This window comes from Ovis aries, chromosome 4, assembly GCF_016772045.2.
Source record: "Ovis aries strain OAR_USU_Benz2616 breed Rambouillet chromosome 4, ARS-UI_Ramb_v3.0, whole genome shotgun sequence".
Taxonomy (NCBI): domain Eukaryota; kingdom Metazoa; phylum Chordata; class Mammalia; order Artiodactyla; family Bovidae; genus Ovis; species Ovis aries.
In genome coordinates this window covers 106,980,167-107,121,861 of record NC_056057.1, presented here as the reverse complement: position 1 = coordinate 107,121,861, position 141,695 = coordinate 106,980,167, and the positions used below count along the sequence as shown (strand labels likewise).

At 49.7% G+C, this 141,695-nt stretch overlaps 2 long non-coding RNA genes, 3 pseudogenes and 20 gene segments (V, D, J or C); all 25 read right to left on the bottom strand.

Moving 5' to 3' along the window:
* LOC101119040 (T cell receptor beta variable 7-8-like) overlaps nt 1-6,086 on the bottom strand; it is a 12,616-nt gene extending 6,530 nt beyond the window's left edge. Inside the window, 2 exon segments of the V gene segment in view lie at nt 5,459-5,875; nt 6,018-6,086. Of these exon segments, the coding sequence occupies nt 5,459-5,875; nt 6,018-6,066 (466 nt within the window).
* Nucleotides 6,087-16,861: 10,775 nt separating this feature from the next.
* LOC132659773 (uncharacterized) lies at nt 16,862-19,455 on the bottom strand. Its single transcript, XR_009600553.1, has 2 exons — nt 19,066-19,455; nt 16,862-18,931 (listed from the first exon to the last, which is right to left on the bottom strand). It is a non-coding gene; the product is annotated as an uncharacterized LOC132659773 (long non-coding RNA).
* An 11,058-nt stretch (nt 19,456-30,513) lies between these two features.
* On the bottom strand, nt 30,514-31,091 carry LOC121819459 (T cell receptor beta variable 6-1-like). The segment is given in 2 exon segments: nt 30,514-30,869; nt 30,957-31,091. Coding segments are annotated over 2 exon segments (390 nt in total).
* A 1,202-nt stretch (nt 31,092-32,293) lies between these two features.
* Nucleotides 32,294-32,907, bottom strand: LOC121819517 (T cell receptor beta variable 9-like). The segment is given in 2 exon segments: nt 32,294-32,697; nt 32,811-32,907. Coding segments are annotated over 2 exon segments (471 nt in total).
* Nucleotides 32,908-38,540: 5,633 nt separating this feature from the next.
* LOC114114455 (T cell receptor beta variable 5-5-like) lies at nt 38,541-39,746 on the bottom strand. The segment is given in 2 exon segments: nt 38,541-39,531; nt 39,646-39,746. Coding segments are annotated over 2 exon segments (444 nt in total).
* Nucleotides 39,747-41,206: 1,460 nt separating this feature from the next.
* On the bottom strand, nt 41,207-41,749 carry LOC101115949 (T cell receptor beta variable 6-4-like). The segment is given in 2 exon segments: nt 41,207-41,562; nt 41,651-41,749. Coding segments are annotated over 2 exon segments (390 nt in total).
* A 1,620-nt stretch (nt 41,750-43,369) lies between these two features.
* Nucleotides 43,370-44,328, bottom strand: LOC114112208 (T cell receptor beta variable 5-1-like). The segment is given in 2 exon segments: nt 43,370-43,839; nt 43,973-44,328. Coding segments are annotated over 2 exon segments (519 nt in total).
* A 6,064-nt stretch (nt 44,329-50,392) lies between these two features.
* LOC114114458 (T cell receptor beta variable 5-1-like) lies at nt 50,393-51,742 on the bottom strand. The segment is given in 2 exon segments: nt 50,393-51,221; nt 51,355-51,742. Coding segments are annotated over 2 exon segments (591 nt in total).
* A 13,686-nt stretch (nt 51,743-65,428) lies between these two features.
* On the bottom strand, nt 65,429-66,090 carry LOC101122089 (T cell receptor beta variable 5-5-like). The segment is given in 2 exon segments: nt 65,429-65,874; nt 65,990-66,090. Coding segments are annotated over 2 exon segments (444 nt in total).
* Nucleotides 66,091-66,775: 685 nt separating this feature from the next.
* On the bottom strand, nt 66,776-68,298 carry LOC114112209 (T cell receptor beta variable 6-9-like). The segment is given in 2 exon segments: nt 66,776-68,076; nt 68,164-68,298. Coding segments are annotated over 2 exon segments (390 nt in total).
* A 2,535-nt stretch (nt 68,299-70,833) lies between these two features.
* On the bottom strand, nt 70,834-71,656 carry LOC132659770 (T cell receptor beta variable 6-2-like). The segment is given in 2 exon segments: nt 70,834-71,434; nt 71,522-71,656. Coding segments are annotated over 2 exon segments (408 nt in total).
* A 4,531-nt stretch (nt 71,657-76,187) lies between these two features.
* On the bottom strand, nt 76,188-76,664 carry LOC132659771 (T cell receptor beta variable 6-5-like; annotated as a pseudogene).
* A 710-nt stretch (nt 76,665-77,374) lies between these two features.
* On the bottom strand, nt 77,375-78,531 carry LOC101117828 (T cell receptor beta variable 9-like). The segment is given in 3 exon segments: nt 77,375-77,496; nt 77,958-78,350; nt 78,483-78,531. Coding segments are annotated over 3 exon segments (564 nt in total).
* Nucleotides 78,532-82,107: 3,576 nt separating this feature from the next.
* Nucleotides 82,108-82,707, bottom strand: LOC121819516 (T cell receptor beta variable 9-like). The segment is given in 2 exon segments: nt 82,108-82,492; nt 82,607-82,707. Coding segments are annotated over 2 exon segments (411 nt in total).
* Nucleotides 82,708-84,402: 1,695 nt separating this feature from the next.
* On the bottom strand, nt 84,403-84,964 carry LOC132659654 (probable non-functional T cell receptor beta variable 6-7). The segment is given in 2 exon segments: nt 84,403-84,743; nt 84,831-84,964. Coding segments are annotated over 2 exon segments (390 nt in total).
* Nucleotides 84,965-86,711: 1,747 nt separating this feature from the next.
* Nucleotides 86,712-89,089, bottom strand: LOC121819453 (T cell receptor beta variable 6-6-like). The segment is given in 3 exon segments: nt 86,712-88,670; nt 88,870-88,954; nt 89,041-89,089. Coding segments are annotated over 3 exon segments (483 nt in total).
* Nucleotides 89,090-90,899: 1,810 nt separating this feature from the next.
* On the bottom strand, nt 90,900-91,524 carry LOC121819451 (T cell receptor beta variable 5-1-like). The segment is given in 2 exon segments: nt 90,900-91,343; nt 91,478-91,524. Coding segments are annotated over 2 exon segments (469 nt in total).
* An 11,426-nt stretch (nt 91,525-102,950) lies between these two features.
* LOC114114450 (T cell receptor beta variable 5-5-like) lies at nt 102,951-103,749 on the bottom strand. The segment is given in 2 exon segments: nt 102,951-103,534; nt 103,649-103,749. Coding segments are annotated over 2 exon segments (411 nt in total).
* A 6,570-nt stretch (nt 103,750-110,319) lies between these two features.
* Nucleotides 110,320-111,286, bottom strand: LOC114114558 (T cell receptor beta variable 9-like). The segment is given in 2 exon segments: nt 110,320-111,047; nt 111,181-111,286. Coding segments are annotated over 2 exon segments (450 nt in total).
* Nucleotides 111,287-119,167: 7,881 nt separating this feature from the next.
* LOC132659772 (uncharacterized) lies at nt 119,168-120,701 on the bottom strand. Its single transcript, XR_009600552.1, has 2 exons — nt 119,967-120,701; nt 119,168-119,833 (listed from the first exon to the last, which is right to left on the bottom strand). It is a non-coding gene; the product is annotated as an uncharacterized LOC132659772 (long non-coding RNA).
* Nucleotides 120,702-125,010: 4,309 nt separating this feature from the next.
* On the bottom strand, nt 125,011-126,900 carry LOC121819457 (T cell receptor beta variable 5-5-like). The segment is given in 2 exon segments: nt 125,011-126,680; nt 126,794-126,900. Coding segments are annotated over 2 exon segments (411 nt in total).
* A 1,016-nt stretch (nt 126,901-127,916) lies between these two features.
* On the bottom strand, nt 127,917-129,119 carry LOC114114448 (T cell receptor beta variable 6-1-like; annotated as a pseudogene).
* Nucleotides 129,120-129,284: 165 nt separating this feature from the next.
* Nucleotides 129,285-129,899, bottom strand: LOC114114447 (T cell receptor beta variable 6-2-like). The segment is given in 2 exon segments: nt 129,285-129,673; nt 129,761-129,899. Coding segments are annotated over 2 exon segments (438 nt in total).
* Nucleotides 129,900-132,431: 2,532 nt separating this feature from the next.
* LOC132657147 (T cell receptor beta variable 6-9-like) lies at nt 132,432-133,658 on the bottom strand (annotated as a pseudogene).
* A 116-nt stretch (nt 133,659-133,774) lies between these two features.
* On the bottom strand, nt 133,775-135,472 carry LOC121819446 (T cell receptor beta variable 5-1-like). The segment is given in 2 exon segments: nt 133,775-135,232; nt 135,365-135,472. Coding segments are annotated over 2 exon segments (546 nt in total).
* Nucleotides 135,473-141,695: the final 6,223 nt, after the last annotated feature.

The following is a 141,695-nucleotide window of genomic DNA, read 5'->3' as shown; positions in this document are numbered from 1 at the left end:
CGCTCCTGCCCTCAATGTTTCCTAACAGCAGGATCTTTTCCAGTGAGTTGGCTCTTCATATCAGGTGGCCAATATATTGGAGTTCAGCTTTAGCATCAGTCCTTCCTGTGACTATTCATGGTTGATTTCCTTTTGGATTGACTAGTTTGATCTCCTTGCAGTTCAAGGGACTCTCGAGTCTTCTCCAGCACCACTATCTTGCATTAAAACACATAGTGGATTCCTCCAGTCTAGCACAGAGGAGGAGCACCTGTCATTTGCTAGGAATGGGTGAGAATATTCAGTGAATCCGGAGTCTGAATGTTCAGGAGTGCTTTGGCTTGAGCTTAGCAGGACAGAGAGAATATTAGAAAAGAAATGGAAATATCCCTCAGACTTGGTTAAGAGCCCCCTTCTTCTCCCCACTATATCTTCTGCTGGGACAGGAAGGTTTGAGTACAGAAAGCCAGGGACTGTGCAGGGCTATGCTAAGCTGCGAGCACAGAGGTACAAGGCCAAGTCTCCCAACTGCAAAGGAGCTCATATCCAGCTCAGAGCTATGGTCACTGAATCGTTGAGCTGAGAAGCAATCAGTGATGTTTCCTTTGTCTCTCTGTGCCTTTTCATAATACTAAGGGGCCTGGGGTCCTGCCACAAGGCCTGCTGGTACCAGCACACACTGTTGTGTCCAGAGATGGGACAGCATTCCAGAACAGCCTTCCCCCATTGCCTCTGACTAGGTGTCTTGGGACTGGGTGACTCCAGCATCCACTGAACCCCGGAGGAAGGAGGCAGAAGCTGCAGACACTCCAGCAACAGTTAAAGCCTTGGGGTCCAGGGAAACTCAGAGCTCCTCTGCTCCTAGGAGACAGCAGGGCACACAGCCAAGAAGCCGAGCACCCTGGTCAACTCCGGCAGAAGGAGACTGGGCTTCTCCCTACTCGGGGCTCTGGTCTCTGGGGGTGAGACAGCAGATGTGTGATTTCCTCCTTTTCCCTTTGGAGGGCTTACCTGTGACACTACTCTTCAGATGTCCCTGTCCTTATGGGCTCCCGCAGGCACTCTGCACCACCCCCATGCCCCAACCTCCCACTAATCAGGCTCAGCTGGTTGGGAATGTTCTCTTTTGTCCTGTGCTAAGTTGCGCAGTCGTGTCCAACTCTCTGTGACCCTGTGGATGATAGCTCGCCAGGCTCCTCTGTCCATGGAATTCTCCAAGCAAGAATACTGGAGTGGGTTGCCATTTCCTCCTCCAGGGGAGCTTCTCCACCCAGGGATCGACAGTGACTCCTGCACTGGCAGGCGGATTCTTTACCCTTGAGCCCCCGGGGAGCCCCCAGGGAGCGGGAAGAGCTCGCCGTGCAGGGCTGGGCCAGGGGCCACCCCCACTGCCTCTCTACTGCCCTTGGAGCAGGTGCTCCTTTTTTTCACATTTGGCTTGCATTATCCAGGCTGCCCCACTGAAGCCCCAGGACACTCTGTCCTAAATGTAGCCTCCAAGGAAGAGAGGCCTTTACTACCCACCAAGGGAAGTTCATCGCTCCCTGCTGTGACAAACACACCGGCATATCTGTTAATGCGAGAAGATTACAATCAGCTCTCTAAATGCCAGCAGTAACTGATTCACCAAATGACCTCCCTGACTCAGGGACCAAGCCAGGACTGAGTCTCACTTGACACCCCCTCCCCTCCCTCTCCTGCTCTCTCCATGCCCCTCCCAGGTGCTGCTAACAGAGGCTCACGCAGTGGATCCACAGTGCCCTCAAGGGGCCCGTTGTGCAGTAGTGTTATTGAAGAAGCTCAAGCAGACCTTTGTGTGTGTGTGTGTGTGTGTGTGTGTGTGTGTGTATGCACGCTCGTGCACTCAGTAGTGTCTTTTGCAACCCCATGGACTCTAGCCTACTAGGCTCCGCTGTCCATGAAATTCTCCAGGCAAGAATACTGGAGTGGGTTGCCATGACCTCCTCCAGGGCATCTTCCAGATACAGGGATCGAACCCATATCTCTTGTGTCTCCTGCATTGGCAGGTGGATTCTTACCACTAGCGCCACCCAGGAAGCCCAAGCAGTCTTGGTACTATCTAAACTAGGATCTGAATCAGAATCTGCCAGGATACTCAAGGCACAGGTCTTGCTGATTTGCTGTTTATCTGTCGCAGGCTCACCCATTGCACATGGTAGTGAGGGAGGCATGAAGCAAACACTTTTCCAAAAGAGAATAAAAATTCTAAACCTCATTAATTCCAGGAAAGGGGATACTAGCCAGTCATTAGATGCCAGGCTTCCCTGGTAGCTCAGCTGGTAAAGAATCCACGTGCAATGCAGGAGACCCTGGTTTGATTCCTAGGTTGGGAAGATCCCCTGGAGAAGGAATAGGCTACCCACGCCAGTATTCATGGGATTCCCTGGTGGCTCAGATGGTAAAGAATCCACTTTCAGTGCAGGAGACCTGAGTTCAGCACCTGGGTTAGGAAGATCCCCTGGAGGAGGGCATGGCAACCCACTCCAGTATCCTTGTCTGGAGAAGCCCGTGGACGGAGGCACCTCGTGGGTTACAGTCCACAGGGTTGCAAAGAGTTGGACACGACTGAGCGACTGTGTACACAAACACAGAAAGATGTGGGACTTTGAATAAAGCTTTCTCTTTAACCCAAAATCATTCCAAGAGAGGCTGCCAGTGGAAATCTACCAACCAAAACATCTTCCAAGCAGCCAGGGAAACAAGCCCATCAATTCCTTGAAGAGGAAACTGCCTACTTATATATCTTCTCTTATCTGAACACCCTATTCAAATCTTTTAAAAATTGATTTACAATTTTCAATTAAATTTGTCACTTTAAGTATTGATTTGTAGGAATTCTTTATATTATGAATACGTACTCTTTCTCATCTATCTGTGCTATGCTTAGTCACTCAGTCATGTCTGACTCTTTGCAACCCGATGGACTATTTTAGCCCACCAGGCTCCTCTATCCATATATTACCTAATTTCCTTAGTATCTTTTGATGAATACAAATTTTAAAACTTTGATAAAGAAAAATTTAATGCTTCAAAAAATTAGAACATTTTTTTATCCTCTTTTTGTCTTTCAGAAACTTTATAGTTCAGACACTTTAAGATCATTTGGGAATATTGTTCCATCTCATATTAAGTTTTGCTTTCGGCAAGGATCAGCAAACATTTTCCATAAATAATCAGATAGTAAATATGTCTGGTTCTGTGGACCCCATGAAGTTTCTGCTACAACTACTCAACTCTGCCATTGCTATGCAAAATCAGCCAGAAGCAATACACGGAAGATTGAGCTTAGCTTTATTCCAAGAAAACTTTACTTATGGATACTGAAATATGAATCTCATATAATCATCATCTGCCACAAAACAGTATTCTTTATACTTTTTAACTATTTAAAAATGCAAAAACCATTGTTAGCTCCTGGGCTGTATAAAAACAGACAGAGGCCCTATTTGGCCTGTGGACCTTAGCGTGTACCAGTCTTGGTTTATGGATTGAGATAAGAATTGAAAGTCATTATTTTCCCACAAGATATACATTTTTTTCCAGCACCATTTGTTAAAAAAAAAGAATTGTTTTTTCCCTCATTGTGCTACTTTTAGTGTTTGGTCTAGAGATTATAATATGCATCTTTACCTTATCATAGTCTATCTGCAGAAAGGATTTATTAACCATAGGTTTCCCATAAATGGGCTTCCCTGGTCGTTCAAATGGTAAAGAATCTGCCTGCAATGCAGGAGGCCTGGGTTTGATCTATGGGTTGGGAAGATTGCCTGAAAAAGGGCATGGCAACCCACTCCAGTATTCTTGCCTAGAGAATCCCATGGACAGAGAAGCCTGGCAGACTACAGTCCATGAGGTCACAAAGAGTTTGATAGAAGTGGGTGACTAACACTACCCATAATGCTCTCTTTCATGAAGAGCATAATGCTCTTCATTAATAACGGAAATAATGAAGTTTCCAGGTATTCCTAATTTGCTAAGAGTTTTTTTCTTAAAATCAGGAATGGATGTTAGATTTTATCAAACTTTTTTTGAATATCTGTAGACGTGATTGTATGGTTTTCCTTTTATAGTATTTGATATGATAAATTATAAAGTGAAGTCGCTCAGTCATGTCCAATTCTTTGGGACCCCATGGACTGTAGGGTACCAGGCTCCTCCATCCATGGAATTTTCCAGGCAAGAGTACTGGAGTGGGTTGCCATTTCCTTCTCCAGGGAATCTTCCCAACTCATGGATCAAACCCAGGTCTCCTGCATTGCAAGCAGATGCTTTACCATCTGAGCCACCAGGGAAGCTGATTTATTATAAAGCTACAGTAAATAAGGCAGTGTGTTACTTGTGCAGGAACTGACAGAACAGACCAACACATATTCAAGGACCGACATATGACAAAAGTGGTATTACAGAGTGGTAAGAAAAGTGTTGCTGCTGCTGCTAAGTCGCTTCAGTCATGTCCGACTCTGTGCGACCTACGCTTCAACAAATAATATTGGGTCAATTTAACATCCATATGGAATATCATGACATGACCTTTTCCTCATTTCATATACAAAGAATTAACTCCAGTTGGATTAGATTGTAATGTTAAAGTTTAAAATATAAAGAATTTAGGTGGAAATATATGAAAACATGATCATTTTGAAATAGGAAAAAAATTCCTAGACAGTAAAATACAAAATGCAAACCACAATTGGGGGGGGGGTGGAATAATTTTGGATCAAGAAGTTCTCTTCATCAAAAGACATCATTAAGAGAGTGAAAAAGTAGCCCACAGAATGTGTGTGCATACGTCTATATAAGCCAGCTGAAAGGCTCATATACTTCTGGTGGGAGTATAAATTGGAAACCTCCAAGAACCCTGAATGTTTGACATGACTCTTATTCCAATCTTTTTTAACCATTCTCCTTTGATATCTTCTCAAGTAGGGTTATCTTTTATGAAAACCAAGCTGAGTTTCTATTTAAAAAGAAATAGACTAGAGAAGAAGGAAATTAAACACAAAATGACTTCAGGATTGTCAAGAAGCAAAAAGCAATATATGGGACATACATTAGCATACATTATTATGGATGACAATTCCTTGTGGATAATTTATATCAGTCACTTAGGATTCTAATTTATTTATTGTTAAGACTAGTAAGCTACAGATGACCTTACAAGTGTTCCGCATTGGCTGGCCTACCTCTGGGCACGGTGTGGTCTGAGCTGGTGACACTCAGTATGAAGAGTTTATTATAAATGTGCTAAAACTACATAGTTTTACAAGAGTGTATTTCAGTCTATCTGAGACTAAAGTCTGATATTCTAGCCCAATTATAGAATTTTATAGTTCCTATATAAAGGGATCTCAGAAACCCATAAGCGAAAATTATGACTACCCTACAGATGCTCTAGTCTTTCAAAGGTAATTTTCTGACCTCCAACTATCAGAACAGCTGAAGCCCCAAATCCACTTACCCCTGCTGCCGAAGGAAGAACAGGTAGCTCCTTTTTCTGGCATTTCTGGGAACCATGAAGAGAAGTGAGCATGTAGGGGTTTGTGAACAGGAAGGAGGTGACTGCGCCGCACTGTGGTTGGGCTGCTGGCACAGAGATACACGGCTGAGTCCTTGGGCTCCACTGGCTGGATCTTGAGATAGGAGTACGTGCTCTCAGGCCTCTCAGCAGAAAACCGGTTTTTAGGCATTCCTGATTTGTCTGGTTCCTCCTTGCCCTGAAAATAAGTCAGGTACTCCGGACCCTGCCCCAGCATCTGTCGGTACCAGTAAAGGACTTGGTGACCAGGAATTGGATCACACCTTAGAGTCACATTCTGGCCCCTCCCTGCGACCCTGTACCCAGGTGACTGGGACACTACTCCAGCTCTTGTGTGACCTGCGGGGACAGAAGTGGGGGACAATCAGGTAGAGCCTATTTGTAATCATCCCCACACATACACAGACACAGACATAGACACACACACACACACACACACACACACACACACGCACACTGGACCTGCTTGCTGAGAACTCACCCACCCCCAGGACACAGAGGGTCACCCAGCAGAGGAGCCTGGAGCCCATGACAGGGTCAGAGCAGCAATGGGAGGTTCACCAGCTCAGGGTCCTTGTGAGCATGAGCAGAGGAGGACCAGCATCACCTGTTTCCACAAGGCAGTTCCCATGGTGACATCACTGAGCCTCACAGATAGTAATCAATTAAGTATATCTAAGATGCCTGCGGGCTACCCATGTGGTTCAGTAGTAAAAAGTCTGCCTATCAATACAGGAAATGCAGGTTTGATCCATGGGTTGGGAAGATCCCCTGGAAGAGGAAATGGCTACCCACTCCAGTGTTCTTGCCTGGAGAATCTCATGCACAGTGGAGCTTGCCAGGCTACAGTCCCTGGGGTCGTAAACGCTGGAGACACCTGAGCATACACTTATGCAGACCACGCCTTCATAAAAGGAACAAGAATCACAATCCCTTCCAGAAGATAAGTTTCCTCCAACTTTATTAGGCAGGAAAACTGACCTGTGTCCAACCCCTGAGAGTCTCTTTTGTCAAAGCAGGATTTATTAGTGCACCCCACCGAATAAGTGCTGATACTGGGGAAAATTGAGGGCAAGAGGAGAAGGGGGCGACAGAGGGTGAGATGGTTGGATGGCATCACCGGCTCGATGGACATGAGTTTGAGCAAGCTCCAGGAGATAGTGAAAGACAGGACGCCTGGCGTGCTGCAGTCCATGGGGTTGCAAAGAGTCAGACAAGTCGTAGAGAGTGAACAACGAACGACAACTGAGCAGGCAAGCTGTGGTCCCAGCCCTAGCACTTCTCCTTTTGTCTCTCACCTTCATGGACAGAAAAGTAGTAGTCCAGCTGGTAACTTCACCTGCACAATCAGTTTTCCCATTTCCACCTGCCTTAACAAGCAGAACTGATCAGAGCCAGCGTGGAGTCTAGTTAACGCTGTCTTCCTCTGCATTTCATGTTTGGTAAGCGACCACTCAGTTGTGTCTCTCCCCACTTCTCATTTTAACAACAGTTGCTCACAAAGTTTCCTCCCCTAATTTATTTACATTTGTGTCTCTGATGCATCTTGGGATTGGAATAATTTGCTCAAAGCTTAGCTTTTCTGGGGCTTAGCCCCAGTCAGACACCTCTAACCCTTCTCCTCTGCCAACATCACGATGCTTTTACCGGCAGCACTATAAGAAATGCTCAGACCCTCTTACCTCTCGTGTCTGACCTGCAGACCGAAAACCCCTAGTGGTTCTGTATCTTTGATTCCCACAGTGACCCTATAGCTCCCATGCCCTCCAACACAGATGCAGACAAACTGTGCTTTGTAATCTGGGTCATCACTTATCAGCTCTGAGACCATGCATGGGGCCATTAACCTACCTGTCCACCCCCATTATGCAATATGAAGCAGTTAATAGAAGCAAGTTCGATCTCTATCCACTGATTTGAAAAAAATGTCCAAAGTGGACTAATGGAAGGAAGCGTGCAAGTGGCGGTTAGTGTGTACAGGTGGCCGCACTTTGGGGGGTGTATCTGGGTAGATAGTTTTGCATCAGCATTGAGAAGAAGATAAGAAACGCACCCTGAAGATGGGGTTGGATAGGGGTATGTCTGGAGAAGGAGGGGGATTATTAACATTTGTCTTTATACATTGTTGATGCTTTTTTTTTTTTAAACTGTAAAACGTGTGTTTTAGTCACTCAGTCATGTCCAACTCTTTGTGACCCATGGACTGTAGCCGATCAGGCCCCTCTATCCATGGAATTCTCCAGGGAAGAATACTGAAGTGGGTAGCCATTCCCTTCTCCAGGGGATCGAACCCAGGTCTCCTGCATTGCAGGTGGATTCTTTACCAGTTGAGCCACAAGGGAAGCTCTAACTATAGAACATAGCTTAGCATTATTAAGAAGGCTCAGAAGCAACCCAAGTGCCCATCAACAGATGAACGGACAAAGATGTGGCTTATAAATATATGTATATATATGTGTGTGTGCTACATTACATAATACACATTATATATTGTATATATACAATGGAATATTATTCAGCTATAAATAGAATGAAATATTGTCATTTGCACAATGTGGATGAACTCAGAGAACATTATGCTTAGTGAAATAAGCCAGACAGAGGAACCAATACTACAGGGTATCGGCTGCATGTGGAATCTAAAAAATAAGACGAATGTCTACACAAAACAAAATCAGACTCACAGCCATAGAAAGCAAATCCATGGTTACCACAGGGGAAACAGAGGGAAGGAGGGACAAACTAGGAGAAAGGGATTAACGGATACAAACCACTATACATAAAATAATCAACAACGATTTACTGAAAAACAAAATCAGCCTAACCACATGAGAGCTTTACACTCAGATCCTTGATCAGGTTGTAGAATTTGTGGTGTCTAAACAGACAATATCCAGAGAGGCACTGACCGTGGAATACAGTATAAATGCTTATTTTAAAACATAAGCCAAGGGTAAAGGAACACAAGTGCCCTGCGCACATGGCTGGCCCCTGATCGGTGAGCTGGGTGAATGATGAGGTCGATGGTGACTTCATTTTGTGCTGAGTGTGGATTAACGTGGCTTCCGTTTGTACAAAAACTGGCCAACGCCTGGAGCAGAGCCTCTGACCCCTCATTCTAGAAAAAGCCTTGAATAATTCTTACTTGAAAAAGAAGGTATATGAGCGGCCCCTAGTGCCTGCATTTCCAAACTCAATTTAAAAATAAGTTACATTTTCACTGGCTCTAGAAATGCTCCTTGGAGAAGGCAATAGCAACCCACTCCAGTGTTCTTGCCTGGAGAATCCCAGGGACGGGGAGCCTGGTGGGTTGCCGTCTATGGGGTCGCACAAAGTTGGACACGACTGAAGCGACTTAGCAGCAGCAGCAGCAGCAAAAATGCTCCTATTACCCATTCCAGTGTCGGTCGTGATGTTATTCCAGTGTTCAGCAGCAGCTCACAGCTTATCACCAAAGGGTGATAAGAGGTGCTGTCCCCAGGGCACATGTTCTAACTCCAGTCTTCTAAGGTTTGACTCTTTGAAATGAGCAGTCTGTTTTTAGTCTTCGCTGCCTAAGGAGATGAAGCTGCATTAGTTTTTAAAGCATTGATGGGAATCATTCAGGCAAAACCAGGGCTTTGGTCTATTCTTAGGCCATGCTAGGCAATTGAATATTTGATTATTTCTTCCCAGAAAGACTCACACAATTATTCAAGGACTAATACATGGCCTCTCTCTATAAATGGAGGCTTTGCTGTCACAAACAGCATTTCTGAAATGGCTGGGGATGAAGACGGGGAGCCCAGAAAAAGCACTGCCTAGCCATCCACCCCACAGGCAGGGTGCGGGCTAGAGGAGGCTGGGGTTTGAGGACAAGTGACCCTCAGCTCTGTGTCTCTGGCATTGCCCAGTGATCCGTGGAAGTGGACATCCACCACATAGTTCAATGGACCAGGTCCTGTGACCTCTAATTTATCCAAAAAAGGTTTGTTCATCTGCACCATTTTCTTAGATTCCTCTTATAAACGTCAATACATGATATTTCTTTTTCTGCTTCTGAATTACTTCACTTTGTATGACCCTATCTAGGTCCCTCCACATCTCTGCAAATATATTCCTTCCTTATAGTCCAAGATCTCTGCTTAATTCCTTACATGAAAATATATTTCATGTATATTTTATTATTATTTATGAAAAGAAAAATTTAAATTTACTAGACTAAATTAAGGAGAATATTTCCAGGTACTTGTTTGAGGAAGCATTTGTCTAGTTTAGGCACAAAGAAAACTATAATGTCAATTGCATTAAACTTTTGTCCATCAAAACAGACTGTAAAAAACAAAGAGGTGAGCTACAGACTGAAAAAAAGATGAGAGGGCTGCATACAAATGAGAATGAATCCGTGTGAAATCTCATGTTCCTCAGTGTTGCCAAGGAGGAGGCCATGGTGATGTCCACGATGTGGTATCAGCTTTCCACTGCTGACCAGCAGGACAGGTGAAGGTGAAGCCCTGCCTCTGCTCTCTCTGATGGGGCCGGAGAGGCTAATGATGGAACAGCTGGGCGTATGGAGGAAGTCTGGAGTTTGTACACAGACATGTTTGTCTCCCAGTTCTGCTCCTTCTAAATCATGACACATTGGGAAAATGATTTAGTGTCCCTGAGCTCTTGTATCTATAAAGTGGGCATAAGAATATTTGATTTGCATGACTGTCACAGAGCTTTAAAGGGTATGATATGTACAGAGACTCTAGCACAAACGAAGGGCTCAGGTGGCCCTTTCTGTTGATGGTCCCCACTACTTGGCTGATGCTGGGAGACGTGGAAGCATTCAGTGCCCAGAGGATACCCTGACTGCTCTTCCCCGGGCTCTGAGCTCAGCAGGGCACAAGAAGCAAATCTGAAGCGGCTAAATACATCCCTCGGAGGAGGGAAACCTGGGTGGGAAGCTGCACTGCTCTGTCTCTGCTCAAGCCAAGGCAGAGAGATTTGTGAGCAGAGCGCCAGTGACTCAGCACAGCTGTGCCAAGCTGCTGGCACAGAGGTACAGGGCGGAGTCTGTCAGCTCCAAGAAGTTCACGTTCAGCTCAGAGCTAAAGTCGCGGAACTGTTTTGCTGAGAACCGATTCGAAAAGTTTCCTTTATCTCTTTGCAGAGTTTCATAAAACTCAAAGAGGAACTGGGGGCCCTGACTCCGGGCCTGTTGGTACCAAGATACACTGCTGTGTCCAGACATAGGAGAACATCTCAGGGTCGCTGTCTGTCCCTTCGTTTTGATCAAGTGTCTTGGAGTTTGGGTGACTTCAGCCTCCAAAGGGCCTGTAGGAACCACAGAGATCAAATGAGCGCCGGAGAGAGCTTGATGATTACCCCCAAGGTGAGGTGGAGCTTTCGGCAGTCGGCAAGCCCCAAAGGGCAATCATCTGTTTGTCCACAGGACTTACCTGCTCCCAGAAGACACAACATCACCCAGGGAAGGAGCCTGGAGCCCATGGCACCCCAGGGTGGGCTGCAGGAGCCGAGAGCTGAGAGTCTGGTCCTCCTGGGTGAGAGAGGAGTTCCAGCTTCGCTCTCTCTGATTGGAGGATTATCCCATGATAGCCCCGCCCCTTTGTCCCCACCCTGTGGGTTCCGGAGGCCAAGCAGGAAGATGGCTCAGGGCGACGTCTGTCCCCACACAGCTGTGCTGATGTTTCTCTGAGGCGGGTACCCCTTTGCTGCCCCTACACCCACCCTCACCAGCAACCAGGAAGCCCTGTCTCCCCTCACCTTCCTTAGCCCCAGGCTTCTTCTGCTCTCATGTCTCCGTGCTGAAGCCCACCCACCACGACGTCAGCCGAGGGGGAGGGTCTGTGAGGAAGCCTCCAGGTCCCTCTCAGCCTGTGCGCCCTCGTCTATTTGATACCTGGGTCAAACCAAGCCTTGTCTGGATATTTTCCTTTCCTGGGTGGCCCCCCCTGTCCTGACTGGCCAGTGATGCAGAGACTCTAAGATTTAGTCCGTCTCACTGGGTCTGCAGGGGGTCTGGGTTGTCTATAAATTCTTGGGAGTGAAGGTCCTCCAGAAACAAGCCTCAGCCGTGATCCACTCACGGGCAGGGACCTAGCTAACTTGAGGTTTACTGTCCTCAAGCCCATCTTCAGTTCTGGGGAGTTACCCTTTGTCCCTACAGACCCGTCTTACCCTGTGATTCTGACCTTTATGGATTCTAGTAACTGGGCTTCGTCTAGATTGAGTTAGATGATGGCAGGAGCGTGAAGGGAAGCAAGGCACCACTGTCCTGGTTTATAATAAATGTCTACCCCATGGCTTCCTTCTCCTCCCTACATTTCATCCTAGCTACTCTTTCTTACCAAAGGCCAGACCTGGCTCCCTAAATTACAACACCCTACTGCCCAGGAAACAGCACCCCTCCTCCAACTTTCAGGTCTGTGAGGATAAGAGCCACCCATTTATGCCGCCCTTAGGACGCTTCTCCTTCCTTTTCTGCTTTCCTGAACCCTGTCTCACCTTTATAAATAGGATCTTCATTGGTCCTCCTCAACCTGCTATCACCTGCTGGGTAAAATAGTAGATGTGGAGAAGGAAATGGCAACCCACTCCAGTGTTCTTGCCTGGAGAATCCCAGGGACGGGAGAGCCTGTGGGCTGCCATCTCGGGTCACACAGAGTCGGACACGACTGAAGCGACTTAGCAGCAGCAGCAGCCAGGTGAAAAGGGGAAAATGAGCTTGGAGACTGTATTCTGCCTTAAGAAAAAAGAGAAAGTTCTAACATTCTGCAATTAGCAGTAAAAAACGTTCTAACTGTCTGCAATTAGCAATGACAAATTTCCAACATTCTGCAATGAGCAGTAACACAATGTCTAATGTTCCGCGATTAGCATTGCTGAGGCAGGCAGCAGAAGCAGAGAGGGATATGCAATGTGAAAATAAATAGTGTGACTTCAGGACACAGACTCTGAAGGGGATCCAGGGAATTCACACTCTACTCCTCACCTATCTCTACTCAGGGAAGTCTACAGCAGGGTGGGTTTCTTCACATATTCCATAGAGACCAGGGGCCCCACAAAGATCCCCCTTGAAGGGCATTGCCCTCTGCTGTAGAATTCACCCTTGAATTAAGAGGCAAGAAGTGGGCATATTTTACAGAGAGTGGAAAGCATTTTATATATGTGGAATAGTGTTTTGGAAAGTGAGTGAGTGAACTAACTAGTATCTCAATACAATATTGTAAAATAAAAAAAAACAAAGATCAGAAAACTCAAAAACAAATAAATAAATAAATAAAGCAGGTAAGGTTAGTGACTCGATTTTCACATTAGATACTAGTTTGTACAGATGTGACTTACTCTGACAGCTCTCAGCTGCTGTTATGAAAAGGAAAGATCAATACATCCACTCTGGTTTGGGTTTCTGTAATATAAGGGCAACCTAAAAGGTCATGGTTGAAGAAGGAATATTTGCAAGGGAGGGTTAAAAGAATGTAACATCATCAAATCTACTCTATCAGGAGGTGATGAAAATATGGAAGGATCCTAAGGAGTAGAAGAAAGGAAGACTAGTTACCAATGGCTAGGAGATCCTGGTACTGTCAAAGGATAGGTGTGCGAGGATAGGACACCGTGGGCAGAGTGAGATGTTTAAGTCGTGATTTTGGAGGTAGGTCATTTCCAGCTGACGGCAAGGAACAGGGAATTATGTTATTAAAGTGAAGCAGTGGAACAAGAAATAGAAAGATAACTTTGGGATAGGCAAACAGGATGCAAAGGGCACCAAGTGAAAAAGAAAAAGTGATAAATTAGGCCTTATAAAAATTTTAATCTTCAGTTTACCAAAAGGCAGCTTTAAAAAAGCGAGAAGGCAAGCCAAGTGGGAGAAGATAGAGTCAATCTATTTAATGGTCAAAAGGCTCCTATCCAGGATATAAAAATATCCTCTACAAATTAGTAACATAAAGCAACATGGTTTTTAAATATGAACAAATTTAAAAGCAGGCATGTTATAAAAAAGATAGGAAGATATGAAAAAGTAAATATCATTACTGATTAATAAAGTGTAAATGAGGCATCACTATAAACCCAATAGAATGGCTAACAATAAAAAGGAGAATACCAAATACAGGTGTGAATGGGGGTACAGGGGACTCCCTACACTTGGTGCTGTACATTGGTGCAGCCACTTTGGAAAACTGTTCAACTGCTTCTAATAAAGTCAAACATGGCTTTACCCTATGAATCAATAATTCCACTCTTAACATTTATACTTAAGAGAAACGAATGCATTTACCCGAAAAGATGTGTACAACAACATTCAGAGCAGTTTTATTCGTAAGAGTTGAAAACCAGAACAACCTAGTCATCCATCCATAGGAGGGTGGATAAGCAAATTGTGAGATGCAATAGACCAGAGGTGGTGGATTAGTTGCTGAATCATGTCCAACTGTTGCGACCCCCTGGACCGTAGCCCGTCAGGCCCCTCTGTCCATGGGATTTTCCAGGCAAGAGTACTGGAGTGGGTTGTCATTTACTTCTCCAATAGGATAGACTACTACTCAGTAACATAAAGGGAAAAGTACTGATAGACACAATTTGAGTGCATTTCAAAAATTATAATTTTGAGGGGCTTCTCTGGTGGCTTAGTGGGAAAGAATTTGCCTGCTAAGGCAAGAGACACGAGCTGGATCCCTGATCCAGGAAGATCCCACATATCTTGGAGCAACTAAGCTTGTATGCCACAACTACTGAGCCTGTATTTTAAAGTTCACGAGCCACAACCACCAAGCCCACCCACTGCAACTACTGAAGCCCGTGCACCCTATCACCCGTGCTTGTCAACAGAGAAGCCACCGCAATGAGAAGGCTGCGCACCAGAACTAGAGAAGAGCCCCCTCTCACCACAACCAGAGGAAAACCCGTGCAGCAGTGAAGACCAGCACAGCCAAAAATAAAATCAATAAAATAAAATTTAAAAATTAATAATTTTGAGAAAAAGAGGTCAGTCAAAACAGCATTTCCTATTAGACAAAAGTCCAACCAATCCATTCTGAAGGAGATCAACTCTGGGATTTCTTGGGAAGGAATGATGGTAAAGCTGAAACTCCAGTACTTTGGCCACCTCATGCGAAGAGTTGACTTATTGGAAAAGACCTTGATGCTGGGAGGGACTGGGGGCAGGAGAAGAAGGGGACAACCGAGGATGAGATGGCTGGATGGCATCACGGACTCAATGGATGTGAGTCTGAGTGAACTCCGGGAGTTGGTGATGGACAGGGAGGCCTGGCGTGCTGCGGTTCATGGGGTCGCAAAGAGTCGGACACGACTGTGCCACTGAACTGAACTGAACTGAACTGATAGTCATATAATCAGAAAAGTGGTTTTCTTGGAAATAAACTGATTCGGAAGAGGCATGAGGAAAATTTCTTGGGTGAAGGGAATGTTCTTCATTTTGATTTCAGTCATGGTTGCATTGGTGTATGCCCTTGTCAAAACTTTACCCAGAAATATGTGTATTGATTTGGGCTTCCCTGATAGCTGAGTTGGTAAAGAATCCACCTGCAATGCAGGAGACCCTGGCTTGATTCCTGGATCAGGAAGATCTGCTACTCTGTCCAATATTCTTGGGCTTCCCTTGCGGCTCAGCTGGTAAAGAATCCACCTGCAATGTGGGAGACCTTGCTTCAGTCCCTGGGTTGGGAAGATCCCCTGGAGAAGGGAAAGGCTACCCACTCCACACTCTGGACTGGAGAATTTCATGGACAGTCCATGGGGTCACAGAGTCAGCATGACTGAGCTCTGAGTATATTATATTAGAGCATTTTGTATTTATTTTGTATATTTAGGTATTATTAGAGCATTATATGCCAAATGCCAAAGCCTTTGACTGTGTGGATCACAATAAATTGTGGAAAATTCTTAAACAGATGGGAATACCAGACCACCTGACCTGCCTCTTAAGAAACCTGTATGCAGGTGAGGAAGCAACAGTTAGAACTGGACATGGAACAACAGACTGGTTCCAAATAGGAAAAGGAGTACGTCAAGACTGCATATTGTCACCCTGCTTATTTAACTTATATGCAGAGTACATCATGAGAAACGCTGGGCTGGAAGAAGCACAAGCTGGAATCAAGATTGCTGGGAGAAATATCAATAACCTCAGATATGCAGATGACACTACCCTATGGCAGAAAGTGAAGAAGAACTAAAGAGCCTCTTGATGAACATGAAAGAGGAGAGTGAAAAAGTTGGCTTAAAGCTCAGTATTCAGAAAACGAAGATCATGGGATCCGGTCCCATCACTTCATGGCAAATAGATGGGGAAAACAGTAGAAACAGTGTCAGACTTTATTTTGGGGGGCTCCAAAATCACTGCAGATGGTGACTGCAGCCATGAAATTAAAAGACACTAGTTCCTTGGAAGGAAAGTTATGACCAACCTAGATAGCATATTCAAAAGTAGAGACATTACTTTGCCAACAAAGGTCCATGTAGTCAAGGCTATGGTTTTTCAAGTGGTCATGTATGAATGTGAGAGTTGGCTGTGAAGACAGCTGAGCACTGAAGAATTGATGCTTTTGAACTGTGGTGTTGGAGAAGACTCTTGAGAGTCCCTTGGACTGCAAGGAGATCCAACCAGTCCATTCTAAAGGAGATCAGCCCTGGATTTTCTTTGGAAGGAATGATGGTAAAGCTGAAACTCCAGTACTTTGGCCACCTCATGAGAATAGATGACTCGTTGGAAAAGACTCTGATGCTGGGAGGGATTGGGGGCAGGAGGAGAAGGGGACGACAGAGGATGAGATGGCTGGATGGCATCACCGACTCGATGGATATGAGTTTGAGTGAACTCCGGGAGTTGGTGATGGACAGGGAGGCCTGGCATGCTGCAATTCATGAGGTCGCAAAGAGTCGGACACTACTGCCCAACTGAACTGAACTGAACTGAACTGAGAGCATTATATATATATTAATTAGAGCATTTTCTCCCTATTAATTACACCTTAAAGTATTCCTAAAACATAAATATACAATTACACAGGAGAAGGGTTCACGTTGTTGCTTGTATTCCAAGCAACTCACCTTACAAGTGAACCCCACACAAATAAGAGAAGACAAGAACAATCACAGGCATCAAATATTGAGAACGTGAGAAGTCCTCAGTGACTGAAATATACAACATCCAAATTTGACCTCAAAATAAACTGGACTGACAAGGTTGCCCAGAAACAGCTGAGAATCAATGGCTGAAAGAAAGCTGTAGCCAATCAAAAACTTCAAAAGAAAAAAAAACCCAAAAGACTGTTGGAATCATTCCAAGCATCCTGAAGTGCTATAAACACCATAACTTATCAAAATTGTTTATTCGTCAATTTCACCATTTAGACTTTCAGCAGACTGGCCAATTGGTGAGTGGAGTTTTTGCCCAGCAAGCAACCTGCTCTCTTGTCTTGATCAGGTCCTGGGTCAACCGGTATTCCCCTGTCTCAGGGTGTATGTGGCACAGAAGGTCAAGGGGTGAGCAGCACTTGGGGTCTGCCCTTCCTGTGAAACCCAGCTGTGAACCCCCAGTCTTGGAGTCAACGGATCCCACGTGAAGAAACTGCCCTTTGTGTGTGGACTTCCACCTGTAAGGAGTCAAGGAAGGATACGGCCTAGGGGTGAATGAAATTGTTGCTTGATAAAAATTTTATATTTTACAAGAAAAAATTAGACTTACACACTTTAATCCAAATCAAATGGATGATAAAAATGTTCTTTCTAAATTACCAAACTGCATGCAAGTGGGAGTCATGTACAATTTTATGCTTGTGTTCCATGCAGTTCAACTTAGAAGTGAACCACACTCAAGTAAGAGACTATGGGAATAGTCATATGTATAAAATATTGAGGCGTGAGATGGTCTCTGTGACCTCAGAAGACCTCGTAACCTGAGAAGATGCAAAATTCTGCCCTGTGCCCACAAGAGCGGCTTAGTTTGTCATCCAATTTTGATAATTCTGCATATAAATCATCTTGGGGTTTAAGGCGGCTGTTTGACGCATCTACTAACATTTCTCCTAAGTGTTTTGTTTACTTGTGTGTTTTATAATTTATTACTGAGATTGTTTTTCCTCTGGAGAATTCTTGCCTGGTATTCAGTGAGCCCCAAGCAGTTTTATGTAACAGTTTCAAGATGCGAGAGCTCAGATCACTCAGGGAATTTAAAGCTGCCTGGGTGCTTTCTGCTTAAAAAAAGAAAGAGAAATAGAAATTTCATGTTGGATGCTGCTGTTCCTTGGCTTTGCTCAATTACCAGAATATTCTCAATTGAGAGATGTAACACTAAGTGCTATTTGAATTTACTTTTTTAAACTGTTTTGAAATTGAAGTATTGATATAATTAATTTACAATATTGTGTTCGCTTCAGGTGTTCAGCAAAGTGATTCGGTTATATATGCATATATATAATCTTTTTCAGATTGTTTTCCATTATCGGCTATTACAAGACACAGAATATAGTTTCATGCACTGTACAGTGGTCCTTGTTGTCTATTTCATACGTAGCAGTGTGCATATGTTAAGCCCAATCTCCTAATATATCTCTCTCCCACCCTGCTATCCCCTCGGGTAACCATAAGATTGTTTCCGTGTCTGTGAGTCGATCTCTGTTTTGTAAATAAATTCATTTATATCATTTTTAGATTCCGTGAAAGTGATATCATATATTTGTCTTTCTCTGTCTGACTTCACGTGTTATGATAATCTCCAGGTCCATCCATGTTGCTGCAAATGGCATCATTTCATTCTTTTTATGGCTGAGTAATATTCTATTTATATATGAACTTCATCTTCATTCATTTATGCATCTGTTGACGGACATTTAGGTGGCTCCCATGTCTTGGTTGTTGTAAATAGTGCTGCAGTGAACAATGAGGTCATGTGTCTTTTCGAATTACAGCACACACACACACTTCATGCTGATGGAGCTCCGTTCACACTAGTCTCGTGAGATCTCCAAAATGAGCAGTTTTCTCCCCTGGTGAGACGTGGCCTCAGGAAGAAGGGTCCACCTCATGCCTGTGGCTGCCCTTTTTGTGCAGAGAGCAGCAGGCTATGCCACGCTGTGGGTTCGCTGCTGGCACAGAGGTGCAAGGAAGTCTGGTTGGTCCTGGCCGACTCCAGGGTCAGGGGGAAAATCTCCTTGCTCCGAATTCAGAGGGATACAGTATCTCTCTGTTACCCCCACCCCCACCCCAGCCAGTGTCACGGACACCGCTTTGAATAATGGATCAGCCTTAGCCCCTGTCTCAGGTCTTGCCAGTTCCAGAACATTCTCAAGTGGTTCATATGCTGAGAACATTCGAGGACCATCTTGTTTCCTGTTTGTATAATACGGTCTCTTGGTTTCGGGGTGACTGCCGCATCTACCGGTCCTGTTGGAGAGGCAGATACACACAGCAAAGATATGGCTCAGTGAGAAGAGTAACCTGGGTCTGAGAAGGAAAGGGATGGCTTGGAGTTGGGACTCTGCAAACCCTGCAGAGGTTTCAGCCAGCTCCGAACTCACCGGATGCCAGGAGACGAAGACTCACGCAAAGAGTCTGGGGCTCGCGGCAGGGTCAGGGCGAGGAGGACTGTCCCTGCTAGCTGCTCTGATCCACAGGGCTGAGAGAGGGAGCTGGGGCTCTTCTCCAAAGGCCAGATGGGCCTGCCTGGGATGCTGGCCCCGACTCCTGCAGGTTCTCCCAGGGTTCCTTGTGACTTGGCTCAGGCACATCAGCTCCTCCTGGCTTAGATGTTGCTGCAGGGGAGATGGGCGGGGCTGCAGTGTACTGAGTTTTGGGTGCATGGATTCAGCCCCTGGGTCCCTGGTATTCCTCTGAGACAGTTGCTCCTCTGTCTGCACCTGCCCTGCCTGACATCAAAGCTGCTTTGCCCAAACCCTTCAACTGCTGATCTCATTAAGGTTTAGAGGGGCCTCCCACTTCTTCCATAGTTGTTAGGTAGCCTGGAAATAACTGAAAACTTCAACAGCTGCCTAGTGCTGGATCCCTGCCTGTTTCTTAACACTTTCCCTCCCAGGTTTCTCTCCCAGATCCTGCCCAGAGCCCCTCAGATCTCAGTGGCATCACAGTGCCACCTTGTGGCCAATAACTGAAGCGTCACCATTGTTTCTTTTGCAGTGGTCCAAGGGGTGCTGGGAAATGTCTGAGTGATCACATTTTATACTCAACTTCCTTCAATTCTAATCCCAACACTAATTCTAACCCTAACTATCCCTTTGATTTATCATACTTAATAGGCAATCTTCATTCTACTTAACCTCTATGTCATTATCTGGCAGTTATAGTCCAACTGAGATCTTTCTTCTTAAAACTGTCTTCTGAAATGGAGAGGAATAGGATGGGAGAAATGAAAGAAAATGTTTATTAAAGGTAGTAAGAGAAACGCAGAAGTTGAAGTGTAAGGAGATTCTTTTATCTTCATTACTAAAGAAAACCAAAACTGCTAACAACAACAAAAAAAGACAATCAGTGTTAACTCCAAAATATAGATCAGCAAAGGACTGAGGAGATAATGAAATTGCCTTTGAGATGGGGTCAATTGTGTCTGAATAAAAAGTAAACTTGGAATGTAAGAACAAAAAAGAACATCTTATAAAGCCATAAGCCATCACGGAGGAACAGTATCTCATGGGGAGATAAGGATGGATGGAATTGAGATCAGCCAGGAACAGTCTCCACTAAATGATTAACTTGAACACTGTGCCAATTTGAGCAGCAGGGAGGGAACAGATGGTTCTGGAAGAAGCAGTGGAATTGGAAGATATGAAAACAGCGGTACAACATAGCATTATAAGGAAGATGAATCTGCCAAGTTCATGCGGCAAAGATGGGAAAAATGGGGGAAAAAATTGAAGATGAGAATCTGGAAAGGGAGTCCTTCAAATGGGATTGCTAGAGTAGGGAATTCTTGTGTGTATCTGACCTTCCTTGCTCCCCAGAGCCAGGAAAGCTTTGCTGATACCACAAAGACCAGGAAAACTACCCCCTCTGGACACTCATGCTCTTGGGAAAGAACCTTGGTGTCCTGAGTGACTACAGTTTCTAATTAGTGGATTTAGGGCGACTGTCATTCCCTTTATCTGCTATGCAAGGCTCAGGGTACCCCTATCATGGCCGAGGCTATGCCATTCAATCCCAGTCTTGCAGCTGGGTTACCTCTTGAAAAGTGAAAGTGTTAGTATCTCAGTCCTGTCCTACTCTTTGGGACTCCAAGGACTGTAGCCCGCCAGGCTCCTCTGTCCATGGGATTCTCCAGGCACGAATACTGGAGTGGGTTGCCATTCCCTTCTCCAGGGGATCTTCTCAAGACAGGGGTCAAACCTAGGTCTTCTGCATTGCAGATGGGTTCTTTACCATCCTACCCACCAGAGTTATCTGGTTATCTCTTCGGATTCCCAGAAACCATGACCCATAATCACATCCACTCTGACCAGGGCTTTAGATTTCATAGATTGATCTGTGGGTGAAGATGGATAGAAGGTGTTACTTACAATATAGGTATTTATATTTATAACCAAAATGTAAAACAATATATAATATAGCAAACACATAAAAAGGAATAGAGGCATTAGCAAATATCGTGTCTTCTTGAGCTAAAGACCTCGGGGCTGCTGCTGCTGCTAAGTCGCTTCAGTTGTGTCTGACTCTGTGCGACCCCATAGACGGCAGCCCACCAGGCTCCCCCATCCCTGGGATTCTCCAGGCAAGAACACTGGAGTGGGTTGCCATTTCCTTCTCCGATGCATGGAAGTGAAAAGTGAAAGTGAAGTTGCTTAGTCATGTCCGACTCTTAGCGACCCCATGGACTACAGCCCACCAGGCCCTCCGTCCATGGGATTTTCCAGGCAAGAGTACTGGAGTGGGGTGCCATTTCCTTCTCCAATGCATGCATGCATGCTAAGTCGCTTCAGTCATGTCTGACTCTGTGAAACTATTTCAAATCAAAAGCCTAGGGTGTGAATTACAACAACCTCTAGAGAACAGATTTATTCAGGGAATCAGGATGGAACTGGAGAGGTTGCGAAAGTATGCTTTAGTCTGTCAGGACTGCAGCAGTGAAAACATGAAAACAAAATAGAGAAAGTGGGTTGCTTAAATGAGGCAAAGGAAATAAAGTCTTACTGTTTTCGACACCGTATTTGTCAACTGACTGGCACAGAAGCAGTAAGTAAGGATTTTACTTCAAACAGGAGGATAGGCTTGATGCTATGTTGTGGGAAACTTGCAATGTAACAGGGACGTGTGTGCTCAGCTGCTTCAGTCGTGTCGGACTCTGTGTGACGCTATGGACTGTACCCTGCCAGACCCCTCTGGCCATGGGATTCTCCAGGCAAGAATACTGGAGTGGGTGGCAGGCCCTCCTCCAGGGGATCTTCCCAACCAAGGGATCAAACCCAAGTCTCTTAAGCCTCCTGCATTGGCAGTCGGGTTCATTACTGATATTGCCACCTGTGACAGGGATGGGAGAGGCTTTAGAAGAAGGAATATGCCTGAGGAGGTAGTCGGAAACTTTCCAGTTGCCAACAACAACCGCAGGGGAACTCACTACAAACACAGGCAGCTGAAGTCACGTGTGTGGGCAAACGCCTGCAGGTCCCGTAGAAGCCTGTGATCCGTGCCTTGGAGCACTGAGCTGGCCCTGAGACTGCTGGAACCCAGTGACCCTTAATGATTTCTATCCACCAACATTTATGGCTGCAGTATCTCAGGAGTTAATCCATGGTCTCTTTCTGTCCAAAGAACAGCTGAGTCCAAATCTACCTCTTTTTGTTGGGGGGGTGTGTGTGTGCTCAGGTGTGCCTACTCTTTACGACAACGTAGACTATAGCCCATCAGACTCCTCTGTCCAGGGAATTTTCCAGACAAGAATACTGGGTGGGTGGCCATTTCCTTCTCCAGGGGATCTTACTGACCCAGGGCTGGAACCAGGGTCTTCTGCATTGCACAGAAATTCTTTACCACTAGCGCCACATATTGGTGAGTGGAAAGCAAAAAAACAACCTATTTAGAGGCTCTGGGAGCTGCAAGGAGAGAGAAGGATGAGGTTTGTGAACAGGAAGGAGGTGACTGCGCCGCACTGTGGTTGGGCTGCTGGCGCAGAGATACACGGCCGAGTCCCCGGGCTCCGCTGGCTGGATATTCAGATAGGAGTACGTGCTCTGAGGCCTCTTAGCAGAAAACCTGTTTTTAGGCATCCCTGATTTGTCTAGTTCTTGCTTGTTTTGAAAGTAAGTCAAAAACTCCGGGCCCTGCCCCAGCATCTGTCGGTACCAATAAAGGGAAATATGACCGGAAATTGGATCACACCTAAGAGTCACATTCTGGCCCCTCCCTGCGACCCTGTGCCTGGGGGACTGGGACACTACTCCAGCTCCTGTGTGACCTGTGGGGACAGAAGTGGAGGACAGTCAGGCAGAGCCTTATCCCCACCCCCCACCCCCCCACACACAAATACATTGGAACCACTTGGTTTGCTGAGGACTCACCCACCCCCAGGAGACAGAGGGTCGCCCAGCAGAGAAGCCTGGAGCCCATGGCAGGGACAGAGCAGCAATGGGAAGTTCACCAACTCAGGGTCCTTGTGAGCATGAGCAGAGGAGGTGGGGGCCGTCACCTGTCCCCATAGGGCACTTCCCATGGTGACATCACTGCCTCTGTCAACGCCCATGACTTCAGAGACATGTAATGTACATTGGGTTGGCCGAAACATTCCAAGATTTTCCATAAAATGTTACAGGAAACCCAAGTGAACTTATTGGCCAGCCTGATAGTATACATAGATGACTAATTTAAATATTTATAAACTCCCCTTTTTTGGGCTTCCCCAGTGTCTCAGCAGTAAAGAATCTGCCAGGGATGCAGGAGCCCCAGGAAATGTGGCTTAGATCCCTGGTTCAGAAAGATCCCCTGGAGGAAGGCACGGCAACCCCTTCCAGTATTCTTGCCTGGAGAATCCCTTAGACAGAGGAGCCCGGTGGGCTACAGTCCATAGTATTGCAAAGAGTTGGACACAACTGAAGTGACTTAGCAAGCACGCTTGCAAGCTCCCCTTTTAACACAGCAATGTGTGGGTTTTAGGGCTGCCTTCCCGCAGGGCTCACACGTTGCATCTCTACATTAATCTTCTCATCCTCCATCTCCCCTTGCCTGCAGGGCACTCAGAGGGTCAACAGCACCTTCAGTTGTGTCTGACTTTTTGCGACCCTATTCTCCCAGACTCCTCTGTCCACGGGATTTCCCAGGCACGAATACTGGAGGGGGCTGCCATTCCCTGCTCCAGGGGATCTTCTCTACACAGAGATCGAACCTGCGTCTTAAGTCTCCTGCGTTGTCAGGTGGGTTCTTTACCATTATTCCCACCTGGGAAGCCCCCAAAGCCAGACACCAGGTAGTGACTTCTTTGCCTTACCTGCACATCACGGTCTCCCATGAGTCCCCCTATTTATCATCCAGTCCGGCACCCCCGCCACATGGTCCCATAGTCATACAGGCTCCACGGCGCTCACTTCTTAGGCGAGGGTGGGCAGTGGAGGGGCCGACTTGATTTGGCCCAAGAAGCCTGATGAAGTCACTGACATATTCAGAGACACAAGGGATGAAATGATGCCCAGGGAAGAGACCTGGGCTGGAAGCTTCTATTCCTTTCTGCAGGCCACAGACCAATGGCCCTGTCTGTGTTCCTCAATCTCCATGCAGCTTCACGTCTCCACAGCCCTCAGCAGAGCCTCACATTCGTCTAAGTCACCACTCATTAAAACACAGGTTCCTCAGAGCTTCTTCACAGAAGACCCAATTTCACTGACCTTTAAAACACTGGTGTGTAATATATCAATACAATAATAACTCTGCTTTTCTGGAAACCTAAGAGGCAATGTTGCAAAAGCAATGTAGTTCTCACTTTCACTGCTATCAGAGCATCTGCTTGTTCAAAAGTCATTTGTTCACAGGCTAACGGTCATTACAAACATCCTCTCTTTCAGGGGGAGGAGGGAGCAGGACCAGAAATGACTGAGGGGAAGAAGTAAGGCTGTAGAGTCCAGGAGGGGGACGCTCTGTAGTTCTGTGTCTTTACTGACCCCGATCCAGGAGGGTCCTCAGAGGTGATGCTACATCCCACTGTCTCCACTGGTCTTGTTACACTGATCAGCTGTCCCAGCACCCATGCAGCCCCATCATCACAGGAGCTCGAGGAGGAGACATGCACGGGAGACAGAGCCCTGCTTCTGAGTAGACGGAGACCACATCCAGGAGAGAAAAGTCCACAATCTAGGACTCAAAAGTCAGAAGAAAGACATCCCACCTGTGCTCACAGTTCATCTGGGAAACAGGTGTACCTGGACGTGCCTGACCACACAGTGGGACCTTGAATGGGATCACAGGTAGGAGTTAATCACTAGGAAAGGCAGGACCCCTCCACAGGGCATAGGATGCATCTTTGGTGTCTCTGAGATGGGAAGGGACATGACCCAGGTGAGGGAGGAGCAGCGTGACTGGAGAAGAGAGAACAGGGGAGCTGAGGCCAGAGAGATGAAGGGTGGAAACACCCTGCCCCCTCTGGAAAGATGGGCAACATCAGAAACCGCGTGAAAGCCAGGTTGATGAACAGTTTCAGAAAGACAGCAATGAGATGCCCAGGGAGAGACAAGAGGGTCTAGATGTATTTGATTTCCCACAGCCTTCCCTCCTAGAGGTCTCAGGCTCAGGTGATGACCAGGAGTCGGAGCTAGAGAAGCATCTTCCTGGCTCACAGGGAGGATGCAGAGAAAGACAGAGATGGATGGTGGACAAGGCCTGGAGTGAGGTCTGGGCCAGCACAAACCACACACCCAGGGTCACACTGAAGGCATGGGGCAGCAAAGCCCTGAGACTCCCAGTGAAAGGAGCCTACAAGGGCCTCCCCCATCTTTCTGCACAGAGAGGAGGTAACCCTGCACCTCTGTGGAGTACTGCTGGCGCAGAAGTACACAGATGTCTGGGAGCGGTTGGCAGACTCCAGCGTGAGAGGGAAGTTCTCTGTGCTTGATCTGGAGACGTTGTAGCCATCAGGCATGTCTCCTTTATAAGTGGCGTCAGTGAAAGATGAGTAATGAATCAGCCTCAGCCCGTGTCCCAGGTCTTGTCGGTACCAGTACATGCTGTCGTGGTTCAGATCCTGAGTGCATTTCAGTGTTAGGCTCTGTCCTGTCCTCACGACCTGGAATCTAGGGTCCTGAGTGACACCAGCATGGACCGCCCCTGTGGAAAAGGAGGACCGATGCTGCAGTCACAGAGGACATGCTTAGTGCTGGGACCCCGAAGAGGACCCTGCCCCCCAGGACTCACCTGCCTGCAGGAGACAGAAGACCACACAGCCTAGGAGGCAGGGGCTCATGGCGGGGGCGGGGCGGGCGGAGGGCCCTCTTGGCTGAGTGTGGATGAGAGGGGAGAGGGGCTCTCCAGGGAGTCCTTCTGAGATGTCACTGTCCCTGCCAGGCCCCAGAGCCGACTTGTCACTCAGGGGCCACGCCTCTTCCCCCAGAGGCTCAAATCAGAAATGAACCTAAGTGAACAGTTCCCAACACGGAGATCCATCCAGCTCAATGGACTTGAGCCTTACAAGTTGTTGTAACCTTTCTGTAAACAGTTTGCAACTTTATGTACTTTTTCTAGAGATAATTCTTCATTCGTACGTATATTACTTTTACCTGCATATTTCTGTAATGTTGAATCTCAGGAAAATCTTTTGGGCTTCCTGCTGCCCTTTATGACTCATGAATACCAAATACATCTTCAAGTGTCTAGGTAAGTGTTAGTTGCTCAGTCGTGTCTGGCTCTTTGCAACCCGTGGACTGTAGCCCACCAGGCCCCTCTGTCCATGGGATTCTCCACGCAAGAATACTGGAGTGGGTTGCCATTTCCTCCTGCAGGGATCTTCCAGCCTCAGGGACTGAACCCAAGTCTCTTACATCTCCCCCATTGGCAGGCAGAATTAGGAAGTTCCCCTGCAGAAGGAAATGGTAACCCACTCCAGGACTCTTGCCTGGAAAATCCCACGGACAGAGAAGCCTGGTAGACTACAGTCCATGGGATCACAGAGTCAGACACGACTGAGCAACTTCACTTTCTTCCTTTCTTTTTTTTTAAAATTTAAATTTATTTATTTTAATCAGAGGCTAATTACTTTACAATATTGTATTGGTTTTGCCATACATCAACATTCACGCCACGGGTGTACACGTGTTCCCCATCCTGTACCCCCCTCCCATCTCCCTCCCTGTACCCTCCCTCTGAGTCATCCCAGTGCACCAGCCCCAAGCATCCTGTATCCTGCATCGAACCTGGACTGGTGATTTGTTTCATATATGATATTATACATGTTTCAATGCCATTCTCCCAAATCATCCCACCCTCTCCCTCTCCCACAGAGTCCAAAAGACTGTTCTATACTCTTTCTTTCTTTCTTTCACTTTAGCCCCACCTGGGAAAGTGTCTGTTTCTACTTTCATTAATTAACCACAGTCCTGTTGGTGTCCTTCTTTCTACCAGCAATGATTCTTTTGGGATCTGGTTCTGCAATGGCAGGTCAGACTTACCCACACTTGAGGAATCTTTGGCTCTATTTCTTATCAATTCACCAACAGACGGGTCACCTGCCAGATGCGTCTGCATTCCCATCCTGATCACTGCACGCAGTGCTTGCAGTTTCTGAAGTGGGAGGGGGAGCAGCAAGCAGAACCACCTAAAGATTGGGACTCGCCTATCTTTGTGGAGAGAAGCCAGTTGCCCAGCACCATGGATGACCTGGGCTTCTCTCAGATTGTGAGAGTGGTAGGGAATGTGCCTGCCAATGCAGGGACATAAAACATGTAGTTTTGATCCCTGGGTTGGGAAGATCCCCTGGAGGAGGACATGGCTACCCACCCCACCATTCTTGCCTGGAGAATCCCATGGACAGAGGAGCCTGAATGGCTACAGTCTGTGGGGTCACGAAGAGTCGAACACGACTGAAGCGACTAAGCACACACATACACAAGCAGATGACAGAGGAACGCATATGTGGGAGGGATGCAGGGAGAGGTGGAGGCTCCAGGTTAAAGGAAAAATGCTCTGATTTTACGTGAGACATCCATTCCATGGGAATGCCTCCTTGTGAAGTGGGGATTGCATTAACTGAGTAACAATATCATAGAGCTTCTCAACTCTTATCTTGTTGTGCCTCATTCCACACATAGCAGGCCTCCACACTTGCTGCAGTGCTCCGCTCTCTGCAGATTCTAAGTGGTGTTTGAAAGCAGGGACCCTAAAAATTATGTAGCTATTCCTGGTTACCTGACTGTGGACCTGTGGTGACCTCCTGATGTGCTGGTTTCCCTGGAGTACGACCACACGTCACGGGTCTGGGTGACGCATCATTCTTGCAGGGGTCAGTTGGGGGGCGTGGTGAGGACCACAAGTGATAAGGACAAGCTCGAGTAGCCTTCCTTGCTCTAACAGTTAAGAAATATGAGATCTGGGCAGGTCACTTCCCCTTAGATAAATAAGCAGATAAAATAATACTTATCTTGCAATAGCATTGTGAGCATTAAAAAATTTCAGGAAAGAATGTCTAGGAAAGGCTGTCCACTCTATCAGTGTCTGAATCTCACTGGCTGGCAGTCGATTCCTGGCAACCACTTCCTGAGCTGGGGCAGGAGGGGTTTTGTACCAGAGGCACCTGATCACGCAAGGCTGTGTCTTGCCTGCTGGCACAGAGATACACGGCTGAGTCTGTCAGCTCCAAGGAGCTCAGGTTCATCTGAGAGCGAGAGTCACTGAACTGTTCACCTGAGAATCGACCTGGCATGTTCCCTTTTATATGCACTTTCCCATCATAATACTGAACAAGGAACTGGGGGCCCTGTCCCAGGGCCTGTTGGTACCAGGATACATAGCGGGGTCCAGATTCAGGGGAACATCTCAGAGTCACTTCCTGCTTTCTTGATTTGATCAGGTATTTGGGGGTCTGAGTGACCCCAGAATCCACCAGCCCTGTTGGGAAAGAGACAGATGGAAGCTGAGGGCAGAGCACAGGGGAAGTCTCTTGATGCAGCTCTCATCACCAGGCTTCAATCTCAGGGAGGCAAAGACATCTCAGATGCTTCCACACTGTGTCCAGGACTCACCTGCTCCCAGGAGGCAGAGAGTCACAGAGCAGAGGAGCCTGGAGCCCATGACAGCGTCCTGAACCCAAGGCTGCTGCTAGCTGGGGGTGGGACTTCTGGAGTGAGTGGTGTAAAGTGCTGACCCTCCTGTCCCCTGATTGGAGAATTTGCTTATGACATCACTGCTCTGTGTCTCTGCAGGCTGCCCTTGTCCCCTGGACCCCTTGGCAGGACCCAGGGCTGGCTCCTCTATGCCATTCCCTGTCCTGCACAGCCCCTCAGCAAAGGATGGGTGTGAGGTGAGTTTTATCCCCTGGTCCATGTGCCCACAACATGTCTTGTTCTGCTCTGTCTGACCCTGCCTGACACTCATCACCCAGCCCTCACCAGATACCCCAGCCTCTCCCCCTCCCCTTGCCATGCTGCTCCAGGAGACAGCCCCCTGGGCACATCCTGAAACTCCAGGTAGGTACCCACTCCCCTGGGCAGTGAGGAGTCTGTGCTGGCTCGGTGTGTCCCAGGACCACTCAGGGAACTCAAACCTGCTCCCAGGTGCAGGCATGTAGCCAAGGTTCCCTTAAGCTGCCCTCCCCAGGGTGACTCTCAAGCCCTCCCCAAAACACCACGCTTACCATGGAAACACAGTGCCTCCAAGTGGTCAAAGGGCGAGGGCCTCATGGATTAGCAGCATCTGTTTAAACCAAGGGTACAAAAGTCCCACACCCTGAGCACACAAACACACACACAGCGCTTCTACTGCCTTCCTAGCCTGGCTGATTAGGGTTGATTTTCAAATCCGCTCTTAGCCTCTGGAGGTAGAAGACTGTATGATCTGACCGTTTTTCCTAAGAAGGAAATAATTGCTTCACCAGCACAATGATGGTAGTTAGTTAAAGATGGAAATACATGATCATAAAATAAATGCTCAGAGGATCTCAAGTGAATCTGCCTGCAAACATGTCTTCATAACTACTTCTGATTAATCAGAGGCATATATGTTGAGATTTCCTATTTAAATTAAGCATTATCAAATTCCATGTAATACTTTTTATAAAGAAGTTTTTTATAAATGTGGACTCAATTATTTCTGCACTTATAAAATCATGATATAATGGGGGCGATACAGGATATATTTTGACTTTGAGAAGATTTTGATGAGGGTGCAGGGGGTACCAACCTGGCCTAGGTTAGGTGACATGCTAAGGATGCTGGGGGGCGGTTGGTGCATGTCGAGAACACACAAAGATAATCTGTCCTCCTTCAGATGGGCTCACGTGAGTTTCTGGATGATATGCAATCAACTAAAGTTTGTTTCTTTTGCATGAGTCCATACATGTTGCTCAAAACAGACCACATGGTGTGGCCACTTTAGAAGACTCCCTGTGACCTGGGAAGGGACCTGATCTAGATGAGAGGGGAGCTTGTGGCTGTGGTAGAGAGGGCCAGGGAGCTGATGCAGGGAGGTGGGGAGAGGAATATCCTGCCTGCCTGGGAAAGGTGGACAAGAGCAGAGACCAGGTGAGAGCCAGGCTGGGGGAGAACCTTCCAGAAAGATAGAAATGAGCTGCCTGAGGTGAGACAAGAGTGTCTAGATGTATCTAACTTACAAACAACCTTCCTCCTAGGTCTCAGGCTCAGGTGATGACTAGGAATCTGAGCTGGAGAAGCATCTTCCTGGTTCACAAGGAGGATGCAGAGGAAAGACAGAGATCAATGGAGGACACACGGCCTCGAGGCCCGGGAGTGAGGCTCAGGCCAACCGAGTCCACACACCCAGGGACACACTGCAGACACATGGTCTGCAAAGCCCTGAGGCTCCTGGTGCTAGGAGCCCGCATGGGGCCCTCATCTGTCTTTTTGCACAGAGAGGAAGTGATTGTGCAGTGCCGTGGAGTAACTGCTGGCGCAGAAGTACACAGATGTCTGGGAGCGGCTGGCAGACTCCAGCGTGAGAGGGAAGTTCTGTTTGCTTGATCTGGAGACTCTGTACCCATCGGGTACATCTCCTTTCTCTGTGCTGAGAGGCCCAGCTGAGTAATAGATCAGCCTCAGCCCGTGTCCCGGGTCTTGTCGGTACCAGTACATGCGGTCATGACCCAAATCCTGAGTACAGTTCAGTGTCGCATTCTGTCCTGTCCTCATGACCTGGAATCTGGGGTCCTGAGTGACACCAGCATGGACCGCCCCTGTGGAAAAGGAGGACCGATGCTGCAGTCACAGAGGACATGCTTAGTGCTGGGACCCCGACAGGGACCCTGCCCCCCAGGACTCACCTGCCTGCAGGAGACAGAAGACCACACAGCCCAGGAGGCAGGGGCTCATGGCGGGGGCGGGGTGGGTGGAGGGCCCTCTCGTCTGAGTGTGGATGAGAGGGAGAGGGGCTCTCCAGGGAGTCCTTCTGAGATGTCACTGTCCCTGCCAGGCCCAAGAGCCAACCTGTCACTCAGGGGCCACGCCTCTTCCCCTGCAGGCTCAAATGAGAAATGAACCTGAGTGAACATTTCACAACGTGGAGAACCATCGAGATCAATGGACACAAGCCTCACACATTGCTATAACCTTTCTGTAAATGGTAAAGATTTTTTTCCGTAAATGTTAAAGTGATTAACCTATTTGTATGTTCTAGTACAGAGAGAAGTCTTCATTAACATGCATATTATTTGTAATTATCTGCATATTTCTGGAATTTTGCATGCTGGGGAATCCTTCTGGCGTGCTGCTGTCCTTTATGATATGTGTCCCAAGAGCACTTCAAGCAGAGAAGGCAATGGCACCCCACTCCAGTACTCTTGCCTGGAAAATCCCAAGGACAGGGGAGCCTGGTGGGCTGCTGTCTATGGGGTCCCACAGAGTCAGACTCGATAGAAGAGACTTAGCAGCAGCAACAGGACCACTTCAAGCCTCCGTTTCCGCAACATTGACAGTAGTCCTGAGAATGTCCCTCCACCTACCATGTCTGTCCAGGTGTCTGCTCCCAACCTCATTGCAGGCTCATTAACATTTGAGGAATTTGTTTGGTCTGTTTCTAATCAATTCACTGACAGACGGTCCACCCGTCAAACGTAGGTACAGCTCCTTCATGTTCACACAGCCCGTGTTCCCCGTGTTGGCAGAAAGGGAGCAAGAAGAGGCCCCTCAGGCCGGTGACCCACCGTTCTGTGTGGAGAGAAGTTGTGTGCCCAGCACAGGATGACGTTTTGGCACAAAGCAGTACTGATGTAGGAGGGACGTGGAGGGAGGTGCAGACGCCGGGGTAAACGGAAAATGCTCAGTATGTTTTGAGACATTGCTCCCATGGGAATACCTCCTTGTGAAGTGTGGCTGCCATTCATTGAGTAGCAATTCATATCATAGAGCCCCAAATTGTATCTTGTGACACATAACACAACAGGTATATGTAACTTGCTTATACAGAAATAGTTGCATGAGCGAAGGGACCACAGGTATAGAGAACAAACTTGCGCTGGAATGCTAGCTTTAACACTTATGAAATAAGAGATCTGGGCAATTCACGACCCCTCAGATGTACTGTTATAATGATACTTATTTTGATGCCTTTAGTGAGCATTAAAACGTACCAAGAAGTAAATATCTGGGAAACTCTCTCACTCTACCGGAGACTGGGCCTGGCAGGCTGGCAGCTGGCACACTGGGCACCACTTCCTGAGCTGGGGCAGGAGTGTTTTTGGCCCAGAGGCACCTGATCATGCAGGGCAGTGTCTTGGCTGCTGGCACACAGATACACGGCTGAGGGCGTCAGCTCCAAGGGGATCAAACTCAGCTCAGAGCAAGCATCACTGAACTGTTTTCCTGAGACTCGATCTGATAAGTTTCCTTTTTGATAAATTTCCCCGTCATAATACTGAACAAGGAACTGGGGGCCCTGGCCCAGGGCTTGTTGGTACCAGTACACAGAGCGGTATCCAGATTCAGGGGAACATCTCAGAGTCAGTTGCTCTTTCCTTGATTTGATCAGGTACTTGGGGGTCAGGCTGAGTCCAGAATCCACCAGGCCTGTTGGGGAGGAGACAAGGAAGCTGAGAGCAGAGCACAGGGAAACCTCCTGCTGCAGGACTCATCACCAGACTTCTATCTCACGGATACAAAGATATCTCAGAAGCTTCCACACTGTGTCCAGGAATCCCCTGCTCCCAGGAGGCACAGAGTCACACAACAGAGGAACCTGGAGCCCATGGCAGCATCAGGAACCCAAGACAACTGCTGGCTGGGGGCGTGGCTCCCGGGGTGAGTGGTGTAGAGTGCTGACCCTCCTGTTCCCTGATTGGAGCATTTGCCTATGACGTCACTGCTCTGTGTCTCTGCAGGCTGCCTCTGTCCCCTGGACCCCTTGGCAGGACCCAGGGCTGGCTCCTCTATGCCCTTCCCTGTCCTGCACAGCCCCCAGCAAAGGGTGGGTGTGAGGTGAGCACTGTCCCCAGCTCCCCATATGCCCATCACATGGCTTTTTCTTCTCTTCCTGTCCCTGCCTGAGGCTCATCACCCCTCCCTCACCAGACACACTCATCCCTCACCCTCCACTCCCCATGCTGCTCCAGGAGAAGGTCCCCTGGGCACATCCCGAGGCTCCAGGCATGTCCCCATTCCATGTGTGTCCCTGGACCACTCAGGGAACTCAATCCTGCTTTCTGATGCAGGCATGTAGCCAAGGTTCCCCTAAGCTGCCCTCTCCAAGGTAGCTCTCAACCCCTCCGAGTACACCCTGCTTACCATGGGCCCACAGTGCCTCCAATGGTTTCGTGGATTTGTGCCTTTCAACTAAAACAAGAATACAAATTCCCTGCACTCCCCACTGTCATGGAGAAGGCAATGGCACCCCACTCCAGTACTCTTGCCTGGAAAATCCCATGGACAGAGGAGCCTGGTAGGCTACAGTCCATGGGGTCGGGAAGAGTCGGACATGACTGAGTGACTTCGCTTTTACTGTCCCCTTTCATGCGTTGGAGAAGGAAATGGCAACCCACTCCAGTGTTCTTGCCTGGAGAATCCCAGGGATGGGGGAGCCTGGTGGTCTGCTGTCTATGGGGTTGCACAGAGTCAGACCTGACTGACGTGACTTAGAAACAGCTATAGCAGCCACACTTTCAACCCCTACTCACATACACACACCCCTCATTTGCTGCCTTCCCAGCCTGGATGAGTTACGGTAGATCTTCGAGTCTAGTCTTAGCCTGTGGAGGTAAAAAACTGTATGATCAGACATTCCTACTAAGAAGGGAATAATTGCTGCACCACTGCAGTAAAAGTAGTTAGCTAAAATGGAGTAATACGGGCAATAGAAATAAGCGCTCTCATGATCTCAAATGGTGGAAACCTGGTCCAGGTTAATTGAGATGCTAAGAAAGAGGGGCAGGAAGGGAGAACACACACACCCAGCCTCTCTCCTCCTGCGAATGAACTCCTAAGGGATTTTGGATGGTTTCTAATTAACTGACGTTGTTTGCTCTTTGATAACCCCAAGAGCTTGCTCAAACATGACTGCTTATGCGTGGTTACAAAGTTCCCTGTGTCATTTGAAGGGACATGACCCAGATGAGGGCAGAGCAGTGTGTCTGGAGCACAGAGGGCGGGGGAGCTGAGGCCAAGGGATAAAGGAGGAAAGACCCACCCCTCTGGAGGGAGAGGGCAGGGAGCGCTTAAAAGCTAGGCTGCGCGAGAAACTTCCAGACAGACAGCAATGAGGTGCTGGGAGAGACGAGAGGGTCTAGATATATCTGAGTTACTAATATTCTTCCCTTCTGGAGGTCTTAGGCTGATGACGAAGAGTCAGAACTAGTCAGAACTGGATTCATTCCGAACTGCATCCAGGGAGGATGCAGAGGAAAGACAGAGCCTGATGGTGGACACGTGTCTCCGAGTCCCTGGGGTCAGATCCAGGCCTGTCCAGGTCACACATCCAGGGTCACAGTGCTGGCACGTGGTCCCCAGGGCTCTGGGTGCTACAAGCCTGCACGTGGGACCTTGTCTTTTTGCACAGAGAGCAGGTAGTCATGCAGTGCCGTAGAGTAACTGCTGACGCAGAAGTACACACATGTCTGGAAGTGGTTGGCAGACTCCAGAGGGAGAGGGAAGTAGTCTGTGTTTGATCTGGAGACGCTGTAGTCCTCAGGCACATCTCCTGGCTCGCTGGTGGATGCACCAGCTGAGTACTGGATCAGCCCGTGTCCCAGGTCTTGTTGGTTCCAGTACATGCGGTCATGACCCAGATCGTGAGTACATGTCAGTGTCGCCCTCTGTCCTGTCCTCACGACCTGGAATCTGGGGTCCTGAGTGACACCAGCAGGGACCGCCCCTGAGGAGAAGGAGGACCGATGCTGCAGTCACAGCGCAGAGGCTTTTGCTGGGACCCCGAAGGGAACCCTGCCCCCCAGGACTCACCTGCCTGCAGGAGATGGAAGACCACAGACCCAGGAGGCAGGGGCTCATGGCGGGGGTGGGGCGGGCACAGGGCCCTGTGGGTGAGTGTGGATGAGAGAGGAGAGGGGCTCTCCAGGGAGGCCTTCTGAGATGTCACTGCCCCTGCCAGAACCCAGGGCCAACGTGTCACTCAGGCAGGCACGCCCCTTCTCCCAGAGGCTCAAATCAGAAATGAACCTGAGTGAACTGTTCACATGGGACCGACCTATACAGCATGTTAAAAAGCAGAGACATTACTTTGCCAACCAAGGTCCATCTAGTGAAAGCTATGGTTTGTCCAGTAGTCATGTATAGACGTGAGAGTGGGACTATAAACAAACCTGATGCAGAAGAATTGATGCTTTTGAGCTGTGGTGTTGGATAAGACTCTTGAAAGGCCTTTGGACTGCAAAGAGATCCACGCAGTCCATCCTAAAGAAATCAGTCCTGAATACTCACTGGAAGGACTGATGCTGAACTTGAAACTCCAATACTTCGGCCACCTGATGCGAAGAACTGACTCATTTGAAAAGACTCAGATGCTGGGCAATATTGTACGTGGGAGGAGAAGGGAATAACAGAGGATGAGATGGTTGGATGGCATCACCAACTTGATGGACACCTGTTTGAGTAAACTCCGGGAGTTGGTGATGGACAGGAAAGCCTGATGTGCTACAGTCCATGGGGTGGCAAAGCGTTGGACACGACTGTGGGACTGAACTGCACTGAACAGCTCACAACAGGGAGACCCATCCAGCTCCATGAACACAAGCCTTACATTTGTTGTAAACTTTCCACAAAACTGTTCACAACTTTATGTGCACTTTATTCCAGAAATAGCTGTTCATTATTACATATATTCAGTTTACTGATCTGTAGTTTATTATTTCTGTAGTTTTGAATCTCAGGGAAAATCCTCAGGGCTTCCTGAGGCCCTTTATGACTCACGTGGCACAAATAATCCCTCCTGTTTCTATTTTGTTTAACTGACAACAGCCCAGTTCATGTCCTTACACCCATAATGATTCTGGATCAGGTTCCCTAACCTTAGGGCAGGCTCATCGACACGTGAGGGATCCTCGGGCTCTCTTTCTTACTAATTCCCTGACTGACAGGGTACTTGTCAAATGCAGGCTCAGTGCCTCCATGTCCACCTGAGCATGTGGTCCTCGTGTGTGAGGAGTAGGGGAGACGCAAGCTGAACTACCTCAGGCCTGTGACCCAGCTTGCTTTGAGGAGAGAAGCTGGTTGCCCAGCACCATGGATGACATGTTGGCACAAAGGAGAACAGACGGGGGAGGGATGTCAGGAGAGATGGCTGACCCCAGGGGTAAAGGAAAAATGCTCCGATTTTACCTGAGACATCATTGCATGGGGGTACTTCCTTGTGAAGCATGGCAGACATTCAGTAACCAATATCCTAGAGCCCTAGACTATATCACACACACAAACCTCACATTTAGAAGGACCCTGCACTAACCGCCTTGCTCTGCTGCTGGGGTTTTCAAATTCTCAATAATTTCTGAACCTGAATATCATGCACCTGGTCGTGAGTGGGGGACCCTGGTGACCTCCTGATGTGCTGGTTTCCATGGAGCCCGATTGCACGTCTGGGATCTGGGTGACTGACCGTTCCTGGGGCCTCAGAGACAAAAACACTGAAGCTACGGTCAGAAGCAACCAAGGAGCTCTATGTCGTGGCCACAAAAACAAGCCTTCAGTTGGAGCTTGGCAAGTCCATAGGATCCATACCTGTGTTCAGAATGTCTCTTGTCCAAGAGACCGTGAGACCCACAGTGCAGGAGACTAGTGCCCAGGCCAGGCCCCTAAGAAAGGGGGACTTTTCAGTTCAACTCCTGTGACTTGTTTGCTGGGGTCAAATCAAAGGCAAGCCTTCTCCCTGATATGAAATGATCTCTCACCAAAATGGATTCTGCTGGTTGCCTGCTCAATCCCAGCACCCAGTGTATGAACAGGAGGCCTTGCTATGTGCATATCACGTGGGACCTCAAAGTAATTTCCAAGGAGATGAGGACTTCCTGTTCAAATAGAATCATAAAATCATTTGAGACAATGTGTGCAGGATAAAAGAAATTTATGAACGTGAATAAATAATTAAAAAAAAAAAAAAGCCTGTAGCAGCAGGGAAGACCTTTGGATGGTCATTTTCCAAACCATCCATCCCCAGATAGGATAGTCCCTGACATAGATATGGTGCTCACATGCTTTCAAGAACTTCTTTACCCATAATACTTTCCAGGAGCAATGTCTTAAATATTTAGCTCTGGGCTAAACAGGACTTTAAACAAAATGTCAGCAACAGAAATTATACTGTTGGTTGTCAGGGAAGGAGACAGGCCTGGGATGGGGCCTCAGAGAAGTTTTGGTGACGAAATGTTCTGCCTTTAGAGGTGAATGTTCCAGGGGCACGCACATATGGGTTGATCAAAACCACCCCTCTGTTCACTGTACAGTGTGGAATGCTATTGTATACACAGCGGACCCCTTGGACCACACTATTTTGACCTTCATGGGTCAGTTTTGAGTGGAATTGTTGATAGATACTAACTACTGACCTTGTGGTTCATCTGGTAGAGAACCTGCCTGCAGTGGGAGAGACCCGGTTTGGATCCCTGGGTTGGAAAGATCCGCTGGAGAAGGGAAAGGCTACCCACTCCAGTATTTGGCCTGGAGAATTACATGGACATAAAGGGGTGGCAAAGAGTCAGACACGACTGAGTGAGTTTCACTTTCACTTTTCACAGTACCATACAATTGTGGCTGGTTGAATCTGCGGATGGGACATCGTAAACAGGGTTGACTAAATTGTAAACAAATTTTACAGCAGGGTTAAAGCTGGTTCAAGGGCCCCAAACTTCACATTATTCAAATGTTAACTATAATGCCAATAAAGCTGATGTTAAAATGCCCGAGAGTAAGCTACATGCTCTGTTTATTTCATGTATTGAACCAGGAAGCATAATTACTTTCTTTCCTGTGACATCTGAAGACCTCAAATACAGGCTCTGAAGTCACAATGTGTCCATATCTACTGTCTGACCTAGGAAGCACTAGAGGAGGCTGGCAGAGATTTGCAAATGGAGTCAAGAAATCCAGAGTCCTGTTACCTGCCGGGGAGTTCATGCTTATTAAATTCCTGTGCAACCCTGGAAGATGGTGTCCTGACTAATACAATATGTCAACTTGACTCTGCCATGGATATTTAGCTTTATTATTCTGGGTCTTCCAAAGAGGGATATTTTTGGCTCAGACGGTGAAGCATCTGCCCACAATGTGGGAGACCCAGGTTTGATCCCTGGGGCGGGAAGATCCGCTCGACAAGAAAATGGCAACCCAGTCCAGTACTCTTGCCTAGAAAATTCCACGGAAGGAGCCTGGTGGGCTACAGTCCACTGGGTCACAAAGAGTCGGACACAACTGAGTGACTTCACTTTCAAAAGGTGAATAAGTATCTTTTAATAATAGATTAGATTAACATTTTAATTCGGAAAGCAGATGACCCTCCATAATGTCGATTGCCTTCACGAAGCCAGGTGAAGAGATGAATAGACGAAAACGCTGATCCTCCCCCAAGTAAGAGAGAATTGTCAGCCGATGGCCTTCACACTGGACCATTAGTTCTGCTTTTGAACTTAAACATCAGCTCCCCCTCACTCTCTAGTAGCACCAGACCTGCTTGCAGCTTTTGGACTTACCAGCCTTAACAACTATGTGAGCCAATTGCTTTAAGACATGTATGTGAGCATGTGTGTGTGTGTGTGTGTGTGTGTGTGTGTGTGTGTGTGTGTGTGTGTGTGTATCATTTATTCTATGTGGGGGACAGTTTTATGGGGGCAAAGACCACAAGTAATGAGGACAGGCGTGAATTAAATTGCTTGATCTGAAAGTAATGAAATATAAGAAGTGGACAAATCAGAGCCGCTCGGATTTAAAAACAGGTAAAATAATACTACCTAGCATGATCTTTGGAAGGATTAAAACACAGCAGAGGAAGAACGTCTGGGAGAGTCTACCGGATCTACGTAGGCCTGACAGGCAGGCAGTCACCCTCACAGCCACTTCCTGAGCTGGGGCAGGAGTGTTTTTGTCCCAGAGGCACCTGATCATGCAGGGCTGTGTCTTGGCTGCTGGCACAGAGATACACGGCTGAGTCCGTCAGCTCCAAGGAAGTCAAGTTCAGCTCAGAGCTAGAGTCACTGAACTGCTCTCCTGAGAATCGATCCGGAAGCTGTGTTTCTCCATACACGTTCTGGCTGTAATACTGAACGAGGAACTGGGGGCCCTGGCCCAGCACCTGTTGGTACCAGTACACAGAGAGGTGTCCAGAGACAGGGGAGCATCTCACGGTCCCTCGCTGTCCTCTTGCTTTAATCAGGTATCTTGGGGTTTGAGTGACTCCAGAATCCACAAGGCCTGTGGGGGAAGAAGACTGGGGCTGAGAAAGAAAGTGGGAGAGAACCCGATGATGCCTTGGATTCAGGCAGAGTCAGGCTAGGAACACGGGTTCCCCCTGTGCCAAGGCCCCACCTGCTGCCAGGAGACACAGAGCCACACAGCAGACGGGGCCACAGCCCATGGCAGGAGGGGCAGAGCGGGCAGGCGTCTCCTTGCTCAGAGCTCTGCTCTCTGAGAGTGGGGTTCTGGGCCTCCTTCCTCTGACTGGAAGTGAGGCAGTGACGTCACTGCTCTGATGTCATTGTCTCTGCTGGTTCCCAGGAATCTGACCTCTCATGCCAGGTCACTGATCCAGGAAACCTGCTCTATCCTGCAGAATCTCTTAGATGACATGTGAGCTGGACTGCTGGTCTAGGCGAGGCTGGCTTTATGCCGGACGCCCTTCCCCAGGGTTCCTTTGTTTTCTCTTCAGGGAGGTGTTGCTCTTCTGTGTTGCTCTTTCCTGCCCCCTCCCAGCTCCATACCCTTCACTTTTGCTGCAACCTCAGAGACTTCTCCCCACATGGTCTATGCGTGGAAACCAAGGTTGTCTGACCAGATTTAATAGTCATGGATGTGTTCATATTAGAAAATATTTCACTGTTTGCTGATTGCATTGTTTTTTTGCTTCCTTTGTTTTTCTAAACCACACACACACGATTAGAAACACACACACCAGCCTGCCATAGCTGATTTATGATTTTTATTTCAAGAGAAAAGAAATGAGTTCATGCAGGAAATATTTAATACTTTGACTTTTAGAAGACTGTAATGAGGGAGATGCTATAAACTCGGGTTAGATTTTGTTGGTGGTGGTGTTGTTCAGCTGCTAACTCGAGTGCAAATCATTGAAACCCCATGCAGTGCAGCGTACCAGGCTCCCCTATTCTTCACTGTCTCCCGGAGTTTGCTCAAATTCATGTCTGTTGAGTCGGTGATGCTATCGAACCACCTCTTGCTCTGCCACCCCCTTCTCTTGCTTTCAGTCTTTCCCAGCATCAGGTTCTAGGCTATTTATATGCTAAAACCGGCAATGGTGGAGAATGCATAGACACACAGCTTGTCTCTCCTCCTCAGGGACGACCAAGGCATTTTGGATGAGTAATAATTAACTGAGGTTGCATTCTCTTTGAGGACCCCAGAGAGCACACTCAAACACGCCCACTTAGGGATCATTACAAGGTTCCCTGGGTGATGGGCAAGGACATGACCCAATTGAGGGAGGAGCAGCAAGGCTGAAGTAGAGAAGGGTGGGAACGAGGGCCAGGAAGGTGGGAGAGAAAGGCCCCACATCTGGGAAGTTGGACAAGAGCAGAGACGATACATGGGCCAGCCTGGGGGAGAACCTTCCATAGTGACAGGCATGCGGTGCCCGGGGAGAGACAAGAGGGTCTTGATGTATCTGATTTCCCAGAAACCTTCCCTCCTGGAGGCCTCATGTTCAGACTGATGACTAGGAGTCAGAGCCGGGTAGCATCTTTAGGCTCACGTGGCAGCTGCAGTGACAAGGCAGAGAGTGAGGGTGGACACATGTCCCTGAGGCCCTGCTGTCAGGTCCGTGCCAGGAAGATCAAACATCACCGGCTACGCTGCTATGTGTCTGTGGGCTCCAAGTCTGCAGGTGCTAGGAGCCTACAAGGGGCTCCCCAAGTTCCAGGCTGCAGGGCCCTCATCTGCTTTTTTGCACAGAAAGGAGGTGGCCATGCAGCGCTGTGGAGTAACTGCTGGCACAGAAGTACACAGATGTCTGGGAGTGGTTGGCAGACTTCAGCGTGAGAGGGAAGTCCTCTGTGCTTGGTCTGGAGACGCTGTAGCCCTCAGGCACGTCTCCTTTTTCTGTGGTGGGATAGGCAACTGAGTAATGGATCAGCCTCAGCCCGTGTCCCAGGTCTTGTCGGTACCAGTACATGCGGTCATGACTCAGATCCTGAGTACAATACAGTGTTGTGCTCTGTCCTCTCCTCACCACCTGGAATCTGGGGTCCTGCGTGACACCAGCATGGACCGCCCCTGTGGAGAAGGAGAACCGATGCTGCAGTCACAGCGGACATGCTTGGTGCTGGGACCCCCGAAGGGGACCATGCCCGCTGGGACTCACCTGCCTGCAGGAGACAGAAGACCACACAGCCCAGGAGGCAGGGGCTCATGGCGGGGCCGTGGCAGACAGAGGGCCCTCTGGGCTGAGTGTGGATGAGAGGGAGAGGAGCTCTCCAGGGAGTCTTTCTGAGATGTCACTGTCCCCGCCCTGCCCCAGAGCCAACCTGTCACTCAGGGGGCCACGCCCCTTTCCCTAGAGGCTCAAATCAGAAATGAACCTAAGTGAACAGTCTACAGCAGGGAGTTCCGTCCGGCTCAATGGGCATCAGCCTCAAAAGTTGTTGTAATATTTCTGTAAACAGATTGCAACTTATGTACTTTTTCTAGACATAAATCTTCATTAATACATATATTAATTTTCCCTGCATATTTCTGTAATATTGAATCTCAGGAAAATCTTTTGGGCTTCCTGCTGTGCTTTATGACTCATGAATCCCAAATACGCCTTCAAGTGCCTAAGTGTTAGTGTTAGTTGCTCAGTCCTGTCTGACTCTTTGCAACCTGTGGCCTGTAGCCCATGGGATTCTCCACACAAGAATACTCGAGTGGGTTGCCATTTCCTCATCAGGGGGATATTCCAACCTCAGGGATGGAACCCAAATCTCTTCCATCTCCACATTGGCAGGAGGGATCTTTACCACCAGCACCGTCTGGGAAAGTGTCTCTTTCTACTTTCGTTAATTAACCACGGTCCTGTTGGGGTCCTTCTACCTGCAATGATTCTTTGGCATCTGGTTCCCCAACCACAGGTCAGAGTTACCCACACATGAGGAACCCTTGGCTCTATTTCTCATCGATTCACCAACAGAAGGGTCACCTGCCAGATGCATCTACATTCCCATCCTGATCACTGCACGCAATGCTTGCAGTGTCTGAAGTGGGAGGGGGAGCAGCAAGCAGAACCAGCTCAAGCTTGGGACTCGCCTTTCTTTGTGGAGAGAAGCCAGTTGCCCAGCACCATGGGTGACCTGGGCTTCTCTCAGATTGTGAGAATGGCAAGGAACCTGCCTGCCAATGCAGGAGACATAAGACACCCAGTTTTGATCCCTGGGTTGGGAAGATCCCCTGGAGGAGGACATGGCTACCCACTCCACTATGCTTGCTGGAGAATCCTATGGACAGAGGAGCCTGACTGGCAACATCCGTGGGATCACAAAGAGTCAAACACGACTGAAGTGACTAAACACTCACACACACCAGCAGATGACAGAGGAACGCATATGTGGGAGGGATGCAGGGAGAGGTGGCACGCTCCAGGATAAACGAAGAGTGCTCTGATTTTACCTGAGACATTGATTCCATGGGAATGCCTCCTTGTGAAGTGGGAATTGCATTAATTGAGTAACAATATCATAGAACTCCTCAAACTCTTATCTTGTTGTGCATCATTCCACACATAGCAGGCCCCACAAATGCTGCAGTGCTCCTCTCTCTGATTCCCAGTGGTATTTGAAAGCAGGGACCCTAAAAATTATGTAAGTATTCCAGGTTACCTGACTGTGGACCTGTGGTGACCTCCTGATGTGCTGGTTTTCCCGGAGCACCAGCACACGTCACAGGTCTGGGTGACGCATTATTCCTGGCAGAGGTCAGTTGGGAGGTGGTGAGGACCACCAGTGATAAGGTCAGACTCGAGTAGGATTCCTTACTCTAACAGTTAAGTAATATGAGATCTGGACAGGTCACTTCTCCTAAGATAAATAAGCAGATAAAATAAGACTTATATTGCAAAATCTTTGTGAGCATTAAAACATATCAGAAAGACTGTCTGGGAAAGGCTGTCCACTCCTCCAGCACCTGGGTCTCGCTGGCTGGCAGTCCACGCCCTACAATCACTTCCTGAGCTGGGGCAGGAGTGTTTTTGTCCCAGAGGCACTTGATCATGCAGGGCTGTGTCTTGGCTGCTGGCACAGAGATACATGGCTGAGTCTGTCAGCTCCAAGGAGCTCAGGTTCATCTGAGAGCGAGAGTCACTGAACTGTTCACCTGAGAATCGATCTGGCATGTTTCCTTTCTCATTCACTTCCCTATCGAAATATTGAACAAGGAACTGGGGGCCCTGTCCCAGGGCCTGTTGGTACCAGGATACATAGCGGTGTCCAGACTCAGGGAAACATCTCAGAGTCACTTGCTGCTTTCTTGATTTGATCAGGTATTTGGGGGTCTGGATGACTCCAGAATCCACCAGGCCTGTTGGGAAGGAGACAGCAGGAAGCTGAGGGCAGAGCACAGGGAAGCTTCCTGTTGCAGCCCTCATCACCAGGCTTCTATCCCAGGGAGGCAAAGACATCTCAGAAGCTCCCACACTGTGTTCAGGACTCACCTGCTCTGAGGAGGCAGAGAGTCACACAGCAGAGGAGCCTGGAGCCCATGGCAGCATCAGGAACCCAGGACTGCTGCTGGCTGGGGGCCGGGCTCCTGGGGTGAGGAGGTAAGTGCTGACCCTCCTGCTTCCCTGATTGGAACTTTTGCCTATGACGTCACTGCTCTGTGTCTCTGCAGGCTGCCCTTGTTCCCTGGACCCCTTGGCAGGACCCAGGGCTGGTGCCTCTATGCCCTTCCCTGTCCTGACAGCCCTCAGCAAGGATGGGTGTGAGGTGAGCTTCGTCCCCTGGTCGCATGTGTCCACACACTCTTGTTCTGCTCTGTCTGACCCTGCCTGACACTCATCTCCCAGCCCTCAACAGATACACCAACTTCTCACCCTCCCCTTCCCATGCTGCTCCAGGGGATGGGCCCCTGGGCACATCCTGAAGCTCCAGGCGCGACCCCACTTCACTGAGCAGAGAGGAGTCTGTGCTGGCTCCATGTGTCCCAGGACCACTCAGGGAACTCAAACCTGCTCCCAGGTGCAGGCATGTAGCCAAGGTTCCCTTAAGCTGCCCTCCCCAGGGCTACTCTCAACCCCTCCAGGGCAGCCTGCTTACCATGGAAACACAGTGCCTCCTCGTGGCCAAAGGTCCATGGTCTCATGGATTTGCAGCCTCTGATTGAAGCAAGGTTTCAAAAATCCCACACCATGAATACACACACACACACCCACGCACAACACACACAGAGATCTGTTTTACTGCCTTCCTACCCTAGCTGATTAGAGTTGATTTTCAAATCTACTCTTGGCCTCTGGAGGTAGAAGACTGTATGATCTGACCATTTTCCTACAAGGAAATAATTGCTGCACCCATACAATGATAGTAGTTAGCTAAAACGGAAACATATGTCATAAAATAAATGCTCAGAGGATCTCAAATGAATCTGCCTGCAAACATGTAGTCATAACTACTTCTGATTAATCAGAGGCATATATTTTCAGATTTCCTCTTTAAATTAAGCATTATCAAATTCTAGATAATACGTTCATTTTATAATGAAATTTTATAAATGTGAACTCAATTATTTCTTCACTTATAAAAGCATGATATAATGGGGTGATGAGGAATATATTTCGACTGTGAGAAGATTTTGAAGAGGGAGCCAGGTGGTGCCACTCTGGCATAGGTTAGGTGAGATGCTAAGGATGTTGAGGGTCAGGGGGTCGAGAACACACAAAGACAGTCTTTCCTCCTTCAGATGGGCTCACGTGAGTTTTTGATGATTTATAATTAACTAAAGTTTGTTTCTCTTCAATGACTCCATATGTCTTGCTCGAAACAGACCACATGGAGTGGCCACTTTAAAAGCCTCCCTGGGACTTGGGAATGGACCTGAGCCAGATGAGGGAGGAGCTTGTGGCTGTGGTAGAGAGGGCCAGGGAGCTGATGCAGGGAGGTGGGGAGAGGAATATCCTGCCCGCCTGGGAAAAGTGGACAAGAGCCGAGACCAGGTGAGAGCCAGGCTGGGGGAGAACCTTCCAGAAAGACAGAAATGAGCTGCCTGAGTTGAGACAAGAGTGTCTAGGTGTATCTAATTTACCAACAACCTTCCTCCTAGGTCTCAGGCTCAGGTGATGACTAGGAGTCTGAGCTGGGGAAGCATCTTCCTGGTTCACAGGGAGGATGCAGAGGAAAGATAGAGATCGATGGAGGACACACGGCCTCGAGGCCCGGGAGTGAGGCTCAGGCCAACCGAGTCTACATGTCAGGGTCACACTGCAGGCACGTGGTCTGCAAAGCCCTGAGGCTCCCGATGCTGGAAGCCTGCACGGGGCCCTCATCTGTCTTTTTGCACAGAGAGGAGGTGGCTGTGCAGCGCTGTGGAGTAACTGCTGGCCCATTAGTACACAGATGTCTGGGAGCGGCTGGCGGACTCCAGCGTGAGAGGGAATTTCTCTCTGCTTGATCTGGAGACTCTGTACCCATCAGGCACGTCTCCTTTCTCCGTGGTGGGAGGCCCAGCTGAGTGGTGGATCAGCCTCAGCCCGTGTCCCGGGTCTTGTCGGTACCAGTACATGCAGTCATGCCCCAGATCCTGAGTGCACTTCAGTGTCGTGCTCTGTCCTGTCCTCACGACCTGGAATCTGGGGTCCTGAGTGACACCAGCGTGGACTGCCCCTGTGGAAGGAGGACCGATCCTGCAGTCACAGCGGACATGCTTAGTGCTGAATCTTGAAGGGGACCCTGTCCCCCAGGACTCAGCTGCCTGCAGGAGACAGAAGACCACACAGCCCAGGAGGCAGGGGCTCATGGCGGGGGTGGGGCGGGTGGAGGGCCCTCTGGGCTGAGTGTGGATGAGAGGGAGAGGGGCTCTCCAGGGATTCCTTCTGAGATGTCACTGTCCCTGCCAGGCCCCAGAGCCAACCTGTCACTCAGGCAGGCATGCCCCTGCCCCCAGAGGCTCAAATCAGAAATGAACCTCAGTGAACAGTTCACAACACGGACCACCATCCAGATCACCGGACACAAGCCTCACAGGTTGCTGTAACCTTTCTGTAAATGTTAACGATTTTTTCCATAAATGTTAAAGTGATTAAATGATTTGTATGTTCTAGTCCAGAGATAAGTCTTCATTAACATGTATAATGATTGTATTTATCAACAGTTTTCTGCAGTTTTGAATCCTGGGGAATCCTTATCACCTCGGCCTGCCCTTTATGATCTGTGTCCCAAGAGCACTTCAAGGCTCTGTTTCCACAACATTGACCGCAGTCGTGAACCTGTCCCTCCACCTACCGTGTTTCTCCAGTTTCTGCTCCCAACCTCATCGCAGGTTCATCAACGTTTGAGGAATTTTTTGGGTCTATTTCTACTCAATGCACTGACAGACGGTCCACCGGTCAAACGCAGGTACAGCTCCTTCACGTTCACAGCAGCCCATATTTCCCATGTTGGGGGAAAGGAAGCAAGCAGAGCCCCCTCAGGCCGGTGACCCACCTTTCTGTGTGGAGATAAGCTGGGTGCCCAGCACAGGATGTTGTTTTGGCACAAAGGAATACAGATGTAGGAGGGACATGGAGGGAGGTGCAGACGCCAGGGTAAATGAAAAATGCTCTGTTTTTTTTTTTTTTTTGAGACATTCCTCACATGGGAATACCTCTTGTGAAGTGTGGCTCTCATTCATTGAGTAACAGTTCATATCATAGAGCCCCAAACTGTATCTTGTTACACACAACACGACCGGTATATGTAATTTGCTTGTACAGAGACGGTTCCATGAGCAAAGGGACCACAGGTGTTGAGACCAAACTTGCACCGGAATGCCAGTTTTAACACTTATGAAGTATGAGATCTGGGCAACTCACGACCCCTCAGATGTACAGTTCTAATGACACTTATTTTGATGCCTTTAGTGAGCATTAAAACGTACCAAGAAGCGAATGTCTGGGAAAGTCTCTCGCTCTACCGGAGGCTGGGCCTGGCAGGCTGGCAGCTGACATGCTGGGCACCACTTCCTGAGCTGGGGCAGGAGTGTTTTTGGCCCAGAGGCACCTGATCATGCTGGGCTGTCTCTTGGCTGCTGGCACAGAGATACATGGCTGAGTGCGTCAGCTCTAAGGGAGTCAGGCTCAGCTCAGAGCCAGCATCACTGAACTGTTTTCCTGAGAATTGATCTGATAAGTTTCCTTTTTGATAAATTTCCCCATCATAACTGAACAAGGAACTGGGGGCTCTGGCCCAGGGCTTGTTGGTACCAGTTCACAGAGAGGTGTCCAGAGTCAAGGGAACATCTCAGCATCACTTGCTGCTTTCTTGATTTGATCAGGTACTTGGGAGTCTGGGTGACTCCAGAATCCACCAGGCCTGTTGGGAAGGAGACAGAAGGAAGCTGAGACCAGAGCACAGGGAAGCCTCTTGCTGCAGCCCCCAGCACCAGGCTTCTGTCTCAGGGAGGTAAAGACATCTCAGAGGCTTCCACACTGTGTCCAGGCCTCACCTGCTCCCAGGAGGCTGAGAGTCACACAGCAGAGGAGCCTGGAGCCCATGGCAGCATCAGGAACCCAAGGCTGCTGCTGGCTGGGGGCAGGGCTCCTGGGGTGAGTGGTGTAAAGTCCTAACCCTCCTGTTCCCTGATTGGAGCATTTGCCTATGACATCACTGCTCTGTGTCTCTGCAGGCTGCCTTTGTTCCCTGGACCCGTTGGCAGGACCCAAGGCTGGCTCCTCTGTGCCCTTCCCTGTCCTGACAGCCCCTCAGCAAGGGTGGGCGTGAGTGAGCACTGTCCCCAGGTCCCCATAAGCCCATCACATGGCTTTTTCTTCTCTTCCTGTCCCTGCCTGACACTCATCACCCAGCCCTCACCAGACACACTCATCCCTCACCCTCCACTTCCCATGCTGCTCCAGGAGAAGGTCCCCTGGGCACATCCCGAGGCTACAGGCATGTCCTCACTCCCCCGGGTAGTGAGGAGTCTGTGCTGGGTCCATGTGTCTGGACCACTCAGGGAACTCAAACCTGCTCCCTGATGCAGGCATGTAGCCAAGGTTCCTTAAAGCTGCCCTCCCCAGGGTGACTCTCCACCCCTGCCAGGACCCCCTGCTTACCGTGGGCCCACAGTGCCTCCTAGTGGCCAACGGTCCACAGTCTCTTGGATCTGTGCCTTCTGTCTAAAGCAGAAATGTCAATACCCTGAGCACACACACACACACACACATACACACACACACACACACACACACACACACACACACACTTGTTCTACTGTCTTCCCAAACTGGCTGCCTTAAGATTGGTCTTCAAATTCCCTCTTAGCCTCTGGAGGTAAAAGACTGTAGAAACCAGCATTTCCATAAGAACATAATTGAGCTGACAGTAGTATGCTAGGGTGGAATCACAGAGACCTTCATAGACACTCTGCTGAGCTCAGGCGAATACAGCCTGGGACACTGCATTCCTCGTTCCCTCGGATTCATCAAATCCACATATTTCTAGATTTTCTATATAAATTAAGTATTACCAATTCTAGGTAATGGATTTATATACAGAGATTATACATATTAACCCATTTATTTTTAAAGTTATAAAACTTTGAATTAAAATAACCACGCGTCCACTACATTTAACGTAGATGTGCTGGGCGTGGTATGAGACAGCACACTCAGTGTCACACTGCAGGCATGTGGCCCTGGGCTCCGGGCTCCTGGTGTGAGAAGCCTGCAAGGGGCTCGCCTACTTCAGGCTGCAAGCCTTCCCTTATGTGTTTGCACTGACTGAGGGGACTGTGCAGTTCCGTGCAGTAACCGCTGGCGCAGAGTATGCAGATGTCTGGGAATGGCTGGCAGACTCCAGAGTGAGAAGGAAGTTCTCTGTGCTTGGTCTGGAGACTCTGTACCCATCGGGCACGTCTCCTTGAACCGTGGTGGGAGGCCCAGCTGAGTAGTGGATCAGCCTCAGCCTGTGTCCCAGGTCTTGTCGGCACCAGTACATAGAGTTACGACCCAGATCCTGAGTACATCTCATTGTCGCCCTCTGTCCTCTCCTCACCTCCTGGAATCTGGGGTCCTGAGTGACACCATGTGGTCCAGCTCCACATGGACCGCCCCTGTGGAAAGGAGAACCAATGCTGCAGTCACAGCAGACATGCTTGGTGCTGGCACCCCCAAGGGGACCCTCCCCCCCAGGACTCACCCGCCTGCAGACAAAAGACAGAAGACCACACAGCCCAGGAGGCAGGGCCTCATGGCGGGGGCGGGGCAGGCAGAGGGCCCTCTGGGCTGAGTGTGGATGAGAGGGAGAGGGGCTCTCCAGGGAGTCCTTCTGAGATGTCACTGTCCCTGCCAGGCCCCAGAGCCAACCTGTCACTCAGGGGCCATGCCCCTTCCCCCAGAGGCTCAAATCAGAAATGAACCTGGGTGAAATGTTTACAACCCAGAGACCTCTCCAGGACAAGGGACATAAGCCTCACATGTTGTAACCTTTCTGTAAGTGTTAAACTGATTAAATGTTTTGTATGTTTTAGTCCAGAGATAATTCTTCATTAACATGTATATTACTTGTATTTATCTACATATTTCTGCAGTTTTGAATCTTGGGGAATCCTCATGTCATCCTACCTTTATGATATGTGTCCCAAGAGCACTTCAAGGCTCCATTTCCACAACATTGCCCACAGTCCTGCGCCTGTCCCTCCACCTACCCTGTTTCTCCGGGTCTCTGCTCCCAACCTCATCGCAGGCTCATCAACATTTGAGGAATTCTTTGGTCTGTGTCTAATCAATTCACTGACAGACAGTCCACCAGTCAAACGCAGGTACAGCTCCTTCATGTTCACAGCAGCCCATGATTCCTGTGTTGTTGGAAAGGGAGCAAGCAGAGGCCTCTCAGGCCAGTGACCCACGTTTCTGGGTGGAGATAAGCTGGGTGCCCAGCACAGGATGACGTATTGGCACAAAGGAATACCGACTTAAGAGGGACATGGAAGGAAGTGCAGACTCCAAGGTAATGAAAATTGCTGTTTTTATTTGAGACACCCTCCCATGGGAATACTTCCTTGTGAAGTGTGGCTGCCATTCAATGAGTAGCAATTCATATCATAGAGCCCCAAATTGTATCTTGTTACGCACAACACAACACGTGTATGTAATTTGCTCTGTACAGAGACAGTTCCATGAGCGAAGGTACCACGGACGTTGAGAGCAGACTTGAGCTGAAATCCTAGCTATAACAGTTATGAACTATGAGATCTGGGCAACTCACAACCCATTAGATGCACAAACAGTTAATATAATATTTATTTTGATGACCTTTGTGAGCGTTAAGACGTACCAAGAAGGGAACGTCTGGGAAAGTCTATTGCTCTACCAGAGACTGGGCTTGGCAGGCTGGCAGCTGACACTCTGGGCACCACTTCCTGAGCTGGGGCAGGAGTGTTTTGTCCCAGAGGCACCTGATCATGCAGGGCTGTGTCTTGGCTGCTGCCATGGAGATACATGGCTGAGGCTGTCAGCTCCAAGGAAGTCAAGTTCAGTTCAGAGTGAAAGTCACTAAACTGTTTTCCTGAGAATCGATCCGGGAGCTGTGCTTCTCCGCTCCCTTGCTGACTGTAATACTGAACGAGTGACTGGGGGCCCTGGCCCAGGGCCTGCTGATACCAGTACACAGAGCGGTGTCCAGATTTAGGAGAACATCTCAGCGTCACTTGCTCCTTTCTTGATTTGATCAGGTATTTGGGGGTCTGGGTGACTTCAGACTCCACCAGGCCTGTTGGGGAGCAGACAGCAGGAAGCTGAGGGCAGAGCACAGGGAAGCCTCCTGCTGCAGCCCTCATCACCAGGCTTGTATCTCGGAAAGGAAAAGACATCTCAGAAGCTCCCGCACTGTGTCCAGGACTCACCTGCTCCCAGGAGGCAGAGAGTCACACAGCAGAGGAGCCTGGAGCCCATGGCAGCATCAGGAACCCAGGACTGCTGCTGGCTGGGGGCGGGGCTCCTGGGGTGAGGAGGTAAGTGCTGACCCTCCTGCTTCCCTGATTGGAGCATTTGCCTATGACGTCACTGCTCTGTGTCTCTACAGGCTGCCCTTGTCCCCTGGACCCCTTGGCAGGACCCAGGGCTGGCGCCTCTATGCCATTCCTTGTCCTGACAGCCCTCAGCAAGGATGGGTGTGAGGTGAGCTTTGTCCCCTGGTCCCATGTGTCCACACACTCTTGTTCTGCTCTGTCTGACCCTGCCTGACACTCATCTCCCAGCCCTCACCAGATACACCAACTTCTCACCCTCCCCTTCCCATGCTGCTCCACAGACAGCCCCCTGGGCACATCCTGAAACTCCAGGCACGGCCCCACTTCACTGAGCAGAGAGGAGTCTGTGCTGGCTCCATGTGTCCCAGGATCATTCAGGGAACTCAAACCTGCTCCCAGGTGCAGGCATGCAGCCAAGGGTGACTCTCAACCCCTCCCAGGGCAGTCTGCTTCCCATGGAAACACAGTGCCTCCTCGTGGCCAAAGGTCCATGGTCTCATGGATTTGCAGCCTCTGTTTGAAGCAAGGTTTCAAATATCCCACACCCTGAACACACACACACACACACACACACACACACACACACACACACTCACATCTGTTCTACTGCCTTCCTATAATGGCTGATTAGGGTTGATTTTCAAATCTACTCTTAGCTTCTGGAGGTAGAAGACTGTATGACCTGACCGTTTTCCTAAAAGGAAATAATTTCTCCACCACTACAAGATGGTAGTTAGTTAAAGATGGAAATATATGTCATAAAATAAATGCTCAGAGGATCTCAAGTGAATCTGCCTGCAAACATGTCTTTATAACTACTTCTGATTAATCAGAGGCATATATTTTCAGATTTCCTCTTTAAGCATTGTCAAATTCTAGATAATATATTTTATAATGAACTTTTATAAATGGGAAATCAATTATTTCTTCACTTATAAAAGCATGATATAATGGGATGATGCAGGATATATTTTGACTGTGAGAAGATTTTGAAGAGGGAGCCAGGTGGTGCCAACCTGGCCTAGGTTAGGTGAGATGCTAAGGATGCTGAAGGGCAGGAGGGTGGAAAACACAAAAAGACAACCTGTCCTGCTTCAGATGGGCTCATGTAAGTTTTTGGATGATTTATAATTAACTAAAATTTGTTTCTCTTCAATGACTCCATACATGTTGCTCAACCACAACCATGGTCCATGCTCGACCACATGGAGTGGCCACTTTAAAAGCCTCCCTGTGACTTGGGAAGGGACCTGAGCCAGATGAGGGAGGAGCTTGTGGCTGTGGTAGAGAGGGCCAGGGAGCTGATGCAGGGAGGTGGGGAGAGGAATATCCTCCCTGCCTGGGAAAGGTGGACAAGAGCAGAGACCAGGTGAGAGCCAGGTTGGGAGAGAAATTTCCAGAAAGATAAAATGAGCTGCCCAAGGTGAGACAAGAGTGTCTAGATCTATCTAATTTACCAACAACCTTCCCTCCTAGGTCTGAGGCTCAGGTGATGACTAGGAGTCTGAGCTGGAGAAGCATCTTCCTAGTTCACAGGGAGGATGCAGAGGAAAGACAGAGATCAATGGAGGACACATGGCCTCGAGGCCCGGGAGTGAGGCTCAGGCCAACCGAGTCCACACACCCAGGGTCACACTGCAGACACATGGTCTGCAAAGCCCTGAGGCTCCCAGTGCTAGGAGCCTGCATGGGGCCCTCATCTGTCTTTTTCCACAGAGAGGAGGTGGCCGTGCAGCGCCATGGAGTAACTCCTGGTGCAGAAATACACAGATGTCTGGGATTAGCTGGCGGACTCCAGCATGAGAGGGAAGCTCTCTTTGCTTGATCTGGAGACTCTGTACCTGTCGGGCATATCTCCCTTCTCCGTGGTGGGAGGCCCAGCTGCGTAATGTATCAGCCTCAGCCCATGTCCCGGGTCTCATCAGTTCCAGTACATGTGGTCATGACCCAGATCCTGAGTACATGTCACTGTCGCCCTCTGTCCTGTCCTCACGACCTGGAATCTGGGGTCCTGAGTGACACCAGCATGGACCGCTCCTGCGGAGAAGGAGGACCGATGCTGCAGTCACAGCGCAGAGGCTTAGTGCTGGCACCCTGCAGGGGACCCTGCCCCCCAGGACTCACCTCCCTGCAGGAGACAGAAGACCACACAGCCCAGGAGGCAGGGCCTCATGGCGGGGGCGGGGCGGGCGGAGGGCCCTCTGGGCTGAGTGTGGATGAGAGGGGAGAGGGGCTCTCCAGGGAGTCCTTCTGAGATGTCACTGCCCCTGCCAGGCCCCAGAGAAAACCTGTCACTCAGGGGCCACGCCTCTTCCCCCAGAGGCTCAAATCAGAAATGAACCTCAGTGAACAGTTCACAACATGGACAACCATCCAGATCACCGGACACAAGCCTCATAGGGTGCTGTAACCTTTCTGTGAATGTTAACAATTTTTTTCCATAAATGTTAAAGTGATTAAATGATTTGTATGTTCTAGTCCAGAGATAAGTCTTCATTAACATGTATATTACTTGTGTTTATCTACATATTTCTGCAGTTTTGAATCCTGGGGAATCCTTATCACCTCGGCCTGCCCTTTATGATATGTGTCCCAAGAGCACCTCAAGGCTCCCTTTCCGCAACATTGACCGCAGTCCTGAGACTGTCCCTCCACCCACCAAGTTTCTCCAGGTTTCTGCTCCCAACCTCATTGCAGGTTCATCAACGTTTGAGGTATTTGTTTGGTCTATTTCTAATCAATTCACTGAGAGACGGTCCACTGGTCAAACGCAGGTACAGCTCCTTCACGTTCACACAGCCCGTGATTCCCGTGTTGGGGGGAGGGAGCAAGCAGAGCCCCCTCAGGCTGGTGACCCACCTTTCTAGGTGGAGATAAGCTGGGTGCCCAGCACAGGATGACGTTTTGGCACAAAGGAATACAGATGTAGGAGGGACATGGAGGGAGGTGCAGACGCCAGGGTAAACGAAAAATGCTCTGGTTTTTTTTGAGACATTTTCACATGGGAATACCTTCTGTGAAGCCTGGCTGTCATTCACTGAGTAACAGTTTGTATCATAGAGCCCCAAACTGTATCTTCTTACACACAACACAACAGGTATATGTAATTTTCTTGTACAGAGATGGTTCCATGAGCAAAGGGACCACGGGTGTTGAGGACAAACTTATGCCGGCATACTAGCTGTAACACTTATGAAGTATGAGATCTGGGCAACTCACGACCCTTCAGATGTACAGTTAAAATCATACTTACTTTGATGACTTTAGTGAGCATTGAAACATACCAAGAAGTAAATGTCTGGGGAAGTCTATTGCTCTACCTGAGACTGGGCTTGGCAGGCTGGCAGCTGACACACGGGCACCACTTCCTGAGCTGGGGCAGGAGTGTTTTTGTCCCAGAGGCACCTGATCACGCAAGGCTGTGTCTTGGCTGCTGGCACAGAGATACACGGCTGAGTCCGTCAGCTCCAAGGAAGTCAAGTTCAGCTCAGAGCCAGAGTCACTGAACTGTTCTCCTGAGAATTGATCTGATATGTTTCCTTTTTGATAAATTTCCCCATCATAATACTGAACAAGGAACTGGGGGCTCTGGCCCAGGGCCTGTTTGTACCAATACACAGAGGAACATCTCAGTGTCACTTGTTGTTTTCTTGATTTGATCAGGTACTTGGGAGTCCGGGTGACTCCAGAATCCACCAGGCCTGTTGGGGAGGAGACAGAAGGAAGCTGAGGGCAGAGCACAGGGGAAGCCTCCTGCTGCAGCCCTCATCGCCAGGCTTCTATCTTAGGGAGGCAAAGACATCTCAGATGCTCCCGCACTGTGTCCAGGACTCACCTGCTCCCAGGAGGCAGAGAGTCACAGAGCAGAGGAGCCTGGAGCCCATGGCAGCATCAGGAACCCAGGACTGCTGCTGGCTGGGGGCGGGATTTCTGGAGTGAGTGGTGTAAAGTGCTAACCCCCTGTTCCCTGATTGGAGCATTTGCCTATGACATCACTGCTCTGTGTCTCTGCAGGCTGCCCTTGTCCACTGGACCACTTGGCATGACCCAAGGCTGACTCATCTATGCCCTTCCCTGTCCTGACAGCCCTCAGCGAGGATGGGTATGCGGTTAGCACTGTGCCCATGTTCCCATATGCCCATCACATGGCTTTTTCTTCTCTTCCTGTCCCTGCCTGAGGATCATCACCCCGCCCTCACCAGACACACTCATCCCTCACCCTCCACTCCCCATGCTGCTCCAGGAGAAGATCCCCTGGGCACATCCCGAGGCTCCAGGCATGTCCCCACTCCCCTGGGCAGTGAGGAGTCTGTGCTGGGTCCATGTGTCTGGACCACTCAGGGAACTCAAACCTGCTCCCTGATGCAGGCATGTAGCCAAGGTTCCCTAAGCTGCCCTCCCCAGGGTGACTCTCACCCCCTCCCAGCACACCCTGCATATCATGGACCCACAGTGCCTCCTAGTGGCCAATGATCCACAGTCTCACTGATCAGTGCCTTCCATCAAAACAAGAATACAAATTCCCCACACTCCACACTTTCCACCCCTACACACACACACACACACACACACACACACACACACACACACACACACACACACACCTCTTATCTGCTGCCTTCCCAGCCTGGATGAATTAGGACTGATCTTCAAGTCTAGCCTTAGCCTGTGGAGGTAACACACTGTATGATTAGACATTTCTACTAAGAAGGAAACAATTGCTGCACCACTCCAATGACAGCAGTTGGCTAAAACGGAGTAATACAGGCAATAGAAATTAAGGGCTCTCATGATCTCAACTGAAGCCAGCCTGGACACCTGTATTCCAGCCCTCCTCCTGATTAATCAGATCTATATATTTCCAGATTTCATATTTAAATTAAGCATTAGCAAATTCTAGCAGGTGTATTTTATAAAGAGGCTTTATGTGTACTAACCTGTTTATTTCCTATAAACTTGTAAAATCTTGATATAATAAGATACCATGGAGGAAATATTTTGGCTTTGAGAAGATTTCTCTGAGGGAAATGGTAGAAACCTGGTCCAGGTTAACTGAGATGCTAGGAAAGAGGGGCAGGGAAGGAGAACACATACACCCAGACTGTCTCTCCTCCTGGGAATGGACTCCCAAGGGATTTTGGCTGGTTTGCAATTAACTGAGGTTGTTTTCTCTTTGATAACCCCAAGAGCTTGCTCAAACACGACCGCTTACATGTGGTTACAAAGTTCCCTGTGTCATAGGAATGCACATGGCCCAGAAGAGGGGAGAAAAGTGTGTCTGGAGCAGAGAGGGCAGGGGAGTGAGGCCAAGGCAGTAAAGGAGGAAAGACCCGCCCTTCTGGAGGGCAAGAGCAGGAGCACTTGAGAGCTAGGCTGTGGGAGAAACTTCCAGACAGACAGCAATGAGGTGCTGGGAGAGACAAGAGCGTCTAGATATATCTGATTTACTAATATTCTTTCCTTCTGTAGAACTTAGGCTGATGAGGAAGAGTCAGAACTAGTCAGACCTGGATGCATTCCTAACTGCATCCAGGGAGGATGCAGAGGAAAGGCAGAGACGGATTGTGGACACGTGTCTCCGAGTCCCTGGGGTCGGATCCAGGCCTGTCCAGGTCACACATCAGGGTCACAGTGCTGGCACGTGGTCCCCAGGGCATTAGGTTCCCAGTGCTAGGTTCCTGCATGTGGGCCCCTTGTCTTTTTCAACAGAGAGCAGGTGGCTGTGCAGCGCTGTGGAGTAACTGCTGGCACAGAAGTACACAGATATCTGGGAGCGGCTGGCAGACTCCAGCGTGAGAGGAAAGTTCTCTTTGCTTGATCTGGAGACTCTGTACCCGTCGGGCACATCTCCTTTCTCTGTGGTGGGAGGCCCAGCTGAGTAACAGATCAGCCTCAGCCCGTGTCCCGTGTCTTGCCTGTACTAGTACATGCAGTCATGACCCAGATCCTGAGTGCACTCTAGTGTCGCGCTCTGTCCTGTCCTCACAACCTGGAATCTGGGGTCCTAAGTGACACCAGCATGGACTGGCCCTGTGGAGGAGGATTGATGCTTCAGTCACAGCGGACATGCTTGGTGCTTGGACCCTCAAGGGGACCCCGCCCCCAGGACTCACCTGCCTGCAGGAGATGGAAGACCACACAGCCCAGGAGGAAGGGGTTCATGGCGGGGGCGTGGCAGGTGGATGGCCCTCTGGGCTGAGTATGGATGAGAGGGGAGAGGGGCTCTCAGGGAGTCCTTCTGAGATGTCACTCTCCCTGCCAGGCCCCAGAGCCAACCTGTACTCAGGCGACCACGTCCCTTCCCCCAGAGGCTCAAATCAGAAATGAAGCTGAGTGAACAGTTCACATATGACCGACCTAGGCAGCATATTAAAAAGCAGAGACACTACTTTGCCAACAATGGTCCATCTTGTTAAAGCTATGGGTTTTCCAGTAGTTATGCATGACTTGAGAGTTGGAGTATAAAGAAAGCTGAGCACTGTAGAATTGATGCTTTTGAACTGTGGTGCTGGAGAAGACTCTTGATAGTCCCTTGAACTGCAAGGAGATCCAAGCAGTCCATCCTAAAGAAATCAGTCCTGAATATTTATTGGAAGGACTGATGCTGAAGCTGAAACTCCAATATTTTGGCCACCTGATGCAAAGAACTGACCCATTGAAAAGACCCAGATGCTGGGCAAGATTGTAGACAATAGGAGAAGGCGACAACAGAGAAAGAGATGGTGGATGGCATACCCAACTCGATGGTCATTTGTTTGAATAAATCCGGGAGTTGGTGATGGACAGGAAAGCCTGACGTGCTGTGTTCCATGGGGTTGCAAAGCATGGGACGTGAGTGTGCTCCTGAACAAAACTGAACAGCTCACAACAGGGAGACCATCCAGCTCAATGAACACAAGCCTTACATTTGTAGTAAACTTTCCAAAAAACTGTTCACAACCTTATGTACACTTTATTCCAGAAATAGCTGTTCATTATTACATATATTCAGTTTATTGATCTGTAGTTTATTATTTCTGTAGTTTTGAATCTCAGGGAAAACCCTCAGGGCTTCCTGCTGCCCTTTATGACTCACGTTGTCCAAATAATCCCTCATGTTTCTATTTTGTTTCATTGACAACAGTCCAGTTCACGTCCTTCCACCCACAATGATTCTGGATCTGGTTCCCTAACCTTAAGGCAAGCTCATCGGCACTTGAGGAATCCTTAGGCTCTCTTTCTTATTAATTCACTGACTGATAGCTGCTGCTGCTGCTGCTAAGTCGCTTCAGTCGTGTCCGACTCTGTGCGACCCCAGAGATGGCAGCTCACCAGCTTCCCCCATCCCTGGGACTCTCCAGGCAGGAACACTGGAGAGGGTTGCCATTTCCTTCTCCAATGCACAAAAGTAAAACGTGAAAGTGAAGTCACTCAGTCATGTCCACTCTTCTCCACCCCATGGACTGCAGCCCACCAGGCTCGGCGCCTGTCACATGCAGGCTCAGCTCCTTCATGTCCACCTCCGCACGTGCTTCTCGTGTCTGAGGGGTGGAGGAGCAGCGAACCGAATCACCTCAGGCCTGTGACCCAGCTTTCTTTGAGGAGAAAAGCTGGTTGCCCAGCACCATGGATGACATGTTGGCACAAAGGAGTACAGAGGTGGGAGGGATGTACAGACGTGGGGTCAGGAGAGATGGCGGACCCCAGGGGTAAAGGAAAAGTGCTCCGATTTTACCTGAGACATCCATTGCATGGGGGTACTTCCTTGTGAAAGTGGCTGCCATTCAGTAACCGATATCCTAGAGGCCCAGACTATATCATACGTACAAACCTCACATTTAGAAGGACCCTGTACTAGCTGCCATGCTCTGCTGCTGTGGTTTTCAAATTCTCAATAATTTTTGAATCTGAATATCATGCACCTGGTCGTGAGTCGGGGACCCTGGTGACCTCCTGATGTGCTGGTTTCCACGGAATCCAACCGCACGTCTGAGGCCTGGGTGACTAACCATTCCTGGGCCCTCAGAGACAAAAACACTGAAGCTAAGGTCAGAAGGAATGAATGAGCTCGATGTTGTAGCCACAAAAACAAGCCTTCAATTGGAGCCTGGCAAGTCCATGCGATCCATACCTGTGCTCAGAATGTCTCTGGTCCAAGAGACAGTGGGACCCACAGCTCAGGAGACTAGTGCCCAGGCCAGGCCCCTAAGAAAGGGGGACTTTTCAGTTCAGCTCCTGTGAGTTGGTCACTGGGGTCAAATCAAAGGCTAGCCTTCTCCCTGACATGAAATGATCTCTCACCAAAATTGCTGCTGCTGGTGGCCTGCTCAGTCCCAGTACCCAGTGTGTGAGCAGGAGGCCTTGATGTGTGCATATCACGTGGGACCTCAAAGTAATTTCCTAGGAGATGAGGACTTCCTGTCAAAATAGCATCATAAAATCATTTCAGACAAAATGTGCATGAGAAAAGAAATTCATGAACATGAGTAATTTTTTTTTTAAAGCCTGTAGCAGCAGGGAAGACCTCTGGATGGTCATTTTCCAAACCATTCATCTCCAGATAGGAAAGTCCCTGACATGGACATGGTGCTCACATGCTTTCAAGAACTTCTTCAACCATAATACTTTCCAAGAGCAATTGCTTAAATATTTAGCTCTGGGCTAAACAGGACTTAAAAAAATAATAACAGCAACAGAAATCATATTGTTGGTTGTCAGGGAAGGAGACAGGCCTGGGATGGGGCCTCAGAGAAGTTTTGGTGATGAAATGTTCTCATTCTTTATAGGTGAATGTTCCAGGGGTACACGCATATGGATTGATCAAAACCATCCCTCTGTTCACTGTACAGTGTGTAATGCTATTGTATATACAGCGGACCCCTTGGACCACCCTATTCTGAACTTCATGGGTCCACTTTTGTGTGGAAATTTTGATAGATACTAACTACAGACCTGTTGCGCATCTGGTAGAGAACCTGCCTGCAATGGGAGAGACCTGAGTGGGATCCCTGGTTGGGAAGATCTGCTGCAGAAGGGAAAGGCTACCCACTCCAGTATTCTGGCCTGGAGAGTTTCATGGACTGTCTAGCGTGGCAAAGAGTCAGACACGACTGAGTGAGTTTCACTTTCACTTTTCACAGTACCACACAATTGTGGCTGGTTGAATCTTCGGATGGGACATCGTAAACAGGATTGACTTAAGTTTAAAAAAACTTTTACAGCAGGGTTAAGGCTGGTTCAGGGGCCCCAAACTTCACATTATTCAAATGTTAACTATAATTCATATGCTGATAAAGTTGATGTAAAAATGCCCGAGGGTAAGTTACGTGCTCTTTATCTCATGTATCGAACAAGCAAGCATAATTACTTTCTTTCCTGTGACATCTGAAGACCTCAAATATAGGCGCTGAAGTCACAATGTGTCCATATCTACTGTCTGACCTAGGAAGCACTAGAGGAGGCTGGCAGAGATTTGCAAATGGAGTCAAGAAATCCAGAGTCCTGTTACTCGCCAGGGACTCCATGCTTACTAATTTGTGCAACCCTGGAAGATGGTGTCCTGACTAATACAATATGTCAACTTGACTCTGCCATGGGTATTTAGCTTTATTTTTCTGGGTGCTCCAAAGAGGGATATTTTTTGGCTCAGACGGTGAAGCATCTGCCCGCAATATGGGAGACCCAGGTTCCATCCCTGGATTGGGAAGATCCGCTGGACAAGGAAATGGCAACCCACTCCAGTACTCTTGCCTAGAAAATTCCATGGATGGAGGAGCCTGGTGGGCTACAGTCCACTGGGTCACAAAGAGTCAGACACGACTGAGCGACTGCACTTTCAAAATGTGAATCAGTTCAGTTCAGTCGCTCAGTCGTGTCCGACTCTTTGCGACCCCGTGCATCGCAGCATGTCAGGCCTCCCTGTCCATCACCAACTCCCAGAGTTCACTCAGACCCGCGACGATCGAGTCAGTCATGCCATCCAGCCATCTCATCCTCTGTCGTGCCCTTCTTCTCCTGCCCCCAATCCCTCCCAGCATCAAAGTCTTTTCCAGTGAGACAACTGTTTGCATGAGGTGGCCAAAGTACTGGAGCTTCAGCTTTAGCATCATTCCTTCCAAAGAAATCCCGGGGTTGATCTCCTTCAGAATGGACTGGTTGGATCTCCTTGCAGTCCAAGGGACTCTCAAGAGTCTTCTCCAACACCACAGTTCAAAAGCATCAATTCTTCGGCACTCATCTTTCTTCACAGTCCAACTGTCACATCCATACATGACCACTGGAAAAACCATAGCTTTGAATAGACGGACCTTAGTCGGCAAAGTAATGTCTCTGCTTTTGAATATGCTATCTAGGTTGGTCATAACTTTTCTTCCAAGGAGTAAGTATCTTTTAATTTCATGGCTACAGTCACCATCTCCAGCGATTTTGGAGCCCCCAAAATAAAGTCTGACACTTTCCACTGTTTCCCCATCTATTTCCCATGAAGTGATGGGACCAGATGCCATGATCTTCGTTTTCTGAATATTGAGCTTTAAGCCAACTTTTTCACTCTCCTCTTTCAATTTCATCAAGAGGCTTTTTAGTTTCTCTTCACTTTCTGCCATAAGGGTGATGTCATCTTCATATCTGAGGTTATTGATATTTCTCCGGGCAATCTTGATTCCAGCTTGTGTTTCTTGCAGTCCAGCGTTTCTCATGATGTACTCTGCATATAAGTTAAATAAGCAGGATGACAATATACAGCCTTGACGTACTCCTTTTCCTATTTGGAACCAGTCTGTTGTTCCATGTCCAGTTCTAACTGTTGCTTCCTGACCTGCATATAGATTTCTCAAGAGGCAGGTCAGGTGATCTGTATTCCCATCTCTTTCAGGATTTTCCAGTTTATTGTGATCCACACAGTCAAAGGCTTTGGCATAGTCAACAAAGCAGAAATAGATGTTTTTCTGGAAATCTCTTGCTTTTTACATGATCCAGTGGATGTTGGCAATTTGATCTCTGGTTCCTCTGCCTTTTCTAAAACCAGCTTGAACATCAGGGAGTTCACGGTTCACGTATTGCTGAAGCCTGGCTTGGAGAATTTTGAGCATTACTTTACTAGCATGTGAGATGAGTGCAATTGTGTGGTAGTTTGAGCATTCTTTGGCATTGCCTTTCTTTGGGATTGGAATGAAAACTGACCTTTTCCAGTCCTGTGGCCACTGCTGAGTTTTCCAAATTTGCTGGCATATTGAGTGCAGCACTTTCACAGCATCAGCTTTCAGGATTTGAAACAGCTCAACTGGAATTCCATCACCTCCACTAGCTTTGTTCGTAGTGATGCTTTCTAAGGCCCACTTGACTTCACATTCCAGGATGTCTGGCTCTAGATGAGCGATCACACCATTGTGATTATCTGCGTTGTGAAGGACTTTTTTGTACAGTGCTTCTGTGTATTCTTTCCATCTCTTCTTAATATCTTCTGCTTCTGTTTGGTCCATACCATTTCTGTCCTTTATCGAGCCCATCTTTGCATGAAATGTTCCCTTGGTAGCTCTAATTTTCTTGAAGAGATCTCTAGTCTTTCCCATTCTGTTCTTTTCCTCTATTTCTTTGCATTGATTGCTGAAGAAGGCTTTCTGATCTCTTCTTGCTATTCTTTGGAACTCTGCATTCAGATGCTTATATCTTTCCTTTTCTCTTTGGCTTTTCCCTTCTCTTCTTTTCGCAGCTATTTGTAAGGCTTCCCCAGACAACCGTTTTGCTTTTTTGCATTTCTTTTCCATGGGGATGGTCTTGATCCCTGTCTCCTATACAATGTCACGAACCTCATTCCATAGTTCATCATGCACTCTATCTATCAGATCTAGGCCCTTAAATCTATTTCTCACTTCTGCTGTAAGGGATTTGATTTAGGTCATACCTGAATGGTCTAGCAGTTTTCCCTGCTTTCTTCAATTTGAGTCTGAATTTGGTAATAAGGAGTTCATGATCTGAGCCACAGTCAGCTCCTGGTCTTGTTTTTGTTGAGTGTATAGAGCTTCTCCATCTTTGGCTGCAAAGAATATAATCAATCTGATTTCGGTGTTGACCATCTGGTGATGTCCATGTGTAGAGTCTTCTCTTGTGTTGTTGGAAGAGGGTGTTTGCTATGACCAGTGCATTTTCTTGGCAAAACTCTCTTAGTCTTTGCCCTGCTTCATTCTGCATTCCAAGGCCAGATTTGCCTGTTACTCCAGGTGTTTCTTGACTTCCTACTTTTGCATTCCAGTCCCCTATAATGAAAAGGACATCTTTTTTGGGTGTTAGTTCTAAAAGGTCTTGTAGGTCTTCATAGAACCATTCAACTTCAGCTTCTTCAGCATTACTGGTTGGGGCATAGACTCGGATTATGTGATATTGAATGGTTTGCCTTGGAGATGAACAGAGATCATTCTGTCGTTTTTGAGATTGCATCCAAGTACTGCATTTCGGACTCTTTTGTTGACCATGATGGCTACTCCATTTCTTCTGAGGGATTCCTGCCCACAGTAGTAGATATAATGGTCATCTGAGTTAAATTCACCCATTCCAGTCCATTTTAGTTCGCTGATTCCTAGAATGTTGACATTCACTCTTGCCATCTCCTGTTTGACCACTTCCAATTTGCCTTGATTCATGGACCTGACATTCCAGGTTTGTATGCAATATTGCTCTTTACAGCCACAGACCTTGCTTCTATCACCAGTCACATCCACAGCTGGGTATTGTTTTTGCTTTGGCTCCATCCCTTCATTCTTTCTGGAGTTATTTCTCCACTGACCTCCAGTAGCATACTGGGCACCTACTGACCTGGGGAGTACCTCTTTCAGTATCCTTCATTTTGCCTTTTCATACTGTTCATGGGGTTCTCAAGGCAAGAATATTGAAGCGGTTTGCCATTCCCTTCTCCAGTGGGCCACATTCTGTCAGACCTCTCCACCATGACCCACCCGTCTTAGGTTGCCCCACAGGCATGGCTTAGTTTCATTGATTTAGACAAGGCTGTGGTCCTAGTGTGATTAGATTGAATAGTTTTCTGTGAGAATGGTTTCAGTGTGTCAGCCCTCTGATGCCCTCTTGCAACACCTACCATCTTACTTGGGTTTCTCTTACCTTGGGCGTGGGGTATCTCTTCCCAGCTGCTCCAGCAAAGCACAGCTGCTACTCCGTACTTAGATGAGGGGTATCTGCTCACCGCCGCCCTTCCTGACTTTCAACATGGGATGGCTCCTCCAGGCCCTCCTGTGTCCACACAGCCATCATTCCTTGGATGTGGGGTTGCTCCACCCAGCAGCAGCCGCTGGCCTTGGGCGTGGGGTGGCTCCTTCCAGCTGCCGCCACTGGGCAAGGATGCGGGATAGCTCCTCTCACCGTTCCTAGGCCGTCTCAGCCTGGCAGTCCAGGCCGCTGCCCCTGACCTCGGACGTGGGGTAGCTCTCTGTCATGCTTAGTGTGCCAGCCGCAGCTGCCTGCCCTTAGTGCCCTGGCCGCTTAGATTAACATTTTAATTCGTAAAGCAGATGACCCTCCATAACGTCAGTGGCCTTCATGAAACCAGATGAAAGAGGAATAGACAAGAATACTGATCCTCTCCCAAGTAAGAGAGAATTGTCAGCCGATGGCCTTCCCACTGGACCATTAGTTCTTCTGCTTTTGAACTTAAACATCAGCTCCCCCTCCATCTCTAGTAGCACCAGACCCGCTTGCAGCTTTTGGACTTACCAGCCTTAACAACTATGTGAGCCAATTGCTTTAAAACATGTATGTGAGTATGTGTGTAGGTGTGTGTGTGTTTATGTGTATTAGTTATTCTATGTGGGGGACAGTTTTATGGGGACAAAGACCACAGGTAATGAGAACAGGCTTAAATCAACTTCCTTTCTCTGAAAGTAATGAAATAAAAGAGGTGGACAATCAGTTCTGCTCAGATGTATAAACATGGAAAATAATACTACCTAGCATGATCTTTGGAAGCATTAAAACACAGCAGAGGAAGAACGTCTGGGAGAGTCTACCGGATCTACGTAGGCCTGACAGGCAGGCAGTCACCCTCACAGCCACTTCCTGAGCTGGGGCAGGAGTGTTTTTGTCCCAGAGGCACCTGATCATGCAGGGCTGTGTCTTGGCTGCTGGCACAGAGATACACGGCTGAGTCCGTCAGCTCCAAGAAAGTCAAGTTCAGCTCAGAGCTAGAGTCACTGAACTGTGTTCCTGAGAATCGATCCGGAAGCTGTGCTTCTCCCCTCACTTGCTGTCTGTAATACTGAACGAGGAACTGGGGGCCCTGGCCCAGGGCCTGTTGGTACCAGTACACAGAGAGGTGTCCAGAGACAGGGGAGCATCCCAGGGTCCCTCGCTGTCCTCTTGCTTTAATCAGGTATCTTGGGGTTTGGGTGACTCCAGAATCCACAAGGCCTGTGGGGGAAGAAGACTGGGGCTGAGAAAGAACGTGGGAGAGAACCCGATGATGCCTTGGATTCAGGCAGAGTCAGGCTAGGAACACGGGTTCCCCCCTGTGCCAAGGCCCCACCTGCTGCCAGCAGACACAGAGCCACACAGCAGACGGGGCCGCAGCCCATGGCAGGAGGGGCAGAGCGGGCAGGCGTCTCCTTGCTCAGAGCTCTGCTCTCTGAGAGTGGGGTTCTGGGCCTCCTTCCTCTGACTGGAAGTGAGGCAGTGATGTCACTGCTCTGATGTCATTGCCTCTGCTGGTTCCCAGGAATCTGACCTCTCATGCCAGGTCGCTGATCCAGGAACCCTGCTCTGTCCTGCAGAGTCTCTTAGATGACCTGTGAGCTGGACTGCTGGTCTAGGCGAGGCTGGCTTTATGCCCAACGCCCTTCCCCAGGGCTCCTTTGTTTTCTCTTCAGGGAGGTGTTGCTCTTCTCTGTTGCTCTTTCCTGCCCCGTCCCAGCTCCATATGCTTCACTTTTGCTGCAACCTCAGGGCTCCATCAGCACTGCATAGTTCAAGTTCATGGCTCCCAGTGGGGACAGCAAGCCTACAAATTAGTGTCTGTGCTGTTAAGGCTTCAAGAAATAAAAACACAGACAAAGCTTTCTCTTAAGCCTCCTGGTCCCAGGCACTAACACTGTCCCCTTGCTCTGCCCCAGATACTTCTGGAGTATGGCAGTTCCACAGCATCCCCTTGTGGTATATGCCTGGAAACCAAGGTTGTCTGCCCAGATTTAAGAGTCATGGATGTGTTCATATTAGAAAATATTTCACTGCTTGTCGATTGCACTGTGTTTTCACTTGCTTTGTTTTTCTAAAGAACACACACACGATTGGAAACACACACACCAGCCAGCCATAGCTGATTTATGATTTTTATTTCAAGAGAAAAGAAATGAGTTCATGCAGGAAATATTTAATACTTTGACTTTTATAAGATTGTGATGAAGAAGATGCTACAAACTTGGGTTAGCTTTTGCTGGTGTTGTTGTTCAGCTGCTAACTCGAGTCCAACTCATTGAAACCCCATGCATTGCAGCGTACCAGGCTCCCCTATTCTTCACTATGTCCCACAGTTTGCTCAAATTCATGTCTGTTGAGTCGGTGATGCTATCGAACCACCTCTTTCTCTGCCAGGCAGTTCTCTTGCTTTCAGTCTTTCCCAGCATCAGGTTCTAGGCTATTTAGATGGTAAACACAGGCAATGGTGGAGAATGCATAGACACACAGCTTGTCTCTCCTCCTCAGGGACGACCAAGGAATTTTGGATGATTAATAATTAACTGAGGTTGCATTCTCTTTGAGGACCCCAGAGAGCACCCTCTAACACGCCCACTTAGGGATCATTACAAGGTTCCCTGGGTGATGGGCAAGGACATGACCCAGTTGAAGGAGGAGCAGCAAGGCTGAAGTAGAGAAGGGTGGGAACGAGGGCCAGGAAGGTGGGAGAGTGAGGCCCCACATCTGGGAAGTTGGACAAGAGCAGAGACCACGCAAGGGCCAGCCTGAGGGGGAACCTTCCATAGTGACAGGCATGTGGTGCCCGGGGAGAGACAAGAGGGTCTCGATGTATCTGATTTCCCAGAACCTTCCCTCCTGGGGGCCTCATATTCGGACTGATGACTAGGAGTCAGAGCCGGGTATCATCTTTAGGCTCACGTGGCAGCTGCAGTGACAAGGCAGAGAGTGAGGCCCTGCTGTCAGGTCTGCACCAGGAAGATCAAACATCACTGTCTGTGCTGCCAGGGTGTGTCTGTGGGCTCCAAGTCTGCAGGTGCTAGGAGCCTGCAAGGGGCTCCCCAAGTTCCAGGCTGCAGGGCCCTCATCTGCTTTTTTGCACAGAAAGGAGGTGGCCGTGCAGCGCTGTGGAGTAACTGCTGGCACAGAAGTACACAGATGTCTGGGAGCGGTTGGCAGACTTCAGCGTGAGAGGGAAGTCCTCTGTGCTTGGTCTGGAGACGCTGTAGCCCTCGGGCACGTCTCCTTTCTCCGTGCTGGGATAGGCAGCTGAGTAATGGATCAGCCTCAGCCCAAGTCCCGGGTCTTGTCGATACCAGTACATAGAGTTATGACCCAGATTCTGAGTACATTTCAGTGTTGTGCTCTGTCCTGTCCTCACCATCTGGAATCTGGGGTCCTGAGTGACACCAGCATGGACCGACCCTGTGGAGAAGGAGGACCGATGCTGCAGTCACAGCGCAGAGGCTTAGTGCTGGGACCCCGAAGGGAACCCTGCCCCCCAGGACTCACCTGCCTGCAGGAGACAGAAGACCACACAGCCCAGGAGGCAGAGGCTCATGGCGGGGGCGGGGCGGGCGGAGGGCCCTCTGGGCTGAGTGTGGATGAGAGGGAGAGGGGCTCTCCAGGGAGTCCTTCTGAGATGTCACTGTCCCTGCCAGGCCCCAGAGCCAACCTGTCACTCAGGGGCCACGCCCCTTCCCCCCAGAGGCTCAAATCAGACATGAGGCTAAGTGAACAGTTCACAACACAGACAACCATCCAGATCACCGGACGCAAGCCCACACATTGCTGTTAACTTTCTGTAAATGTTAAAGATTTTTTCTGTAGATGTTAAACTGATTAAATGTTTTGTATGTTCTAGTCCAGAGATAAGTCTTCATTAACATGTATATTACTTGTATTTATCTACATATTTCTGGAGTTTTTGCATCCTGGCGAAATCCTTCAGGCGTCCTGCTACCCTGTATGATATGTGTCCCAAGAGCACTTCAAGCAGAGAAGCAATGGCACCCCACGCCAGTGTTCTTGCCTGGAAAATCCCAGGGATGGGGGAGCCTGGTGGGCTGCCGTCTATGGGGACGCACAGAGTCAGACTTGACAGAAGCGACTTAGCAGCAGCAGCAGCAGCAGCACTTCAAGCCTCCGTTTCTGCAACATTGACCTCAGTCCTGAGATTGTCCCTCCTCATACCATGGTTCTCCAGGGTTAGGGAGCCTCCAAACTCATTGCAGGCTCATCAACATTTGAGGAATCTGTTTGGTAAATTTCTAATCAAGTCACTGAAAGATGGTCTGCCGGCCAAACATAGATACAGCTTCTTCACGTTCACCGGAGGCCCTGCTTCCCATGTTGGTGCCAGGAAGGAAGCAAGCGGAGCCCCCTCAAGACTGTGCCCCAGCTCTCTTGGTGCCCAGCACAGGATGACGTATTGGCACAAAGGAATTCAGATGTAGGAAGGATGTGGAGGGAGGTGCAGACGCCAGGGTAAATGAAAAATGCTCTGTTTTTATTTGAGATATTTCTCCCATGAGAATATCTCAGAAGCTCTCACACTGTGTCCAGGCCTCACCTGCTCCAAGGAGGCAGAGAGTCACACAGCAGAGGAGCTTGGAGCCCATGGCAGCATCAGGAACCCAGGACTGCTGCTGGCAGGGGGCGGGGCTCCTAGGATGAGAGGGTAAGTGCTGACCTTCCTGTCCCCTGATTGGAGCATTTGCCTATGACATCACTGCTCTGTGTCTCTGCAGGCTGCCCTTGTCCCCTGGACCCCTTGGCAGGACCCAGGGCTGGCTCCTCTGTGCCCTTCCCTCTCCTGACAGCCCCTCAGCAAGGGTGGCTGTGAGGTGAGCACTGTCCCCAGGTCCCCATATGCCCATCACATGGCTTTTTCTTCTCTTCCTGTCCCTGCCTGACACTCATCACCCAGCCCTCACCAGACACACTCATCCCTCACCCTCCACTCCCCATGCTGCTCCAGGAGAAGATCCCCTGGGCACATCCCGAGGCTCCAGGCATGTCCCCACTCCCCTGGGCAGTGAGGAGTCTGTACTGGGTCCATGTGTCTGGACCACTCAGGGAACTCAATCCTGCTCCCTGATGCAGGCATGTAGCCAAGGTTCCCCTAAGCTGCCCTCTCCAGGGTGACTCTCACCCCCTCCCAGCACACCCGGCTTACCATGCGCCCACAGTGCCTCCTAGTGGCCCATGGTCTCATGGATCTGTGCCCTCCATCAAAACAAGAATACAAATTCCCCACACTCCACACTTTCAACCCCTACTCACACACACACACACACACACACACACACACACACACACACCACACACACACACACACACACACACACACACACACACACACACCCTTCACATGCTGCCTTCCCAGCATGGCTGAATTAGGGTTGATCTTCCAGTCTAGTCTTAGCTCCTGTGGAGGTAAAACACTGTATGATTAGACATTTCTACTAAGAAGGAAATAGTTCCTGCACCACTCCAATGACAATAGTTAGCTAAAATGGAGTAATATGGGCAATAAAAAGAAGCGCTCCATGATCTCAATGAAGCCAGCCTGGACACCGCTATTCCAGACCTCATTTTGATTAAACAGATCCATATATTTCCGGATTTCATATTTAAATTAAGCACTACCAAATTCTAGCAGGTGCATTTTATGAAGAGGTTTTATGTGTATTAACCTATTTATTTCCTGTGAACTTATAAAATCTTGATATAATAAGATACCATGGAGGAAGTATTTTGACTTTGAGAAGACTTCTCTGAGGTTAATGGTAGAAACCTGGTCTGGTTAATTGAGATGCTTAGAGGTGCAGGGAAGGAGAACACACACCCAGCCTGTCTCTCTTCCTGGGAATGGACTCCCAAGGGATTTTGGCTGGTTTCCAATTAACTGAGGTTGTTTTCTCTTTGACGACCCCAAGAGCTCGGTCAAACACGACCACTTAGGCATGGTACAATGTTCCTTGTGTCATGGGAAGGGACATGGTCCAGATGAGGGGAGAGCAGTGTGTCTGGAGCAGAGAGGGCAGGGAAGCTGAGGCCAAGGAATAAAGAAGGAAAGACCCGCCCCTCTGGAGGGCAAGAGCAGGGACACTTGAGAGCCAGGCTGTGGGAGAAACTTCCAGACAGACAGCAATGTGGTGCCATGGAGAGACAAGAGGGTCTAGGTATATCTAATTTACTAATATTCTTCCCTTCTGGAGGTCTTAAGCTGATGAGGAAGAGTCAGAACTACTCAGAACTGGACGCATTCCGAACTGCATCCAGGGAGGATGCAAAGGAAGGATAGAGCCTGATGGTGGACACGTGTCCCGAGTCCCTGGGGTCAGATGCAGGCCTGTCCAGGTCACACAGCAGGGTCACAGAGCTGGCACGTGGTCCCCAGGGCTCTGAGGCTCCCAGTTCTAGGAGCCTGCATGTGGGACCCTGTCTTTTTGCACAGAGAGCAGGTGGGTGTGCAGCGCCGTGGAGTAACTGCTGGCACAGAAGTTTACGGATGTCTGGGAGGGGTTGGCGGACTCCAGCGTGAGAGGAAAGTTCTCTTTGCTTGAGCTGGAGACGCTGTACCCGTCGGGCACGTCTCCTTTCTCCATGCTGGGAGGGCCACGTGAGCAATGGATCAGCCTCAATCCATGTCCCGGGTCTTGTCGGTACCAGTACATAGAGTTATGACCCAGATCCTGAGTACATGTCAGTGTCATGCTCTGTCCTGTCCTCACGACCTGGAATCTGGGGTCCTGAGTGACACCTGCATGGACCGCCCCTGTGGAGATGGAGGACCGATGATGCGGTCACAGCGCAGAGGCTTAGTGCTGGGACCCCGAAGGGGACCCTGTCCCCCAGGACTCACCTGCCTGCAGGAGACAGAAGACCACACAGCCCAGGAGGCAGAGGCTCATGGCGGGGGCAGGGCGGGCGGAGGGCCCTCTGGTCTGAATGTGGATGAGAGGGAGAGGGCCTCTCCAGGGAGTCCTTCTGAGATGTCACTGTCCCTGCCAGGCCCCAGAGCCAACCTGTCACTCAGGGGCCACGCCCCTTCCCCTGCAGGCTCAAATCAGAAATGAACCTAAGTGAACAGTTCACAAGAGGGAGACCCAGCCAGCTCAATGGACTTGAGCCTTACAAGCTGTTGTAACCTTTCTGTAAACAGTTTGCAACTTTATGTACTTTTTCTAGAGATAATTCTTCATTCGTACGTATATTACTTTTACCTGCATTTTTCTGTAATGTTGAATCTCAGGAAAATCTTTTGGGCTTCCTGCTGCCCTTTATGACTCATGAATCCCAAATACATCTTCAAGTGTCTAGGTAAGTGTTAGTTGCTCAGTCGTGTCTGGCTCTTTGCGACCCGTGGACTGTAGCCCACCAGGCCTCTCTCTCCATGGGATTCTCCACACAAGAATACTGGAATGGGTTGCCATTTCCTCCTGCAGGGATCTTCCAGCCCCAGGGACTGAACCCAAGTCTCTTACATCTACCTCATGGGCAGGCAGAATCAGGAAGGTCCCCTGCAGAAGGAGATGGTAACCCACCCCAGAACTCTTGCCTGGAAAATCCCACGGACAGAGAAGCCTAGTAGACTACAGACCATGGGATCGCAGAGTCAGACACGACTGAGCAACTTCACTTTCTTTTTCTTTTTTTTTTAAATTTAAATTTATTTATTTTAATCAGAGGCTAATTACTTTACAATATTGTATTGGTTTTGCCATACATCAACATGAATCCGCCACGGGTGTACACACGTTCCCTATCCTGTACCCCCCTCCCATCCCCCTTCCTGTACCCTCCCTCTGAGTCATCCCAGTTCACCAGCCCCAAGCATCCTGTATCCTGCATCGAACCTGAACTGATGATTTGTTTCATATATGATATTATACGTTTCAATGCCATTCTCCCGAATCATCCCACCCTCTCCCTCTCCCACAGAGTCCAAAAGACTGTTTTATACTCTTTCTTTCTTTCATTTTAGCCCCACCTGGGAAAGTCTCCATTTCTACTTTCATTAATTAACCACAGTCCTGTTGGTGTCCTTCTTTCTACCTGCAATGGTCCTTTTGGGATCTGGTTCTGCAACGGCAGGTCAGGCTTACCCACACTTGAGGAGTCCTTTGGCTCTATTTCTTATCAGTTCACCAACAGCCGGGTCACCTGCCAGATGCGTCTGCATTCCCATCCTGATCACTGCACGCAGTGCTTGCAGTGTCTGAAGTGGGAGGGGGAGCAGCAAGCAGAACCAGCTCAAGCTCGGGACTCGCCTTTCTTTGTGGCGAGAAGCCAGTTGCCCAGCACCATGGGTGACCTGGGCTTCTCTCAGATTGTGAGAGTGGTAAGGAACCTGCCTGCCAATGCAGGAGACATAAGACACCCAGTTTTGATCCCTGCCTTGGGACCATCCCCTGGAGGAGGACTTGGCTACCCACCCCACCATTCTTGCCTGGAAATCCCATGGACAGAGGAGCCTGACTGGCTACAGTTGGTGGGGTCACAAAGAGTCAAACACGACTGAAGTGACTAAACACTCACACACACAAGTGGATGACAGAGGAACGCATATGTCTGAGGGATGCAGGGAGAGGTGGCAGACTCCAGGTTAAATGAAAAGTGCTCTGATTTTATGTGAGACATTGATTCCATGGAACTGCTTCCTTATGAAATGGGGATTGCATTAACTGAGTAACAATATCATAGAGCTCCTCAAACTCTTATCTTGTTGTGCCTCATTCCACACATAGCAGGCCTCACACATGCTGCAGTGCTCCGCTCTCTGCAGATTCTCAGTGGTATTTGAAAGCAGGGACCCAAAAATTTATATAGCTATTCCTGGTTACCTGACTGTGGACCTGTGGTGACCTCTTGATGTGCTGGTTTCCCCGGAGCACGACCACACGTCACAGGTCTGGGTGATGCATCATTCCTGCAGCGGTCAGTTGGGGGGCATGTTGAGGACCACAAGTGATAAGGACAAACTAGAGTAGCCTTCCTTGCTCTAACAGTTAAGAAATATGAGATCTGGGCAGGTCACTTCCCCTTAGATTAATAAGCCGATAAAATAATACTTATCTTGCAATATCATTAAAAATTTAAAAATTTCAGGAGCATTAAAAAATTTCAGGAAAGAATGCCTAGGAAAGGCTGTCCACTCTATCAGTGCCTGGGTCTCGTTGGCTGGAAGTCAATGCCTGGCAACCACTTCCTGAGCTGGGGCAGGAGTGTTTTTGTACCAGAGGCACCTGATCACGCAAGGCTGTGTCTTGCCTGCTGGCACAGAGATACACGGCTGAGTCTGTCAGCTCCAAGGAGCTCAGGTTCATCTGAGAGCGAGAGTCACTGAACTGTTCACCTGAGAATCGACCTGGCATGTTTCCTTTGGTATGCACTTTCCCATCATAATACTGAACAAGGAACTGGGGGCCCTGTCCCAGGGCCTGTTGGTACCAGGATACATAGCGGTGTCCAGACTCAGGGGAACATCTCAGCGTTGCTTGCTGTTTTCTTGATCTGATCAGGTATTTGGGGGTCTGGGTGACCCCAGAATCCACCAGGCCTGTTGGGAAGGAGACAGCCGGAAGCTGAGGGCAGAGCACAGGGGAAGCCTCCTGTTGCAGCCCTCAGTGCCAGGCTTCTATCTCAGGGAGGCAAAGACATCTCAGAAAGTCCCACACTGTGTCCAGGACTCACCTGCTCTGAGGAGGCAGAGAGTCACACAGCAGAGGAGCCTGGAGCCCATGGCAGCATCAGGAACCCAAGGCTGCTGCTGGCTGGGGGCGGGGCTCCTGGGGTGAGTGGTGTAAAGTGCTGACCCTCCTGTCCCCTGATTGGAGAATTTGCTTATGACATCACTGCTCTGTGTCTCTGCAGGCTGCCCTTGTCCCCTGGACCCCTTGGCAGGACCCAGGGCTGGCTCCTCTATGCCATTCCCTGTCCTGCACAGCCCCTCAGCAAAGGGTGGGTGTGAGGTGAGTTTTATCCCCTGGTCCATGTGCCCACAACTTGTCTTGTTCTGCTCTGTCTGACCCTGCCAGACACTCATCTCCCAGCCCTCACCAGATACCCCAGCCTCTCCCCTCCCCTTGTCATGCTGCTCCAGGAGACAGCCCCCTGGGCACATCCTGAAACTCCACTCCCCTGGGCAGTGAGAAGTCTGTGCTGGCTCGGTGTGTCCCAGGGCCACTCAGGGAACTCAAACCTGCTCCCAGATGCAGGCATGTAGCCAAGGTTCGCTTAAGCTGCCCTCCCCAGGGTGACTCTCAAGCCCTCCCCAAACACCACGCTTACCATGGAAACACAGTGCCTCCAAGTGGTCAAAGGTCAAGGGCCTCATGGATTAGCAGCATCTGTTTAAAACAAGGAGACAAAAATCCCACACCCTGAACACACACACACACACACACACACACACACACACACACACAGCGCTTCTACTGCCTTCCTAGCTTGGCTGATTAGGGTTGATTTTCAAATCCACTCTTAGCCTCTGGAGATAGAAAACTATATGATCTGAACATTTTCTTCAGAAGGAAATAATTGCTTCACCAGCACAATGATGGTAGTTAGTTAAAGATGGAAATACATGATCATAAAATAAATGCTCAGAGGATCTCAAGTGAATCTGCCTGCAAACATGTCTTCATAACTGATGCCTCTGATTAATCAGAGGCATATATGTTGAGATTTCCTATTTAAATTAAGCATTATCAAATTCCATGTAATACTTTTTATAAAGAAGTTTTTTATAAATGTGGACTCAATTATTTCTGCACATGTAAGATCATGATATAATGGGGGCAATGCAAGATATATTTTGATTTTGAGAAGATTTTGATGAGGGTGCCAGGTGGTGCCAACGTGGCCTAGGTTAGGGGACATGCTAAGGATGTTGGGGGGCGGTGGGTGCATGTCGAGAACACACAGAGACAATTGGTCCTCCTTCAGATGGCCTCATTTGAGTTTTTGGATGATATACAATTAACTAAAGTTTGTTTCTTTTTCATGAGTCCATACAGGTTGCTCAAAATAGACCACGTGGAGTGGCCAGCTTAAAAGCCTCCCTGTGGCTTGGGAATGGACCTGAGCTAGATGAGAGGGGAGCTTGTGGCTGTGGTAGAGAGGGCCAGGGAGCTGATGCAAGGAGGTGGGGAGAGGAATATCCTGCCTGCCTGGGAAAAGTGGACAAGAGCAGAGACCAGGTGAGAGCCAGGCTGGGGGAGAACCTTCCAGAAAGACAGAAATGAGCTGCCTGAGGTGAGACAAGAGTGTCTAGATATATCTAATTTACAAACAACCTTCCTCCTAGGTCTCAGGCTCAGGTGATGAGTAGGAGGCTGAGCTGGGGAAGCATCTTCCTGGTTCACAGGGAGGATGCAGAGGAAAGACAGAGATCAATGGAGGACACATGGCCCCGAGGCCTGGGAGTGAGGCTCAGGCCAACCGAGTCCACACACCCAGGGTCACACTGCAGACACATGGTCTGCAAAGCCCTGAGGCTCCCGGTGCTAGGAGCCCGCATGGGGCTCTCATCTGTCTTTTTGCACAGAGAGGACGTGGTCGTGCAGCGCTGTGGAGTAACTGCTGGCGCAGAAGTACACAGATGTCTGGGAGCGGCTGGCAGACTCCAGCGTGAGAGGGAAGTTCTCCGTGCTTGATCTGGAGACTCTGTACCCATCGGGCACATCTCCTTTCTCTGTGCTGGGAGGCCCAGCTGAGTAATGGATCAGCCTCAGCCCGTGTCCCGGGTCTTGTCAGTACCAGTACATGGGGTCATGACCTAGATACTGAGTACACTTCAGTGTCGCATTCTGTCCTGTCCTCACGACCTGGAATCTGGGGTCCCGAGTGACACCTGCATGGACCGCCCCTGTGGAGAAGGAGGACCGATGCTGCAGTCACAGCGCAGAGGCTTAGCGCTGGGACCCCGAAGGGGACCCTGCCCCCCAGGACTCACCTGCCTGCAGGAGACAGAAGACCACACAGCCCAGGAGGCAGGGGCTCATGGTGGGGGTCGGGTGGGCAGACGGCCCTCTGGGTGAGTGTGGATGAGAGGGGAGAGGGCCTCTCCAGGGAGGCCTTCTGAGATGTCACTGTCCCTGCCAGGCCCCAGAGAAAACCTGTCACTCAGGGGCCACGCCTCTTCCCCTAGAGGCTCAAATGAGAAATGAACCTGAGTGAAATTTCACAACGTGGAGAACCATCGAGATCAATGGACACAAGCATCACACGTTGCTGTAACCTTTCTGAAAATGGTAGAGATTTTTTCCATAAATGTTAAAATGATTAAACTATTTGTATGTTCTAGTCCAGAGAGAAGTCTTCATTAACATGCATATTATTTGTAATTATCTACATATTTCTGGAGTTTTGCCTCCTGGGGAATCCTTCTAGCATGCTGCTGCCCTTTATGATATGTGTCCCAAGAGCACTTCAAGCAGAGAAGGCAATGGCACCCCACTCCAGTGTTCTTGTCTGGAAAATGCCACGGACAGGGGAGCCTGGTGGGCTGCCGTCTATGGGATCTCACAGAGTCAGACTTGACAGAAACGACTTAGCAGCAGTAACAGCAGCGCTTTAAGCCTCGGTTTCCACAACATTGACCACAGTCCTGAGACTGTCCCTCCACCTACCATGTCTGTCCAGGTGTCTGCTCCCAACCTCATCGCAGGCTCATCGACATTTGAGGAATTTGTTTGGTCTGTTTCTAATCAATTCACTGACAGACGGTCCACCCGTCAAACGCAGGTACAGCTCCTTCATGTTCACACAGCCCGTGTTCCCCGTGTTGGCGGAAAGGGAGCAAGCAGAGGCCCCTCAGGCCAGTCACCCACTGTTCTGTATGGAGAGAAGTTGTGTGCCCAGCACAGGATGACGTTTTGGCACAAAGCAATACTGATGTAGAAGGGACGTGGAGGGAGGTGCAATGCCAGGGTAAACGAAAAATGCTCTGTATGTTTTGAGACATTGCTCCCATGGGAATACCTCCTTGTGAAGTGTGGCTGCCATTCATTGAGTAGCAATTCATATCATAGAGCCCCAAATTGTATCTTGTGACACAGAACACAACAGGTATATGTAACTTGCTTATACAGAAATAGTTGCATGAGCGAAGGGACCACAGGTATAGAGAACAAACTTGCGCTGGAATGCTAGCTTTAACACTTATGAAGTAAGAGATCTGGGCAACTCACATCCCCTCAGATGTTCAAACATTTAAAATAATACTTATTTTGATGACTTTAGTGAACATTAAAACATACCAAGAAGTAAATATCTGGGACCCTCTCTCACTCTACCTGTGTGGGCCTGGCAGCTGACACACTGGGCACCACTTCCTGAGCTGGGGCAGGAGTGTTTTTGGCCCAGAAGCACCTGATCATGGAGGGCTGTGTCTTGGCTGCTGGCACAGAGATACATGGCTGAGTCTGTCAGCTCCAAGGAGGTTAAACTCAGCTCAAAGCGAGCATCATCACTGAACTGTTTTCCTGAGACTTTATCTGATATGTTTCCTTTTTGATATACTTTCCCATGATAATACTGAAAAAGGAATCGGGGGCTCTGGCCCAGGGCCTGTTGGTACCAGTACACAGAGCGGTGTACAGAGTCAGAGGAACATCTCAGAGTCAGTTGCTCTTTCCTTGATTCGATCAGGTACTTGGGGGTCATGGTGAGTCCAGAATCCACCAGGCCTGTTAGGGTGCAGACAAGGAAGCTGAGGGCAGAGCACAGGGGAAGCCTCCTGCTGCAGCCCTCATTGCCAGGCTTCTATCCCAGGGAGGCAAGGACATCTCAGAAGCTCCCACACTGTGTCCAGGCCTCACCTGCTCCCAGGAGGCACAGAGTCACACAGCAGAGGAGCCTGGAGCCCATGGCAGCATCAGGAACACAAGGCTGCTGCTGGCTGAGGGCGGGGCTCCTGGGGTGAGTGGTGTAAAGTGCTGACACTCCCACTTCCCTGATTGGAGCATTTGCCTATGACGCCACTGCTCTGTGTCTCTGCAGGCCATTTCCTGATCCACTAGACCCCTTGCCAGGACCCAGGGCTGGCTCCTCTATGCCCTTCCCTGTCCTGACAGCCCCTCAGCAAAGGGTGGGTGTGAGGTGAGCACTGTCCCCAGGTCCCCATATGCCCATCACATGGCTTTTTCTTCTCTTCCTGTCCCTGCCTGACACTCATCACCCAGCCCTCACCAGACACACTCATCCCTCACCCTCCACTCCCCATGCTGCTCCAGGAGAAGATCCCCTGGGCACATCCCGAGGCTCCAGGCACGTCCCCACTCCCCTGGGCAGTGAGGAGTCTGGTACCAGTTCCATGTGTCCCTGGACCACTCAGGGAACTCAAACCTGCTCCCTGATGCAGGCATGTAGCAAGGTTCCCCTAAGCTGCCCTCTCCAAGGTGACTCTCAACCCTTCCCAGCACACCCTGCTTACCATGGGCCCACAGTACCTCCTAGCGGCCCATGGTCTCATGGATCTGTGCCTTTCACCTAAAACAAGAATACAAATTCCCTACACTCCACACTTCCATGGAGAAGGCAATGGCACCCCACTCCAGTACTCTTGCCTAGAAAATCCCATGGACGGAGGAGCCTGGTGGGCTGCAGTCCATGGGGTCACGAACATTTGGACAGGACTGAGCAACTTTGCTTTCAGTTTTCACTTTCATGCGTTGGAGAAGGAAACGGCAACCCACTCCAGTGTTCTTGCCTGGAGAATCCCAGGGACGGGGGAGCCTGGTGGGCTGCCGTCTATGGGGTCTCACAGAGTCAGAGTCAACTGAAGCGACTTAGCAGCAGCAGTAGCAGACACACTTTCCACCCCTACTCACAGATACACACACCCCTCATTTGCTGCCTTCCCAGCCTGGATGAGTTACGGTAGATCTTCGAGTCTAGTCTTAGCCTGTGGAGGTAAAAGACTGTATGATCAGATATTTCTACTAAGAAGGGAATAATTGCTATACCTCTACAGTAAAAGTAGTTAGCTAAAATGGAGTAATACAGGCAATAGAAATAAGCGCTCTCATGATCTCAAATGGTGGAAACCTGGTCCAGGTTAATTGAGATGCTGAGAAAGAGGGGCAGGAAGGGAGAACACGCACACCCAGCCTCTCTCCTCCTGCGAATGGACTCCTAAGGGATTTTGGATGGTTTCTAATTAACTGAGGTTGTTTTCTCTTTGATAACCCCAAGAACTTGCTCAAACATGATCGCGTATGGGTGGTTACAAAGTTCCCTGTGTCATTTGAAGGGACATGACCCAGATGAGGGCAGAGCAGTGTGTCTGGAGCACAGAGGGCAGGGGAGCTGAGGCCAAGGGATAAAGGAGGAAAGACCCGCCCCTCTGGTAGGCAAGGGCAGGGAGTGCTTGAGAGCTAGGCTGCGGGAGAAACTTCCAGAGAGACAACAATGAGGTGCTGGGAGAGACGAGAGGGTCTAGATATATCTGAGTTATAATATTCTTCCCTTCTGGAGGTCTTAAGCTGATGAGGAAGAGTCAGAACTAGTCAGAACTGGATGCATTCCGAACTGCATCCAGGGAGGATGCAGAGGAAAGAGAGAGCCTGATGGTGGACACAAGTCTCTGAGTCCCTGGGGTCAGATCCAGGCCTGTCCAGGTCACACATCCAGGGTCACAGTGCTGGCACGTGGTCCCCAGGGCTCTGGGGCTCTTGGTGCTACGAGCCTGCACGTGGGACCTTGTCTTTTTGCACAGAGAGCAGGTAGTCACGCAGTGCCGTGGAGTAACTGCTGGCGCAGAAGTACACACATGTCTGGAAGCGGTTGGCAGACTCCAGCGTGAGAGAGAAGTAGTCTGTGTTTGATCTGGAAGAAGCTGTAGCCCTCAGGAACATCTCCTGGTTTGCTAGTAGACGCATCAGCTGAGTACTGGATCAGCCTGTGTCCCAGATCTTGTCAGTTCCAGTACATGCGGTCATGACCCAGATCCTGAGTACATGTCACTGTCGCCTTCTGTCCTGTCCTCACGACCTGGAATCTGGGGTCCTGAGTGACACCAGCATGGACCACCCTTGTGGAGAAGGAGAACCGATGCTGCAGTCACAGCGGACAGACTTAGTGCTGGGACCCCAAAGGGGACCCTGCCCCCCAGGACTCACCTGCCTGCAGGAGACAGAAGACCACACAACCCAGGAGGCAGGGGCTCATGGCAGGGGCAGGGCAGGCAGAGGGCCCTCTGGATGAGTGTGGATGAGAGGGAAAGGGGCTCTCCAGGGAGTCCTTCTGAGATGTCACTGTCCCTGCCAGGCCCCAGAGCCAACCTGTCACTCAGGGGCCACGCCCCTTCCCCGGGAGGCTCAATTCAGAAATTGGGTGAACAGTTTGCATATGACCGACCTAGGCAGCATATTAAAAAGCAGAGACATTACATTACTAACAAAGGTCTGTCTAGTCAAATTATGGTTTCTCCAGTAGTCATGTATTGATGTGAGAGTTGGACTATATAACAATTGATGCTTTTGAATTGTGGTTTTCTAGAAGACTCTTGAGTGTCACTTGGACTGTAAGGAGATCAAAGCAGTCCATCCTAAAGGAAATCAGTCCTGAGTATTCATTGGAAGGGCTGATGCTGAGGCTGAAACTCCAATACTTTGGCCACCTGATGCGAAGAACTGACTTATTTGAAAAGACCCTGATGCTGGGCAGGATTGAAGTCAGGAGGAGAAGAGGATCACTGAGGATGAGATATTTGGATGGCATCACCATCTCAATGGATATGCATTTGGGTAAACTCTGGGAGTTAGTGATGGACAGGGAGGCTGGAGTGCTGCAGTCCAAGGGGTCGCAGTCAGACCTGCCTATCAACTTGACTTGGCCATGGGTATTTAGCTTTATTTTTCTGGATGCTCCTAAGGAAGTGTTTTTGGAAAAGGTAACATGTGAATAGGTATATGTTAATAATAGATTAGATTAACATTTTATTTCAAAAACAGATGACCCTCCATAACGTAGGTGGGCTTCATGAAACAGGAGAAGAGAGGAATAGACAAAAACACTGATCCTCCCCCAAGTAAGAGAGAATTGTCAGCCGATGGGCTTCACACTGGACCATTAGTTCTGCTTTTGAACTTGGACATCAGCTCTCCCTCAGTCTCTTTTAGCACCAGACCAGCTTTCAGCTTTTGGACTTACCAGCCTTAACTATGTGAACCAATTGCTTTTAAACTGTACGTGTATATGTATGTGTGTCTGTATTATTTATTCTTTGTGGGGGACAGTTTTATGGGGGCAAAGACCACAGGTGATGAGGACAGACTTGAATCAAAATCCTTGCTCTGTAAGTAATGAAACATAAGATCTGGGCCAGTCAGTTCCGCTCAGATGTATAAACATGTAAAATAATACTACCTAGGATGATGTTTGGAAGGATTAAAACACAGCAGAGGAAGAACGTCTGGGAGAGTCTCCTGGATCTATGGAGGCCTGACAGGCAGGCAGTCACCCTCTCAGCCACTTCCTGAGCTGCGGCAGGAGTGTTTTTGTCCCAGAGGCCCCTGATCATGCAGGGCTGTGTCTTGGCTGCTGGCGCAGAGATACACGGCTAAGTCCGTCAGCTCCAAGGAAGTCAAGTTCAGCTCAGAGCTAGAGTCACTGAACTGTTCTCCTGAGAATCGTTCTGGAAGGTTCGTTTCTCCCCTCACGTCCTGGTTGTAATATTCAATGAGGAACTGGGGGCCCTGGCCCAGGGCCTGTTGGTACCAGTACACAGAGAGGTGTCCAGAGACAGGGGAGCATCTCAGGGTCCCTCGCTGTCTTCTTGCTTTAATCAGGTATCTTGGGGTTTGGGTGACTCCAGAATCCACAAGGCCTGTGGGGGAAGAAGACTGGGGCTGAGAAAGAACGTGGGAGAGAACCCGATGATGCCTTGGATTCAGGCAGAGTCAGGCTAGGAACACGGGTTCCCCCTGTGCCAAGGCCCCACCTGCTGCCAGGAGACACAGAGCCACACAGCAGACGGGGCCGCAGCCCATGGCAGGAGGGGCAGAGTGGGCAGGCGTCTCCTTGCTCAGAGCTCTGCTCTCTGAGAGCTGGGATTCTGGGCCTCCTTCCTCTGATTGTAGGTGAGTCAGTGACTGGTGGACGTGGCAGTGACTGGTGGACGTCACTGCTCTGATGTCACTGCCTCTGCTGGTTCCCAGGAATCTATATCTCTCATTCCAGGTCGCTGATCCAGGAACCCTGCTCTGTCCTGCAGAGTCTCTTAGATGTTGTGTGAGCTGGACTGCTGGTCGAGGCGAGGCTGGATTTATGCCCGACGCCCTTCCCCATGGCTCCTTCGCTTTCCTCTTCAGGCAGGTGTTGGTCTTCTCTGTTGCTCTTTCCTGCTCCCTCCCAGCTCCATACCCTTCACTTTGGCTGCAACCTCAGGGCTCCCTCAGCTCTGCATAGTTCAAGTTCATGGCTCCCAGCTGGGACAGCAAGCCTACAGATTGGTGTCTGTGCTGTTAAGGCTTCTAGAGATAAAAACAGCAAATAAAGCTTTCTCTTAAGCCTCCTGGTCCCAGGCACTAGCACTGTCCCCTTGCTCTGCCCCAGAAACTTCTGGAGTATGGCAGTTCCATAGCGTCCCCATGTGGTCTATGCGTGGAAACCAAGATTGTCTGCCCAGATTTACTAGTCATGGATGTGTTCATATTAGAAAATATTTCACTGTTGGCCGATTGCACTGTTTTCACTTGCTTTGTTTTTCTAAAGAACACACACACGATTAGAAACACACACCAGCCAGCCATAGCAGATTTATGCTTTTGAATTTCAAGAGAAAAGAAATGAGTTCATGCAGGAAATATTTAATACTTTGACTTTTAGAAGATTGTCATGAGGAAGATGCTACAAACTTGGGTTACTTTTGTTGGTGCTGTTGTTGTTCAGTTGCTAACTCGAGTCCAACTCATTGAAACCCCATGCATTGCAGCGTACCAGGCTCCCCTGTTCTTCACTGTGTCCCACAGTTTGCTCAAATTCATGTCTGTTGAGTCAGTGACACTATCTAACCACCTCTTTCTCTGCCAGCCAGTTCTCCTTTTGCTTTCGATCTTTCCCAGCGTCAGGTTCTAGGCTATTTAGACGCTAAAGACAGGCAATGGTTGAGAATACATAGACACACAGCTTGTCTCTCCTCCTCAGGGACAACCAAGACATTTTAATGATTAATAATTAACTGAGGTTGCATTCTCTTTGAGGACCCCAGAGAGCACACTCTAACATGCCTACTTAGGGATCATTACAAGGTTCCCTGGGTGATGGACAAGGACATGACCCAGTTGAGGGAGGAGCAGCAAGGCTGAAGTAGAGAAGGGTGGGAACGAGGGCCAGGAAGGTGGGAGAGAAAGGCCCCACATCTGGGAAGTTGGACAAGAGCAGAGACGATACATGGGCCAGCCTGGGGAAGAACCTTCCACAGTGACAGACATGTGGTGCCTGGGGAGAGACAAGAGGGTCTCGATGTATATGATTTCCCAGCAACCTTCCCTCCTGGAGGCCTTATGTTCAGACTGATGACTAGGAGTCAGAGCCGGGTAGCATCTTTAGGCTCACGTGGCAGCTGCAGTGACAAGACGGAGAGTGAGGGTGGACACATGTCCCTGAGGCCCTGCTGCCAGGTCCGTGCCCGGAAGATCAAACATCGCTGGCTACGCTGCTATGTGTCTGTGGGCTCCAAGTCTGCAGGTGCTAGGAGCCTGCAAGGGTCTCCCCAAGTTCCAGGCTACAGGACCCTCATCTGATTTTTTGCACAGAAAGGAGGTGGCTATGCAGCACCCTGGAGTAACTGCTGGCACAAAAGTACACAGATGTCTGGGAGCGGTTGGCAGACTTCAGCGTGAGAGGGAAGTCCTCTGTGATTGGTCTGGAGACGCTGTAGCCCTCAGGCACGTCTCCTTTCTCCGTAGTGGGATAGGCAGCTGAATAGTGGATCAGCCTCAGCCCGTGTCCCGGGTCTAGTCGGTACCCGTACACAGAGTTATGACCCAGATCTTGAGTACATGTCACTGTCTCCCTCTGTCCTGTCCTCACGACCTGGAATCTGGGGTCCTGAGAGACACCAGCATGGACCGCCCCTGTGGAGAAGGAGGACCGATGCTGCAGTCACAGCAGACATGCTTGGTGCTGGCACCCCAACAGGGACCCTGCCCCCCAGGACTCACCTGCCTGCAGGAGACAGAAGACCACACAGCCCAGGAGGCAGGGGCTCATGGCGGGGGCGGGGGGAGCAGAGGGCCCTCTGGGTGAGTGTGGATGAGAAGAAGAGGGGCTCTCCAGGGAGTCCTTCTGAGATGTCAGGGTCCCAGCCAGGCCCTAGGGAAAACCTATCACTCAGGGGCCACGCCCCTTCCCCCAGAGACTCAAATCAGAAATGAACCTGAGTGAACTGTTCACAATCCAGAGACCTCTCCAGGACAAGGGACATAAGCCTCACATGTTGTAACCTTTCCGTAAATGTTAAACTGATTAAATGTTTTGTATGTTTTAGTCCAGAGATAATTCTTCATTAACATGTATATTATTTTTATTTATCTACATATTTCCCCAGTTTTCTATCCCGGAGAATCCTTCTCACGTCATCCTGACCTTTATGATATGTGTCCCAAGAGCACTTAAGGCTTCATTTCCGCAACACTGCCCGCAGTCCTGAGACTGTCCCTCCACCTACCGTGTTTCTCCGGGTCTCTGCTCCCAACCTCATAGGGGGCTCATCAACATTTGAAGAATTCGTTGGTCTGTGTCTAATCAATTCACTGACAGACAGTCCACCAGTCAAACGCAGGTACAGCTCCTTCATGTTCACAGCAGCCCATGATTCTGGTGTTGGGGGAAAGGGAGCAAGCAGAGGCCTCTCAGGCCAGTGACCCACGTTTCTGGGTGGAGATAAGCTGGGTGCCCAGCACAGGATGACGTATTGGCACAAAGGAATACCGACTTAAGAGGGACATGGAAGAAGGTGCAGACTCCAAGGTAATGAAAATTGCTGTTTTTATTTGAGACACCCTTCCATGGGAATACCTCCTTGTGAAGTGTGGCTGCCATTCAATGAGTAGCAATTCATATCATAGAGCCCCAAATTGTATCTTGTTACTCACAACACAACACGTGTATGTAATTTGCTCTGTACAGAGACAGTTCCATGAGCGAAGGTAACACAGACGTTGAGAGCAGACTTGAGCTGAAATCCTAGCTATAACAGTTATGAAATATGAGATCTGGGCAACTCACAACCCCTTAGATGTACAAACAGTTAATATAATATTTATTTTGATGACCTTTGTGAGCATTGAAACGTACCAAGAAGGGAACGTCTGGGAAAGTCCATTGCTCTACCAGAGACTGGGCTTGGCAGGCTGCCAGCTGACACATGGGTGCCACTTCCTGAGCTGGGGCAGGAGTGTTTTTGTCCCAGAGGCACCTGATCATGCAGGGCTGTGTCTTGGCTGCTGGCACAGAGATACACGGCTGAGTCTGTCAGCTCCAAGGGGGTCAAGCTCAGCTCAGAGCGAGCGTCACTGAATTGTTTTCCTGAGAATCGATCTGATATATTTTCTTTTTGATACACTTTCCCATCATAATACTGAACAAGGAACTGGGGGCCCTGGCCCAGGGCCTGCTGATACCAGTACACAGAGCGGTGTCCAGATTTAGGGGAACATCTCAGCGTCACTTGCTCCTTTCTTGATTTGATCAGGTATTTGGGGGTCTGGGTGACTTCAGAATCCACCAGGCCTGTTGGGGAGCAGACAGAAGGAAGCTGAGGGCAGAGCACAGGGAAGCCTCCTGCTGCAGCCCTCATTAGCAGGCTTGTATCTCAGAGAGGAAAAGACATCTCAGAAGCTCCCACACTGTGTCCAGGACTCACCTGCTCCCAGGAGGAAGAGACTCACACAGCAGAGGAGCCTGGAGCCCATGGCAGCATCAGGAACCCAGGACTGCTGCTGGCTGGGGGCAGGACGCCTGGGGTGAGTGGTGTAAAGTGTTGACTCTCCTTTTCTCTGATTGGAGCATTTGCCTATGACATCACTGCTCTGTGTCTTTGCAGGTTGCCCTTGTCCCCTGGACTGCTTGGCAGAACCCAGGGCTGGCTCCTCTATGCCATTCCCTGACCTGACAGCCCTCAGCAAAGAGTGGGTGTGAGTTGAGTTTCATCCCCTGGTCCATGTGCCCACAACATGCCTTGTTTTGCTCTGTCTGACCCTGCCAGACACTCATCACTCAGCCCTCACCAGATACCCCAACGTATCTCATTCCCTTCGCATGTCGCTCCAGGAGATGGCCCCCTGGGCACATCCTGAAGCTCCATGTAGGTACTCACTCCCCTAGGCTGTGAGGAGTCTGTGCTGGCTCTGTGTGCCACTCAGGGACTCAGGGAAACCCACTCAAGACCACTCAGGGAGCTCAAACCCGCTCCCAGATGCAAGCATGTAGCCAAGGTTCCCTTAAGCTTCCTTCTCCAGGGTGACTCTCAACCCGGCCTGGGCACCCTGCTTACCGTGGAAACACAGTGCCTCCTCGTGGTTGAAGGTCCGTGGTCTCATGGATTGGTAGCCTCTGTTTAAACAAGGATACACAAACCCCACACCCGGAATACATACACACCCACACACAATAACACACACACACACACACACAAACACACACACCTGTTCTACTGCCTTCCTAGCCTGGCTGATTAGGGTTTATCTTCAATCCACTCTTAGCCTCTGGAGGTAGAAGACTGTAAGATATTTCCATTTTACTAAAAAGGAAATAGTTTCTTCACTGCTACAATGATGGTAGTTAGCTATAGATGGAAATATATGATCATAAAATAAATACTCAGAGGATCTCAAGTGAATTAGCCTGCAAACATGTATTTAAAACTACTTCCGATTAATCAGCGGCATATATTTTCAGAGTTCCTATTTAAGCATTATCAAATTCTAGATAATATGTTTTATAAAGAAGTTTTATAAATCTGGACTCAATTATTTCTGCGCTTCTAAAATCACGATATAATGGGGGCGATGTAGGATAAATTTTGACTTTCAAAGATTTTGATAAAGGCGCTAGGTGGTGCCAACCTGGCATAGATTAGGTGAGATGCTAAGGATGTTGGGGGGCAGGGGGTTGTGTGTCGAGAACACACAAAGACAGTCTTTCCTCCTTCAGATGGGCTCACGTGAGTTTTTGGTTGATTTATAATTAACTCAAGTTTGCTTCTCGTTGATGACTCCATACATCTTGCTTAAAACAGACCACATGGTGTGGCCACTTTAAAAGCCTCCCTGGGACTTGGGAAGGGACCTGAGCCAGATGAGGGAGGAGCTTGTGGCTGTGGTAGAGAGGGCCAGGGAGCTGATGCAGGGAGGTGGGGAGAGCCTGCATCAGCTGGGAAAGCTGCTCGCCTGGGAAAGCTGGACAAGAGCAGAGCCCAGGTGAGAGCCAGGCTGGGGGAGAACCTTCCAGAAAGACAGAAATGAGCTGCCTGAGGTGAGACAAGAGTGTCTAGATGTATCTAATTTACCAACAAACTTTCCTCCTAGGTCTCAGGCTCAGGTGATGAGTAGGAGGCTGAGCTGGGGAAGCATCTTCCTGGTTCACAGGGAGGATGCAGAGGAAAGACAGAGATCAATGGAGGACACATGGCCCTGAGGCCTGGGAGTGAGGCTCAGGCCAACCGAGTCCACACACCCACGGTCACACTGCAGGCACGTGGTCTGCAAACTCTGAGGCTTCCAATGCTGGGAGCCTGCGCGGGGCCCTCATCTGTCTTATTGTCCAGAGAGAGGTGGCCATGCAGGGCCGTGGAGTAACCGCTGGCGCAGAAGTACACAGATGTCTGGGAGGGGCTGGCCGACTCCAGCCTGAGAGGGAAGTTCCCTGTGCTTGATTTGGAGACTCTGTACCTGTTGGGCACATCTCCTTTCTCCGTGGTGGGAGGCCCAGCTGAGTAATGGATCAGCCTCAGCCCGGGTCCCAGGTCTTGTTGGTACCAGTACATATAGCTATGGCCCAGAACGAAGTCGCTTGGTGGTGTCTGACTCTTTGTGACCTCATGGACTAGACTACCACACTCCTCCGTTCATGGGATTTTCCAGTCAAGCGTACTGGAGTGGTCTGCCATTTACTTCTCCAGAGGATCTTCCTGACCCAGGGACTGAACCCGGGTCTCCCCCATTGTAGGCAGATGCTTTATCATCTGAGCCGCCCGTAAAGTCCTGAGTACATGTCAGTGTCACGTTCTGTCCTGTCCTCATGACCCGGAATCTGGGGTCCTGAGTGACACCAGCATGGACCGCCCCTGTGGAGAAGCAGGGCCGATGCTGCAGTCACAGCAGACAGGCTTAGTGCTGGCACCCCCAAGATGACCCCGCCCCCAGGACTCACCTGCCTGCAGGAGACAGAAGACCACACAGCCCAGGAGGCAGGGGCTCATGGTTGGGGCAGGGCAGGTGGAGGGCTCTCTGGGCTGAGTGTGGACGAGAGGGAGAGGGGCTCTCCAGGGAGTCCTTTTGAGATGTCACTGTCCCTGCCAGGCCCCAGAGCCAACCTGTCGCTCAGGAGGCCACGCCCCTTCCCCAGAGGCTCAAATCAGAAATGAACCTGAGTGAACAGTTCAAAACAGGGAGACCCATCCGGCTCAATGGGCATCAGCCTCACAAATTGTTATAATATTTCTGTAAACAGTTCACAACTTATGAACTTTTTCTAGCGATAACTCTTTATTCATACGCATATTACTTTTTCTTGCATATTTATGTAACGTTGAATCTCAGGAAAATCTTTTGGGCTTCCTGTTGCCCTTTATGACTCATGAATCCCAAATACGCCTTCAAGTGTCTAAGTGTTAGTGTAAGTTGCTCAGCCGTGTCTGGCTCTTTGCAAACTGTGGACTGTAGCCCACCAGGCCCTTCTGTCCATAAGATTCTCCACGCAAGAATACTGGAGTGGGTTGCCATTTCCTCATCAAGGGGATATTCCAGACCCAGGATGAAACCCAAGTGTCCCCATTGGCAGGCAGGGTCTTTACCACCAGCGCCGTCTGGGAAAGTGTCCGTTTCTACTTTCGTTAATTAACCACGGTCCTGTTGGGGTCCTTCTACCTGCAATGATTCTTTGGCATCTGGTTCCCCAACCGCAGGTCAGACTTACTCACACTTGACGAACCCTTGGCTCTATTTCTTATCAATTCACCAACAGACGGGTCACCTGCCAGATGCGTCTACATTCCCATCCTGTTCACTGCACGCAGTGCTTGGCAGTTTCTAAAGTGGGAGGAGAAGCAGCAAGCAGAACCAGCTCAAGCTTGGGACTCGCCTTTCTTTGTGGAGAGAAGCCAGTTGCCCAGCACCAAGGATGACCTGGGCTTCTCTCAGATAGTGAGAATGGCAAGGAACCTGCCTGCCAATGCAGGAGACATAAGACACCCAGTTTTGATCCCTGCCTTGGGAAGATCCCCTGGAGGAGGACATAGCTACCCACTCCATTATGCTTGCCTGGAAAATCCCATGGACAGAGGAGCCTAACTGGCTACATCCATGGGATCACAAAGAGTCAAACACAAACTGAAGTGACTAAACACTCACACACACCAGCAGATGACAGAGGAACGCATACGTGGGAGGGATGCAGGGAGAGGTGGCACGCTCCAGGTTAAACGAAAAGTGCTCCGATTTTACGTGAGACATTGATTCCATGGGAATGCTTCCTTGTGAAGTAGGGATTGCATTAACTGAGTAACAATATCATAGTAAAGTCGCTCACTTGTGTCTCACTCTGACCCCATGGACTGTAGCCTACCAGGCTCCTCTGTCCATGGGATTCTCCAAGCAAGAGTACTGGAGTGGATTGCCATTGCCTTCTTGAGAGCTTCTCAACTCTTATCTTGTTGTGCATTATTCCACACATAGCAGGCCCCACACATGCTGCCGTGCTCTGCTCTCTGCAGATTCTCAGTGGTGTTTGAAAGCAGGGACCCTAAAAATTATGTAGCTATTCCTGGTTACCTGACTGTGGACCTGTGGTGACCTGATGTGCTGGTTTCCCCAGAGCACGACCACACGTCACAGGTCTGGGTGATGCATCATTCCTGCAGCGGTCAGTTGGGGGGGCGTGGTGAGGACCACAAGTGATAAAGACAGACTCTAGTAAAGAAGTTAAGAAATACGAGATCTGGGCAGGTCACTTCCCCTTGGATAAATAAGCAGATAAAATAATACTTATCTTGCAATAGCATTGTGAGCATTAAAAAATTTCAGGAAAGAATGTCTAGGAAAGGCTGTCCACTCTATCAGTGCCTGGGTCTCGTTGGCTGGAAGTCAATGCCCGGCAACCACTTCCTGAGCTGGGGCAGGGGTGTTTTTGTCCCAGAGGCACCTGATCACGCAAGGCTGTGTCTTGGCTGCTGGCACAGAGATACACGGCTGAGTCTGTCAGCTCCAAGGAGCTCAGGTTCATCTGAGAGCGAGAGTCACTGAACTGTTCACCTGAGAATCGACCTGGCATGTTTCCTTTGGTATGCACTTTCCCATCATAATACTGAACAAGGAACTGGGGGCCCTGTCCCAGGGCCTGTTGGTACCAGGATACATAGCGGTGTCCAGACTCAGGGGAACATCTCAGCGTTGCTTGCTGTTTTCTTGATCTGATCAGGTATTTGGGGGTCTGGGTGACCCCAGAATCCACCAGGCCTGTTGGGAAGGAGACAGCCGGAAGCTGAGGGCAGAGCACAGGGGAAGCCTCCTGTTGCAGCCCTCAGTGCCAGGCTTCTATCTCAGGGAGGCAAAGACATCTCAGAAAGTCCCACACTGCGTCCAGGACTCACTTGCTCCCAGGAGGCAGAGTCACACAGCAGAGGAGCCTGGAGCCCATGGCAGCATCAGGAACCCAAGGCTGCTGCTGGCTGGGGGCGGGACTTCTGGAGTGAGTGGTGTAAAGTGCTGACCCTCCTGTCCCCTGATTGGAGCATTTGCTTATGACATCACTGCTCTGTGTCTCTGCAGGCTGCCCTTGTCCCCTGGACCCCTTGCCAGGACCCAGGGCTGGCTCCTCTATGCCATTCCCTGTCCTGCACAGCCCCTCAGCAAAGGGTGGGTGTGAGGTGAGTTTCATCCCCTGGTCCATGTGCCCACAACATGTCTTGCTCTGCTTTGTCTGACCCTGCCTGACACTCGTCACCCAGCCCTCACCAGATACCCCAGCCTCTCCCTTCCCCTTGCCATGCTGCTCCGGGAGACAGCCCCCTGGGCACACCCTGAAACTCCAGGTAGGTACCCACTCCCCTGGGCAGTGAGGAGTCTGTGCTGGCTCTGTGTGTCCCAGGACCACTCAGGGAACTCAAACCTGCTCCCAGCTGCAAGCATATAGCCAAGGTTCCCTTAGGCTGCCCTCCCCAGGGTGACTCTCAAGACCTCCCAGGGCACCATGCTTACCGTGGAAACACAGTGCCTCCAAGTGGTCAAAGGTCGAGGGCCTCATGGATTAGCAGCATCTGTTTAAAGCAACGGTACAAAAATCCCACACCGTGAGCCCACACACACACACACACACACACACGCACACAAACACAGCACTTCTACTGCCTTCCTAGCCTGGATGATTAGGGTTGATTTTCAAATCCACTCTTAGCCTCTGGAGGTAGAAGACTGTATGATCTGACTGTTTTCCTCAGAAGGAAATAATTGCTCCACCAGCACAATGATGGTAGTTAGTTAAAGATGGAAATACATGATCATAAAATAAATACTCAGAGGATCTCAAGTGAATCTGCCTGCAAACATGTCTTCATAACTACTTCTGATTAATCAGAGGCATATATGTTGAGATTTCCTATTTAAATTAAGCATTATCAAATTCCATGTAATGCTTTTTATAAAGAAGTTTGATAAATGTGGACTCAATTATTGCTGCACTTATAAAATCATGATATAATGGGAGCGATGCAGGACATATTTTGACTTTGAGAAGATTTTCATGAGGGTGCCAGGTGGTGCCAATGTGGCCCAGGTTAGGGGACATGCTAAGGATGTTGGGGGGCGTTGGGTGCATGTCGAGAACACACAAAGACAATCTGTCCTCCTTCAGATGGCCTCATTTGAGTTTTTGGATGATATACAATTAACTAAAGTTTGTTTCTTTTTCATGAGTCCATACAGGTTGCTCAAAATAGACCACGTGGAGTGGCCAGTTTAAAAGCCTCCCTGTGACTTGGGAATGGACCTGAGCCAGATGAGAGGGGAGCTTGTGGCTGTGGTAGAGAGGGCCAGGGAGCTGATGCAGGGAGGTGGGGAGAGGAATATCCTGCCTGCCTGGGAAAAGTGGACAAGAGCAGAGACCAGGTGAGAGCCAGGCTGGGGGAGAACCTTCCAGAAAGACAGAAATGAGCTGCCTGAGTTAAGACAAGAGTGTCTAGATATATCTAGTTTACAAACAACCTTCCTCCTAGGTCTCAGGCTCAGGTGATGACTAGGAGTCTGAGCTGGGGAAGCATCTTCCTGGTTCAGAGGGAGGATGCAGAGGAAAGACAGAGATCAATGGAGGACACATGGCCCCGAGGCCTGGGAGTGAGGCTCAGGCCAACCGAGTCCACACACCCACGGTCACACTGCAGACACGTGGTCTGCAAAGCCCTGAGGCTCCCGGTGCTAGGAGCCCGCATGGGGCCCTCATCTGTCTTTTTGCAGAGAGGAGGTGGCCGTGCAGCGCCGTGGAGTAACTGCTGGCACAGAAGTACACAGATGTCTGGGAGCGGCTGGCGGACTCCAGCGTGAGAGGGAAGTTCTGTTTGCTTGATCTGGAGACTCTGTACCCATTGGGCACATCTCCTTTCTCTGTGCTGGGAGGCCCAGCTGAGTGGTGGATCAGCCTCAGCCCGTGTCCCGGGTCTTGTCGGTACCAGTACATGCGGTCATGACCCAGATCCTGAGTACACTTCAGTGTCGCATTCTGTCCTGTCCTCACGACCTGGAATCTGGAGTCCTGAGTGACACCAGCATGGACCGCCCCTGTGGAGAAGGAGGACTGATGCTGCAGTCACAGCGCAGAGGCTTAGTGCTGGCATCGGGAAGGGGACCCTGCCCCCCAGGACTCACCTGCCTGCAGGAGACAGAAGACCACACAGCCCAGGAGGCAGGGGCTCATGGCGGGGGCGGGGTGGGCGGAGGGTCCTCTGGGCTGAGTATGGATGAGAGGGAGAGGGGCTCTCCAGGGAGTCCTTCTGAGATGTCACTGTCCCTGCCAGGCCCCAGAGCCAACCTGTCACTCAGGGGCCACGCCTCTTCCCCTAGAGGCTCAAATGAGAAATGAACCTGAGTGAACATTTCACAACGTGGAGAACCATCGAGATCAATGGACACAAGCATCACAGGTTGCTGTAACCTTTCTGTAAATGGTAAAGATTTTTTCCGTAAATGTTAAAGTGATTAAACTATTTGTATGTTCTAGTCCAGAGAGAAGTCTTCATTAACATGCATATTATTTGTAATTATCTACATATTTCTGGAGTTTTGCCTCCTGGGGAATCCTTCTGGTGTCCTGCTGCCCTTTATGATATGTGTCCCAAGAGCACTTCAAGCAGAGAAGGCAATTGCACCCCACTCCAGTACTCTTGTCTGGAATATGCCAGGGATGGCGGAGCCTGGTGGGCTGCTGTCTATGGGATCTCACAGAGTCAGACTCGACAGAAACGACTTAGCAGCAGCAACAGCAGCGCTTCAAGCCTCCGTTTCCGCAAAATTGACCGCAGTCCTGAGAATGTCCCTCCACCTACCATGTCTGTCCAGGTGTCTGCTCCCAACCTCATCGCAGGCTCATCAATATTTGAGGAATTTGTTTGGTCTGTGTCTAATCAGTTCACTGACAAACGGTCCACCCATCTAACGCAGGTACAGCTCCTTCATGTTCACACAGCCCATGTTCCCCGTGTTGTGGGGAGGGAGCAAGCAGAAGCCCCTCAGGCCAGTCACCCACTGTTCTGTGTGGAGAGAAGTTGTGTGCCCAGTACAGGATGACGTATTGGCACAAAGCAATACTGATGTAGAAGGGGGCGTGGAGAGAGGTGCAGATGCCAGGGTAAACGAAAAGTGCTCTGTTTTTATTTGAGACATTCCTCCCATGGGAATACCTCTTTGTGAAGTCTGACTGCCATTCATTGAGTAGCAATTCATATCATAGAGCCCCAAATTGTATCTTGTGACACAGAACACAACACGTATATGTAATTTGCTTGTACAGAGATAGGTCCATGAGCAAAGGGACAGCAGGTATAGAGAATAAACTTGCGCCGGAATGCTAGCTTTAACACTTATGAAGTATGAGATCTGGGCAACTCACGTCCCTGCAGATGTACAAACATTTAAAATAATACTTATTTTGATGACTTTAGTGAGCATTAAAACATACCAAGAAGTGAATGTCTAGGAAAGTCTCTTGCTCTACCAGAGACTGGGCTTGGCAGACTGGCAGCTGACACTCTGGGCACCACTTCCTGAGTTGGGGCAGGAGTGTTTTTGTTCCAGAAGCACCTGATCAGCAGGGCTGTGTCTTGGCTGCTGGCACAGAGATACATGGCTGAGTCTGTCAGCTCCAAGGAGGTCAAACTCAGCTCAAAGCGAGCATCATCACTGAACTGTTTTCCTGAGACTCAATCTGATATGTTTCCTTTTTGATACACTTTCTCATCATAATACTGAAAAAGGACCCGGGGGCTCTGGCCCAGGGCCTGTTGGTACCAGTACACAGAGCGGTGTCCAGAGTTAGAGGAACATCTCAGAGTCAGTTGCTCTTTCCTTGATTTGATCAGGTACTTGGGGCTCAGGGTGAGTCCAGAATTCACCAGGCATGTTAGGGTGCAGACAAGGAAGCTGAGGGCAGAGCACAGGGGAAGCCTCCTGCTGCAGGACTCATCACCAGACTTCTATCCCAGGGAGGCAAAGACATCTCAGAAGCTTCCACACTGTGTCCAGGCCTCACCTGCTCCCAGGAGGCAGAGACTCACACAGCAGAGGAGCCTGGAGCCCATGGCAGCATCAGGAACCCAAGACTGCTGTGGGCTGGGAGCGGGCCTCCTGGGGTGAGTGGTGTAGAGTGCTGACCCTCCTGTTCCCTGATTGGAGCATTTGCCTATGACATCACTGCTCTGTGTCTCTGCAGGCTGCCCTTGTCCACTGGACCCCTTGGCAGGACCCAGGGCTGGCTCCTCTGTGCCCTTCCCTGTCCTGACAGCCCCTCAGCAAAGGGTGGGTGTGAGGTGAGCACTGTCCCCAGGTCCCCATATGCCCATCACATGGCTTTTTCTTCTCTTCCTGTCCCTGCCTGACACTCCTCACCCTGCCCTCACCAGACACACTCATCCCTCGCCCTCCACTCCCCATGCTGCTCCAGGAGAAGATCCCCTGGGCACATCCCGAGGCTCCAGGCATGTCCCCACTCCCAGGGCAGTGAGGATCTGTGCTGGGTCCATGTGTCTGGACCACTCAGGGAACTCAATCCTGCTCCCTTTGGCAGGCATGTAGCCGAGGTTCCCCTAAGCTGCCCTCTCCAGGGTGGCTCTCAACCCCTCCCAGCACACCCTGCTTACCATGGACCCACAGTACCTCCTAGAGGCCAGTGGTTTCATGGATCTGTGCCTTTCACCTAAAACAAGAATACAAATTCCCTGCACTCCACACTTCCATGGAGAAGGCAATGGCACCCCACTCCACCACTCTTGCCTAGAAAATCCCATGGACGGAGGAGCCTGTAGGCTGCAGTCCATGGGGTCGCGAACAGTCAGACTGGACTGAGCATCTTCACTTTCAGTTTTCACTTTGATGAGTTTTAGAAGGAAATGGCAACCCACTCCAGTGTTCTTGCCTGGAGAATCCCAGGGACGTTGGAGCCTAGTGGGCTGCTGTCTATGGGGCTGCACAGAGTCGGACACAACTGAAGCGACTTAGCAGCAGCAGTAGCAGCCACACTTTCAACCCCTACTCACACATACACACACCCCTCATTTGCTGCCTTCCCAGCCTGGATGAATTACAGTGGATCTTTGAGTCTAGTCTTAGCCTGTGGAGGTAAAAGCCTGTATGATCAGACATTCCTACTAAGAAGGGAATAATTGCTGCACCACTGCAGTAAAAGTAGTTAGCTAAAATGGAGTAATACGGGCAATAGAAATAAGCGCTCTCATGATCTCAAATGGTGGAAACCTGGTCCAGGTTAATTGAGATGCTGAGAAAGAGGGGCAGGAAGGGAGAACACGCACACCCAGCCTCTCTCCTCCTGTGAATGGACTCCCAGGGGATTTTGGATGGTTTCTAATTAACTGAGGTTGTTTTCTCTTTGATAACCCCAAGAACTTGCTCAAACATGACCGCGTATGCGTGGTTACAAAGTTCCCTGTGTCATTTGAAGGGACATGACCCAGATGAGGGCAGAGCAGTGTGTCTGGAGCAGAGAGGGCAGGGGAGCTGAGGCCAAGGAATAAAGGAGGAAAGACCCACCCCTCTGGTGGGCAAGGGCAGGGAGCACTTGAAAGCTAGGCTGCGGGAGAAACTTCCAGAGAGACAACAATGAGGTGCTGGGAGAGACAAGAGGGTCTAGATATATCTGATTTACTAATATTCTTCCCTTCTGGAGGTCTTAAGCTGATGAGGAAGAGTCAGAACTAGTCAGAACTGGATGCATTCCGAACTGTATCCAGGGAGGATGCAGAGGAAAGACAGAGCCTGATGGTGGACACGTGTCTCCGAGTCCCTGGGGTCAGATCCAGGCCTGTCCAGGTCATACATCCAGGGTCACAGTGCTGGCACGTAGTCCCCAGGGCTCTGGGGCTCTTGGTGCTATGAGCCTGCACATGGGACCCTGCCTTTTTGCACAGAGAGCAGGTAGTCACACAGTACCGTAGAGTAACTGCTGACGCAGAAGTACACACATGTCTGGAAGCGGTTGGCAGACTCCAGCGTGAGGGGGAGGTAGTCTGTGTTTGATCTGATGACGCTGTAACCCTCGGGCACATCTGGCTCGCTAGTGGATGTACCAGCTGAGTACTGGATCAGCCTGTATCCCAGGTCTTGTTAGTTCCAGTACATGCGGTCATGACCCAGATCGTGAGTACATGTCAGTGTCGCCCTCTGTCCTGTCCTCACCACCTGGAATCTGGGGTCCTGAGTGACACCAGCATGGACCGCCCCTGTGGAGAAGGAGGACTGATGCTGCAGTCACAGCACAGAGGCTTAGTGTTGGCCCTGAAGGGGACCCTGCCCCCCAGGACTCACCTGCCTGCAGGAGACAGAATACCATACAAACCAGGAGGAAGGGGCTCATGGCAGAGGCAGGGCAGGCAGAGGGCCCTCTGGATGAGTGTGGATGAGAGGGAGAGGGGCTCTCCAGGGAGTCCTTCTGAGATGTCACTGTTCCTGCCAGGTCCCACAGCCAACCTGTCACTCAGGGGACACGCCCCTTCCCCCAGAGGCTCAAATCAGAAATGAACCTGAGTGAACTGTTCACATGGGACCGACCTAGACAGCATGTTAAAAAGCAGAGACATTACTTTGCCAACAAAGGTCCGTCTAGTGAAAGCTAGGGTTTGTCCAATAGTCACATATGGACGTGAGATTTGGACTATAAACAAAGCTGAGTACAGAACAATTGATGTTTTTGAACTGTGGTGTTGGAGAAGACTCTTCAAAGTCCCTTGGTCTGCAAGGAGATCCACGCAGTCCATCCTAAAGAGATCAGTCCTGAATACTCATTGGAAGGACTGATGCTGAACTTGAAACTCCAATACTTCGGCCACCTAATGCGAAGAACTGACTCATTTGGAAAGACTCAGATGCTGGGCAAGATTGTACGTAGGAGGAGAGGGGGACAACAGAGGATGAGATGGTTGGATGGCATCACCAACTCAATGGACACATGTTTGAGTAAACTAAGGGAGTTGGTGATGGATAGGAAAGCCTGACACGCTGCAGTGCATGGGGCCACAAAGTGTCAGACATGACTGTGGGACTGAACTGAACTGAACTGAACAGCTCACAACAGGGAGATCCATCCAGTTCAATGAACATAAGCCTTACAATTTTTTATAAACTTTCCATTAAACTGTTCACAACATTATATATACTTTATTCCAGAAATAGCTGTTCAGTATTACATATATTGAGTTTATTGATCTGTAGTTTATTATTTCTGTAGTTTTGAATCTCAGGGAAAATCCTCAGGGCTTCCTGCTGCCCTTTATGACTCACGTGGCCCAAATAATCCTTCATGTTTCTATTTTGTTTCATTGAGAACAGTCCAGTTCATGTCCTTCCACCCACAGTGATTCTGGATCTGGTTCCCTAACCTTAGGGTGGGCTCTTCGACACTTGAGGAATCCTTGGGCTCTCTTTCTTATTAATTCACCGACTGACAGGGTGCCTGTCGAATGCAGGCTGAGAGCCTCCATGTTCACCTGAGCACGTGGGCCTCATGTCTGAGTGGTGGGGGAGCCGCAAACCGAACCGCCTCAGGCCTGTGACCCAGCTTGCTTTGAGGAGAGAATCTGGTTGCCCAGCACCACGGATGACATGTTGGCACAAAGCAGAACAGACGGGGGAGGGATGTCAGGAGAGATGGCTGACCCTGGGGTAAAGGAAAAATGCTCCAGTGTTACCTGAGACATCCATTGCATGGGGGTACTTCCTTGTGAAAGTGGCTACCATTCAGTAACCGATATCCTAGAGCCCTAGACTGTATCACACGCACAAACCTCACATTTAGAAGGACCCTGCACTAGCTGCCATGCTCTGCTGCTGTGGTTTTCAAATTCTCAATAGTTTCTGAACCTGAATATCATGCACCTGGTTGTGAGTGGGTGATCGTGGTGATCTCCTGATGAGCTGGTTTCCATGGAACCCAATCTCACATCTGGGGTCTGGGTGATGGACCATTCCTGGAGCCTCAGAGACAAAAACACAGAACCTGAGGTCAGAAGCAACCAAGGAGCTCAATATTGTAGCCACATAAACAAGCCTTCAGTTGGAGCCTGGCAAGTCCACGGGATCCATACCTGTGCTCAGAATGTCTCTGGTCCAAGAGACAGTGGGACTCACAGCGCAGGAGACTAGTGCCCAGGCCAGGCCCCTAAGAAAGGGGGACTTTTCAGTTCAGCTCCTTGACTTGGAAACTGGGGGCAAATCAAAGGCAAGCCTTCTCCTGACATAAAATGATCTCTCACCAAAAAGGCTGCTGCTGGTTGCCTGCTCAGTCCCAGCACCCGGTGTGTGAACAGGAGGCCTTGCTGTGTGCATATCACGTGGGACCTCAAAGTAATTTCCTAAGAGATGAGGACGTGCTGTCAAAATAGCATCGTAACATCATTTCAAACAATGTGTGTTTGAAAAAAGAAATTTATGAAAGTGCATAAATATATATATATATATTTTTAAAAAGCCTGTAGCAGCAGGGAAGACCTTTGGATGGTCATTTTCCAAACCACCCATCTCCAGACAGGATAGTCCCTGACATGGATATGGTGCTCACATGCCTTCAAGAAGTTCTTCAACCATAATACTTTCCAGGAGCAATCTCTTATATATTTAGCTCTGGGATAAAGAGGACTTTAAAACAAAATGTCAGCAACAGAAATCATACTGTTGGTTGTCAGGGAAGGAGACAGGCCTGGGATGGGGCCTCAGAGATGTTATGGTGATGAAATGTTCTGCCTTTACAGGTGAATGTTCCAGGGGCACGCGCATATGCATTGATCAAACCACCCCTCTGTTCACTGTACAGTGTGGAATGCTATTGTACACACAGCAGACCCTTTGGATCACACTATTTTGAGCTTCATTGGTCCACTTTTGTGTGGAATTTTTAATAGATACTAACTACAGACTTTGTGGAGAAGGCAATGGCACCCCACTCCAGTACTCTTGCCTGGAAAATCCCATGGATGAAGGAGCCTAGAAGACTGTAGTCCATGGGGTTGCTGAGGGTCAGACACGACTGAGCGACTTCACTTTCACTTTTCATTTTCATGCATTGGAGAAGGGAAACGCTACCCACTCCAGTGTTCTGGCCTGGAGAATTTCATAGATTGTATAGGGGTGGCAAAGAGTCAGACATGACTGAGTGAGTTTCACTTTCACTTTTCACAGTACCGCATAATTGTGACTGGTTGAATCTGCGGATGTGATATCATAAAAGGGTTGAGTGAATTTTAAACAAACATTTTAGCAGGGTTAAGGCTGGTTCAGGGACCCAAATTTAACATTATTCAAATGTTGACTATAATGCCAATAAAGTAGATGTTAAAATGCCTGAGGGTAAGCTACATGCTCTGTTTATTCCATGTATTGAACCAGGAGGCATAATTCCTTTCTTTCCTGTGACATCTGAAGATCTCAAATATAGGCTTTGAAGTCACATGTGTCCATATCTACTGTCTGACCTAGGAAGCACTAGAGGAGGCTGGCAGAGATTAGCAAATGGAGTCAGGAAATCCAGAGTCCTGTTACCTGCCAAGGACATCATGCTTGCTAAATTCCTGTGCAGCCCTGGAAGATGGTGTCCTGACTAATACAATATGTCAAACTGACTCTGCCATGGATATTTAGCTTTATTTTTCTGGGTGCTCCAAAGAGGGATATTTTTTGGCTCAGATGGTGAAGCATCTGCCTGCAGTGTGGGAGACCCGGGTTCCATCCCTGGGTCAGGAAGATCCGCTGGACAAGGAAATGGCAACCCACTCCAGTACTCTTGCCTAGAAAATTCCATGGATGGAGGAGCCTGGTGGGCTACAGTCCACTGGGTCACAAAGAGTCAGACACGACTGAGTGACTTCACTTTCAAAATGTGAATAGGTATATTTTAATAATAGATTAGATTAACATTTTAATTCGTAAAGAAGATAACCCTCTACAATGTCGGTGGCCTTCATGAAACCAGGTGAAGAGAGGAATAGACAAAAACACTGATCCTCCCCCAAGTAAGAGAGAATTGTCAGCCGATGGCCTTCACACTGGACCATTAGTTCTTTTTTTTTTTTTTAGTTTTTTAATTTTTTAATTTTAAAATCTTTAATTCTTACATGCGTTCCCAAACATGAAGCCCCCTCTCACCTCCCTCCCCATAACATCTCTCTGGGTCGTCCCCGTGCACCAGCCACAAGCATGCTGTATCCTGCGTCAGACATAGACCGGCGATTCTATTCTTACATGATAGTATACATGTTAGAATGCCATTCTCCCAAATCATCCCACCCTCTCCCTCTCCCTCTGAGTCCAAAAGTCCGTTATACACGTCTGTGTCTTTTTTGCTGTCTTGCATACAGGGTCGTCATTGCCATCTTTCTAAATTCCATATATATGTGTTAGTATACTGTATTGGTGTTTTTCTTTCTGGCTTACTTCACTCTGTATAATCGGCTCCAATTTCATCCATCTCATCAGAACTGATTCAAATGAATTCTTTTTAATGGCTGAGTAATACTCCATTGTGTACATGTACCACAGCTCTCTTATCCATTCATCTGCTGATGGACATCTAGGTTGTTTCCATGTCCTGGCTATTATAAACAGTGCTGCGATGAACATTGGGGTACATGTGTCTCTTTCAATTCTGGTTTCCTCGGTGTGTATGCCCAGCAGTGGGATTGCTGGGTCATACAGTAGTTCTATTTGCAATTTTTAAAGGAATCTCCACACTGTTCTCCATAGTGGCTGTACTAGTTTGCACTCCCACCAACAGTGTAGGAGGGTTCCCTTTCTCCACACCCTCTCCAGCATTTATTGCTTGTAGATTTTTGGATCGCAGCCATTCTGACTGGTGTGAAGAGGTACCTCATTGTGGTTTTGATTTGCATTTCTCTAATAATGAGTGGTGTTGAGCATCTTTTCATGTGTTTGTTAGCCATCCATATGTCTTCTTTGGAGAAATGTCTATTTAGCTCTTTGGCCCATTTTTTGATTGGGTCATTTATTTTTCTGGAATTGAGCTGCATAAGTTGCTTGTATATTTTTGAGATTAGTTGTTTGTCAGTTGCTTCATTTGCTATTATTTTTTCCCATTCAGAAGGCTGTCTTTTCACCTTGCTTATATTTTCCTTTGTTGCACAGAAGCTTTTAATTTTAATTAGATCCCACTTAAACATCAGCTCCCCCTCACTCTCTAGTAGCACCAGACCCGCCTGCAGCTTTTGGACTTACCAGCCTTAACAACTATGTGAGCCAATTGCTTTAAAACATGTATGTGAGTATGTGTGTGTATGTGTGTGTATATGTGTGTGTGTGTGTTTATGTGTATTATTTATTCTATGTGGGGGACAGTTTTATGGGGACAAAGACCACAAGTAACGAGAACAGGCTTGAATCACATTCCTTGCTCTGAAAGTAATGGCATATAAGATGTGGACAGTCAGTTCCCCTCAGATGTATAAGCAGGTAAAATAATACTTACCTAGCATGATCTTTGGAAGGATTAAAACACAGCAGAGGAAGAACGTCTGGGAGAGTCTACCGGATCTACGTAGGCCTGACAGGCAGGCAGTCACCCTCTCAGCCACTTCCTGAGCTGGGGCAGGAGTGTTTTTGTCCCAGAGGCCCCTGATCATGCAGGGCTGTGTCTTGGCTGCTGGCGCAGAGATACACGGCTGAGTCCGTCAGCTCCAAGGAAGTCAAGTTCAGCTCAGAGCTAGAGTCACTGAACTGCTCTCCTGAGAATCGATCCGGAAGCTGTGCTTCTCCATACATGTTCTGTCTGTAATACTGAACGAGGAACTGGGGGCCCTGGCCCAGGGCCTGTTGGTACCAGTACACAGAGAGGTGTCCAGAGACAGGGGAACATCCCAGGGTCCCTCGCTGTCCTCTTGCTTTAATCAGGTATCTTGGGGTTTGGGTGACTCCAGAATCCACAAGGCCTGTGGGGGAAGAAGACTGGGGCTGAGAAAGAACGTGGGAGAGAACCCGATGATGCCTTGGATTCAGGCAGAGTCAGGCTAGGAACACGGGTTCCCCCTGTGCCAAGGCCCCACCTGCTGCCAGGAGACACAGAGCCACACAGCAGACGGGGCCACAGCCCATGGCAGGAGGGGCAGAGCGGGCAGGCGTCTCCTTGCTCAGAGCTCTGCTCTCTGAGAGCTGGGGTTCTGGGCCTCCTTCCTCTGACTGGAGGTGAGGCAGTGACGTCACTGCTCTGATGTCATTGTCTCTGCTGGTTCTCATGAGCTTGGCCCCTCCTTTCCAGCTCAACTGATCCAGGAACCCTGCTCTGTCCTGCAGAGTCTCTTAGATGACCTGTGAGCTGGACTGCTAGTCTAGGCAAGGGTGGCTTTATGCCAGATGCCCTTCCCCAGGGCTCCTTCCCTTTTCTCTTCAGGCAGGTGTTGCTCTTTTCTGTTGCTCTTATCTGCCCCCTCCCAGCTCCATGCCCTTCACTTTTGCTGCAACCTCAGAGACTCCCTCAGCTCTGCATAGTTGAAGTACATGGCTCCCAGGGGGGACAGCAAGCCTACAAATTAGTGTCTGTGCTGTTAAGGCTTCTAGAGATAAAAACAGCAAATAAAGCTTTCTCTTAAGCCTCCTCGTCCCAAGCACTAGCACTGTCCCCTTGCTCTGCCCCAGAAACTTCTGGAGTATGGCAGTTCCACAGCATCCCCATGTGGTCTATGCGTGGAAACCAAGGTTGTCTGCCCAGATTTAAGAGTCATGGATGTGTTCATATTGGAAAATAGTTCACTGTTTGCCGATTACACTTTGTTTTCACTTGCTGTGTTTTTCTAAAGAACACACACACGATTGGAAACACACACACCAGCCAGCCATAGCTGATTATGATTTTTATTTCAAGATAAAAGATATGAGTTCATGCAGGAAATATTTAATACTTTGACTTTAGAAGATTGTGATGAGGGAAATGCTATAAACTCGGGTTAGTTTTTGTTGCTGGTGGTGTTGTTGTTCAGCTGCTAACTCAAGTCCAACTCATTGAAACCCCATGCATTGCAGTGTACCAGGCTCCCCTATTCTTCACCGTCTCTCGGAGTTTGCTCAAATTCCTGTCTGTTGAATGAACCACCTCTTGCTCTGCCACATCCTTCTCCTCTTGCTTTCAGTCTTTCCCAGCATCAGGTTCTAGGCTATTTACATACTAAAAACTGGCAATGGTGGAAAATACATATGCACACAGCTTGTCTCTCCTCCTCAGGGACGACCAAGGCATTTTGGATGATTAATAATTAACTGAGGTTGCATTCTCTTTGAGGACCCCAGAGAGCACACTCAAACACGCCCACTTAGGGATCATTACAAGGTTCCCTGGGTGATGGGCAAGGACATGACCCGGTTGAAGGAGGAGCAGCAAGGCTGAAGTAGAGAAGGGTGGGAACGAGGGCCAGGAATGTGGGAGAGTGAGGCTCCACATCTGGGAAGTTGGACAAGAGCAGAGACGATACATGGGCCAGCCTGGGGGAGAACCTTCCATAGTGACAGACATGTGGTGCCCGGGGAGAGACAAGAGGGTCTAGATGTATCTGATTTCCCAGAAACCTTCCCTCCTGGAGGCCTCATGTTCAGACTGATGACTAGGAGTCAGAGCTGGGTAGCATCTTTAGGGTCACGTGGCAGCTGCAGTGACAAGGCAGAGAGTGAGGGTGGACACATGTCCATGAGGCCCTGCTGCCAGGTCCGTGCCAGGAAGATCAAACATCGCTGGCTACGCTGCTATGTGTCCGTGGGCTCCGAGTCTGCAGGTGCTAGGAGCCTGCAAGGGGCTCCCCAAGTTCCTGGCTGCAGGGCTCTCATCTCCTTTTTTGCACAGAAAGGAGGTGGCTGTGCAGCACCCTGGAGTAACTGCTGGCACAGAAGTACACAGATGTCTGGGAGCGGTTGGCAGACTTCAGCGTGAGAGGGAAGTCCTCTGTGGTTGGTCTGGAGACGCTGTAGCCCTCGGGCACGTCTCCTTTCTCCGTGTTGGGAGCAGCAGCTGAGTAATGGATCAGCCTCAGCCCGTGTCCCAGGTCTTGTCGGTACCAGTACATATAATCGTGGCTCAGATCCTGAGTGCATCTCAGTGTCATCCTCTGTCCTGTCCTCACGACCTGGAATCTGGGGTCCTGAGTGACACCAGCATGGACCACCCCTGTGGAAGGAGGACCGATGCTGCAGTCACAGCGCAGAGGCTTAGTGCTTGGACCCCGAAGGGGACCCTGCCCCCCAGGACTCACCTGCCTGCAGGAGACAGAAGACCACACAGCCCAGGAGGCAGGGGCTCATGGCGAGGGCGGGGAGGCGGAGGGCCCTCTGGGCTGAGTGTGGATGAGAGGGAGAGGGGCTCTCCAGGGAGTCCTTCTGAGATGTCACTGTCCCTGCCAGGCCCCAGAGCCAACCTGCCACTGAGGGGGGCATGCCCCTTCCCCCAGATGCTCAAATTTGAAATGATCCTGAGTGAACAGTTCAAATCAGAAACAACCCATCCAGATCAATGGACTTGAGGCTTATGAGTTGTGTCTTTTCTATAAACAGTTTACAACTTTAAGTGCGTTGTTTTCCAGAGATAATTCTTCATTCCTTAGTATGTGAAGTTATATGCAGATTTCTAACTGTAGAGTTGGGGGGTTACTCAGTGCTCCTAAACAGCACATTGGTGAAGAGTCAACTACAATCTATGCATCAGTAAAGTTGATTTTAACATGCCTGAGGAGGGATGTATGTTTCATGCTCTGGCTCATTTCGTGCACTAAATCAACAGGCAGAAATATTTTCACCCCTGAGATTTTTAAAGGCCTCAGCTGCAGGCAAAATGTGTCCATCTCTACATTTGCACCTAAGAAATGGTGGAAGAGGCTGTCAGAGATTAGCAAAGAGAATCAAGAAATCCAGAGTCCTGTTATGTGCCAGGGACTTCATGCTTACTAAATTCCTAGGCAAGTGTGGAAGTTGTTGGGATGACTAATTTAATGTGTCACCTTCACTAGGCCACAGATATTTAGTTCAATATTGTTCTGAATGTCCCTGTGAGGATGTCTTGGTGAGAGATAAATATGTGAAAAGTTATCAATAGATTTTAAAATCAGATTAGTTGAAAATCTTTATTAGTAAGGCAGATGAACATCCATAATGTAGTAGGACTCATCCAATGGGAGGAAGAAATGAATAGAACAAAAACCCTAAACCTCTCCTAGGTAGGAGAGAAGTACCCAGCTGATGGCCTTCACTAGATGATCACTTCTTCCTGCCAACAGCCTTTGAACTTGAACATCAGCTCTTCTTAGGTCTCTAACAACATGAGCACAGCTTCTAGACCTTGGACTCATCACTACTAACAACTATGTGAGTCAACTCCTTTAAAAGATATTATCCCCTAGAATATATATATATATAAAACACAGATATATAAATTTGTTCTATGGGAGAAATACTCAATGCGGGAGAAGACCACAGTGACAAGGACAGACGTGAGTCTGATTCCTTGTCCTGATATTTATGAAATATGAGATCTGGGCAAGCCACCCCCCCACCCAGATGGGTAAAGAGTTAAAATAATACTTATTTGCATGATCTTTGGGAGCATTAAAACATTATCAAGACGTGAATGTCTGGGAAAGGCTGTCTGCTCTACCAGGACTTGGGCCTGGCTGGCTGGCAGCTGATACCCTCACATCACTTCCTGAGCTGCAGCAAGAGTGTTTCTGTCCCAGAGGCACCTGATCATGCAGGGCTGTGTCTTGGCTGCTGGCACAGAGATGCACGGCTGAGTCTTTCAGCTCCAAGGAGTCAAGCTCAGTTCAGAGCGAGTGTCACTGAGCTGTTGAGCTGATAATCACCCTGATAGGTTAGCTTCTCCTCTCACATTCTGTTGAAATCCTGAACAAGGAATTGGGGGCCCTGGCCCAGGGCCTGTTGGTACCAGTACACAGAGCAGTGTCCAGACTCAGGGGAACATCTCAGCGTCAGCTGCTGCTTTCTTGATTTGATCAGGTATTTGGGGTCTGGGTGATTTCAGAATCCACCAGGCCTTTTGGGAGGAGACAAGGAAGCTGAAGGCAGAGCACAGGGAAGCCTCCTGCTGCAGCCCTCATCGCCAGGCTTCTATCTCAGGGAGGCAAAGACATCTCAGAAGCTCCCACACTGTGTCCAGGACTCACCTGCTCCCAGGAGGCGGAGAGTCACACAGCAGAGGAGCCTGGGGCTCATGGCAACACCAGGAACCCAGGACTGCTGCTGGCTGGGGAGGGACTCCTGGGTGAGTGGTGTAGAGTGCTGACCCTTCTGTTCCCTGACTGGAGCATTTGCCTATGACGTCACTGCTCTGTGCCTCTGCAGGCTGCCCTGTCCACTTCATTCCTTGCCAGCACCAAAGGTGAGCCCTCTATGCCCTTCCTGCCCTTCACAGCCCCTGAGCAAGGGGTGGGTGTGAAGGGTTCACCATCCCCATGTGCCCAATGCCCACAGCATACCTTGTTGTCCTCTGCCTGCCCCTGCCCGACACGCAGCCAGGCACTCACCTGACTGGCAATCACCAGGCCACCAGCTGCCAACCACCCAGCCCTCACCACCCACCCCAACCCCTTCACCTCCACTTCCCTTGCAGCTCCTGGAGACCATCTCCTGGGCACTTCCTGAGGATCCAGGCACATCCCCACTTTCCTGGGCAGTGAGGAGTCTGTACTGGTTCCATGGGTCCTGGAACCTCAGGAACTCAAACCTGCTTCCTGATGCAGGCATGTAGCCAAGGTTCCTTAAAGCTGCCCTCCCCAGGTGACTCTCCACCCCTCCCAGGACCCCCTGCTTACCGTGGGCCCACAGTGCCTCCTAGTGGCCAACGGTCCACAGTCTCTTGGATCTGTGCCTTCTGTCTAAAGCAGAAATGTCAATACCCTGTACACACACACACACACACACACACACACACACACACACTTGTTCTACTGTCTTCCCAAACTGGCTGCCTTAAGATTGGTCTTCAAATTCCCTCTTAGCCTCTGGAGGTAAAAGACTGTAGAAACCAGCATTTCCATAAGAAGAACATAATTGCGCTGACAGTAGTATGCTAGGGTGGAATCACAGAGACCTTCATAGACACTCTGCTGAGCTCAGGCGAATACAGCCTGGGACACTGCATTCCTCATTCCCTCGGATTCATCATATCCACATATTTCTAGATTTTCTATATAAATTAAGTATTACCAATTCTAGGTAATGGATTTATATACAGAGATTATATATATATTAACCCATTTATTTTTAAAGTTATAAAACTTTGAATTAAAATAACCACGCGTCCACTACATTTAACGTAGATGTGCTGGGCGTGATATGAGACAGCACACTCAGTGTCACACTGCAGGAATGTGGCCCTGGGTTCCGGGTTCCTGGTGTGAGAAGCCTGCAAGGGGCTCACCTACTTCCAGGCTGCAAGCCTTCCCTTATGTGTTTGCACTGACTGAGGGGACTGTGCAGTTCCGTGCAGTAACCGCTGGCGCAGAGTACACAGATGTCTGGGAATGGCTGGCAGACTCCAGAGTGAGAAGGAAGGTTTCTGTGCTTGGTCTGGAGACTCTGTACCCATCGGGCACGTCTCCTTTCTCCGTGGTGGGAGGCCCAGCTGAGTAGTGGATCAGCCTCAGCCCGTGTCCCAGGTCTTGTCGGTACCAGTACATAGAGTTATGGCCCAGATCCTGAGTACATCTCATTGTCGTCCTCTGTCCTCTTCTCACATCCTGGAATCTGGGGTCCTGAGTGACACCATGTGGTCCAGCTCCACATGGACCGGCCCTGTGGAGAAGGAGAACCAATGCTGCAGTCACAGCAGACATGCTTGGTGCTGGCACCCCCGAGGGGACCCTGCCCCCCAGGACTCACCTCCTTGCAGACAAAAGACAGAAGACCACAGAGCCCAGGAAGCAGGGGCTCATGGCGGGGTCGGGTCGGGCGGAGGGCCCTCTGGGCTGAGTGTGGATGAGAGGGAGAGGGGCTCTCCAGGGAGTCCTTCTGAGATGTCACTGTCCCTGCCAGGCCCCAGAGCCAACCTGTCACTCAGGGGCCACATCCCTTCCCCAGAGGCTCAAATCAGAAATGAACCTGGGTGAAATGTTCACAACCCAGAGACCTCTCCAGCACAAGGGACATAAGCCTGACATGTTGTAACCTTTCTGTAAATGTTAAACTGATTAAATGTTCTGTATGTTTTAGTCCAGAGATAATTCTTCATTAACATGCATATTACTTGTATCTATCTACACATTTCCCCAGTTTTGAATCCTGGGGAATCCTTCTCACGTTGTCCTGACCTTTATGATATGTGTCCCAAGAGCACTTCAAGGCTCCATTTCCACAACATTGCCCGCAGTTCTGAGCCTGTCCCTCTACCTACCCTGTTTCTCCAGGTGTCTGCTCCCAACCTCATCGGAGGCTCATCAACATTTGAGGAATTCTTTGGTCTGTGTCTAAGCAACTCACTGACAAACAGTCTACCAGTCAAACGCAGGTACAGCTCCTCATGTTCACAGAAGCCCATGATTCCTGTGTTGTTGGAAAGGGAGCAAGCAGAGGCCCCTCAGGCTGGTGACCCACGTTTCTGGGTAGAGATAAGCTGGGTGCCCAGCACAGGATGATGTATTGGCACAAAGGAATACAGACTTACGAGGGACATGGAAGGAGGTGCAGACTCCAAGGTAATGAAAATCGCTGTTTTTATTTGAGACACCCTCCCATGGGAATACTTCCTTGTGAAGTGTGGCTGCCATTCAATGAGTAGCAATTCATATCATAGAGCCCCAAATTGTATCTTGTTACGCACAACACAACACGTGTATGTAATTTGCTCTGTACAGAGACAGTTCCATGAGCAAAGGTACCACGGACGTTGAGAGCAGACTTGAGCTGAAATCCTAGCTATAACAGTTATGAACTATGAGATCTGGGCAACTCACAACCCCAGAGAGGTACAAACAGTAAATGTAATATTTATTTTGATGACCTTTGTGAGCATTAAGACGTACCAAGAAGGAAATGTCTGGGAAAGTCTCTTGCTCTACCAGACACTGGGCTTGGCAGGCTGGCAGCTGACACACTGGGCACCACTTCCTGAGCTGCGGGGGTGTTTTTGTCCCAGAGGCACCTGATCATGCAGGGCTGTGTCTTGGCTGCTGGCACAGAGATACACGGCTGAGTCTGTCAGCTCCAAGGAAGTCAAGTTCAGCTCAGAGTGAAAGTCACTAAACTGTTTTCCTGAGAATCGATCCGGGAGCTGTGCTTCTCCACTCACTCGCTGACTGTAATACTGAACGAGGAACTGGGGGCCCTGGCCCAGGGCCTGCTGATACCAGTACACAGAGCGGTGTCCAGATTTAGGAGAACATCTCAGCGTCACTCGCTCCTTTCTTGATTTGATCAGGTATTTGGGGGTCTGGGTGACTTCAGACTCCACCAGGCCTGTTGGGGAGCAGACAGAAGGAAGCTGAGGGCAGAGCACAGGGAAGCCTCCTGCTGCAGCCCTCATTAGCAGGCTTGTATCTCAGAGAGGAAAAGACATCTCAGAAGCTCCCACCCTGTGTCCAGGACTCACCTGCTCCCAGGAGGCAGAGAGTCACACAGCAGAGGAGCCTGGAGCCCATGGCAGCATCAGGAACCCAGGACTGCTGCTGGCTGGGGCCGGGGCTCCTGGGGTGAGTGGTGTAGAGTGTTGACTCTCCTTTTCCCTGGTTGGAGCATTTGCCTATGACATCACTGCTCTGGGTCTCTCCAGGCTGCCCTTGTCCCCTGGACTGCTTGGCAGGACCCAGGGCTGGCTCCTCTATGCCCTTCCCTGTTCTGACAGCCCTCAGCAAAGGGTGGGTGTGAGGTGAGTTTCATCTCCTGGTCCATGTGCCCACGACGTGCCTTGTTCTGCTCTGTCTGACCCTGCCAGACACTCATCACCCAGCCCTCACCAGATATCAAACGTCTCACATTCCCTCCCCATGCTGCTCCAGGAGACAGCCCCCTGGGCACATCCTGAAGCTCCAGGTAGGTACTCACTCCCCTAGGCAGTGAGGAGTCTGTGCTGGCTCTGTGTGCCCCAGGACCACTCAAGGAACTCAAACCCGATCCCAGATGCAAACATGTAGCCAAGGTTCCCTTAAGCTTCCTTCTCCAGGGTGACCTTCAACCCCTCCCAGGGCACCCTGCTTATAGTGGAAACACAGTGCCTCCTCATGGTTGAAGGTCCACGGTCTCATGGATTGGTAGCCTCTGTTTAAACAAGGGTATACAAACCCCACACCCGGAATACATACACACCCACACACAATAACACACACACACACACACACACACACACGTATACCTGTTCTACTGCCTTCCTAGCCTGGCTGATTAGGGTTTATCTTCAATCCACTCTTAGCCTCTGGAGGTAGAAGACTGTCAGATATTTCCGTTTTACTAAAAAGGAAATAGTTCCTTCACTGCTACAATGATGGCAGTTAGCTATAGATGGAAATACATGATCATAAAATAAATACTCAGAGATCTCAAGTGAATTAGCCTGCAAACATGTATTTAAAACTACTTCTCATTAATCTGAGGCATATATTTTCAGAGTTCTTATTTAAAATGAGCATTATCAAATTCTAGATAATACTTTTTATAAAGAAGTTTTATAAATCTGGACTCAATTATTTTGCACTTCTAAAATCATGATATAATGGGGGCAATGTAGGATATATTTTGACTTTCAGAAGATTTTGATAAAGGTGCTAGGTGATACCAACCTGGCATAGGTTAGGTGAGATGCTAAGGATGTTGGGGGGCAGGGGGTTGTGTGTCGAGAACACACAAAGACAGTCTTTCCTCCTTCAGATGGGCTCACGTGAGTTTTTGGTTGATTTATAATTAACTCAAGTTTGCTTCTCGTTGATGACTCCATACATCTGGCTTAAAACAGACCACATGGAGTGGCCACTTTAAAAGCCTCCCTGGGACTTGGGAAGGGACCTGAGCCAGATGAGGGAGGAGCTTGTGGCTGTGGTAGAGAGGGCCAGGGAGCTGATGCAGGGAGGTGGGAGAGGAATATCCTGCCCGCCTGGGAAAGCTGGACAAGAGCAGAGCCCAGGTGAGAGCCAGGCTGGGGGAGAACCTTCCAGAAAGACAGAAATGAGCTGCCTGAGGTGAGACAAGAGTGTCTAGATGTATCTAATTTACCAACAAACTTTCCTCCTAGGTCTCAGGCTCAGGTGATGAGTAGGAGTCAGAGCTGGAGAAGCATCTTCCTGGTTCACAGGGAGGATGCAGAGGAAAGACAGAGATCAATGGAGGACACATGGCCCTGAGGCCCAGGACTGAAGCTCAGGCCAACCAAGTCCACACACCCACGGTCACACTGCAGGCACGTGGTCTGCAAACTCTGAGGCTTCTGATGCTGGGAGCCTGCGCGGGGCCCTCATCTGTCTCATTGCCCAGAGAGGAGGTGGCCGTGCAGCGCCATGGAGTAACTGCTGGCACAGAAGTACACAGATGTCTGGGAGTGGCTGGCCGACTCCAGCCTGAGAGGGAAGTTCCCTGTGCTTGATTTGGAGACACTGTACCCGTTGGGCACATCTCCTTTCTCCGTGGTGGGAGGCCCAGCTGAGTAATGGATCAGCCTCAGCCCGGGTCCCAGGTCTTGTTGGTACCAGTACATATAGCTATGGCCCAGAACGAAGTCGCCAGTGGTGTCTGACTCTTTGTGACCTCATGGACTAGACTACCACACTCCTCCGTTCATGGGATTTTCCAGTCAAGCGTACTGGAGTGGTCTGCCATTTACTTCTCCAGAGGATCTTCCTGACCCAGGGACTGAACCCGGGTCTCCCCCATTGTAGGCAGATGCTTTATCATCTGAGCCGCCCGTAAAGTCCTGAGTACATGTCAGTGTCACGTTCTGTCCTGTCCTCATGACCTGGAATCTGAGGTCCTGAGTGACACCAGCATGGACCGCCCCTGTGGAGAAGCAGGGCCGATGCTGCAGTCACAGCAGACAGGCTTAGTGCTGGCACCCCCAAGATGACCCCGCCCCCAGGACTCACCTGCCTGCAGGAGACAGAAGACCACACAGCCCAGGAGGCAGGGGCTCATGGCGGGGGCGGGGCGGGAAGAGGGCTCTCTGGGTGAGTGTGGATGAGAGGGAGAGGGGCTCTCCAGGGAGTCCTTCTGAGATGTCACTGTCCCTGCCAGGCCCCAGAGCCAACCTGTTACTCAGGGGGCCACACTCCTTCCCCAGAGGCTCAAATCAGACATGAACCTGAGTGAACAGTTCAAAACAGGGGTTCTGTCCGGCTCAATGGGCATCAGCCTCACAAGTTGTTGTAATATTTCTGTAAACAGTTTGCAACTTACGTACTTTTTCTAGAGATAACTCTTCATTCTCACATATGTCACATTTTCCTGCATATTTCTGGAATGTTGAACCTCACGGAAGTCTTCTGGGCTTCCTGCTGCGCTTTATGGCTCATGAATCACAAATATGCCTTGAAGTGTCTAAGTGTTAGTGTTAGTTGCTCAGCCGTGTCTGGCTCTTTGCAACCTGTGGACTGTAGCCCACCAGGCCCCTCTGTCTGTGGGATTCTCCACGCAAGAATCCTGCAATGGGTTGTCATTTCCTCCTCCAGGGGCTCTTCCAAACTCAGGGGTCGAACCCAAATCTCTTACATCTCTGCAGTGGCCCTTGGGGTCTTTACCACTACCGCCACCTGGGAAAGTGTCCGTTTCTACTTTCGTTAATTAACCACGGTCCTGTTGGGGTCCTTCTACCTGCAATGATTCTTTGGCATCTGGTTCCCCAACCCGCAGGTCAGACTTACCCAAACGAGAGGAACCCTTGGCTCTATTTCTTATCACTTATACCAACAGCTGGGTCACCTGCCAGACGCGTCTACATTCCCATCCTGTTCACTGCACGCAGTGCTTGCAGTGTCTGAAGTGGGAGGGGGAGCAGCAAGCAGAACCAGCTCAAGCTTGGGGCTCGCCTTTCTTTGCGGAGAGAAGCCAGTTGCCCAGCACCATGGGTGACCTGGGCTTCTCTCAGATTGTGAGAGTGGCAAGGAACCTGCCTGCCAATGCAGGAGACATAAGACACCCAGTTTTGATCCCTGGGTTGGGAGGATCCCCTGGAGGAGGACATGGCTACCCACTCCACCATTCTTGCCTGGAGAATCCCATGGACAGAGGAGCCTGACTGGCTACATCCATGGGTCACAAAGAGTCAAACACGACTGAAGTGACTAAACACTCACACACACAAGCAGATGACACAGGAACGTATATGTGGGAGGGATGCAGGGAGAGGTGGAGGCTCCAGGTTAAACGAAAAGTGCTCTGATTATACGTGAGAATCCATTCCATGGGAATGCCTCCTTGTGAAGTGGGGATTGCATTAACTGAGTAACAATATCATAGAACTCCTCAAACTCTTATCTTGTTGTGTATCATTCCACACATAGCAGGCCTCACACATGCTGCAGTGCTCTGCTCTCTGCAGATTCTCAGTGGTATTTGTAAGCAGGGACCCTAAAAATTATGTAGCTATTCCTGTTTACGTGACTGTGGACCTGTGGTGACCTCCTGATGTGTTGGTTTCCCCGGAGCACCACCACACATCACAGGTCTGGATGACGCATCATTCCTGCAAGGGTCAGTTGAGGGGGTGGTGAGGACCACCAGTGATAAGGTCAGACTCGAGTAGGATTCCTTACTCTAACAGTTAAGTAATATGAGATCTGGACAGGTCACTTCCCCTAAGATAAATAAGCAGGAAAAATAAGACTTATCTTGCAAAATCTTTGTGAGCATTAAAACATATCAGAAAGAATGTCTGGGAAATGCTGTCCACTCTACCAGTGCCTGGGTCTCTCTGGCTGGCAGTCCACACCCTAAAACCACTTCCTGAGCTGGGGCAGGAGTGTTTTTGTCCCAGAGGCACCTGATCATGCAGGGCTGTGTCTTGGCCGCTGGCACAGAGATACACGGCTGAGTCTGTCAGCTCCAAGGAGCTCAGGTTCATCTGAGAGCAAGAATCACTGAACTGTTCACCTGAGAATCAATCTGGCATGTTTCCTTTCTCATTCACTTCCCTATTGAAATACTGAACAAGGAACTGGGGGCTCTGGCCCAGGGCCTGTTGGTACCAGGATACATAGCGGTGTCCAGACTCAAGGGAACATCTCAGAATCCCTTGCTGTTTCCTTGATCTGATCAGGTATTTGGGCATCTGGGTGACCCCAGAATCCACCAGGCCTGTTGGGAAGGGGACAGAAGGAAGCTGAGGGCAGAGCACAGGGAAGCCTACTCCTGCAGTCCTCTTCACCTCTATCTCAGGGAGGCAAAGACATCTCAGATGCTTCCACACTGTGTCCAGGCCTCACCTGTTCCCAGGAGACAGAGAGTCACGCAGCAGAGGAGCCTGGAGCCCATGGCAGCATCAGGAACCCAGGACTGCTGCTGGCTGGGGGCGGGGCTCCCAGGGTGAGGAGGTAAGTGCTGACTCTCCTGCTTCCCTGATTGGAGCATTTGCCTATGATGTCACTGCTCTGTGTCTGAGTAGGCTGCCCTTGTCCCCTGGACCCCTTGGCAGGACCCAGGGCTGGCGCCTCTATGCCATTCCCTGTCCTGACAGCCCTCAGCAAGGATGGGTGTGAGGTGAGCTTCGTCCCCTGGCCCCATGTGTCCACACACTCTTGTTCTGCTCTGTCTGACCCTGCCTGACACTCATCTCCCAGCCCTCACCAGATGCACCAACTTCTCACCCTCCCCTTCCCATGCTGCTCCACAGACAGCCCCCTGGGCACATCCTGAAGCTCCAGGCGCGGCCCCACTTCACTGAGCAGAGAGGAGTCTGTGCTGGGTCCATGTGTCCCAGGACCACTTAGAGAACTCAAACCTGCTCCCAGGTGCAGGCATGTAGCCAAGGTTCCCTTAAGCTGCCCTCCCCAGGGCGACTCTCACCCCCTCCCAGGGCAGCCTGCTTACCATGGAAACACAGTGCCTCCTCGTGGCCAAAGGTCTATGGTCTCATGGATTTGCAGCCTCTGATTGAAGCAAGGTTTCAGAAATCCCACACCCTATATGCACACACACACACACACACACACACAGATCTGTTATATTGCCTTCCTAGCCTAGCTGATTAAGGTTGATCTTCAAATCCACTCTTAGCCTCTGGAGGTAGAAGACTGTATGATCTGACCGTTTTCCTGAGAAGGAAATAATTTCTCCACCACTACAAGATGGTAGTTAGTTACAGATGGAAATATATGTGATAAAATAAATGCTCAGAGGATCTCAAGTGAATCTGCCTGCAAACATGTAGTCATAACTACTTCTCATTAATCAGAGGCATATATTTTCAGATTTCCTCTTTAAATTAAGCAGTATCAAATTCTAGATAATATGCTCATTTTATAATGAAATTTTATAAATGTGAACTCAATTATTTCTGCAGTTATAAAAGCATGATATAATGGGGGTGATGCAGGATATATTTTGACTGTGAGAAGATTTTGAAGAGGGAGCCAGGTGGTGCCAACCTGGCATAGGTTAGGGGACATGCTAGGGATGCTGAAGGGCAGGAGGGTGGAGAACACACAAAGACAATCTGTCCTGCTTCAGATGGGCTCACGTGAGTTTTTGGATGATTTATAATTAACTAAAGTTTGTTTCTCTTCAATGACTCCATACATCTTGCTCAAAACAGACCACATGGAGTGGCCACTTTAAAAGCCTCCCTGTGACCTGGGAAGGGACCTGAGCCAGATAAGGGAGGAGCTTGTGCCTGTGGTAGAGAGGGCCAGGGAGCTGATGCAGGGAGGTGGGGAGAGGAATGTCCTGCCCACCTGGGAAAGGTGGACAAGAGCAGAGACCAGGTGAGAGCCAGGCTGGGGGAGAAATTTCCAGAAAGACAAAATGAGCTGCCCAAGGTGAGACAAGAGTGTCTAAATCCATCTAATTTACCAACAACCTTCCTCCCAGGTCTGAGGCTCAGGTGATGAGTAGGAGTCAGAGCTGGGGAAGCATCTTCCTAGTTCACAGGGAGGATGCAGAGGAAAGACAGAGATCAATGGAGGACACATGGCCTCGAGGCCTAGGAGTGAGGCTCAGGCCAACCGAGTCCACATATCAGGGTCACACTGCAGGCACGTGGTCTGCAAAGCCCTGAGGCTCCCGGTGCTGGGAGCCTGCACGGGGCCCTCATCCGTCTTTTTCCACAGAGAGGAGGTGGCCGTGCAGCGCCATGGAGTAACTGCTGGCACAGAAGTACACGGATGTCTGGGAGTGACTGGCGGACTCCAGCGTAAGAGGGATGTTCTCTCTGCTTGGTCTGGAGACTCTGTACCCGTCGGGCACATCTCCTTTCTCCGTGGTGGGAGGCCCAGCTGAGTAATGGATCAGCCTCAGCCCGGGTCCCAGGTCTTGTCGGTACCAGTACATAGAGTTATGATCCAGATCCTGAGTACATGTCACTGTCACCCTCTGTCCTGTCCTCACGACCTGGAATCTGGGGTCCTGAATGACACCAGCATGGACGACCCCTGTGGAGAAGGAGGACCGATGCTGCAGTCACAGCGCAGAGGCTTAGTGCTGGCACCCTGAAGAGCACCCTGCCCCCCAGGACTCACCTGCCTGCAGGAGACAGAAGACCACACAGCCCAGGAGGCAGGGGCTCATGGCGGGGGTGGGGCGGGCGGAGGGCCCTCTGAGCTGAGTGTGGATGAGAGGGAGAGGGTCTCTCCAGGGAGTCCTTCTGAGATGTCACTGTCCCTGCCAGGCCCCGGAGCCAACCTGTCACGCAGGGCCCAGGCCCCTTCTCCCAGAGGCTCAAATCAGAAATGAACCTCAGTGAACAGTTCACAACACAGACCACCATCCCGATCAACAGACACAAGCCTCATAGGGTGCTGTAACCTTTCTGTAAATATTAATGATTTTTTCCGTAAATATTAAAGTGATTAAACGATTTGTATGTTCTAGTCCAGAGATAAGTCTTCATTAACATGTATATCACTTGTATTTATCTACATATTTCTGCAGTTTTGAATCCTGGGGAATCCTTATCACCTCGGCCTGCCCTTTATGATCTGTGTCCCAAGAGCACTTCGAGGCTCCCTTTCCGCAACATTGACCGCAGTCCTGAACCTGTCCCTCCACCCACCAAGTTTCTCCAGGTTTCTGCTCCCAACCTCATCGCAGGTTCATCAACGTTTGAGGTATTTGTTTGGTCTATTTCTAATCAATTCACTGACAGAAGGTCCACCGGTCAAATGCAGGTACAGCTCCTTCATGTTCACATAGCCGGTGATTCCCGTGTTGGGGGGAGGGAGCAAGCAGAGCCCCCTCAGGCTGGTGACCCACCTTTCTAGGTGGAGATTAGCTGGGTGCCCGGCACAGGATGACGTTTTGGCACAAAGGAATACAGATGTAGGAGGGACATGGAGGGAGGTGCAGACGCCAGGGTAAACGAAAATTGCTCTGGTTTTTTTGAGACATTTTCACATGAGAATACCTTCTGTGAAGTGTGGCTGTCATTCACTGAGTAACAGTTCATATCATAGAGCCCCAAACTATCTTGTTACACACAACACGACAGATATACGTAATTTGCTTGTACAGAGATGGTTCCATGAGCAAAGGGACCACGGATGTTGAGAACAAACTTGCCCCAGAATGCTAGCTGTAACACCATGAAGTATGAGATCTGGGCAACTCACGACTCTTCAGATGTACAAACAGTTAAAATAATACTTATTTTGATGACTTTAGTGAGCATTAATACATTCCAAGATGTAAATGTCTGGGGAAGTCTATTGCTCTACCAGAGACTGGGCTTGGCAGGCTGCCAGCTGACACACAGGCACCACTTCCTGAGCTGGGGCAGGAGTGTTTTTTTCCCAGAAGCACCTGATCATGCAGGGCTGTGTCTTGGCTGCTGGCACAGAGATACACGGCTGAGTCTGTCAGGTCCAAGGAAGTCAAGTTCAGCTCAGAGCCAGCATCACAGAACTGTTTTCCTGATAATCGATCTGATATGTTTCCTTTTTAATAAATTTCCCCATCATAATACTGAACAGGGAACTGGGGGCTCTGGCCCAGGGCCTGTTGGTACCAGTACACAGAGAGGTGTCCAGTATCAGGGGAACATCTCAGCGTCACTTGTTGTTTTCTTGATTTGATCAGGTACTTGGGGGTCTGGGTGACTTCAGAATCCACCAGGCCTGTTGGGGAGGAGACAGAAGGAAGCTGAGGGCAGATCACAGGGAAGCCTCCTGCTGCAGCCCTCATCACCAGGCTTCTAATTCAGGGAGGCAAAGACATCTCAGATGCTCCCGCACTGTGTCCAGGACTCACCTGCTCCCAGGAGGCGGAGAGTCACACAGCAGAGGAGCCTGGAGCCCATGGCAACATCAGGAACCCAGGACTGCTGCTGGCTGGGGGCGGGGCTCCTGGCCTGAGGGGTGTAAAGTGGTAACCCCCTGATCCCTGATTGGAGCATTTGCCTATGATGTCACTGCTCTGTGTCTCTGCAGGCTGCCCTTGTCCACTGGACCACTTGGCATGACCCAAGGCTAGCTCATCTATGCCCTTCCCTGTCCTGACAGCCCTCAGTGAGGATGCGTGTGAGGTGAGCACTGTCCCCAGGTCCCCATATGCCCATCACATGGCTTTTTCTTCTCTTCCTGTCCCTGCCTGAGGCTCATCACTCCGCCCTCACCAGACACGCTCATCCCTCACCCTCCACTCCCCATGCTGCTCCAGGAGAAGATCCCCTGGGCACATCCCGAGGCTCCAGGTAGGTACCCACTCCCCTGGGTAGTGAGGAGTCCATGCTGGGTCCATGTGTTTGGACCACTCAGGGAGCTCAAGCCTGCTCCCTGATGCAGGCATGTAGCCAAGGTTCCCCTAAGCTGCCCTCTCCAGGGTGACTCTCACCCACTCCCAGCACACCCTGCATATCATGGACCCACAGTGCCTCCTAGTGGCCAATGGTCTCATGGATCTGTGCCTTCCAGCAAAACAAGAATACAAATTCCCCACACTCCACACTTTCAACCCCTACTCACACACACACACACACACACACACACGCACCTCTTATCTGCTGCCTTCCCAGCCTGGATGAATTAGGGCTGATCTTCAAGTCTAGCCTTAGCCTGTGGAGGTAACACACTGTATGATTAGACATTCCTACTAAGAAGGAAACAATTGCTGCACCACTCCGATGACAGCAGTTAGCTAAAATGGAGTAATACAGGCAATAGAAATTAAGGGCTCTCATGATCTCAACTGAAGCCAGCCTGGACACCTGTATTCCAGCCCTCCTCCTGATTAATCAGATCTATATATTTCCAGATTTCATATTTAAATTAAGCATTACCAAATTCTAGCGGGTGCATTTTATGAAGAGGCTTTATGTATATTAACCTATTTATTTCCTATGAACTTGTAAAATTTTGATATAATAAGATACCATGGAGGGCGTATTTTGAGTTTGAGAAGACTTCTCTGAGGGAAATGGTAGAAACCTGGTCCGGGTTAACTGAGATGCTAAGAAACAGGGGCAGGGAAGGAGAACACACACATCCAGCCTGTCTCTCCTCCTGGGAATGGACTCCCAAGGGATTTTGGATGTTTTCTAATTAACTGAGGTTGTTTTCTCTTTGATGACCCTAAGAGCTTGCTCAAACACAACTGCTTACACGTGGTTACAAAGTTCCCTGTGTCATAGGAATGCACATGACCCAGAAGAGGGGAGAAAAGTGTGTCTGGAGCAGAGAGGGCAGGGGAGTGAGGCCAAGGCAGTAAAGGAGGAAAGACCCGCCCCTCTGGAGGGCAAGAGCAGGGAGCACTTGAGAGCTAGGCTGTGGGAGAAACTTCCAGACAGACAGCAATGAGGTGCTGGGAGACAAGAGCGTCTAGATTTACTAATATTCTTCCCTTCTGCAGGTCTTAGGCTGATGAAGAAGAGCCAGAACTAGTCAGAACTGGATGCATTCCAAACTGCATCCAGGGAGGATGAAGAGGAAAGACAGAGACGGATCATGGACACGTGTCTCTGACTCCCTGGGGTCAGATCCAGGCCTGTCCAGGTCACACATCCAGGGTCACAGAGCTGGCCCGTGGTCCCCAACACTGTGAGATTCCCAGTGCTAGGAGCTTGCACGTGGGCCCCCTGTCATTTTGCACAGAGAGCAGGTGGCCATGTAGCACCGTGGAGTAACTGCTGGCACAGAAGTAGACAGATGTCTGGAGAGGTTGGCGGACTCCAGCGTGAAAGGGAAGTTCTCTTTGCTTGATCTGGAGACTCTGTACCCGTCAGGCACGTCTCCTATCTCTGTGGTGGGAAGGCCATCTGAGAAATGGATCAGCCTCAGCCGGTGTCCCAGGTCTTTCCCGTACCAGTACATGCGGTCATGACCCAGATCCTGAGTGCACTTCAGTGTCGCATTCTGTCCTGTCCTCATGACTTGGAATCTGGTGTCCTGAGTGACACCAGCAAGGACCGCCCCTGTGGAGAAGGAGGACCGATGCTGCAGTCACAGAGGACAGCTTAGCGCTGGGACCCCGAAGGGGACCCTGCTCCCCAGGACTCACCAGCCTGCAGGAGACAGAAGACCATAAACCCAGGAGGCAGGGGCTCATGGCAGGGGCGGGGTGGGCGTAGGGCCCTCTGGGCTGAGGCTGGATGAGAGGGAGAGGGTCTCTCCAGGGAGTCCTTTTGAGATGTCGCTGTCACTGCCAGGCCCCAGAGCCAACCTGTCACTCAGGGGCCACGCCCCTTCCCCTAGAGGCTCAAATCAGAAATGAACCTGAGTGAACTGTGCACATGGGACCGACCTAGACAGCATATTGAAACGCAGAGACATTACTTTGCCAACAATGGTCCATCTTGTCAAAGCTATGGTTTTCCAATAGCCATGTATGACTTGAGAGTTGGACTATAAAGCTGAGCATCGAAGAATTGATGCTTTTGAACTGTGGTGTCAAAGAAGACTCTTGAAAGCCCCTTGGACTGTAAGGAGTTCCAAGCAGTCCATCCTAAAGAAATCAGTCCTGAATATTCACTGGAAGGACTGATGCTGAAGCTGAAATTCTAATATTTTGGCCACCTGGTGCAAAGAACTGATCCATTGAAAAGACCCACATGCTGGGCAAGATAGTAGACGAGGGAAGAAGGGGACAACAGAGAAGGAGATAGTGGATGTCATCACCCAGTCGATGGACATGTGTTTGAATAAACTCCGGGAGTTGGTGATGGACAGGATAGCCTGATGTGCTACAGTCCATGGGGTGGCAAAGCATCGGACACGACTGTGGGACTGAACTGCACTGAACAGCTCACAACAGGGAGACCCATTCAGCTCAATGAACATAACCTTACATTTGTTGTAAACTTTCCATAAAACTGTTCACAACTCTATGTGCACTTTATTCCAGAAATAGCTGTTCATTATTACATATATTCAGTTTATTGATCTGTAGTTTATTATTTCTGTAGTTTTGAATCTCAGGGAAAATCCTCAGGGCTTCCTGCTGCCCTTTATGACTCACGTGGCCCAAATAATCCCTCATGTTTCTATTTTGTTTCATTGAGAACAGCCCAGTTCATGTCCTTCCACCCACAGTGATTCTGGATCTGGTTCCCTAATCTTAGGGCAGGCTCATCGACACTTGAAGAATCCTCGAGCTCTCTTTCTTATTAATTCACCAACTGACAGGGTGCCTGTCGAATGCAGGCTGAGAGCCTCCATGTCCACCTGAGCACGTGCTTCTCGAGTCTGAGGGGTGGGGGAGCCGCAAGCCGAACCGCCTCAGGCCTGTGACCCAGCTTTCTTTGAGCAGAGAAGCTGGTTGCCCAGCACCACGGATGACATGTTGGCACAAAGGAGAACAGATGGGGGAGGGATGTCAGGAGAGATGGCTGACCCCAGGGGTAAAGGAAAAATGCTCTGATTTTACCTGAGACATCCATTGCATGGGGGTACTTCCTTGTGAAGCGTGGCCGATATCCTAGAGCCCTAGACTGTATCACACGCACAAACCTCACATTTAGAAGGACCCTGCACCAGCTGCCATGCTCTGCTGCTGTGGCTTTCAAATTCTCAATAATTTCTGAACCTGAATATCATGCACCTGGTCGTGAGTGGAGGACCCTGGTGACCTCCTGATGAGCTGGTTTCCATGGAACCTGATTGCACATCTGGGGTCTGGGTGACTGACCGTTCCTGGGGCCTCAGAGACAAAAACACTGAAGCTAAGGTCAGAAGCAACCAAGGAGCTCTATGTTGTAGCCACAAAAACAAGCCTTCAATTGGAGCCTGGCAAGTCCACGGGATCCATACCTGTGCTCAGAATGTCTCTGGTCCAAGAGACAGTGGGACCCACAGTGCAGGAGACTAGTGCCCAGGCCAGGCCCCTAAGAAAGGGGGACTTTTCAGTTCAGCTCCTGTGACTTGGATGCTGGGGTCAAATCAAAGGCAAGCCTTCTCCTGACATGAAATGATCTCTCACAAAATAGCTGTTGCTGGTTGCCTGCTCAATCCCAGCACCCAGTGTGTGAACAGGAGGCCTTGCTGTGTGCAGATCAAGTGGGACCTCAAAGTAGTATCCTAGGAGATGAGGACGTGCTGTCAAAATAACATCATAAGATCATTTGAGACAATGTGTGCAGGAGAAAAGAAATTTATGAACATGAATAAATAATTTTTTAAAAAAACTAAAAGCCTGTAGCAGCAGGGAAGACCTTTGGACGGTCATTTTCCAAACCACCCATCTCCAGATAGGATAGTCCCTGACATGGATATGGCGCTCACATGCTTTCAAGAACTCCTTCAACCGTAATACTTTCCAGGAGCAATCGCTTAAATATTTAGCTCTGGGTAAAGAGGACTTTAAAACAAAATGTCAGTAACAGAAATCATTCTGTTGGTTGTCAGGGAAGGAGACAGGCCTGGGATGGGGCCTCAGAGAAGTTTTGGTGATGAAATGTTCTGCCTTTAGAGGTGAATGTTCCAGGGGCACGCGCATATGCATTGATCAAACCACCCCTCTGTTCACTGTACAGTGTGGAATGCTATTGTACACACAGCGGACCCCTTGGACCACACTTTTTTGAACTTCATAGGTCCAGTTTTGTGTGGAACTATTAACAGATACTAACTACAGACCTTGTGGTTCATCTGGTAGAGAACCTGCCTGCAATGGTAGAGACCCGGTTTGGATCCCTGGGTTGGGAAGATCCACTGGAGAAGGGAAAGGCTACCCACTCCAGTATTCTGGCCTGGAGAGTTTCATGGACATAGAGGGGTGGCAAAGAGTCAGACACGACTGAGTGAGTTTCACTTTCACTTTTCACAGTACCATACAACTGTGGCTGGTTGAATTTGTGGATGGGACACCTTAAACAGGGTTGACTGAATTTTAAACAACTTTTACAGTAGGGTTAAAGCTGGTTCAGGGGCCCCAAACTTCACATTATTCAAATGTTAACTATAATTCATAAGTCAATACAGTTGATGTAAAAACGCCAGAAGCTAAGTTATATGCTCTGTTTATCTCATGTATGGAACCAGCAAGCTCTTTCCTGTGATATCTGAAGACCTCAACTATAGGCTTTGAGGTCACAATGTGTCCATATCTACTGTCTGACCTAGGAAGCACTAGAGGAGGCTGGCAGAGATTAGCAAGTGGAGTCAAGAAATCCAGAGTCTTGTTACCTGCCAGGGACATCATGCTTGCTAAATTCCTGTGCAGCCCTGGAAGACGGTGTCCTGACTAATACAATATGTCAACTTGACTCTGCCATGGATATTTAGCTTTATTTTTCTGGGTGCTCCAAAAAGGGACATTTTTGGCTCAATGTGGGAGACCCGGGTTCCATCCCTGGGTCGGGAAGATCCGCTGGATAAGGAAATGGCAACCCACTCCAGTACTCTTGCCTAGAAAATTCCACGGATGGAGGAGCCTAGTGGAATACAGCCCATTGGGTCACAAAGAGTCAGACACGACTGAGCAACTTCACTTACAAAATGTGAATAGGTATATTTTAATAATAGATTAGATTAACATTTTAATTCGTAAAGCAGATGACCCTCCACAATATCGGTGGCCTTCATGAAACCTGTGAAGAGATGAATAGACAAAAACTCTGATCCTCCCCCAAGTAAGAGAGAATTGTCAGCTGATGGCCTTCACACTGGACCATTAGTTCTTCTTTTGAACTTAAACATCAGCTCCCCCTCACTCTCTAGTAGCACCAGACCCGCCTGCAGCTTTTCGACTTACCAGTCTTAACAACTATGTGAGCCAATTGCTTTAAAACACGTACGTGTGTGTGTGTGTATGTATGTTTGTGTGTATTATTTATACTATGTGGGGGAAAGATTTATGGGGACAAAGACCACGAGTAATGAGGACAGGCTTGAATTAAACTGCTTGATCTGAACGTAATGAAATATAAGATGTGGACAAGTCAGTTCCCCTCAGACGTATAAACAGGTAAAATAATACTTGCCTGGAGAATCCCAGGGACAGCGGAACGTGGTGGGCTGCCATCTATGGGGTCGCACAGAGTCGGACACGAGTGAAGCCACTTAGCAGCAGCAACAGCATGATCTTTGGAAGGATTAAAACACAGCAGAGGAAGAACGTCTGGGAGAGTCTACCGGATCTACGTAGGCATGACAGGCAGGCAGTCACCCTCTCAGCCACTTCCTGAGCTGGGGCAGGAGTGTTTTTGTCCCAGAGGCACCTGATCATGCAGGGCTGTGTCTTGGCTGCTGGCACAGAGATACACGGCTGAGTCCGTCAGCTCCAAGGAAGTCAAGTTCAGCTCAGAGCTAGAGTCACTGAACTGCTCTCCTGAGAATCGATCCGGGAGCTGTGCTTCTCCATACACGTTCTGGCTGTAATACTGAACGAGGAACTGGGGGCCCTGGCCCAGGGCCTGTTGGTACCAGTACACAGAGAGGTGTCCAGAGACAGGGGAGCATCCCAGGGTCCCTCGCTGTCCTCTTGCTTTAATCAGGTATCTTGGGGTTTGGGTGACTCCAGAATCCACAAGGCCTGTGGGGGAAGAAGACTGGGGCTGAGAAAAAGCGTGGGAGAGAACCCGATGATGCCTTGGATTCAGGCAGAGTCAGGCTAGGAACACGGGTTCCCCCGTGCCAAGGCCCCACCTGCTGCCAGGACACACAGAGCCACACAGCAGACGGGGCCGCAGCCCATGGCAGGAGGGGCAGAGCGGGCAGGCGTCTCCTTGCTCAGAGCTCTGCTCTCTGAGAGTGGGGTTCTGGGCCTCCTTCCTCTGACTGCAGGTGAGGCAGTGACGTCACTGCTCTGATGTCATTATCTCTGCCGGATCCCAGGAATCTGTACCTCTCATTCCAGGTCGCTGATCCTGGAACCCTGCTCTGTCCTGCAGAGTCTCTTAGAAGACCTGTGAGCTGGACCGCTGGTCTAGGCGAGGCTGGCTTTATGCCCGACACCCTTTGCCATGGCTCCTTCGCTTTTCTCTTCAGGCAAGTGTTGCTCTTTCTGTTGCTCTTTCCTGCCACCTCCCACCTCCATACACTTCACTTTTTCTGCACCCTCAGGGCTTCCTCAGCATTGCATAGTTGAAGTACGTGGCTCCCAGGGAAAGCAAGCCTGCAAATTAGTGCTAATTCTAGTACGGCTTCTAGAGATAAGAACACCAAATAAAGCTTTCTCTTAAGCCTCCTCATCCAAGGCACTAGCTCTGTCTGCTTGCTCTGCCCTAGAAACTTGTGGAGTTTCTCAGCTACACAGCATCCCAATGTGGTCTATGTGTGGAAACCAAGATTGTCTGCCCAGATTTAATAATCATGGATGTGTTCATATTAGAAAATATTTCACTGTTTGCCGATTGCACTCTGTTTTTGCTTGCTTTGTTTTTCTAAACCACACACACACAATTAGAAACACACACACCAGCCAGCCATAGCTGATTTATGATTTTTATTTCAAGAGAAAAGAAATGAGTTCATGCAGGAAATATTTAATACTTTCACTTTTAGAAGATTGTGACGAGGGAGATGCAGGGAGATGCTACAAACTTGGGTTAGCTTTTGCTGGTGTTATTGTTCAGCTGCTAACTCGAGTCCAACTCATTGAAACCCCATGCATTGCAGCGTACCAGGCTCCCCTGTTCTTCACTATCTCCCACAGTTTGCTCAAATTCATGTCTGTTGAGCCAGTGATGCTATGGGACCACCTCTTTCTCTGCCACCCCCTTCTCTTGCTTTTAGTCTTTCCCTGCATGAGGATATTTAGATGCTAAACACAGGCAATGGTGGAGAATACATACACACACAGCTTGTCTCTCCTCCTCAGGGACGACCAAGGCATTTTGGATGATTAATAATTAACTGAGGTTGCATTCTCTTTGAGGACCCCAGAGAGCACACTCAGACACGCCCACTTAGGGATCATTACAAGGTTCCCCGGTTGATGGGCAAGGACATGACCCAGTTGAGGGAGGAGCAGCAAGGCTGAAGTAGAGAGGGGTGGGAACGAGGGCCAGGAAGGTGGGAGAGAAAGGCCCCACATCTGGGAAGTTGGACAAGAGCAGAGACAATACATGGGCCAGCCTGGGGAAGAACCTTCCACAGTGACAGACATGCGGTGCCCGGGGAGAGACAAGAGGGTCTAGATGTATCTGATTTCCCAGAACCTTCCCTCCTGGGGGCCTCATGTTCAGACTGATGACTAGGAGTCAGAGCTGGGTAGCATCTTTAGGGTCACGTGGCAGCTGCAGTGACAAGGCAGAGAGTGAGGGTGGACACATGTCCCTGAGGCCCTGCTGCCAGGTCCGTGCCCGGAAGATCAAACATCGCCGGCTACGCTGCTATGTGTCTGTGGGCTCCAAGTCTGCAGGTGCTAGGAGCCTGCAAGGGGCTCTCCAAGTTCCAGGCTGCAGGGCCCTCATCTCCTTTTTTGCACAGAAAGGAGGTGGCTGTGCAGCACCCTGGAGTAACTGCTGGCACAGAAGTACACAGATGTCTGGGAGTGGTTGGCAGACTTCAGCGTGAGAGGGAAGTCCTCTGTGCTTGGTCTGGAGATGCTGTAGCCCTGGGCATGTCTCCTTTCTCCATAGTGGGAGGGCCAGCTGAGTCATGGATCAGCCTCAGCCTGTGTCCTGCGTCTTGTTGGTACCAGTACATAGAGTTATGACCCAGATCCTGAGTACATGTCAGTGTCGCGCTCTGTGTTGTCCTCACGACCTGGAATCTGGGGTCCTGAGAGACACCAGCATGGACCACCCCTGAGGAGAAGGAGGACCGATGCTGCAGTCACAGCGGACATGCATAATGCTGGGACCCCGAAGGGGACCCTGCCCCCCGGGACTCACCTGCCTGCAGGATACAGAAGACCACACAGCCCAGGAGGCAGGGGCTCATGGCGGGGGCGGGGAGGCGGAGGGCCCTCTGGTCTGAGTGTGGATGAGAGGGAGAGGGGCTCTCCAGGGAGTCCTTCTGAGATGTCACTGTCCCTGCCAGGTCCCAGAGCCAACCTGTCACTAAGGGGACCACGCCCCTTCCCCCAGAGGCTCAAATCTGAAATGAACCTACGTGAACAGTTCAAAACAGAAACAACCCATCCAGCTCAATGGACTTGAGCCTTATGAGTTGTGTCCTTTCTATAAACGGTTTACAGCTTTAAGTGCGTTGTATTCCAGAGATAATTCTTCATTCCTAAGTATGTGTCTTTTTGCACAGAGAGCAGGTGGCCATGTAGTGCCGTGGAGTAACTGCTGGCGCAGAAATACACAGATGTCTGGGAGAGGTTGGCAGACTCCAGCGTGAGAGGAAAGTTCTCTTTGCTTGATCTGGAGACGCTGTACCCGTCGGGCACGTCTCCTTGAACCGTGGTGGGAGGCCCGGCTGAGTAATGGATCAGCCTCAGCCCGTGTCCCAGGTCTTGTCGGTACCAGTACATGTAGTCATGACCCAGATCCTGAGTACATGTCACTGTCGCCCTCTGTCCTGTCCTCACGACCTGGAATCTGGGGTCCTGAGTGACACCAGCATGGACCGCCCCTGTGGAGAAGGAGGACTGATGCTGCAGTCACAGCACAGAGGCTTAGTGCTGGCACCCCAAAGAGGACCCTGCCCCCCAGGACTCACCTGCCTGCAGGAGACAGAAGACCACACAACCCAGGAGGCAGGGGCTCATGGCGGGGGTGGGGCAGGCGGAGAGCCTTATGGGCTGAGTGTGGATGAGAGGGGAGAGGGGCTCTCCAGGGAGTCCTTCTGAGATGTCACTGTCTCTGCCAGGCCCCTGGGAAAACCTGTCACTCAGGGGCCACGCCCCTTCCCCCCAGAGGCTCAAATCAGAAATGAACCTAAGTGAACAGTTCAAAAGAGAAACAACCCATCCAGCTCAATGGTCTTGAGCCTTCTGAGTTGTGTCCTTTCTGCAAACAGTTTACAACTTAAGTGTGTTGTATTCCAGAGATTATTCTTCATTCCTAAGTGTGTGAAGTTATATGCAGATTTCTAACTGCAGGGTTAGGGGGTTACTCAGTGCTCCTAAACAGCACATTGGTGAAGAGTCAACTACAATCTATGCATCAGTAAAGCTGATTTTAACATGCCTGAGGAGGGCTGTATGTTACATGCTCTGGCTCATTTCGTGCACTAAATCAACCGGCAGAATTATTTTCACCCCTGAGATTTCTAAAGGCCTCAGCTGGAGGCAAAATGTGTCCATCTCTACATTTGCATCTAAGAAATGGTGGAAGAGGCTGTCAGAGATTAGCAAAGGGAATCAAGAAATCCAGAGTCCTGTTATGTGCCAGGGACTTCATGCTTACTAAATTCCTAGGCAAGTGTGGAAGTTGTTGGGATGACTAATTTAATGTGTCACCTTGACTAGGCCACAGATATTTAGTTCAACATTGTTCTGAATGTCCCTGTGAGGATGTCTTGGTGAGAGATAAATATGTGAAAAGTTATCAATAGATTTTAAAATCAGATTAGTTGAACATCTTTATTGGTAAGGCAGATGAACTTCCGTAATGTAGTAGGTCTCATCCAATGGGATGAAGAAATGAATAGAACAAAAACCCTAAACCTCTCCTAGGTAGGAGAGAAGTATCCAGCTGATGGCCTTCACTAGATGATCACTTCTTTCTGCCAACAGCCTTTGAACTTGAACATCAGCTCTTCTTAGGTCTCTAACAACATGAGCACAGCTTGTAGACCTTAGACTTATCACTATTAACAACTATGTGAGTCAACTCCTTTAAAAGAGAGGATTTGTTTGTTTGTTTTATGGGAGAATCATACAATGGGGGCAAGGACCACAGTGACAAGGACAGACGTGAGTCTGATTCCTTGTTCTGACATTTATCTGATTCCTTGTTCTGACATTTATCTGATTCCTTGTTCTGATATTTATGAAGTATGAGATCTGGGCAAGCCACTCCCCTTCAGGTGTGTAAAGAGTTAAAATAATACTTATTTGCATGATCTTTGGGAACATTAAAACATATCAAGACATGAATGTCTGGGAAAGGCTGTCTGCTAAACCAAGACTTGGGCCTGGCTGGCTGGCAGCTGATACCCTCACACCACATCCTGAGCTGGGGCAGGAGTGTTTCTGTCCCAGAGGCACCTGATCATGCAGGGTGTGTCTTGGTTGCTGGCACAGAGATGCGCAGCTGAGTCCAGCAGCACCAGGGAGCTTGGGCTCAGCTCAGAACTGTTGGCCTGGGAATCGCCCTGATAGGTTAGCTTCTCCTCTCACATTCTGTTGAAATCCTGAACGAGGAACTGGGGGCCCTGGCCCAGGGCCTGTTGGTACCAGTACACAGAGCAGTGTCCAGACTCAGGGGAACATCTCAGTGTCACTTGTTGCTTTCTTGATTTGATCAGGTATTTGGGATCTGAGTGATTTCAGAATCCACCAGGCCTGTTGGGGAGGAGACAAGGAAGCTGAGGGCAGAGCAGAGGGAAGCCTGCTGCAGCCCTCATCGCCAGGCTTCTATCTCAGGGAGGTAAAGATGTCTCAGAAGCTCCCACACTGTGTCCAGGACTCACCTGTTCCAGGAGGCAGAGAGTCACACAGAGGAGCCTGAAGCCCATGGCAGCATCAGGAACCCAAGACCTCTACTGGCTAGGGGCGGGGCCTGCTTCCTGATGCAAGCATGTAGCCAAGGTTCCTTAAAGCTGCCCTCCCCAGGGTGACTCTCCACCCCTCCCAGGAGCCCCCGCTTACTGTGGGCCCACAGTGCCTCCTAGTGGCCAATGGTCCACAGTCTCTTGGATCTGTGCCTTCTGTAGCATGCTGGCCCTCCTGTTCCCTGATTGGAGCATTTGCCTATGACGTTACCGCTCTGTGCCTCTGCAGGCTGCCCTCTCCACTTCACTCCTTGCCAGCACCAAAGGTGAGCCCTCTATGCCCTTCCTGCCCTTCACAGCCCCTGAGCAAGGGGTGGGTGTGAAGGGTTCACCATCCCCATGTGCCCAATGCCCACAGCATACCTTGTTGTCCTCTGCCTGCCCCTGCCTGACACGCAGCCAGGCACTCACCTGACTGGCAATCACCAGGCCATCAGCTGCCAATCACCCAGCCCTCACCACCCACCCCAACCCCTTCACCTCCACTTCCCTTGCAGCCCCTGGAGACCATCTCCTGGGCACTTCCTGAGGATCCAGGCACATCCCCACTTTCCTGGGCAGTGAGGAGTCTGTACTGGTTCCATGGGTCCTGGAACCTCAGGAACTCAGGGAACTCAAACCTGCTTCCTGATGCAGGCATGTAGCCAAGGTTCCTTAAAGCTGCCCTCCCCAGGGTGACTCTCCACCCCTCCCAGGACCCCCTGCTTACCGTGGGCCCACAGTGCCTCCTAGTGGCCAATGGTCCACAGTCTCTTGGATCTGTGCCTTCTGTCTAAAGCAGGAATGTCAATACCCTGAACACACACACACACACACACACACACACACACTTGTTCTACTGACTTCCCACACTGGCTGCCTTAAGATTGGTCTTCAAATTCCCTCTTAGCCTCTGGAGGTAAAAGACTGTAGAAACCAGCATTTCCATAAGAAGAACATAATTGCGCTGACAGTAGTATGCTAGGGTGGAATCACAGAGACCTTCATAGACACTCTGCTGAGCTCAGGCGAATACAGCCTGGGACACTGCATTCCTCATTCCCTCTGATTCATCAGATCCAAATAATTCTAGATTTCCTATATAAATTAAGTATTACTAATTATAGGTAATGGATTTATATTCAAATATTATATATATTAACCCATCTGGTTTTAAAGTTATAAAACTTTGAAATTAAAAAAACACCCGCCCACTCTATTTAACGTCGATGTAGCTGGGCGTGATATGAGACACACACTCAGCGTCACACTGCAGGCATGTGGCCCTGGAATCCAAGGCTCCGGGTGTGAGAAGCCTGCAAGGGGCTCTCCTCCTTCCAGGCTGCAGGGCTTCCCTCATCTTTTCGCACAGAGAGGAGGTGGCTGTGCAGCGCCGTGGATAACCGCAGGAGCAGAAGTACACAGATGTCTGGGAGGGTTGGCAGACTCCAGTGTGAGAGGGAAGTTCTCTGTGCTTGATCTGGAGACGCTGTAGCCCTCGGGCACAGCTCCTTTCTCCGTGGCGGGAGGGATAACTGAGTAATGGATCAGCCTCAGCCCGTGTCCCGGGTCTTGTCGGTACCAGTACATATAGCTAAAGCTCAGATCCTGAGTGCATCTCAGTGTCGTGCTCTGTCCTGTCGTCACGACCTGGAATCTGGGGTCCTGAGTGACACCAGCATGGACCGCCCCTGTGGAGAAGGAGAGCCGATGCTGCAGTCACAGCAGACATGCTTGGTGCTGGGTCCCCGAAGGGGACCCTGCCCCCCAGGACTCACCTGCCTGCAGGAGACAGAAGAACACACAGCCCAGGAGGCAGGGGCTCATGGCGGGGTCGGGGCGGGCAGAGGGCCCTCTGTGCTGAGTGTGGATGAGAGGGAGAGGGGCTCTCTAGGGAGTCCTTCTGAGATGTCACTGTCCTTGCCAGGCCCCAGAACCAACCTGTCACTCAGGGGCCACGCCCCTTCCCCTGGAGGCTCAAATCAGAGGTGAACCTGAGTGAACCATTCACAACACAGAGACCCATCCAGTACAACAGACGTAATCTCACAGGTTGCTGTAACCTTTCTGAAAATATTAAAGGTTTTTCTGTAGATGTTAAACTGATTAAATGTTTTGTATGTTCTATTCCAGACATAGTCTTCATTAACATGTATATTACTTGTATTTATCTACATATTTCTGAAGTTTTGAATCCTGGGGAAATCCTTCTGGCATCCTGCTGCCCTTTATGATATGTGTCCCAAGAGCATTTCAAGCGGAGAAGGCAATGGCACCCCACTCCAGGGTTCTTACCTGGAAAATCCCAGGGATGGGGGAATCTGGTGAGCTGCCGTCTATGAGGTCGCACGGAGTTGGACATGACTGAAGCGACTTAGCAGCATCACTTCAGGGCTCCCTTTCCGCAACATTGCCCACAGTCCTGAGCCTGTCCCTCCACCTACCGTGTTTCTCCAGGTCTCTGCTCCCAACCTCATTGCAGGCTCATCAACATTTGAGGAATTCTTTGGTCTGTTTCTAATCAATTCACTGACAGACGGTCCACTGGTCAAACGTGCTTACAGCTCCTTCATGTTCACAGCAGCCTGTGTTTCCCGTGTTGCGGGGAGGGAGCAAGCAGAGCCCCCTCAGGCCGGTGACCCACCTTTCCGGGTGGAGATAAGCTGGGTGCCCGACACAGGACGACGTCTAGCCACAAGGGAATTCAGATGTAGGAGGGACGTGGAGGGAGGTGCAGACACCAGGGTAATGAAAAATGCTGTTTTTCTTTGAGACATTCCTCTCATGGGAATACCTCCTTGTGAACTGTGGCTGCCATTCACTGAGTAACACTTCATATCACAGAGCCCCAAACTGTATACACCCCACAACGCGTGTATGTAATTTGCTATGTACACAGTTCCACGAGCGAAGGGACCACAGGTGTTGAGAACACACTTGCACTGGGATGCTAGCTGTAATACTTATGATATATGAGATCTGGGCAACTCACAACCCCTCAGATGTACAACCAGTTAAAATGATACTTATCTTGATGACGTTCGTGAGCATTAAAACATATCAAGAAGTGAATGTCTGGGAAAGTCTCTCGTCTACCAGAGACAGGGCCTGGCAGGCTGACAGCTAACACACAGGCACCACTTCCTGAGCTGGGGCAGGAGTGTTTTTGTCCCAGAGGCACCTGATCATGCAGGGCTGTGTCTTGGCTGCTGGCACAGAGATACACGGCTGAGTCCATCAGCTCCAAGGAAGTCAAGTTCAGCTCAGAGCTAGAGTCACTGAACTGTTTTCCTGAGAATCGATCTGGTATGTTTCCTTTCTCATTCTCTGCGCTATTGTAATACTGAATGAGGAATTGGAGGCCTTGACCCAGGGCCTGTTGGTACCAATACACAGATCGGTGTCCAGACTCAGGGGAACATCTCAGCATTGCTTGCTGCTTTCTTGATTTGATCAGGTACTTGGGGGTCTGGGTGACTTCAGAATCCACCAGGCCTGTTGGGGAGGAGATAAGAAAGCTGAGGGCAGAGCACAGGGAAAGCCTCCTGCTGCAGCCCTCTTCACCAGGTTTCTATCTCAGGGAGGCAAAGACATCTCAGAAACTCCCACACTGTATCCAGGACTCACCTGCTCCCAGGAGGCAGACAGTCACACAGCAGAGGAGCCTGGAGCCCATGGCAGCATCAGGAACCCAGGACTGCTGCTGGCTGGGTGCAGGCTCCTGGAGTGAGTGGTGTAAGTGCTGACCCTCCTGCTTCCCTGATTGGAGCATTTGCCTATGACGTCACTGCTTGTGTCTCTGCAGGCTGCCCTTGTCCACTGGGCCCCTTGTGTGACCAGGGCGGGCTCCTCTATGCCCTTCCCTGTCCTGACAGCCCCTCTACAAATGGTGAGTATGAAGTGTGCACTCTCCCCATGTCTCCAAATGTCCACAATATGGCTTGTTCTCCTCTTTCTGCTCCTTCCTGACACTCGTCACCAAGCCCTCAGCAGCCGCCCGAACCCCTCGCCCTCCACTTCCCATGCAGGGCCCCCCTGACTACATCCCGAAGCTCCAGGCACGTCCTGACTTCCCTGGCACTGAGGAGTCTGTGTTGGCTCCATGTGTCCCAGGACCACTCAGGGAACTTAAGCCTGTTCCCTGACACAGGCGTGTAGTTAAGGTTCCCTAAAGCTGCCCTCCTGGGGGACCCTCAACCCCTCCCAGCACACACTGGTTATATGGGCCCACAGTGCCTCCTGGTGGCCAGTGGTTCACAGTCTCATGGATTTGCATCCTCTGTCTAAAGCAGGGGTACAGAACCCCACAAGCTTAATACACACACACACACACTCACACACACACTCTCACACACACACTCACACACACTCACACACACACTCACACACACACATTCTAGTGTTCTACTGCCTTCCCATCCTGGCTGAATTAGGCTTGACCTTCAAATCTACTCTTAGCATCTGAAATTTGAAGACTCAATGATCTAACATTCTTGCTCAGAAGGAAAGAATTTCTGCACCACTGCAATGATGGTAGTTAGCTAAGAGAAAAATATATGACCATCAAATAAACACTCTGAGGATCTCACATGATCTGCCTGGAAACCTGTATTCCATACTTACCTCTGATTAATCAGATGCATGTATTTCCACAATTCTTATATAAATTAAACATTACCAAATTCTAGTTAATACATTTTATGAAGAGCTTTTATATATATGAACTCAGATATTTCTGCACTTATAAAATCTTGATATAATGGGGCAATGGAAGACATATTTTGACTTTGCCAAGCTGACCGAGGTTAGGTGAGATGCTGAGGATGTCAGGGGCAGGAGGATGTGCATAAAAAGCCAGTCACTCCTTCAGATGGACTCACATGAGATTCGGATAATTGATAGCTAACTGAAGCTGATTTCTCTTTGATGACTCCAGACAGCTTGCTCAAAGCAGACCATGTGCAGAGGGCACTTTAAAAGCTTCCATGTGACTTGGGAAGGGACATGACCTGGATGAGGGAGGAGCAGCATGGGTGTGGTACAGGGAGCCAGGGAGGTGAGGAGAGGGACATCCTGCCCATCCAAGAAAGGTGGGCAAGAGCGGAGACCACATGAGAGCCAGTCGGGGAGAGCCTTCCAGAGAGACAGCATTGAAGAGAGACAAGGGGATCTGTTTTCATCTAGTTTACCAGCAGCCTTCCCTCCTGGAGGTCTCAGGCTCAGGTGAGGACTAGCAGTCAGAGCTAGAGAAGCATCTTCTTGGTTCACAGGGAGGATGCAGGGAAAAGACAGAGAAGAATGGTGGACACATGTCTCGGAGTCCCTGAGTGAGGTTTGGGTCAACCTATTCCACACACCCAGGGTCACCCTGCAGGCACATGACCTGTGGAACCCTGAGACTCCAAGTGCTAGGAGCCTTTAAGAGGATCTCTGACTTCCAGGCTGCAGGGCCTCACCTGTCTTTTTGCACAGACAGGAGGTGGCTATGCAGCGCCATGGAGTAACTGCTGGCACAGAAGTACACAGATGTCTGGGAGGGGTTGGCCAACTCCAGCGTGAGAGGGAAGTTCTCTCTGCTTGATATGGAGACGCTGTAGCCCTCGGGCACGTCTCCTTGCTCGGTGGTGGGAGGCCCAGCTGAATAACGCATCAGCCTCAGCCCGTGTGCCAGGTCTTGTCAGCACCAGTACATACTGTCATGGTTCAGATCCTGAGTACATTTCAGTGTCGCCCTCTGTCCTGTCCTCACGACCTGGAATCTGGGGTCCTGAGTGACACCAGCATGGACCGCTCCTGCGGAGAAGGAGGACCGATGCTGCAGTCACAGCGGACAGGCTTAGTGCTGAGATCCTGATGGGGACCCTGCCCCTCAGGACTCACCTGCCTGCAGGAGACAGAATACCACGCAGCCCAGGAGGCAGGGGCTCATGGCGGGGGCAGGGCGGGCGGAGGGCCCTCTGTGTTGAGTGTGGATGAGAGGGAGAGGGGCTCTCCAGGGAGTCCTTCTGAGATGTCACTGTCCCTGCCAGGCCCCAGAGCCAACCTGTCACTCAGGGGCCATGCCCCTTCCCCAGAGGCTCAAATCAGAAATGAACCTAAGTGAACAGTTCGCAATAGAACTTATGTCCAGCTCAATGGACATAAGCCTTATAAGCGGTTATATCCTTTCTGTAACAGCTTACAACTTTAAGTGTGCTGTATTCCAGAGATAAATCTTCATTACTATGTATGTTTATTTATCTACATACTTTTGTAGAATAATGAACTGGCTCAAAATTGGGAAAAGAAAAGGGTACATCAAGGCTGTATATTGTCACCCTGCTTATTTAACTTATATGCAAAGTACATCATGCCAAATGCTGGGCTGCATGAAGCTCAAACTGAAATTAAGATTGCTGGAAGAAATGTCAGTAACCTCACATATGCTGATGACACCAGTGTACTGGATGCCATGATCTTCGTTTTCTGAATGCTGAGATTTAAGCCAGCTTTTTTATTCTCCTCTTTCACCTTCATCAGGAGGCTCTTTAGTTTCTCTTTGCTTTCTGCCATTAGGGTGGTGTCCCAGTACACCACCACTGGTACCATTAGGTACCAGTACATGCGGTCATGACCCAGATCCTGAGTACATTTCAGTGTTTCACTCTGTCCTGTCCTCATGACAGGAGATATCAGTGCACCACCCTAATGGCAAAAAGCAAAGAGAAACTAAAGAGCCTCTTGATGAAGGTGAAAGAGGAGGGTAAAAAAGCTCGCTTAAAACTGAGCATTCAGAAAACTAAGATCATGGCATCCAGGCCCATCACTTCTTGGCAAATAGATGGAGAAACAATAGAAATAGTGAAAGGCTTTATTTTCTTGGACTCCAGCATCACTGTGGATGGTGACTGCAACCATGAAATTAAAAGATGCTTGCTCCTTGGAAGAAAAGCTATGACAAACCTGCCCCTGCTGTTGCTAAGTCACTTCAGTCATGTCCGACTCTGTGCGACCCCATAGATGGCAGCCCACCAGGCTCCCCGTCCCTGGGATTCTCCAGGCAAGAACACTGGAGTGGGTTGCCATTTCCTTCTCCAATGCAGGAAAGTGAAAAGTGAAAAGTGAAAGTGAAGTCACTCAGTCGTGTCCAACTCTTAGCGACCCCCATGGACGGTGGCCCACCAGGCTCCTCCATCCACGGGATTCTCCAGGCAAGAGTTCTGGAATGGGGCAGTACTAGACAAACCTAGACAGCATATTAAAAGACAGAGACATTAGTCTGCCAACAAAAGTCTGTCTAGTCAAAGCTATGGTTTTTCCAGGAGTCACGTATGAATGTATTGGACCATAAAGAAGGCTGAGTACTGGAGAACTGATAATTTCAAATTGTGTGCTGGAGAAGACTCTTGAGAGTCCCTTGGACTCTGAGGACATCAAACCAGTCCATCATAAAGGAAAGCAGTCCTGATTATTCATTGGAAGGACTGATGCTGAAGCTGAACCTCTAATACTCTGGCCACCTGATGAGAAGAACTGACTCATTTGAAAAAACTCTGATGCTGGGAAAGATTGAAGACAGAGGAGAAGTGGATGACAGAGGATGAGATGGTTGGATGGCATCACAGACTTGATGGACATGCGTGTGAGCAAGCTAAGGGAGATAGTGAAGGACAACAAAGCCTGTCATGCTGAAGTCCAAGGGTCACAAAGAGATGGACAGGACTTTGCAACTGAACAATGACAACATATTGCTGAGAGTTGAAACTCAAGAAAAAAATCCTTCTAGCTTCATGCTGCCCTTTATGACTCACGCATCACAAATACTCCCTCAGGTGTTTGTATCTACTTTGTCTAATTGACCACAGTCCTGTTCATTTCCTTACACAACAATAAATTCTCAATACTCACACTGTGGACCCTGCAAATCATGTAGCTAGTCTTGAGTGCATGACTGCGGTGACCTCCTGATGTGCTGGTTTCCACTCACTATGACCACATGTCTTGGGTTTGGGTGATTAACCTTTCCTATGACCTGAGAGTCAAAGATACAGAATCTCAAGTCAGAAGCAAGAAGGAGCCTTGTATTGTAACCACAACAGCAAGTCTTGAAGTGGAGCTTGGCAAGCCCATGGTGGTTCCACATTTCTACTCAGAACATCCCTGATCCAGGAGATGGAAGAACACACCGCACAGGAGACTTGTGCCTGTGCCAGGCCAGAACAGAAATTGGAGAGTTCCAGCTCAAAGCCTGCCCTTGGATATTTAGGGTTGAAGCAAATAGTACTCTTCTCCTGATTACAGAACCAAAATTCTACTGCCCATGGTTTGGCCAATGGGGCACACGCTGAGTGAACGTGAAAACTTGCTATGCATGTGTCTCATGGGATCTCAACAATTTTGACAAAAAGAGGATGACCTCTTATCAAAATATCATTATTAAATGACCTCAAAGAATGGGTTCATGAGGCAGTTGACACACTCAGCACCACTTCCTGAGCTGGGGTAGGATTGTTTTTGTCCCAGAGGCACCTGATCATGCAGGGCTATGTCTTGGCTGCTGGCACAGAGATACACGGCTGAGTCCGTCAGCTCCAAGGGGTCAAGTTCAGCTCAGAGCGAAAGTCATTGAACTATTTTCCTGAGAATCGATCTGATGTCTTTCCTTTTGTATCGTTTCCCGGTTGTAATACCGAACAAGGAATTGGGGGCCCTGGCCCAGGGCCTATTAGTACCAGTACACAGAGCGGTGTGCAGATTCACGGGAACATCTGAGTCACTTGCTGCTTTCTTGATTTGATCAGGTATTTGGGAGTCTGGGTGACTCCAGAATCCACCAGGCCTGTTAGGGTGCAGACAAGGAAGCTGAGGGCAGAGCACAGGGAAGCCTCCTGCTGCAGGACTCATCACCAGGCTTCTATCTCAGGAAGGCAAAGACATCTGAGAAGCTCCCACACTGTGTCCAGGACTCACTTGCTCCCAGGAGGAAGAGTCACACAGCAGAGGAGCCTGGAGCCCATGGCAGCATCAGGAACCCAAGGCTGCTGCTGGCTGTGGGCGGGGCTCCTGGGGTGAGTGGTGTAGAGTGCTGACCCTCCTGTTCCCTGATTGGAGCATTTGCCTATGACATCACTGCTCTGTGTCTATAAGGCTTCCCTTGTCCACTGGACCGCTTGGCAGGACTCAGGGCTGGCTCCTCTGTGCCCTTCCCTGTTCTGCAGCCCTCAGCAAGGGTGGGTGTGAGGTGAGCACTGTCCCCAGGTCCCCATATGCCCATCACATGGCTTTTTCTTCTCTTCCTGTCCCTGCCTGACACTCATCACCCAGTCCTCACCAGACACACTCATCCCTCACCCTCCACTCCCCATGCTGCTCCAGGAGAAGATCCCTGGGGCACATCCCGAGGCTCAAGGCAAGTCTCCACTCCGCTGAGCAATGAGGAGTCTGTGCTGGGTCCATGTGTCCCTGGACCACTCAGGGAACTCAAACCTGCTCCCTGATGCAGGCATGTAGCCAAGGTTCCCCTAAGCTGCCCTCTCCAGGGTGACTCTCACCCCTCCCAGCACACCCTGCTTACCATGCGCCCACAGTGCCTCCTAGTGGCCAACGGTCTCATGGATCTGTGCCTTTCACCTAAACCAAGAATACAAATTCCCCACACTTTCAATCCCTACTCACACATACACACCCCTCAACTGCTGCCTTCCCAGCCTGGATGAATTAGGGCTGATCTTCAAGTCTAGTCTTAGCCTGTGGAGGTAACACACTGTATGATCAGACATTTCTACTGAGAAGGAAATAATTGCAGCGCTAGATTCCGGAATCTGGTTCCCCAACCATAGGGCAGGCTCATCAACACTTGACGAATCCTAGGAATCTATTTCTTATTAATTCCCCGACTGACTGGGTGCCTGTCAAATGCAGGCTCAGCGCCTTCACATTCACTTGAGCATGTGCTTCTTGAGTCTGAGGAGTCGGGGAG